The sequence below is a fragment of the Melospiza georgiana genome, chromosome 8, assembly GCF_028018845.1.
Source record: "Melospiza georgiana isolate bMelGeo1 chromosome 8, bMelGeo1.pri, whole genome shotgun sequence".
NCBI classification, from domain to species: domain Eukaryota; kingdom Metazoa; phylum Chordata; class Aves; order Passeriformes; family Passerellidae; genus Melospiza; species Melospiza georgiana.
The window spans coordinates 4,988,772-5,109,355 of NC_080437.1; the positions used below are offsets into that span (position 1 = coordinate 4,988,772).

The 120,584-nt window shown below is 57.1% G+C and overlaps 9 protein-coding genes across 16 annotated transcripts; 5 read left to right on the forward strand and 4 right to left on the reverse strand.

Annotated features, from left to right (window-relative positions):
* Positions 1-9,686: 9,686 nt before the first annotated feature.
* Positions 9,687-19,617, reverse strand: LOC131086476 (protein ecdysoneless homolog). Of its 4 annotated transcripts, XR_009114761.1 has the most exons (14): positions 19,508-19,617; positions 18,600-18,717; positions 18,156-18,243; positions 17,197-17,375; positions 16,319-16,514; positions 15,429-15,557; positions 15,157-15,282; positions 14,334-14,419; positions 13,482-13,588; positions 12,885-13,062; positions 12,372-12,439; positions 12,074-12,294; positions 10,288-10,394; positions 9,687-9,835 (listed from the first exon to the last, which is right to left on the reverse strand). XR_009114761.1 is itself a non-coding variant. In XM_058029511.1 (13 exons), exons 2-13 carry the CDS (start codon positions 18,629-18,631, stop codon positions 10,359-10,361), a joined length of 1,446 nt encoding a protein of 481 aa, XP_057885494.1. In that variant the 5' UTR covers positions 18,632-18,717; positions 19,508-19,617; the 3' UTR covers positions 10,231-10,358. The 4 variants fall into 4 exon arrangements, 3 of the variants coding, with proteins under 3 accessions (XP_057885494.1, XP_057885492.1, XP_057885493.1); XM_058029511.1 differs by lacking the exon at positions 9,687-9,835 and having other exon boundaries at positions 10,231-10,394; XM_058029509.1 differs by lacking the exons at positions 9,687-9,835; positions 10,288-10,394 and adding an exon at positions 10,815-11,541 and having other exon boundaries at positions 19,508-19,616.
* A 2,408-nt stretch (positions 19,618-22,025) lies between these two features.
* On the forward strand, positions 22,026-23,751 carry LOC131086477 (uncharacterized). Its single transcript, XM_058029513.1, has 2 exons — positions 22,026-22,638; positions 23,325-23,751. Exons 1-2 carry the CDS (start codon positions 22,253-22,255, stop codon positions 23,623-23,625), a joined length of 687 nt encoding a protein of 228 aa, XP_057885496.1. The 5' UTR covers positions 22,026-22,252; the 3' UTR covers positions 23,626-23,751.
* Positions 23,752-28,594: 4,843 nt separating this feature from the next.
* LOC131086328 (C-type lectin domain family 2 member L-like) lies at positions 28,595-30,576 on the forward strand. Its single transcript, XM_058029290.1, has 6 exons — positions 28,595-28,609; positions 28,834-29,305; positions 29,685-29,786; positions 29,889-30,070; positions 30,271-30,371; positions 30,462-30,576. Exons 1-6 carry the CDS (start codon positions 28,595-28,597, stop codon positions 30,574-30,576), a joined length of 987 nt encoding a protein of 328 aa, XP_057885273.1.
* Positions 30,577-49,077: 18,501 nt separating this feature from the next.
* On the forward strand, positions 49,078-51,056 carry LOC131086333 (C-type lectin domain family 2 member D11-like). The gene is made up of 4 exons (XM_058029295.1): positions 49,078-49,405; positions 50,369-50,550; positions 50,751-50,851; positions 50,942-51,056. Exons 1-4 carry the CDS (start codon positions 49,078-49,080, stop codon positions 51,054-51,056), a joined length of 726 nt encoding a protein of 241 aa, XP_057885278.1.
* Positions 51,057-54,259: 3,203 nt separating this feature from the next.
* Positions 54,260-56,238, forward strand: LOC131086334 (C-type lectin domain family 2 member D11-like). Its single transcript, XM_058029296.1, has 4 exons — positions 54,260-54,587; positions 55,551-55,732; positions 55,933-56,033; positions 56,124-56,238. Exons 1-4 carry the CDS (start codon positions 54,260-54,262, stop codon positions 56,236-56,238), a joined length of 726 nt encoding a protein of 241 aa, XP_057885279.1.
* A 10,237-nt stretch (positions 56,239-66,475) lies between these two features.
* LOC131086336 (myristoylated alanine-rich C-kinase substrate-like) lies at positions 66,476-68,456 on the reverse strand. Its single transcript, XM_058029299.1, has 3 exons — positions 68,159-68,456; positions 67,580-67,829; positions 66,476-66,878 (listed from the first exon to the last, which is right to left on the reverse strand). Exons 1-3 carry the CDS (start codon positions 68,454-68,456, stop codon positions 66,476-66,478), a joined length of 951 nt encoding a protein of 316 aa, XP_057885282.1.
* An 18,131-nt stretch (positions 68,457-86,587) lies between these two features.
* On the reverse strand, positions 86,588-103,540 carry LOC131086474 (protein ecdysoneless homolog). Of its 5 annotated transcripts, XR_009114758.1 has the most exons (16): positions 103,345-103,540; positions 101,999-102,116; positions 101,553-101,640; positions 100,594-100,772; positions 99,716-99,911; positions 98,825-98,953; positions 98,552-98,677; positions 97,735-97,820; positions 96,872-96,978; positions 96,274-96,451; positions 95,765-95,832; positions 95,467-95,687; positions 94,634-94,935; positions 93,680-93,789; positions 93,128-93,227; positions 89,810-91,903 (listed from the first exon to the last, which is right to left on the reverse strand). XR_009114758.1 is itself a non-coding variant. In XM_058029508.1 (13 exons), the coding sequence occupies exons 1-13, from the start codon at positions 103,538-103,540 to the stop codon at positions 94,723-94,725; spliced, it is 1,905 nt and encodes a 634-aa protein (XP_057885491.1). In that variant the 3' UTR covers positions 94,210-94,722. The 5 variants fall into 5 exon arrangements, 1 of the variants encoding a protein (XP_057885491.1); XR_009114759.1 differs by lacking the exon at positions 89,810-91,903 and adding an exon at positions 86,588-86,671 and having other exon boundaries at positions 93,128-93,789; XR_009114760.1 differs by having other exon boundaries at positions 93,128-93,786.
* A 38-nt stretch (positions 103,541-103,578) lies between these two features.
* FAM149B1 (family with sequence similarity 149 member B1) lies at positions 103,579-115,431 on the forward strand. Its single transcript, XM_058029551.1, has 15 exons — positions 103,579-103,648; positions 104,285-104,389; positions 104,530-104,641; positions 105,557-105,699; positions 106,070-106,189; positions 106,753-106,923; positions 107,836-108,023; positions 108,269-108,399; positions 108,951-109,004; positions 109,424-109,536; positions 110,608-110,787; positions 112,334-112,454; positions 112,784-112,909; positions 113,422-113,503; positions 114,221-115,431. The coding sequence occupies exons 1-15, from the start codon at positions 103,614-103,616 to the stop codon at positions 114,292-114,294; spliced, it is 1,755 nt and encodes a 584-aa protein (XP_057885534.1). The 5' UTR covers positions 103,579-103,613; the 3' UTR covers positions 114,295-115,431.
* A 145-nt stretch (positions 115,432-115,576) lies between these two features.
* Positions 115,577-118,965, reverse strand: DNAJC9 (DnaJ heat shock protein family (Hsp40) member C9). Its single transcript, XM_058029552.1, has 5 exons — positions 118,748-118,965; positions 118,285-118,422; positions 117,921-118,175; positions 117,195-117,278; positions 115,577-116,788 (listed from the first exon to the last, which is right to left on the reverse strand). Exons 1-5 carry the CDS (start codon positions 118,925-118,927, stop codon positions 116,657-116,659), a joined length of 789 nt encoding a protein of 262 aa, XP_057885535.1. The 5' UTR covers positions 118,928-118,965; the 3' UTR covers positions 115,577-116,656.
* Between the last annotated feature and the right edge of the window lie 1,619 nt (positions 118,966-120,584).

Genomic DNA, 120,584 nt, shown 5'->3' on the forward strand with positions numbered 1-120,584 from the left:
CAAAAGCAGCCACAGTCAAGAATTTTACATTACAGAGACAACTTACTCACTACAGCACCAACTCAAAAAGAAATAAACAGATTCAAAACCTCGTCATCACAGACATTCAAAACACTAAATTAATAAGTTCTACATCACAGAAAATAAAAACTTTTACATCAAAAATAGAAGAAATCCCACCTTACAAATATTTAAGATAGAAGCTAACAAAACAATCAAGCCACAGAAAATACAGCTCCCAACCACTGTCAAGACCTTATGAAATTTACAACAACTTCTCCTCCAGTTTTAATTAAAAGTGAGACAAGACAAATTAAAAATCCATTTCACTTAATAACCCAAGACAAGAAATTTACTTCTATTTCCACAAATACTAAACCTGAGTAGATTCCAACAAAAACCATAAAACCATATCACACACCAAACCACACTAACAATTCCACAAACAAAACCATAAGCACACAGATGTAGGGCACACAGGAAAACAGCAGCTCACACCCAGCATCCCCTCCCCAACCTGCACAAACTGCAAACCTCAAATTCATATCAGTGTAAAACTGTAAAGATCCTTAATATCATAGACCTCTTTTAGCAAAAGCAGAGTATCCATCATGTTAAAAAATTCCCTAAATACCTGACTTTAAACAATAAGTATAAAAAACAAATTTATTGCCTTAGAATTAATCAGTCCCTAAATAAATTTGAAAAACTGCAAAAACTAAATACTCCAATAAATTTATTTTGAAATTAAAATACATTAAAAAACATTTTACCAAGAGAAACTAAAAAGAACATAAAATTAAATCAAGAAATATAGTAGTAGTTATTAGGTTTACTTCCTTTTACAACACAAATATATCTATAAATCAACCAAAACCAAATGTTTAGTTACTCTAACCGAGTCAAGAAGTTCAAACACTAAATATTTAACCCATTTCAGCCCAAACAAACCCTTTACAACCTGTTAAACACTACACTGATACCAACCCAAAAATAACCAATACCAAACCCTGACAGCTCTGAGCGTACAGTCACCAACCAAACCAATCCTGTAACCAATTATATCACTGAACCCCCAATCTTCTTAAAACACCCTTTAGACCTCAACAATTAAACACTCTGAATTCTTTAACAATCAGATTTTGCACTAAGTTTCAATATCAAAGGAATCTACAGTTAAATATTACTCCTCATCATCCTATGTAGAAAACCTCAAGTTTTTAGTACAATTTTATAGCACTCTTGTACCCCCTAAAAATACAACTATTAATCTTAACAAATTCCCACAGAAATTACAAAAAAACCCCAAAAACTCATTGATAAAAACAAAACCTAGCAAAACATTCCCTCAAAAATTAAAAACAGCCCACATAACATCAAACAACTCACAATAGTAACACGTAATATTTAAAAAAATTAAAAGCCAACACATTATTATTTTAAAAAACGCAATAACAGTTTTAAACCCTACAAAATGAGTTACATTAAATTTGATTTTAACTCAACTCACCTTAACTATAACAATAAAACAATTAAACCAAAAAGAGTATTAATTAAACAAAAAAAAATCAACTACTTCTTTTGTAACAATATAATAACAAATATTAGTACTATTAAACATACAAACTTACAAAAAATCCACCATCAATTTTCTCTTACTAACACATCAACTTAAGAACAAGAACTTTAAAAATTATATTACATAAACTTATTGAAAATCCATACACAAACGACTTCAAATACAAAAAAATTAACAAACCAAATTAAAACAAACATTAAATCCTAATTTTAAAATTATTAAAAAATAAAACAACACCTTTACACCTTGTCTAAAAAAACTTTACTAATTAAATTTCCATATATTAATTACTATAATAACAGTACTGGCAATAGTAACTTATATACTTCAGTGTACAAAACAAATAATAAATTAGACCTCAAAAAAGTTTCTTGCTGTTTGTTTGTTTTGTTGTACACACTAGAAAAGAACTGTTATTCTATTTCCATATATTTGCCTGAGAGCCCCATAATTTCAGAATTCCGAGGCAAGGGGTTTATCTTTCCCATTGCCAGGGAGGCTCCTGCCTTCCTTAGCACATCCCTGTCTTTCCAACCAAAACACACCCAAAACAGCCGCAAAACATCCCTCTGTGCCGCTGTTTGGGGAAGAGGGAGGAAGAGAACTGGGGATAAATTGAAGCCAGGAAGGAGAGAACAGTATGGGGAAGACGCATTTTTTGGTTTTGGCAGACTACTCATTCCCTTGCCCTGGTTTGTTCGAGAGTAAATGCAATTAATTTCCCCAGTTCTGCTGTACCCATGATGGGTGAGAGATCTCTGGCTGCCTTTCTTGAGAGCCCTGAGCCTTTCCTGCTGTGTTCTGTTGCCTGCCCAGGGGCAGGAGCAGAGGCTCAGAGCGCTTCTGCTGGCCCCGGGCACCTGGCCTGGCCTGGCCCAGCCCAGCACAGCCCAAGAATCCCTGCGGGAATTCACTGCTGAGAGCCCCAGAAGCGGCTTCGCCGGGGCTGCGCTTCTTCCCCAGCTTCTCCTGCGTAGGGACTTTTCCATACCGCGGCGTTTCACGAAGAGGATAAACCGGGAACAGCTCATCTCGCCTTATATCCCTGCTCGCTCCGCCCCTGTCCTCGCTGCGATTGGCTGCTTTGAAAAACGCACCCGTTCAGTCAGCCCGGAAACAGAGCGGCGAATCAGGGCGGCGGGGGCGCGTCATTCAATAGCGGCGGCGGCGCTCGGAGGCGGCTCCAGCCCAGGTGGGACCGCGGTCGGTGCTGCCCCAGCTCGGGGCTCGCTGCGGGCGGAGGGAGCCGCGGTGAGGGCCGGGGGGTTCTGCCGAGTTCCTGGTGCCGGCTTCCCCCGTGTGCCCCCTGCGCTGGGATCGCAGCCGAGGGAGCGGCTGCCCGCGCTCACCTCCTTGCCCGGATGGCCGGCATGGAGCCGGTGCCGCGACAGCGATGGCTCATCGCGGCTGCTCTCGCTAGGACGGAGGCGGCTGCTCCGTGCCCGGCACCGTTCCCGCCCGTGCGGCACCGGGCTCGGGGCCGCTGCTCTGGCGGGAGGTGTCCGTGCCCGGCTCGGGGCTGGCACGGCATGAACTTGAACCCAGTGCCTCAGAGCCCAAAGCGCTGCAGGCGCCGGGTGCGGGCACAAAGCGGCGCATCCTGCCTGCTCCGGGGCGAGGCTTCTCGGCGCTGCGCTCTGTGCCGGGAGCCGCTCCGTGTGCCCGGCAGGGAGCCGCAGCGGCCGTGCCGGCGCTCGTTGTGCCCGGGCTCCGAAGTGCCGGGGCAGGGAATCATGCGGGGCACAACGGTGAGCAGCCCGGGGCTGCTGCTTCTTGCCCCTCGGCAGGCGGACTCCGAGCCGCAGCTGCCCCGGGCCAGCAGCAGCCGGCAGCTCGCAGGCGCTCTCAGCGCCCGGCCCGGCACGGAGCTGGGCTGCAGCGGCTGCAGAGCCACAGGGGCCGCGGCTGCGGCCACCGCAGAGCTCCCGGAGGCTGCGCTTGTCTCCGCACCTGCTGCCGCACCTCTGGGCAGCGGCGACAGCGCAGCCACAGCTGCCACCGCCCTCCTGAGCCCCCGCACGGCCGGCACCAGCAGCGACCTCTCACCGTGTCCCTTTCAGGGTGCCATCAGCGCGGCTGCAAAGCTGTTCCCGAGGCCAAGCTCCCAAAGGATCTGCCAGCAGCACTCCTGATGTCTCCGAAGCAAGGTGCTGTTTGTTCTGAGCAGAGAGATGGCGCCTGTGAGCTGGAGAAGAGCGAATTCTGCTCCATGAGCAGAGTTGCGAATGAGCCCCAGCATCACCAGCAGGGACCAGCAGCCGCAGTTACACACTTGCCTGGGGCCCAAGAAGCCTCTTGGCATCAGCAGGGGGATGCCACTTGTGAGCGTGCCTTGAGTGCAGACGTAGAGAATGGATTCTGCACCAGAGATGGGAGCGTGAGGGAGCCCCTGGCTCCCCAGGGCACAGCAGCAGCAACCGACAATGAACACAAAAGGAACCTCAGAAGATTCCTGGGTGAGTACAGGGCCAACCCTGTGGCCTTTAGGTTGGGGCCCGTGTCCCCTCCCAAGGCCAGGGCTGGCAGGTGTGTGGCTGTTTCCCGATGTCTGGAAGAGGCCTCGTGCTCTGCTGGGCCCCATCCGTGGCTGGAAGCAAGAGCCCCAGCTGCCCCCAAGGCTGTGCAGTTCTCCTGCTGCAGCCTGTGCCCACAGCTGTGTCCCTGCCTGTGCCCACAGCTGTGTCCCTGCCTGTGGCCAGGCTCTTGGCTCTCTGGCTGCCACCTGAGGGAGGCCCACACTGCCTCAGGGCTCCCTGCTCTGCTCCCTGGCCGTGGGCTGAGCAGATTGCAGGGCCGGCTCTGCTTCTGGCAGCCAGCAGCTCTTTCCTGCTCCAGGTGAACGGTTCAGGTGCCATCCCGTGGGCACGGCGGTGCTGATTCTGCTGCTCCTGGTGCTGGTGCTGGCTTTGGTGGTGGCTTTGGCTGTGCTGGCAGGTAAGGGAGGGGCAGCAGCCTGGGCCCAGCCCCTCGGGGCAGAGTGGGCTCCCTGCTCCCTGCACAGGGGAATCCTCAGACCTTCTCCTCTTCCCCCTGCAGCACCACAGGTTCCAGTCACACCTGCCACTCCGCTGTCTCTTCTGGGCTGTCCCCATGGCTGGGTTGGGTACAAGGGGGTCTGCTACTACTTCTCACTGGATTACAGCACGTGGGAGCAGGGTCAGGAACGGTGCTCCGAGCTCAATGCCTCCCTGGCCATTGCCCAGGATGAGGAGGCCATGGTGAGTGAGGGGCTGCGGGCGCTGTGGGGTGGCTGAGGGCAGCCTGGGGGCGCTCCTGGGCCGGGCTCGGTGCTCGCAGGGCCGGGGCTGCAGCCCTGGGCCGGGGCCTTGCAGGGAAGGAGCCCCGGCGTGCGGGGGCAGCCCCGGGCACGTGTCCCCCCGAGGGGCCGGGGCAGCTCCCACTCCTCTCTCCTGGGCAGGATTTGCTCTTCCGCCTCTGTGGGAATTTCGGTTACTGGCTCGGGCTGCGCAGACGGGGCGAGCGCCTGCACTGGGGGGACGGCAGCAGCTACAGCTCCCGGTGAGTGCCGGGGAGCCGGGCAGGGCCTGGGGGCACAGGGGCACAAGGGCTTCCCCTGGCAGCCAGCGCTGCCTCTGCTCCTCCCTGCAGGGTTCCTGTGTTCGGCAATTCCGAGTGTGTGTACCTGGCTGACAGGAGATTCAAGAGTGACAACTGCTCACATGAGCGTCCGTACATCTGCAGCAAGGCCCAAGCTCCCCTGTAACAGGGGCTGCACAAAGGACCTTCTCCACGCTGGGCAGTGCCAGCTTCACCTCTGAGCCCAGCACAGCGCTGTCCTTCCTCAGCTGCGCCCTGTGCCTTGCACTTCCTCTCAGGGTCACCACAGTGCCTCTTCATTCCCAGTGCCAGCACTGGGCTGGGGCTGCAAAGGAAAAGTCTCTGCAATCCATCCTGCCACCGATGCTGCCTGCAGGGAGGGCATTGCCCTCATGACACAATAAGCTCCAATGGGAAATTCAAATCCCCCTGTGGTCTTGGAATTCATCGTAAACTAGTGGCCAGCATGGGACACTTTTGGACTGTCTGTGGAAGAGGAGGAAGAATTGCTGACACGTGCTGAGCAGGAATCCCTCTTTCGGCATCCGGCACCTGACTGTGGGGAATGGTCTGTCTGTCTGTCCAAGTTGACTATATGATGCTTTTAGCCCCAATCATCTTGTTTTGTTTATGCTGAATAATAAGTTTTGCGTGTTTAAGACGTCTTCCAGAGAGTGAAGACGGGAGAGAAGAAGCGCACATTTTGTTTTCAGATACTGCCCTCACTCCTCCACATTCCTGCTCCTGGACTGTGTTTTCTGCAGATGGACAGACAACGGGATCGAGCTCTGCTTGTTTAGCTAGCTGAGGCAAGGAAGTTCCCTGGACTCTGGTTTTTTCCCTTTTTCCCTTTTTTCGGACCTGTTTGAACCTGCTGTGGACTGAACACCCAGAAGAGCAGCAGCAGCTCACACCTGCGGCCTGCCAGGCTGGGCCTGGGGCACAACATTTCCAGCACCAGAGGGACTGATGGGAGACTCAGTGAGCTGAACTGCAGCCTGGAGGAGGACTTTCTCAGTTTGTCATCTCTTTTTTGAGCAGTAAGGGGTTTTATTGTTTAATAAATAGTTTTTTTCCACTTTTCTCCAAGGAGGTATTTTCTCCCAGATTGGTTGCAGGGAGGGGCCAAATAATCTGCTTTCCTAGCGCAGTCCAAATTTGCCCTGAACCAGGACACTGTCACAAAGGATCTGACTGTCCTCCTGTGGGAGGAATCCCAGGCTGGAGCAGTGTAGGAGGATAGAACATAAGAAAATAAAGATGGTGTAGAAAGTAATCTTGCCCCTAAGGAGTTGCAGCTGGGCCAATTAGCAAAGATTAGGAACAGGCCTGATTTTAACAGGCCACAGCTGTAACCAATGAGAAGAAGAGTGCTATAAAAGAGTGGGCTGGCAGGTTGAGAAGGTAACTGGAGTCAGTTGGCTGCTTTGTCAACAATGAAGAGTCAGTGCTCTGAGGAGCTGCCCAGGAGAAAACACCAAGAAAGTGTGAAACATCTGCCATAAGGAGACAACAGTATGGAACCCCTGTCATAAGATGATAACAAAGTATGGCAGATTTGTCTCCCTGAGGGGGAAGCAGTGACATGATGTGTCTGTAGCCCCTGCCCCCCTGTGTCACTGTGTGGGAAGGAGGGAGGGAGGGAATTGTGGATAAAGTGAAGCCCAGGAAGGAGAGAACAGTGTGGAGAAGGTGCATTTTTAGGATTTGGCAGCCTACTCACTCCCTTGCTGGGATTTCTTTCATAATACATTCAATGGAAATTAATGGCCCCACTCCAGGCTTCTTACGCCCATGATGGGTGAGAGATCTCTGGCTGCCTTTCTTGAGAGCCCCGAGCCTTTCCTGCTGTGTTCTGTTGCCTGCCCAGGGGCAGGAGCAGAGGCTCAGAGCTGGCCCCGGGCACCTGGCCTGGCCCAGCCCAGCCCCAGAATCCCTGCCAGCATTCCCTGCACCATTGCCCGGCCCCACGGCGGCTGCGGCTCCGCGGGCAGGCGGCTCCAGGAGTTCAGAGTGGGCAAAATGGGAGCGAGGGACAGGAGGCAGCTGGTGCCAGTGGGGGAAATGGCTTTGCTGGAGCTGGCAGGGACAGGAGGAGGAGGGAGAAAGTGCTGCAAAGTAAAGGGGAGGGAAAGAGAGACAAGGTGGTGGGGATGGCCATGGGGCAGCTGGGCATTTTGCTTTCCAGCTCTATGGGAGGAAACAAAAGAGCTGTCAAATCCATGCAGGAAAAGAAGGGCCAAGTAGCAGGTGGTGGACATCTCTGACAATTGGGATTCATTAGATCTGCCTGAACTGCAAAAGCCAACACTCTCTGAGCACCACCAGCGCTGTGATGTGCCTTGCCCTGCCCCTGCCCTGGCTGCAGCAGCCGCCTGTTGGGACGGGCCCTGTTCTCTAAAGGACCTGCACCCAGGGACCATTGGGGCAGTGCTGGGTAAGAAGTGAGGAATGGGAAAGGGTGGGAAGTGTGAAGGGAATAAAATAGAATGACATAAGAAAAAATGATAACAGAACTGTACCAGGAATGGCCACTGACTGCTGTCACCAAAAGAGCTGCACTGAGGGACGGCCACACGTTTCTGTTCCCACACAGAAATGCTGGGACTTGCCTTCTCCTCAATAACCATCAGTGGCATTTCCAAGGCCAGCACGTACACTCAGAGATGTCCAGAATCATCATTACAGGGGGAAAACTGGGGTTGGCATCAGCTGTGACACACATCAGGAAGAGCACAGCAGCAGAAATAGGGATTTCCCAGCTCCCTCCCAGGGAGAACAGTATCAGCACAGGGACAGAAAATGCAGATAGAACATCCTTTCCCACTGCTCTCTGTGCTCAGCTGGAGGTAGCATCCTTTAGCTTGTGCTCTTCAGTGGGTTTACCCATGGAAATACTGCAGAGGGATGCAGAAGATTTACTAGCATGTTAAAAAGAAGCTGAAACCCAGGAAGGATGACATTTGGGATAGGGACACAAGCAAATTCACACATCATATGACAGATAAATATGGCTGCTGTGAGTATGCAGCATGGAGGACAGCTAGATTAAACTAGAATAGATTCCAAAACTGTTTGGCCTTACAACTGCAGGTAAGGTTAACAACCCTCACCAATTGAAAAAAAAAAGGAAATCTGCTCAGAACTAATTTAGATCACCATCCCTGCAGCCATTGGGTAGCACGACTCCTTTTCCCCACCAAACTACAAAGGTTTTCCTGGAAATCTCTCATTTTCTGCATCCTACCTGTAACAGTGCTCAAGTGACCTGCGTGATCTCTCTGAATGAACTGAGCTTTCCCTCCACAGCAGCTCTGCTCTTCACTTGCCAGCCTCGTGCCCTTGGCAATTTCCATGTGGCAGCGTTGGCCTGCTGAAGGAGAGGCTCTGTTCCAAACATGCCACTTTGCAGCAGTGCCCCACGATGGGATGTTCTCCTGCCTGGACTAATCCCTTTGCTTCTCAGCTCCAGCTGCAGCCCACAAACCTGGCAGTTGTTCAGGAGCCTTTGCCATGGCACGGCCCCACCCAGCTGATTGCCAGCCTGGCAGCACAGTGGGCACACATTCCCAGCCCTGGCCGTTGTTTCCATCCCGCTGCAAGGAGCCCAGTTGTTCCCCAGTGTTCCTGCAGGAATCCAGGCCCAGGGGTCTGTGGGGTTTGCAGGGGCTCTCTTGGGGGTACCTGGGGGTGTCTGTGGCATTGGGGAGGGGGTCTGAGCTCTGGGGGTGTCTCTGGGGCTCCTGCTCTTCTCCCCTCATATTTCCCATCCTTTTTTCTCTCATGTTTCACAGCCTTTTCTCTTCACCTTTCTAGAGCTTTCCTGCTTCTTAAACACCACGTTTTCACAATTAGGATGTCTCCAATTTTGCACTCTTCCCCTCTTTTCCTTCTGCCCATTCCCCCCCCATTTTTGCTGCCTTTTTTCCTGTTTTCTGCATTCCCCCCGTTTTCTGCTGCTTTTTTCCCCAAATTTTGCCCGTTTTTTCCCCCTCCATTTTTTTCTTCTGCCCTTTTTTTGTTACCTGTTTTTGAGACCTTCTTTTCCACGCATTTTCTACCACATTTTTTGCACCTTTTTTTTTTTTTTTTTTTTTGCTGGCCATTTTTGCCTCTTTTTTTCCAGCCTTTTTTTGGTCTCACGTTATAAATGCCTCAAAGGAATCAGTGGGGGTTTCTACCAATTTCAACCCTAAAAAAAAGGCACAACAGAGATTCCTTGTCAATGTAAACTGAAAGATAATGAAAATTGAAGGTTTGCTCTCATTTCAAACCTATAAAATCCCATCACAAAGAGTGTTCCCTGATCTATTTCAGCAAGAAAGTGGAGTTTCCCCATCCATTGATAGCCCTGAAATAATGGCCAAGGCAGGGTTCCTTTCCATTGATCCCCTCAGCATTGCAGGTGAACGGGGATTCCCCCAGTTGAAATACAGACAATAAGGGAAAATTAACCAGTTAAACAACTCCAGAATACACTTGGACAGAAATCCATTGAAAGGGAACCACACACCACTTGTCTGCCCTAATTAATTCCATCGGGCTTCCTTCACTAAAAACACTCTCAGAATTAAAAGTGGAGATGCCTGGTGTGTTACCTCAAAGCAGAGGAAGAGGCAGCATGGAAATGCTTCTTCTGCCATGGCAAACTCTCCTGGGAGCACTCCCAGAGCCTTGCAGGGCTCCCCTGGGAAGCTGCTGAACAAATGGAAAGAGTTGGCATGAGCAGAGCCCCAGAGAAATCCCAGCCCCACTGATGGAAAAGTCAGATTATCCAAGCAGCAACAGCAGCTGGAGTGTTTGCAAAAGAGCAGCTTTGTTCTGAACCCAGCTTAGGAGTTCTCCTCGTGCACTAAGGGAGCCCCTCCATCTATTTGGACCTTTTCTATAGCACAGGCCACACAGCAGCTCAGTGTGATCATGTTCTTCAACTCAATTATGTTTTAAAGTATCTAAACTTGATCTAGCTACTCATCAGTAGAGAATTTTATGTATTTTCAGAGTAAATTACCTTTCCTGGTCAAACACCAACCCTTCCCAAGGTTCAAGTACATCTGCTTTCCACTACCAACTGCTCATTAGCCTTGTCTCAATTAAAAAAGCCTCTGTTAACCCCATTTTTCCACCACAGATTTGTCTGAGTCTCTCACCTCTCAGCAGTCCAAATTCCTTGAAATTTAGCAGAACCTTCTTCACACTTCCCAGCTCTTGCTGTCCATCTCTAATCCCTGTCCAACCTGCCAGTGCTCTCCCTGAACTGCTGACAAAGTGAATTACACAACATCAGTGCAGGACAACTCATTCATTGCTGAATGAAAATGAAATAAAGAGAAATTAGGAAGCTGATTTAGATCCAGCAGGACTGCACTGTTGGTGTCTGTGTATCAAGAATTTCTATCTATTTTATTGCAAATTTAACTTGTTGAAACTAAAGTAGTCATATTTAGAAAAGATTGTTCATTCCACATGAAAGCAACATGCTGCATGCCTTCCAACCACATTTTCACTGAAAAAACCCCAAACTGCTCAGCCTGGGCTCACATCATGCCAGCAGCAGCTGTATATCAACATTCAGCAGTAATGGAATTCGTTCAGAAAATGAACAATTACAAAAATACTTTCACTCCAAGAACTGATACTGCACTGAGGAAGTTATACCTGAAAAAAAATCCAGTAGTCAAGTTGTAATTTTTGTTTTTATTGAAATAAAATTAAAAAATACTTCTGGCCAATATTTGCACAATTGATCCAATTACTCTTCCTGCAATGTGGTATTTCCCCACCTGCCCCTGAAGGCAGCAGCATTTTCAGAACAAGAATTGCTCCCCAGATATTGAACCCACTCAGCAATGGGTAAAAGAACATTTTAGAAATGTGGCAAATTGGATCACTGAATGGAAAAATGGGAGAGAGGTGTTGTAATAAAAGAAAATGGGCACAGATTTCGGTCATTCATTTGACATAATTTTTCAGTTTTCTGAAATTGCGTCAGCACAGGGAAAATCTCATTTCCACCCAAGACAGTGTGCAAACAGAAGCTTTTGCAGGTGAATTCACTCTGCTGAAGTGACACATAATGAACAGGATGCTCCAAATTCAAACCTTTGGCCTCTTCTCCCCCATCCTGCTCGTGTGTCTGTGCTCCATCTCCCCAGCAGCCATGTCTGGTGCCAAGGCTCTCCCTGCCTTGCTCAGCTGCCAGTGAGCTCTGAGCTCTCAGGTAAATTCACCCCCAGGCTCTGTAAAATGCTCGAGGTGGGTCCTGCCAGGCCAGCCTGGGCACTGTAGGACTCGAGCAGGTTTGCCACCAGGTTCATGTCCACATCCAGGGCTGCCAGCTCAGCAGCCTCAGCTCCACAGTCAGGGCCAGCACTCTCACATGGGGCTGCTCCAACAGAACCTGCCTGCAGGGAGTACAAAGAGAAAGCTTTATCAAATTGCAGGAGCAGATTTAAGGGGAAAAAAAGGGTAAACCACAGGAGAAAAGAAACAACAATTGTGCAGCCAAGAAAGTCCAGTACACTCCTGAGTCCTGACAGACAGGAATTCAGACACCAAATGCTCATGGCCAGCTGAAAATCACCACTGTCCATTACCCAGATTAGGTTCCAAGAGAAGGACACAAAGTGTTGCTGAGTCCTGGCTCAGCTTCCTATGGGAGAAAACTACTACAGGAACTCACAAGTGAAGCTGCAGCTGCTTGCCTTACTACTAAAAACAGGGAAAAGATGGGCAAACTAAAACTAAGCCTTGGAAAAGATGGGCAAATTCCAAGCTTAGCTAAGTTTCAGTTTATAAAAAATGTATGATGGTGCAGGTCCAGCACACTTTGCTTGCACGGGGGAAGGTTCCAATCCCATTACTCAGAATGGCCACTTGCAGCACATTTCCTGCTTGGAAATTACTGCTGCAAATCAGAGCCCAAGGCACACTCACCCCTCTCTTGTGGCTGCTGAAACTTTTCCCAACGTTGGTCTGTGCCAGCTCACGGTCCATCTCCTCCATGTACGCCTTGAGACTGCCCACGAGCTCCTCAGGAGACACCTTCTGCTCCTGCCTTCCATTCCCAGCATTCAGCTCTTCATCATCCTCAGCTGAGAAACCAAACTCCTCCTCCTCATCCACATCATCAGAATCCAGCTCCTCCGAGTCTGCCCCTGCACATGATTTGGTGTCAGTACAACAGCAAAGAAATCAGTGCTGGCTTTTGTTTCAAAGAAAGAAGCAATCTCACCTAAAATTCTGTCCAGAGCTTTTGTAAAAGAATCCACATCAAAGGTAACTTGGGATTCATCAGATGACCTGAAATATAAAAATATTTTTAAAGAAATGAAGCTTCTATGCTTGCCTAAGCCTGACACAGGCACAAGCCATAATGATGTCTCTCAAGACAGGATTGAAGTTGGGACATTTGAATTTATAAGTCCTCAGAAGTCTGAAGCCTGTGTGCATTAGACATCAAACAGTGAGTGGAAGAATTCTTGGCATAAAAAGAGAAAAATTGTGAAGACCACAAAATCCACCTGAGGGACAGAGAGCAGCTCAGCTTGCAGCACTTGAACCTGCACCAGTGCCAGAGTGGCACCAAGCTGATTTAAAGCAAGTACAGGGTCACTGCTCTGCCTTTGCTTCAGGCCCTGCTCAGCACAGCACCTTCAAACTCTGATTCTCTGCATCACAGAACCAAGCACAGGGCTGCAGCACAGTGCAACATTCCACACCAGAGCCAAACTCCAGGTGCTACTACCATGGCATTTCTGCTCCTTCGTGCGTGGACACTTTGGACACAAAAGCCTTCATGCTCTCAGCAACTGTTTCCAAGTCATAGTTTTGCTCCTCCTCATTTGGGGAAGGAAGGGACTCATTTCTTGTCTCCTTCAGCATCTGATCCAGAGCACCTGGTGTCATATCCAGCCAGCTGTCATCTGAAAGGACACAGCACAGATCTGTTACTCTGCACAAGCCTGCTGGCCCACAGGCCCAAACCAGCTGACTGACAGGGCTGCAACCATCCTGCAGCTCAGTTCTGCAGTTCAGCTCTTGTGCTGGTCCTGGCTCACACACAGCAAAGGAGAGAGAGGCTGAGAAGAACTGAGTGCAGATTTCTTGTCACTACTTACAAACTCTGCTTTGCAGAGCTCAAACTCAGAGAGACCATTTTAGTCACTGAGAAGCCTTTGGCCACTCAGTGGAGGAAGAAAGGCTCACTCTAAACTGGGAGAGCCAATCCAGTGTTTAGTCTTGAGGAAGGCTGGATTTGCTCTCCCTTCACAGCTGTCAGCATTGCCCCTCTCCCCCCACAAATAACCATCTGTAATAGGAATAATTCCCCCATCCAGCTCACCATCCTCTGCAGGAAGACAAGCTGCTTCTCTCTCCAATTCCTTCAGATCAATGGGGGTTGTCTGTAGTAGTGCCAGGATTTCATCACCTGGGCTCACTTCATCACAGCTGGAAGAAAAACCAAAATCAATTTACTGAAATGGATTCAATGGGATCACATGCTCTGCATTCAGGTTTTCACTCAAATTCTTCCATTTTCCTTCTGTGCAAGCACATCAAAAAGGGAAATGAATCTGGGGGAAGTACCAGAGCACTACCCAGAGCATTGGCCAAAACAGGACACAGGCAGTCCCTGCAATTCCCAGCTGATGGCTCCAAACCCATTGGTCATGGCTCTTTTCCTTTACATTTCATTTGCCTTGGTAAATATTAAGATTCCCTGATCCCAAACACCACAGACTGGAAACTCAAAAAAATAACAGTCAAGATATTATGGGCTGGCAAAGCCTCAGATATTTCTGTAGTGATTTATTTTTTGGATTTGATCTTCCAGAGAAATCCACAGCCAGCTCCTTGAGCAAAGGAGACAGATTACCCTGTATTCATTATTCACTGGGACTGCTTTTCAATGAAACTTTTCTACACTTTCTGCAGTCAACCAAGCAAAAATTGCATCGCAGTCACCACTTGGAAGAGCTCAGCATTTCACAAAACCAAGATAAAAGAGTTACTCAAGCCAGAACTTCTCCCAGTGGAGCATTCCAGAGGAATTAGTACTTGTATGTCCTGGCCACAGCTCCCATGTTCAATGTGCAGTGGAGAAAAGGGTTCAGGTGTTTGTGACAAGGATTTCAAAGGTCACTTACAGGATTTGTAGGGTATATGACACTCATGAATTTCAAGCAGCTCTCACCTTTCTGGCACTGCAACAGATTGCTGGAAGTGATCTTCTGCCATGTGCAACAGCTCCAGGTACTTGGCTGATCCTTCCATTTCTCCCTATTGAATGCAAGTCACAGCCATGAACTCAAACAATTCCAGGCTTCCTAAGGGTGACTGTTGGTCACACAAATGCTGAGAGAACCAGAACAACTAAAACCTCTTGGCCATCTACGCGTGGAACTCAATACAGCAAAGGGGCACTCCTGTATTTGAAGTATATTAAAGGATATTAACCTAAGGATCTCAATAAAGTTGTCCAATATTATAACCTTCAAACAAGTACCCAATTTATGTCCCATTTATTAACATCAAAAAAGTAGTCAAAGGCATCTTTAAAAAAAAAACCCACAGAACATCAGCAAAACTCTCAGAAGTCACAAAAACCACACACACATGAAAATTACACTTGCATGGGCCCAGATGGGTCTATGGTGTTATGTATGGATCTTGAAGAATATTGAATTCTAGAGGGGTGGAAATGAAATGTAAACCAGTGAAATCAGTTACACCTCACACAATCACACATGGGGGTTTTCTTCACTCAAGTGTATTTCTCCCCTTGCTTTAGATGAATGAATCAATCCCCACATCTTGCTTTTTGCCTTTTAATTTCCAAAATAAATTCCTTTCAAAGGGGAACAATCTGCACATGTCCCCTTTAAACACATTACTTCATTTCACACAGAGATAAGGATTCAAGCTCTGGCCCCACTACAATTCCTCACACAAGTTCAAGGGTTAAAATGTATTTTTCCTGCAATGTTTAAAAGCCAGACACTGAAATACTCACAGACCTTGAAATAATCCTTCTCCTTCAAGCTCCTGAGGAATCTCTCCCACAGGGGACCCCTTAACACGTTTCTCTTGGCATCAGGAGCCACTTTACTGCTCTTGGAGCACAAAATTTCAAAGCCATGAGCCTGCAGACAAAAGATGCAACAACAAGAGGTTCTCAAGGTGGGACAGACTTTACTCACATTTTTCTGGACAAGCAGGCAACTTCCAGACAAGGACCCATTCCCTGCACATGCATGAGCCAAGGCCAAAATGCCCCAGGAATCATTACCAGCTTCATGCCCAGCTCGTAGGCTCTGTACTGAGGATGAGCTGGGGCGGGCAGGGTGTATCCACTGCGTCTGTCTGGAACAAACTGCTGCTGCACCAGCTGTGCATACAAACACCGAGTGAAAGTCACCTGCAACAGCCAGAGCAGAAACAAACACTCCCTGCAGCGGGACTGGGCTGGGGACAGCCAGCAAACTCCCTCCAGGTCACCACAGTGCCTTTGAAGGCACCCATATTACAGACAGTGCCTGAGACTGCATTCAAAATATATCTTATAAAGATTTTTCTGATAAATTGCTTTTCAGGCTTTACAAAGTTTGTCCCAAATTGAAATACCCAAGTAAATACGAACTTTTGTCAGTCTAAATACATCAGGAAAAACCCTCAGTATTTTGTATTCGCATTAACAAGGTGTATTTTCAATTAAAATGACATTTGATTAAAAGATTTCAGCAACAGTTTTGAAGTCCAAAATTTGACTCTAAAGCTTCTTTTCAGGAGTCTAGTGGTACAACTCTGTAACAAAATGCATCAGATACAACAGTGCTTGGACAGTGCTCATACAACACTTCATAGAAGCTTTCCCAGAGCTGTGAGAGCACAGCTGAGAAGGTGAAAAGCCTGGCAGCGAGCCACTGGTTAGGAGCAACTGCTCCCGTCGGCTGGCAGGGCTGGCAAACTGCTCTGATCACACAAGGAGATCAATTTACTGAGCAGGCACTTCAGCAGAGGAACTGCTATCACAACCTCTGGATTCAGAAACAATTCTCTCAGGATCAGCCCCTGAAAGTCCAGCCACACCGAACCAGAGCAGCTCTCAATGCAAGGACCTGGAAATTCACGCCTACAGGAGCACACGGCAGGGCCGTCAGCGGCTCTGAGAGCACTTACCAGGGCCATCACTCGCTGCTCGGCAGGGAAGGCTCTGAACGGGCGCCGGCAGGCCCCCAGATCGCCCGGCTCCCGCAGGTAGAAGGCCTGGACGGCCGCGGCCACCAGGGACGGGCGCAGCCTCAGCACGGCCGCGATCCCGGCCGGGAGGAAGCAGCGGGCTCGGTGCAGCGAGGCCTGGATCTTCTCGGGATACCTGAGCGGCAACAGAGCGTGGGTGGGGCACTGCCAGTTAACCACTCCTCCTTCAGCAGGAGGCCCCTTCCCTTTAATATTGACTGGGATCATGGCTCAGATTAGTCTGCAGTTAAAACCTGGCCAATCTAATGCCTAGAATGGCTGTTTCTATCATACATATTTATAGAAGTGTACATGGCTCATAAAATTGAATCCCCCACATGGGTAAGATGAGTCCCTGTGGACTTAACCAACATATCCAGCTCTCCAGTATTCTTTGCCATATTTGCTGTCAAATCCTTGCAAAAAATAAAGCACAGGGTGGAGCACAGCTGTGACAAGCTGAAGCCCTGACAATTCTGCTGGTGCTACATTTTGGATCAAATCCTCTTGTTCCTCAGGCACAGGGCCCCTAAAAGATCATGGAACTTTCAGAGGTTTCAGTCTAAGGAAGATGTGAAGGAAGAGTAACTCTTGTCATTGTCAGGGCTGGAATTACAGCAGTGAACCAGTTTCAGATCCCCACACCACAGCCTACAGGACACTGATCCCCCTCTTTCCAAGAGTGCCACAGAAAAACCTCCAGCTGCTGGTTTCTGAAAAGGAACCAACTTGATCCCATCTGCTGGGGAAACGCTGAAAGCCCAGGGAGCACAGACCCAAACCCCACAGCTGCAGGAGCCAAGTGCAGCCCCACGTACCCATGGAGGCGTTTATTGAGCGCAGCTCTGATGGGCTCTGCAGCCAGGAACTCCTCGGCGCGGGTGGATAACAGAGCCAGCGCCTGCGGCACCGTGGCACGGGGAGCAGAGAGGGCCCAGCCCTGCTCCCAGGGCTCCCCCGGCGCAATGATGTGCAGCTCTCCTTTGTAAAAGAACACCTGGCAGGCAGGAATGCTCCCGTCACACAGGGCAGGAGCACTCACACACAGCCATGGAACAGTTCACTGCACACACAAATGCATCTGCTTGGACACTGACAATAGAAAGGACAAATAGAGAACCAAGGCAGGAAGCAGCACAGCTTTTCTAAAAAGGTTATTTGAGATGCCAGAGACCACGATCCAACCAGGAAAAATCCCTGTTTTAACTACAACAAATTTCATCAAATATATCTTGTTTCCCTAACAAGAATAATTGTTACACATCTCTCTTCAACTGGAGAAGTGCTTCAGGAGAACCAGCACAGCCTAACTGCTTCAGAACATCCCAGGCATTAAAAAGCAGCATTTCAGGTGTCACATGTGACCTCTGCTGGTTCCTGATCCTAAGAAAAGCCCTGAATGCAACGTTCTCAACCCCCTCACTCTGTCTGTTCCCTCAAACAAAGGAAAGTATGAGCCTGACACTCCAGGTACACACTCGCAATCCATTTTGGTGTTGTGTTCCAGCCCTTGTTAGAATCTTGGAGTAGGGGAAAAAGAATGAAACAATTTTTTGCTAATGACCAAATAAACTATTTCCATTTTAATTCATTGCATTAGCAGCCATTCATATTCAGGGGAAGGTGTCTGCTCATTATTTCACCCAGACCAGACAAAGCACTCTGAAATTTCAGAGGCAGTCAGACCACTTGGCTAGAGGTGCAAGAGAAAACTCCAGCTGCTACAGAAAAGGCCACTGACTCCCCCTTGCCAACTGCACACACAAGTTTTACTCACCCTGTTTTCACTGTTGTCAGGATTCAGCCACTTTGGGAGAAAATCAGCTGCTTCTATCAAGAGAAACTCTCCATCGTTGTCATCAATACTGGCCAAGGAGAAATTGGAAATTCAGCAGGAAAAGCCTTGCAGAGCACAACAGCACACTTCTGAATCCATGTCTGCTGGGGTTTTTTTAAATATTCATAAACCCATAGAAAGGCTTAGGTTAGAAGGGACCTTAAAGATCAACACCTGGTTCCAACACCCTTGCCACAGCCAGGCACACCTTCCACTAGCCCAGACTGCTCCAAGCCCCATCCAACCTGCCCTTGGACACTTCCAACGTGTCTGGGATGGGGAAACACCTCCAAGGATGGGCCATGGTAAGACAGGACCTTCAGAGCACAGGCACTGCCCCTTGGCAGCCCTCCCACTAAAGCAGCTCAGCAGCACCCGCCTTACCTGGCTGCCAGCCCCGGGAACTCCCTGCTCATCTCCCGCAGCAGCTACACAATGAACCACTCATCCTCCACGTTATCCCCGAACTCCGCGGTGCCGCCCAAGTGCGCCGGGATCTCGCCTGCACGGGGCACAGAGAGGAGAGGCGCCTCAGCAACGCCGTGCCCAGCAACAGATTGTCCGCACGGGCTGCGGAGTCTCCCTCACTGCGGATATCCCAGACCCTGCTGACAGAATCTTGTGTCCTGTGCTCGGGGACGGCCCGGCTGCAGCAGGGAGGTGGCACCAGATGCCTCACTGGGTTAACCCGTGCTGTGACACCGAGAGTCGGGGAAGCCGCCGGGTCCCCCTCACACACTGCCGGTTCTCGGCCGCCGCACTCTCCTCAAAAGATCCCGGCTCTCGGCCGCCGGGTGCCCCTGACACTCTCTCGGTTCCCACTCACACTCTCCCGGTTCCTGGACGTCGGATCCCTCTCCAACGATCCCCGTTCTCCCTCAGACGCTCCTGGTTTCCGGCCGCCGGATCCCCTCACACCTCCCCGGTTCCCCCTCACACGCCCTCGGTTCCCGGCCACCGGGTCGTCCTCACACGGTCCAGCTCCCCCTCACACACTGCCGGTTCCCGGCCGCCGGATTAACCTCTAAAGATTCCGATTCCCGGCCGCCAGGTGTCCCTAACACTCTCCCGGTTCACCCTCACAAGCTCCCGGTTCCCGGCCGCCGGATCCCCTTCAAACGTTTTCGCCTAGTTCTCCCTCAGAGACTCCTCGAGTCCAGCCGCCTGGTTCCCCCTCAGGAGCCCTCGGTCTTCCCTCACGCTCTCCCGGTTCCCGGCCGCCGGGTCCCCCTCACGGTCCCTCCGCTCCGGGCGCTCCTCCCGCCGCGCCTCCCGGCCCGCTCCCGGCTCACCGCGGCCCGGCACGTAGCGCTGGCGGAACGGCTGCCGCTGCCACACGCAGGCGGCCAGGAGCGGGGCCAAGCGCACCAGGGCCAGCTCAGCGCAGCGCCGCAGCAGCGCCTCGCCGCCCGGGCCCGCCGCCGCCGCCGCGAACAGGCGGGAGCGCACCGCGTCCTCGGGCAGCGCCGGCCGCCGCAGCGCCTCCATCGCGCCGGGGCCCAAAGCGCTCCGCCCCCGGGGAGGAGCGGCGCGATGGCGGCAGCGGGGCGGCGGCGCTGAGGGTGATATCGCGATACGCGCGGAAACCGGTGCAGCCGTGAGTGGCCGCCGCTGCCCCGGTGCCCGGCGCGGCCCCGAGCCCCAGCGCGGTCCCGGTCGCGATCCCCCGGCCCCGCTCCCGGGCCTGCCGCCCGCGCTGCCCCCAGCACCGAGCAGGGCCCCGGGACGGCCCGGTCACCCCTGTCCCCGACGGGAGATGGTTCCTGGCATTCCTGAGCACCGGTCCCGGCCCGACACCGGCGGGACCGAACGCGATTAAATAAGAGCCTGTAACCGGCTCTTATCCCCTGACCCAAGAGTTGGGTCAGTTCTGACGTATTCGGCTCGTTTACTCTTGTTGTATATAATTTAATTCAATGTAATTAATCTACAGGGATAATGGTGTCCTCTCTGCTTTTAGGGAGCTCTACCTCAATTCACAGCATCTTAGGTTTAAGTTTAACTGATTTTGATCCAGCTGTCCTATTGGTATAGGGTCAAGTTGTCAAGTCCAAGAGACTTGAATATAGTTTTGAGGCAGAAAACATCTGGGTTTTGTGAAATACAAAGTTGTGTTTCGTGTCACGTACAAACAGGCAATGTGTGTAGTTGTGAATGCGAAATGTGTGGACCCCGACAATGGGAGAGCTGTGAATTCTAATAATAACTGAGGAGAATAAAGCATGGAAAAAGGTCTTTGAACCTATCTGTTGTTTGCAAATTAACCCTGGTTGATTTAGGAGCATTGGAATTAAAGTGTTAAAGATGTTGCTTTTTGCCTGTATTTAATCCATAAAGAGTTCTGCAATAATAACCTTTTGAAGTATAATTTTAGAATATTACTTGTATCCTTGAAACTATAGCTTTGGAATATATATAAAGGAAATATGCTTATCTCATGCCTTATTGAAGCAGAGAAAAACAGCTTGAGAAAGGAAGATGAACATCACCCCAAGGATTTAGGGTTTCGACCAAAGGGAAGCTGGACATCACTGTTATGGGATTTATGGTCTCTGCAATTAAAAGGTGGACACACATCTGGGGAGCTGGACCCCTCCAGATGGGATTTGTCTTTCTTCTTTCGGAAACTGGACTGTCACCATCTGGGCATACTCCTTTTGAGATACATCCTGAGAAACTGAGATCACAATAGTGTATAGTATTATGATGTAATAATTTCGAATAAAAATTGCTGATGAGTAAAAAAATTGGAAATAGGAACTGCTGAGAAAGCTGATGAGTACCCCTAAAAATACCTGTAACCCTCAATTATTGGTGTGCAGTTGGAGGCAAAACTTCCCCCACTGTACCCAGCGCTGTATTGCTCATACTTTACCATATTAAATAATAAATTGATTGCTGCTTGAATATTGGCCTACTCAAGCTTCTTATTCTTAACAGGGAGAAGGTGCATTTATAGGATTTGATGCATTTCTCATTCCCTTCCTCCAATTTATTTGATAATAAATTCAAGTAAAATTAATGTCCCAATTCCAGGCTTGTTACACTTATAATGGGTGAGAAATCTCTGACTGCCGTTCTTGAGAGCCCCGAGCCTTTCCTGCTGTGTTCTGTTGCCTGCCCAGGGGCAGGAGCAGAGGCTCAGAGCTGGCCCCGGGCACCTGGCCTGGCCCAGCCCCAGAATCCCTGCGAGAATTCACTCTTGAGAGCCCCAGAAGCGGCTTCCCCGAGGCTGCTCTTCTTCCCCAGCTCCATCAGAGTGTGGCCCTTTTTCTTAGCACGCCTTTTTCGGGACAGGACTGTCGGTGTCCCCGCGGCGCGCTACTCGCTTTGCCGCCCCGCTCGCTGCTCCCCTACTGCTCGGCATCGCTGCCGCGCTCTGAGGAGCCAAAACCCTCCCACGGCGAGAGCCCCGAGCTGCGGCGGCACCAGCCCGAGTGCCCGCGAGTGTGAGCGCAGAGCGGCACCAGCCCGAGTGCCCGCGGGGTGTGAGCGCAGAGCGGCACCAGCCCGAGTGCCTGCGAGTGTGAGCGCAGGGCGGCACCAGCCCGAGTGCCTGCGAGTGTGAGTGCAGAGCGGCACCAGCCCGAGTGCGAGCGGAGTCTGGCCGGGATGGGAGGAGCGGCGGGCGGAGCGCCGGTTTCATTCCACAGCGGTGGCGGCACCCGGAGCCCGGCTCGCGGCGGCGGAGCTCGGGGGCGGCTCCAGACCAGGTGGGACCCGCGGTCGGTGCTGTCCCAGCTCGGGGCTCGCGGAGGGGGCGGCCGCGGAGAGGGATGGGGGGGACATGGGGGAAGCCGGCACAAGGAACTCGTGGGAATTGCTGGTACCGGGCACCTGGCCAGGCTCACTCCGAAAATGCCTGCCGTAATTCACTCTTGAGAGCCCCAGAAGGGGCTTCCAAGGGGCTACGGTTCTAGACCAGCCTCAACAGAGTGGGGCCCTCTTCCTTAGCAAGGTTTTTGCACCAGCCCGAGTGCCCGCGGAGTGTGAGCGCACAGCGGCACCAGCCCGAGTGCCCGCGGTGACCGGCCGGGATGGGAAGAGCGGCCGGCGCCGCGTTCGGGTCATTCCACAGCGGTGGCGGCACCCGGAGCCCGGCTCGAGGCTGGCACCGGACACCTGGCCAGGCTCACTCCGAAAATGCCTGCCGTAATTCACTGTTAAGAGTCCCAGAAGGGGCTTCCAAGGAGCTACGGTTCTCGACCAGCTTCAACAGAGTGGGGCCCTTTTCCTTAGCAAGGTTTTTGCACCAGCCCGAGTGCCCGCGGAGTGTGAGCGCACAGCGGCACCAGCCCGAGTGCCCGCGGAGTCCGGCCGGAGTGGGAGCGGCAGCGGAGGAGCGCCGGTTTCATTCCCCAGCGGTGCCGGCACCCGGAGCCCGGCGAGGCGGCGGCGGAGCTCGGAGACGGCTCCAGACCAGGTGGGACCCGCGGTCGGTGCTGTCCCAGCTCGGGGCTCGCGGAGGGGGGGGGCCGCGGAGAGGGGCGGGGGGGACATGGGGGAAGCCGGCACAAGGAACTCGTGGGAATTGCTGGTACCGGGCACCTGGCCAGGCTCACTCCAAAAATCCCTGCCGTAATTCACTCTTGAGAGCCCCAGAAGGGGCTCTGTTCTCGACCGGCTTCAACAGAATGGGGCCCTTTTCCTTAGCAAGGTTTTTGCACCAGCCCGAGTGCCCACGGAGTATGAGCTCACAGCGACACCAGCCCGAGTGCCCGCGGGGTCCGGCCGGGATGGGAAGGGCGGCCGGTCCCGCGTTCGGGTCACTCCACAGCGGTAGCGGCACCCGGAGCCCGGCTCGAGGCTGGCACCGGACACCTGGCTAGGCTCACTGCAAAAATTCCTGCCGTAATTCACTTTTGAGAGCCCCAGAAGCGGATTTCCTGGCGCTCCCGTTCTCGACCAGCGGCAACAGCATGGGGCCCTTTTCCTTAGCAAGGTGTTTGCAGGACAGGAGTGACCTGACTGCTCCCCTCGTGTGGCTCCTGCTTCTGAATATGCCCCTGACTCTGACTCCCAATGTGGCGCCAGGAGTCACTTTGGTGAAAGAAAACAAATCACTACGGTGATTTCCATGAGACACCCTGCTCGGCCCTTCCCCCCCAGCTCGCTGCTCCTCTCCCCCACTCGTCGCTGCCCCTCGCTGCTTTCCTGCACGCACATCGGTCAAAACGGCCAAAAGCTGCTCCCACATCGGCTCTGTGCTGAGGCACCAGCCCGAGTGCCCCCGGCGCCTGATCGCAGAGCGGCACCAGCCGCAGTGCCCGCGGAGTCTCAGGAAATAAAAGAACTGTCGGGTAATTTCAGTGACTCATCCTGCCCGGCCCTGCTCTGCCGTTCTACCCTCTCGCTCCCTGTTCCCGTTCGGGCTGTCGTCACCGTCCCTCGCTCCTTTCCCGCATGCTGATCTGTGAAATCGGCTAAACGGTGTTCAAACACCTCCCTCGGCACCCAGTGGCACCATCTGGAGTGCCCGGGGAGCAGAGGCAGCGGCGGAGCCCGGAGGCGGCTCCAGCCCAGGAAGGACCCGCGGTCGGTGCTGCCCCAGCTCGGGGCTCGCTGCGGGCGGAGGGGGCCGCGGTGAGGGCCGGGGGTTTCTGGTGACTTCCTTGTGCCGGCTTCACCCGTTCACAGGCAGAGACCCAGAGCGGCCGTGCCGGCGCTCGGTGTGCCCGGGCAGGGAATCATGCGGGGCACAACGGTGAGCAGCTCGGGGCTGCTGCTTCTCGCCCCTCGGCAGGCGGACTCCGAGCCGCAGCTGCCCCGGGCCAGCAGCAGCCGGCAGCTCGCAGGCGCTCTCAGCGCCCGGCCCGGCACGGAGCTGGGCTGCAGCGGCTGCAGAGCCACAGGGGCCGCGGCTGCGGCCACCGCAGAGCTCCCGGAGGCTGCGCTTGTCTCCGCACCTGCTGCCGCACCTCTGGGCAGCGGCGACAGCGCAGCCACAGCTGCCACCGCCCTCCTGAGCCCCCGCACGGCTGGCACCAGCAGCGACCTCTCACCGTGTCCCTTTCAGGGTGCCATCAGCGCGGCTGCAAAGCTGTTCCCGAGGCCGAGCTCCCAAACGATCTGCCAGCACTCATGATGAAGCTCCTGCATCCCCAGGAGGGACCAGCAGCTGCGGTTCCACACTTGCCTGGCGCCCAAGAAGCCTATTTCCATAAGCAGGGGGATGCCACTTGTGAGCGTGTAGTGAGTGCAGATGTGGAGAATGGATTCTGCACCAAAAATGGGAGTGTGAGGGAGCCCCTGGCTCCCCAGGGCACAGCAGCAACCAACAATGAATGCAAAAGGAACCTCAGAAGATTCCTGGGTGAGTGCAGGGCCACCCCGGTGCCCTCCAGACAGGGGCCCGTGTCCCCTCCCAAGGCCAGGGCTGGCAGGTGTGTGGCTGTTTCCCGATGTCTGGAAGGGGCCTCGTGCTCTGCTGGGCCCCATCCGTGTCTGCAAGCAAGAACAGCCCAGCTGCCCCCAAGGCTGTGCAGTTCTCCTGCTGCAGCCTGTGCCCACAGCTGTGTCCCTGCCTGTGGCCAGGTTTTTGGCTCTCTGGCTGCCAGCTGAGCGAGGCCCACATTGCCTCAGGGCTCCCTGCTCTGCTCCCTGGCCATGGGCTGAGCAGATTGCAGGGCCGGCTCTGCTTCTGGCAGCCAGCAGCTCTTTCCTGCTCCAGGTGAACGGTTCAGGTGCCATCCCGTGGGCACGGCGGTGCTGATTCTGCTGCTCCTGGTGCTGGTGCTGGCTTTGGGGGCGGCCTTGGCTGTGCTGGCAGGTAAGGGAGGGGCAGCAGCCTGGGCCCAGCCCCTCGGGGCAGAGCGGGCTCCCTGCTCCCTGCACAGGGGAATCCTCAGAGCTTCTCCTCTTCCCCCTGCAGCACCACAGGTTCCAGTCACACCTGCCACTCCGCTGTCTCTTCTGGGCTGTCCCCATGGCTGGGTTGGCTACAAAGGGGTCTGCTACTACTTCTCACGGGATTACAGCACGTGGGAGCAGGGTCAGGAACGGTGCTCCGAGCTCAATGCCTCCCTGGCCGTTGCCCAGGATGAGGAGGCCATGGTGAGTGAGGGGCTGCGGGCGCTGTGGGGTGGCTGAGGGCAGCCTGGGGGCGCTCCTGGGCCGGGCTCGGTGCTCGCAGGGCCGGGGCTGCAGCCCTGGGCCGGGGCCTTGCAGGGAAGGAGCCCCGGCGTGCGGGGGCAGCCCCGGGCACGTGTCCCCCCGAGGGACCGGGGCAGCTCCCACTCCTCTCTCCTGGGCAGGATTTGCTCTCCCGCCTCTGTGGGAATTTCGGTTACTGGCTCGGGCTGCGCAGACGGGGCGAGCGCCTGCACTGGGGGGACGGCAGCAGCTACAGCTCCCGGTGAGTGCCGGGGAGCCGGGCAGGGCCTGGGGGCACAGGGGCACAAGGGCTTCCCCTGGCAGCCAGCGCTGCCTCTGCTCCTCCCTGCAGGGTTCCTGTCCTCGGCAGTTCCCCGTGCGTGTACCTGGCTGACAGGAGATTGCGGAGTGACAACTGCTCCCATGAGCGGCCGTATGTCTGCAGCAAGGCCCAAGCTCCCCTGTAACAGGGGCTGCACAAAGGACCTTCTCCACGCTGGGCAGTGCCAGCTTCACCTCTGAGCCCAGCACAGCGCTGTCCTTCCTCAGCTGCGCCCTGTGCCTTGCACTTGCTCTCAGGGTCACCTCAGTGCCTCTTCATCCCCAGTGCCAGCGCTGGGCTGGGGCTGCAAAGGAAAAGTCTCTGCAATCCATCCTGCCACCGATGCTGCCTGCAGTGAGGGCATTGCCCTCACGATACAACAAGCTCCAGTGGGGAATCCAAATCGGCCTGGGGTCTTGGAAATCATCACCAACTGGCCAGAATGGGACAGTTTTGGACTGTTTTTGGAAGAGGAGGAAGAACTGCTGACACGTGCTAAGCAGGAATCCAACTTTCAGCATCAGGCGCCTGACTGTGGAGAATAGTCTGTTGTCTGTCTGTCTGTCTGCTGGGAAGGATCTGACTGTCCTTCTGTGGGAGGAATCCCAGGGTGGAGCAGGACAAGGATTTGCCTCTCCGAGGGAGAAGCAGTGACATGACGTGACTGTAACCCCCATGCCTCTGTGCCGCTGTGTGGGGAGGAGGGAGGAGGGAGGAGAGGGAATTGGGGATAAAGTGAAGCCTAGGAAGGAGAGAACAGTGTGGGGAAGGTGCATTTTTAAGATTTGTCGTGCTTCTCATTCCCTTGTTCTGATTTGTTTGACAATAAATTCAATTAAAAATAATGGCCCTAGTCCGGGCCTGTTATGCCCATGATGGTTGAGAGATCTCTGGCTGCCTTTATTGAGACACTCGAGCACCGCGGCCACCGGCGCTGCTCGCTCCGCCCACGCTGCTCGCTCCGCCCGCGGTGATCGCTCCGCCCGCGCTGCTCGCTCCGCCCGCGGTGCTCGCTTCCTCGTCGTTGCTCCCCGTCGTCGTCGTTGCTCGCTCCGCCCGCGGTACTCATTTCGCCCGCGGTGATCGCTTCCTCGTCGTTGCTCGCTCCGCCCGCGGTGCTCGCTTCGTCGTCGGTGCTCGCTGCGCCCGGGGTGCTCGCTTCCTCCTCGTTGCTCCCCTTCGCCGTCGTTCCTCGCTCCGCTCGCGGTGCTCGCTCCGTCCGCTCTGCTCGCTTCCTCGTCGGTCCCCGCTCGGGCAGCGGAGCCTGCTGCGCCCGCTGTGCTCACTTCGTCGTCGTTGCTCGCTTCGTCGTCGGTGCTCGCTTCCTCCTCGTTGCTCCCCTTCGTCGTCGTTGCTCGCTCCGCCCGCGGTGCTCGTTTCGCCCGCGGTGATCGCTTCCTCGTCGTTGCTCGCTCCGCCCGCGGTGATTGCTTCGTCGTCGGTGCTCGCTTCGTCGTCTTTGCTCGCTCCGGCAGCAGTGATCACTTCGTCGTCGTTGCTCGCTTAGTCGTCGTTGCTCGCTCCGGCAGCAGTGATCACTTCGTCGTCGTTGCTCGCTTAGTCGTCGTTGCTCGCTCCGGCAGCAGTGATCACTTCGTCGTCGTTGCTCCCCTTCGTCGTCGTTGCTCGCTCCGCCCGCGGTGCTCGCTTCGTCGTAGGTGCTCGCTTCCTCGTCGTTGCGCGCTCCGCCCGCTTTGCTCGCCGCTTCGTCGTCGTTGCTCGCTCCGCCCGCGGTGATCTCTTCGTCGTCGTTGCTCGCTTCCTCCTCGTTGCTCCCCTTCGTCGTCGGAGCTCGCTCCGCCCGCGGTGCTCGCGTCGTCGTCAGTGCTCGCTTCCTCGTCGTTGCGCGCCCCGAACGCGGTGCTCGCTTCGTCGTCCTTGCTCTCTTCGTCGTCAGTGCTCGCTTCCTCGTCGTTCCTCGCTCCGCCCGCGGTGATCTCTTCGCCGTCGGTGCTCGCTGCGCCCGCGGTGCCGGCGGTGCTCGCCCCACCCGCGCGAGCGAGGTCTGCCCAGCGTGAAGAGGAGCAGGACAGAGCGGTTTTGCTGGCCCCGGGCACCTGGCCAGGCCCAGCCCAGCCCAAGAATGCCTGCGAGAATTCACTGTTTAGAGGCCCAGACGCAGCTTCCCCGGCGCTGCGCTTCTTCACCAGCTTCAACGACGCCAGCGCTCAGCACCGGCGTTTCGGCACAGGAGGGACGTGACACCTCCCTGTCTCTGCCCCCGCCCCTGGCTGCACTCCCCAGCCCGGCCCGCGATTCTTTCCCGCACGCTGATTGCTCACAACTGGAAACCCCTCCCTCACGGACACCGGCTTAAAATGCGGCGGCAGCGACCGTGGCCGGTGGGCTGTGTCGGGATCAGTTCGTGTCGGTCCGGAGCGGCGGGCGGCACCCGGAGCTCAGAGGCGGCTGCAGCCCAGGTGGGACCCGCGGTCGGTTCTGCCCCAGCTCGGGGCTCGCTGTGGGCGGAGGGGGCCGCGGTGAGGGCCGGGGGGATTCTGCCGAGTTCCCGGTGCCGGCTTCCCCCGTGTGCCCCCTGCGCTGGGATCGCAGCCGAGGGAGCGGCTGCCCGCGCTCTCCTCCTTGCCCGGATGGCCGGCATGGAGCCGGTGCCGCGGCAGCGATGGCTCATCGCGGCTGCTCTCGCTAGGACGGAGGCGGCTGCTCCGTGCCCGGCACCGTTCCCGCCCGTGCGGCGCCGGGCTCGGGGCCGCTGCTCGGGCGGGAGGTGTCCGTGCCCGGCTCGGGGCTGGCACGGCATGAACTTGAACCCAGTGCCTCAGAGCCCAAAGCGCTGCAGGCGCCGGGTGCGGGCACAAAGCGGCGCATGCAGCCTGCTCCGGGGCCGAGGCTTCTCGGCGCTGCGCTCTGTGCCGGGAGCCGCTCCGTGTGCCCAGGCAGGGAGCCGCAGCGGCCGTCCCGGCGCTCGGTGTGCCCGGGCTCCGAGGCGCCGGGCCAGGGAATCATGCCGGGCACAATGGTGAGCAGCCCGGGGCTGCTGCTTCTCGCCCCTCGGCAGGCGGACTCCGAGCCGCAGCTGCCCCGGGCCAGCAGCAGCCGGCAGCTCGCAGGCGCTCTCAGCGCCCGGCCCGGCACGGAGCTGGGCTGCAGCGGCTGCAGAGCCACAGGGGCCGCGGCTGCGGCCACCGCAGAGCTCCCGGAGGCTGCGCTTGTCTCCGCACCTGCTGCCGCACCTCTGGGCAGCGGCGACAGCGCAGCCACAGCTGCCACCGCCCTCCTGAGCCCCCGCACGGCCGGCACCAGCAGCGACCTCTCACCGTGTCCCTTTCAGGGTGCCATCAGCGCGGCTGCAAAGCTGTTCCCGAGGCCGAGCTCCCAAAAGAACTGTCAGCATTCCTGATGTCTCGAGAGCAAGGTGCTGCTTCTTCCAGCCAGAGAGATGACACCTCTGAGCAGAAGAAGAGAGAGTTCTGCTCCATGAGAGGAGTTGAGAATGAGCATCTCCAGGAGGAACCAGCAGCCGCACTTCCACACTTGCCTGGGGCCCAAGAAGCCTCTTGGCATAAGCAGGGGGATGCCACTTGTGAGCGTGCAGTGAGTGCAGATGTGGAGAATGGATTCTGCACCAGGGACGGGAGTGTGAGGGAGCCCCTGGCTCCCCAGGGCACAGCAGCAATGGGCAATGAACAGAGAGGGAACCTCAGAAGATTCCTGGGTGAGTACAGGGCCACCTCTGTGGCCTCTAGGCAGGGGCTCGTGTCCCCTCCCAAGGCCAGGGCTGGCAGGTGTGTGGCTGTTTCCCGATGTCTGGAAGAGGCCTCGTGCTCTGCTGGGCCCCATCCGTGGCTGGAAGCAAGAGCCCCAGCTGCCCCCAAGGCTGTGCAGTTCTCCTGCTGCAGCCTGTGCCCACAGCTGTGTCCCTGCCTGTGCCCACAGCTGTGTCCCTGCCTGTGGCCAGGCTCTTGGCTCTCTGGCTGCCAGCTGAGGGAGGCCCACACTGCCTCAGGGCTCCCTGCTCTGCTCCCTGGCCGTGGGCTGAGCAGATTGCAGGGCCGGCTCTGCTTCTGGCAGCCAGCAGCTCTTTCCTGCTCCAGGTGAACGGTTCAGGTGCCATCCCGTGGGCACGGCGGTGCTGATTCTGCTGCTCCTGGTGCTCCTGGCGCTGGCTTTGGGGGCGGCCTTGGCTGTGCTGGCAGGTAAGGGAGGGGCAGCAGCCTGGGCCCAGCCCCTCGGGGCGGAGCAGGCTCCCTGCTCCCTGCACAGGGGAATCCTCAGAGCTTCTCCTCTTCCCCCTGCAGCACCACAGGTTCCAGTCACACCTGCGACACCGCAGTTGGTTCTGGGCTGTCCCCGTGGCTGGGTGGGCTACAATGGGGTCTGCTACTACTTCTCACGGGATTACAGCACGTGGGAGCAGGGTCAGGAACGGTGCTCCGAGCTCAATGCCTCCCTGGCCATTGCCCAGGATGAGGAGGCCATGGTGAGTGAGGGGCTGCGGGCGCTGTGGGGCGGCTGAGGGCAGCCTGGGAGCGCTCCTGGGCCGGGCTCGGTGCTCGCAGGGCCGGGGCTGCAGCCCTGGGCTGGGGCCTTGCAGGGAAGGAGCCCCGGCGTGCGGGGGCAGCCCCGGGCACGTGTCCCCCCGAGGGGCCGGGGCAGCTCCCACTCTTCTCTCCCGGGCAGGATTTGCTCTTCCGCCTCCGCGGGAAGGTCGATTTCTGGCTCGGGCTGCGCAGACGGGGCGAGCGCCTGCACTGGGGGGACGGCAGCAGCTACAGCTCCCGGTGAGTGCCGGGGAGCCGGGCGGGGCCTGGGGGCACAGGGGCACAAGGGCTTCCCCTGGCAGCCAGCGCTGCCTCTGCTCCTCCCTGCAGGGTTCCTGTCCTTGGCACTTCCGAGTGTGTGTACCTGGCTGACGATAAATTCAGGAGTGAGTTCTGCTCCAATGAGCGGCCGTATGTCTGCAGCAAGGCCCAAGCTCCCCTGTAACAGGGGCTGTACAAAGGACCTTCTCCACACTGGGCTGTGCCAGCTTCACCTCTGAGCCTAGCACAGCGCTGTCCTTCCTCAGCTGCGCCCTGTGCCTTGCACTTGCTCTCAGGGTCACCTCAGTGCCTCTTCATCCCCGGTGCCAGCGCTGGGCTGGGGCTGCAAAGGAAAAGTCTCTGCAATCCATCCTGCCACCGATGCTGCCTGCAGTGAGGGCATTGCCCTCACGATACAACAAGCTCCAGTGGGGAATCCAAATTGGCCTGGGGTCTTGGAAATCATCACCAACTGGCCAGAATGGGACAGTTTTGGACTGTTTTTGGAAGAGGAGGAAGAACTGCTGACACGTGCTAAGCAGGAATCCAACTTTCAGCATCAGGCGCCTGACTGTGGAGAATAGTCTGTTGTCTGTCTGTCTGTCTGTCTGCTGGGAAGGATCTGACTGTCCTTCTGTGGGAGGAATCCCAGGGTGGAGCAGGACAAGGATTTGCCTCTCCGAGGGAGAAGCAGTGACATGACGTGACTGTAACCCCCATGCCTCTGTGCCGCTGTGTGGGGAGGAGGGAGGAGGGAGGAGAGGGAATTGGGGATAAAGTGAAGCCTAGGAAGGAGAGAACAGTGTGGGGAAGGTGCATTTTTAAGATTTGTCGTGCTTCTCATTCCCTTGTTCTGATTTGTTTGACAATAAATTCAATTAAAAATAATGTCCCTAGTCCGGGCCTGTTATGCCCATGATGGTTGAGAGATCTCTGGCTGCCTTTATTGAGACACTCGAGCACCGCGGCCACCGGCGCTGCTCGCTCCGCCCACGCTGCTCGCTCCGCCCGCGGTGATCGCTCCGCCCGCGCTGCTCGCTCCGCCCGCGGTGCTCGCTTCCTCGTCGTTGCTCGCTTTCTCCTCGTTGCTCCCCGTCGTCGTCGTTCCTCGCTCCGCCCGCGGTACTCATTTCGCCCGCGGTGATCGCTTCCTCGTCGTTGCTCGCTCCACCCGCGGTGCTCGCTTCGTCGTCGGTGCTCGCTTCGTCGTCGGTGCTCGCTGCGCCCGGGGTGCTCGCTTTCTCCTCGTTGTTCCCTTTCGCCGTCGTTCCTCGCTCCGCTCGCGGTGCTCGCTCCGTCCGCTCTGCTCGCTTCCTCGTCGGTCCCCGCTCGGGCAGCGGAGCCTGCTGCGCCCGCTGTGCTCACTTCGGCGTCGTTGCTCGCTTCGTCGTCGGTGCTCGCTTCCTCCTCGTTGCTCCCCTTCGTCGTCGTTGCCCGCTCCGCCCGCGGTGCTCGTTTCGCCCGCGGTGATCGCTTCCTCGTCGTTGCTCGCTCCGCCCGCGGTGATTGCTTCGTCGTCGGTGCTCGCTTCGTCGTCTTTGCTCGCTCCGGCAGCAGTGATCACTTCGTCGTCGTTGCTCGCTTAGTCGTCGTTGCTCGCTTCCTCCTCGTTGCTCCCCTTCGTCGTCGTTGCTCGCTCCGCCCGCGGTGCTCGCTTCGTCGTAGGTGCTCGCTTCCTCGTCGTTGCGCGCTCCGCCCGCTTTGCTCGCCGCTTCGTCGTCGTTGCTCGCTCCGCCCGCGGTGATCTCTTCGTCGTCGTTGCTCGCTTCCTCCTCGTTGCTCCCCTTCGTCGTCGGAGCTCGCTCCGCCCGCGGTGATCTCTTCGTCGTCGTTGCTCGCTTCCTCCTCGTTGCTCCCCTTCGTCGTCGGAGCTCGCTCCGCCCGCGGTGCTCGCGTCGTCGTCAGTGCTCGCTTCCTCGTCGTTGCGCGCCCCGAACGCGGTGCTCGCTTCGTCGTCCTTGCTCTCTTCGTCGTCAGTGCTCGCTTCCTCGTCGTTCCTCGCTCCGCCCGCGGTGATCTCTTCGCCGTCGGTGCCCGCTGCGCCCGCGGTGCCGGCGGTGCTCGCCCCACCCGCGCGAGCGAGGTCTGCCCAGCGTGAAGAGGAGCAGGACAGAGCGGTTTTGCTGGCCCCGGGCACCTGGCCAGGCCCAGCCCAGCCCAAGAATGCCTGCGAGAATTCACTGTTTAGAGGCCCAGACGCAGCTTCCCCGGCGCTGCGCTTCTTCACCAGCTTCAACGACGCCAGCGCTCAGCACCGGCGTTTCGGCACAGGAGGGACGTGACACCTCCCTGTCTCTGCCCCCGCCCCTGGCTGCACTCCCCAGCCCGGCCCGCGATTCTTTCCCGCACGCTGATGGCTCACAACTGGAAACCCCTCCCTCACGGACACCGGCTTAAAATGCGGCGGCAGCGACCGTGGCCGGTGGGCTGTGTCGGGATCAGTTCGTGTCGGTCCGGAGCGGCGGGCGGCACCCGGAGCTCAGAGGCGGCTGCAGCCCAGGTGGGACCCGCGGTCGGTTCTGCCCCAGCTCGGGGCTCGCTGTGGGCGGAGGGGGGCGCGGTGAGGGCCGGGGGGATTCTGCCGAGTTCCCGGTGCCGGCTTCCCCCGTGTGCCCCCTGCGCTGGGATCGCAGCCGAGGGAGCGGCTGCCCGCGCTCTCCTCCTTGCCCGGATGGCCGGCATGGAGCCGGTGCCGCGGCAGCGATGGCTCATCGCGGCTGCTCTCGCTAGGACGGAGGCGGCTGCTCCGTGCCCGGCACCGTTCCCGCCCGTGCGGCGCCGGGCTCGGGGCCGCTGCTCGGGCGGGAGGTGTCCGTGCCCGGCTCGGGGCTGGCACGGCATGAACTTGAACCCAGTGCCTCAGAGCCCAAAGCGCTGCAGGCGCCGGGTGCGGGCACAAAGCGGCGCATGCAGCCTGCTCCGGGGCCGAGGCTTCTCGGCGCTGCGCTCTGTGCCGGGAGCCGCTCCGTGTGCCCAGGCAGGGAGCCGCGGCGGCGGCCGTGCCGGCGCTCGGTGTGCCCGGGCTCCGAGGCGCCGGGCCAGGGAATCATGCGGGGCACAATGGTGAGCAGCCCGGGGCTGCTGCTTCTTGCCCCTCGGCAGGCGGACTCCGAGCCACAGCTGCCCCGGGCCAGCAGCAGCCGGCAGCTCGCAGGCGCTCTCAGCGCCCGGCCCGGCACGGAGCTGGGCTGCAGCGGCTGCAGAGCCACAGGGGCCGCGGCTGCGGCCACCGCAGAGCTCCCGGAGGCTGCGCTTGTCTCCGCACCTGCTGCCGCACCTCTGGGCAGCGGCGACAGCGCAGCCACAGCTGCCACCGCCCTCCTGAGCCCCCGCACGGCCGGCACCAGCAGCGACCTCTCACCGTGTCCCTTTCAGGGTGCCATCAGCGCGGCTGCAAAGCTGTTCCCGAGGCCGAGCTCCCAAAGGATCTGTCAGCATTCCTGATGTCTCGAGAGCAAGGTGCTGCTTCTTCCAGCCAGAGAGATGACACCTCTGAGCAGAAGAAGAGAGAGTTCTGCTCCATGAGAGGAGTTGAGAATGAGCATCTCCAGGAGGAACCAGCAGCCGCACTTCCACACTTGCCTGGGGCCCAAGAAGCCTCTTGGCATAAGCAGGGGGATGCCACTTGTGAGCGTGCAGTGAGTGCAGATGTGGAGAATGGATTCTGCACCAGGGACGGGAGTGTGAGGGAGCCCCTGGCTCCCCAGGGCACAGCAGCAATGGGCAATGAACAGAGAGGGAACCTCAGAAGATTCCTGGGTGAGTACAGGGCCACCTCTGTGGCCTCTAGGCAGGGGCCCGTGTCCCCTCCCAAGGCCAGGGCTGGCAGGTGTGTGGCTGTTTCCCGATGTCTGGAAGAGGCCTCGTGCTCTGCTGGGCCCCATCCGTGGCTGGAAGCAAGAGCCCCAGCTGCCCCCAAGGCTGTGCAGTTCTCCTGCTGCAGCCTGTGCCCACAGCTGTGTCCCTGCCTGTGCCCACAGCTGTGTCCCTGCCTGTGGCCAGGCTCTTGGCTCTCTGGCTGCCAGCTGAGGGAGGCCCACACTGCCTCAGGGCTCCCTGCTCTGCTCCCTGGCCGTGGGCTGAGCAGATTGCAGGGCCGGCTCTGCTTCTGGCAGCCAGCAGCTCTTTCCTGCTCCAGGTGAACGGTTCAGGTGCCATCCCGTGGGCACGGCGGTGCTGATTCTGCTGCTCCTGGTGCTGGTGCTGGCTTTGGGGGCGGCCTTGGCTGTGCTGGCAGGTAAGGGAGGGGCAGCAGCCTGGGCCCAGCCCCTCGGGGCAGAGCGGGCTCCCTGCTCCCTGCACAGGGGAATCCTCAGAGCTTCTCCTCTTCCCCCTGCAGCACCACAGGTTCCAGTCACACCTGCGACACCGCTGTTGGTTCTGGGCTGTCCCCGTGGCTGGGTGGGCTACAATGGGGTCTGCTACTACTTCTCACGGGATTACAGCACGTGGGAGCAGGGTCAGAAACGGTGCTCCGAGCTCAATGCCTCCCTGGCCATTGCCCAGGATGAGGAGGCCATGGTGAGTGAGGGGCTGCGGGCGCTGTGGGGCGGCTGAGGGCAGCCTGGGGACGCTCCTGGGCCGGGCTCGGTGCTCGCAGGGCCGGGGCTGCAGCCCTGGGCCGGGGCCTTGCAGGGAAGGAGCCCCGGCGTGCGGGGGCAGCCCCGGGCACGTGTCCCCCCGAGGGGCCAGGGCAGCTCCCACTCCTCTCTCCCGGGCAGGATTTGCTCTTCCGCCTCCGCGGGAAGGTCGATTTCTGGCTCGGGCTGCGCAGACGGGGCGAGCGCCTGCACTGGGGGGACGGCAGCAGCTACAGCTCCCGGTGAGTGCCGGGGAGCCGGGCAGGGCCTGGGGGCACAGGGGCACAAGGGCTTCCCCTGGCAGCCAGCACTGCCTCTGCTCCTCCCTGCAGGGTTCCTGTCCTTGGCACTTCCGAGTGTGTGTACCTGGCTGACGATAAATTCAGGAGTGAGTTCTGCTCCAATGAGCGGCCGTATGTCTGCAGCAAGGTCCAAGCTCCCCTGTAACAAGGGCTGTACAAAGGACCTTCTCCACACTGGGCTGTGCCAGCTTCACCTCTGAGCCTAGCACAGCGCTGTCCTTCCTCAGCTGCGCCCTGTGCCTTGCACTTGCTCTCAGGGTCACCTCAGTGCCTCTTCATCCCCAGTGCCAGCGCTGGCCTGGGGCTGCAAAGGAAAAGTCTCTGCAATCCATCCTGCCACCGATGCTGCCTGCAGTGAGGGCATTGCCCTCACGATACAACAAGCCCTAGTGGGGAATCCAAATTGGCCTGGGGTCTTGGAAATCATCACCAACTGGCCAGAATGGGACAGTTTTGGACTGTTTTTGGAAGAGGAGGAAGAACTGCTGACACGTGCTAAGCAGGAATCCAACTTTCAGCATCAGGCGCCTGACTGTGGAGAATAGTCTGTTGTCTGTCTGTCTGTCTGCTGGGAAGGATCTGACTGTCCTTCTGTGGGAGGAATCCCAGGGTGGAGCAGGACAAGGATTTGCCTCTCCGAGGGAGAAGCAGTGACATGACGTGACTGTAACCCCCATGCCTCTGTGCCGCTGTGTGGGGAGGAGGGAGGAGGAAGGAGAGGGAATTGGGGATAAAGTGAAGCCTAGGAAGGAGAGAACAGTGTGGGGAAGGTGCATTTTTAAGATTTGTCGTGCTTCTCATTCCCTTGTTCTGATTTGTTTGACAATAAATTCAATTAAAAATAATGTCCCTAGTCCGGGCCTGTTATGCCCATGATGGTTGAGAGATCTCTGGCTGCCTTTATTGAGACACTCGAGCACCGCGGCCACCGGCGCTGCTCGCTCCGCCCACGCTGCTCGCTCCGCCCGCGCTGCTCGCTCCGCCCGCGGTGCTCGCTTCCTCGTCGTTGCTCGCTTTCTCCTCGTTGCTCCCCGTCGTCGTCGTTCCTCGCTCCGCCCGCGGTACTCATTTCGCCCGCGGTGATCGCTTCCTCGTCGTTGCTCGCTCCGCCCGCGGTGCTCGCTTCGTCGTCGGTGCTCGCTTCGTCGTCGGTGCTCGCTGCGCCCGGGGTGCTCGCTTTCTCCTCGTTGCTCCCCTTCGCCGTCGTTCCTCGCTCCGCTCGCGGTGCTCGCTCCGTCCGCTCTGCTCGCTTCCTCGTCGGTCCCCGCTCGGGCAGCGGAGCCTGCTGCGCCCGCTGTGCTCACTTCGGCGTCGTTGCTCGCTTCGTCGTCGGTGCTCGCTTCCTCCTCGTTGCTCCCCTTCGTCGTCGTTGCTCGCTCCGCCCGCGGTGCTCGTTTCGCCCGCGGTGATCGCTTCCTCGTCGTTGCTCGCTCCGCCCGCGGTGATTGCTTCGTCGTCGTTGCTCGCTTCGTCGTCGGTGCTCGCTTCGTCGTCGTTGCTCGCTCCGCCCGCGGTGATTGCTTCGTCGTCGGTGCTCGCTTCGTCGTCTTTGCTCGCTCCGGCAGCAGTGATCACTTCGTCGTCGTTGCTCGCTTCGTCGTCGGTGCTCGCTTCCTCCTCGTTGCTCCCCTTCGTCGTCGTTGCTCGCTCGGCCCGCGGTGCTCGTTTCGCCCGCGGTGATCGCTTCCTCGTCGTTGCTCGCTCCGCCCGCGGTGATTGCTTCGTCGTCGTTGCTCGCTTCGTCGTCGGTGCTCGCTTCCTCCTCGTTGCTCCCCTTCGTCGTCGTTGCTCGCTCCGCCCGCGGTGCTCGCTTCGTCGTCTTTGCTCGCTCCGGCAGCAGTGATCACTTCGTCGTCGTTGCTCGCTTAGTCGTCGTTGCTCCTCTTCGTCGTCGTTGCTCGCTCCGCCCGCGGTGCTCGTTTCGCCCGCGGTGATCGCTTCCTCGTCGTTGCTCGCTCCGCCCGCGGTGATTGCTTCGTCGTCGGTGCTCGCTTCGTCGTCTTTGCTCGCTCCGGCAGCAGTGATCACTTCGTCGTCGTTGCTCGCTTAGTCGTCGTTGCTCGCTTCCTCCTCGTTGCTCCCCTTCGTCGTCGTTGCTCGCTCCGCCCGCGGTGCTCGCTTCGTCGTCGGTGCTCGCTTCCTCGTCGTTGCGCGCTCCGCCCGCTTTGCTCGCCGCTTCGTCGTCGTTGCTCGCTCCGCCCGCGGTGATCTCTTCGTCGTCGTTGCTCGCTTCCTCCTCGTTGCTCCCCTTCGTCGTCGGAGCTCGCTCCGCCCGCGGTGCTCGCGTCGTCGTCAGTGCTCGCTTCCTCGTCGTTGCGCGCCCCGAACGCGGTGCTCGCTTCGTCGTCCTTGCTCTCTTCGTCGTCAGTGCTCGCTTCCTCGTCGTTCCTCGCTCCGCCCGCGGTGATCTCTTCGCCGTCGGTGCCCGCTGCGCCCGCGGTGCCGGCGGTGCTCGCCCCACCCGCGCGAGCGAGGTCTGCCCAGCGTGAAGAGGAGCAGGACAGAGCGGTTTTGCTGGCCCCGGGCACCTGGCCAGGCCCAGCCCAGCCCAAGAATGCCTGCGAGAATTCACTGTTTAGAGGCCCAGACGCAGCTTCCCCGGCGCTGCGCTTCTTCACCAGCTTCAACGACGCCAGCGCTCAGCACCGGCGTTTCGGCACAGGAGGGACGTGACACCTCCCTGTCTCTGCCCCCGCCCCTGGCTGCACTCCCCAGCCCGGCCCGCGATTCTTTCCCGCACGCTGATGGCTCACAACTGGAAACCCCTCCCTCACGGACACCGGCTTAAAATGCGGCGGCAGCGACCGTGGCCGGTGGGCTGTGTCGGGATCAGTTCGTGTCGGTCCGGAGCGGCGGGCGGCACCCGGAGCTCAGAGGCGGCTGCAGCCCAGGTGGGACCCGCGGTCGGTTCTGCCCCAGCTCGGGGCTCGCTGTGGGCGGAGGGGGGCGCGGTGAGGGCCGGGGGGATTCTGCCGAGTTCCCGGTGCCGGCTTCCCCCGTGTGCCCCCTGCGCTGGGATCGCAGCCGAGGGAGCGGCTGCCCGCGCTCTCCTCCTTGCCCGGATGGCCGGCATGGAGCCGGTGCCGCGGCAGCGATGGCTCATCGCGGCTGCTCTCGCTAGGACGGAGGCGGCTGCTCCGTGCCCGGCACCGTTCCCGCCCGTGCGGCGCCGGGCTCGGGGCCGCTGCTCGGGCGGGAGGTGTCCGTGCCCGGCTCGGGGCTGGCACGGCATGAACTTGAACCCAGTGCCTCAGAGCCCAAAGCGCTGCAGGCGCCGGGTGCGGGCACAAAGCGGCGCATGCAGCCTGCTCCGGGGCCGAGGCTTCTCGGCGCTGCGCTCTGTGCCGGGAGCCGCTCCGTGTGCCCAGGCAGGGAGCCGCGGCGGCGGCCGTGCCGGCGCTCGGTGTGCCCGGGCTCCGAGGCGCCGGGCCAGGGAATCATGCGGGGCACAATGGTGAGCAGCCCGGGGCTGCTGCTTCTTGCCCCTCGGCAGGCGGACTCCGAGCCGCAGCTGCCCCGGGCCAGCAGCAGCCGGCAGCTCGCAGGCGCTCTCAGCGCCCGGCCCGGCACGGAGCTGGGCTGCAGCGGCTGCAGAGCCACAGGGGCCGCGGCTGCGGCCACCGCAGAGCTCCCGGAGGCTGCGCTTGTCTCCGCACCTGCTGCCGCACCTCTGGGCAGCGGCGACAGCGCAGCCACAGCTGCCACCGCCCTCCTGAGCCCCCGCACGGCCGGCACCAGCAGCGACCTCTCACCGTGTCCCTTTCAGGGTGCCATCAGCGCGGCTGCAAAGCTGTTCCCGAGGCCGAGCTCCCAAAAGAACTGTCAGCATTCCTGATGTCTCGAGAGCAAGGTGCTGCTTCTTCCAGCCAGAGAGATGACACCTCTGAGCAGAAGAAGAGAGAGTTCTGCTCCATGAGAGGAGTTGAGAATGAGCATCTCCAGGAGGAACCAGCAGCCGCACTTCCACACTTGCCTGGGGCCCAAGAAGCCTCTTGGCATAAGCAGGGGGATGCCACTTGTGAGCGTGCAGTGAGTGCAGATGTGGAGAATGGATTCTGCACCAGGGACGGGAGTGTGAGGGAGCCCCTGGCTCCCCAGGGCACAGCAGCAATGGGCAATGAACAGAGAGGGAACCTCAGAAGATTCCTGGGTGAGTACAGGGCCACCTCTGTGGCCTCTAGGCAGGGGCCCGTGTCCCCTCCCAAGGCCAGGGCTGGCAGGTGTGTGGCTGTTTCCCGATGTCTGGAAGAGGCCTCGTGCTCTGCTGGGCCCCATCCGTGGCTGGAAGCAAGAGCCCCAGCTGCCCCCAAGGCTGTGCAGTTCTCCTGCTGCAGCCTGTGCCCACAGCTGTGTCCCTGCCTGTGCCCACAGCTGTGTCCCTGCCTGTGGCCAGGCTCTTGGCTCTCTGGCTGCCAGCTGAGGGAGGCCCACACTGCCTCAGGGCTCCCTGCTCTGCTCCCTGGCCGTGGGCTGAGCAGATTGCAGGGCCGGCTCTGCTTCTGGCAGCCAGCAGCTCTTTCCTGCTCCAGGTGAACGGTTCAGGTGCCATCCCGTGGGCACGGCGGTGCTGATTCTGCTGCTCCTGGTGCTGGTGCTGGCTTTGGGGGCGGCCTTGGCTGTGCTGGCAGGTAAGGGAGGGGCAGCAGCCTGGGCCCAGCCCCTCGGGGCAGAGCGGGCTCCCTGCTCCCTGCACAGGGGAATCCTCAGAGCTTCTCCTCTTCCCCCTGCAGCACCACAGGTTCCAGTCACACCTGCGACACCGCTGTTGGTTCTGGGCTGTCCCCGTGGCTGGGTGGGCTACAATGGGGTCTGCTACTACTTCTCACGGGATTACAGCACGTGGGAGCAGGGTCAGAAACGGTGCTCCGAGCTCAATGCCTCCCTGGCCATTGCCCAGGATGAGGAGGCCATGGTGAGTGAGGGGCTGCGGGCGCTGTGGGGCGGCTGAGGGCAGCCTGGGGACGCTCCTGGGCCGGGCTCGGTGCTCGCAGGGCCGGGGCTGCAGCCCTGGGCCGGGGCCTTGCAGGGAAGGAGCCCCGGCGTGCGGGGGCAGCCCCGGGCACGTGTCCCCCCGAGGGGCCGGGGCAGCTCCCACTCCTCTCTCCCGGGCAGGATTTGCTCTTCCGCCTCCGCGGGAAGGTCGATTTCTGGCTCGGGCTGCGCAGACGGGGCGAGCGCCTGCACTGGGGGGACGGCAGCAGCTACAGCTCCCGGTGAGTGCCGGGGAGCCGGGCAGGGCCTGGGGGCACAGGGGCACAAGGGCTTCCCCTGGCAGCCAGCACTGCCTCTGCTCCTCCCTGCAGGGTTCCTGTCCTTGGCACTTCCGAGTGTGTGTACCTGGCTGACGATAAATTCAGGAGTGAGTTCTGCTCCAATGAGCGGCCGTATGTCTGCAGCAAGGCCCAAGCTCCCCTGTAACAAGGGCTGTACAAAGGACCTTCTCCACACTGGGCTGTGCCAGCTTCACCTCTGAGCCTAGCACAGCGCTGTCCTTCCTCAGCTGCGCCCTGTGCCTTGCACTTGCTCTCAGGGTCACCTCAGTGCCTCTTCATCCCCAGTGCCAGCGCTGGGCTGGGGCTGCAAAGGAAAAGTCTCTGCAATCCATCCTGCCACCGATGCTGCCTGCAGTGAGGGCATTGCCCTCACGATACAACAAGCCCTAGTGGGGAATCCAAATTGGCCTGGGGTCTTGGAAATCATCACCAACTGGCCAGAATGGGACAGTTTTGGACTGTTTTTGGAAGAGGAGGAAGAACTGCTGACACGTGCTAAGCAGGAATCCAACTTTCAGCATCAGGCGCCTGACTGTGGAGAATAGTCTGTTGTCTGTCTGTCTGTCTGCTGGGAAGGATCTGACTGTCCTTCTGTGGGAGGAATCCCAGGGTGGAGCAGGACAAGGATTTGCCTCTCCGAGGGAGAAGCAGTGACATGACGTGACTGTAACCCCCATGCCTCTGTGCCGCTGTGTGGGGAGGAGGGAGGAGGAAGGAGAGGGAATTGGGGATAAAGTGAAGCCTAGGAAGGAGAGAACAGTGTGGGGAAGGTGCATTTTTAAGATTTGTCGTGCTTCTCATTCCCTTGTTCTGATTTGTTTGACAATAAATTCAATTAAAAATAATGTCCCTAGTCCGGGCCTGTTATGCCCATGATGGTTGAGAGATCTCTGGCTGCCTTTATTGAGACACTCGAGCACCGCGGCCACCGGCGCTGCTCGCTCCGCCCACGCTGCTCGCTCCGCCCGCGCTGCTCGCTCCGCCCGCGGTGCTCGCTTCCTCGTCGTTGCTCGCTTTCTCCTCGTTGCTCCCCGTCGTCGTCGTTCCTCGCTCCGCCCGCGGTACTCATTTCGCCCGCGGTGATCGCTTCCTCGTCGTTGCTCGCTCCGCCCGCGGTGCTCGCTTCGTCGTCGGTGCTCGCTTCGTCGTCGGTGCTCGCTGCGCCCGGGGTGCTCGCTTTCTCCTCGTTGCTCCCCTTCGCCGTCGTTCCTCGCTCCGCTCGCGGTGCTCGCTCCGTCCGCTCTGCTCGCTTCCTCGTCGGTCCCCGCTCGGGCAGCGGAGCCTGCTGCGCCCGCTGTGCTCACTTCGGCGTCGTTGCTCGCTTCGTCGTCGATGCTCGCTTCCTCGTCGTTGCTCGCTCCGCCCGCGGTGATTGCTTCGTCGTCGGTGCTCGCTTCGTCGTCTTTGCTCGCTCCGGCAGCAGTGATCACTTCGTCGTCGTTGCTCGCTTCGTCGTCGGTGCTCGCTTCCTCCTCGTTGCTCCCCTTCGTCGTCGTTGCTCGCTCGGCCCGCGGTGCTCGTTTCGCCCGCGGTGATCGCTTCCTCGTCGTTGCTCGCTCCGCCCGCGGTGATTGCTTCGTCGTCGTTGCTCGCTTCGTCGTCGGTGCTCGCTTCCTCCTCGTTGCTCCCCTTCGTCGTCGTTGCTCGCTCCGCCAGCGGTGCTCGTTTCGCCCGCGGTGATCGCTTCCTCGTCGTTGCTCGCTCCGCCCGCGGTGCTCGCTTCGTCGTCTTTGCTCGCTCCGGCAGCAGTGATCACTTCGTCGTCGTTGCTCGCTTAGTCGTCGTTGCTCCTCTTCGTCGTCGTTGCTCGCTCCGCCCGCGGTGCTCGTTTCGCCCGCGGTGATCGCTTCCTCGTCGTTGCTCGCTCCGCCCGCGGTGATTGCTTCGTCGTCGGTGCTCGCTTCGTCGTCTTTGCTCGCTCCGGCAGCAGTGATCACTTCGTCGTCGTTGCTCGCTTAGTCGTCGTTGCTCGCTTCCTCCTCGTTGCTCCCCTTCGTCGTCGTTGCTCGCTCCGCCCGCGGTGCTCGCTTCGTCGTAGGTGCTCGCTTCCTCGTCGTTGCGCGCTCCGCCCGCTTTGCTCGCCGCTTCGTCGTCGTTGCTCGCTCCGCCCGCGGTGATCTCTTCGTCGTCGTTGCTCGCTTCCTCCTCGTTGCTCCCCTTCGTCGTCGGAGCTCGCTCCGCCCGCGGTGCTCGCGTCGTCGTCAGTGCTCGCTTCCTCGTCGTTGCGCGCCCCGAACGCGGTGCTCGCTTCGTCGTCCTTGCTCTCTTCGTCGTCAGTGCTCGCTTCCTCGTCGTTCCTCGCTCCGCCCGCGGTGATCTCTTCGCCGTCGGTGCCCGCTGCGCCCGCGGTGCCGGCGGTGCTCGCCCCACCCGCGCGAGCGAGGTCTGCCCAGCGTGAAGAGGAGCAGGACAGAGCGGTTTTGCTGGCCCCGGGCACCTGGCCAGGCCCAGCCCAGCCCAAGAATGCCTGCGAGAATTCACTGTTTAGAGGCCCAGACGCAGCTTCCCCGGCGCTGCGCTTCTTCACCAGCTTCAACGACGCCAGCGCTCAGCACCGGCGTTTCGGCACAGGAGGGACGTGACACCTCCCTGTCTCTGCCCCCGCCCCTGGCTGCACTCCCCAGCCCGGCCCGCGATTCTTTCCCGCACGCTGATGGCTCACAACTGGAAACCCCTCCCTCACGGACACCGGCTTAAAATGCGGCGGCAGCGACCGTGGCCGGTGGGCTGTGTCGGGATCAGTTCGTGTCGGTCCGGAGCGGCGGGCGGCACCCGGAGCTCAGAGGCGGCTGCAGCCCAGGTGGGACCCGCGGTCGGTTCTGCCCCAGCTCGGGGCTCGCTGTGGGCGGAGGGGGGCGCGGTGAGGGCCGGGGGGATTCTGCCGAGTTCCCGGTGCCGGCTTCCCCCGTGTGCCCCCTGCGCTGGGATCGCAGCCGAGGGAGCGGCTGCCCGCGCTCTCCTCCTTGCCCGGATGGCCGGCATGGAGCCGGTGCCGCGGCAGCGATGGCTCATCGCGGCTGCTCTCGCTAGGACGGAGGCGGCTGCTCCGTGCCCGGCACCGTTCCCGCCCGTGCGGCGCCGGGCTCGGGGCCGCTGCTCGGGCGGGAGGTGTCCGTGCCCGGCTCGGGGCTGGCACGGCATGAACTTGAACCCAGTGCCTCAGAGCCCAAAGCGCTGCAGGCGCCGGGTGCGGGCACAAAGCGGCGCATGCAGCCTGCTCCGGGGCCGAGGCTTCTCGGCGCTGCGCTCTGTGCCGGGAGCCGCTCCGTGTGCCCAGGCAGGGAGCCGCGGCGGCGGCCGTGCCGGCGCTCGGTGTGCCCGGGCTCCGAGGCGCCGGGCCAGGGAATCATGCGGGGCACAATGGTGAGCAGCCCGGGGCTGCTGCTTCTCGCCCCTCGGCAGGCGGACTCCGAGCCGCAGCTGCCCCGGGCCAGCAGCAGCCGGCAGCTCGCAGGCGCTCTCAGCGCCCGGCCCGGCACGGAGCTGGGCTGCAGCGGCTGCAGAGCCACAGGGGCCGCGGCTGCGGCCACCGCAGAGCTCCCGGAGGCTGCGCTTGTCTCCGCACCTGCTGCCGCACCTCTGGGCAGCGGCGACAGCGCAGCCACAGCTGCCACCGCCCTCCTGAGCCCCCGCACGGCCGGCACCAGCAGCGACCTCTCACCGTGTCCCTTTCAGGGTGCCATCAGCGCGGCTGCAAAGCTGTTCCCGAGGCCGAGCTCCCAAAAGAACTGTCAGCATTCCTGATGTCTCGAGAGCAAGGTGCTGCTTCTTCCAGCCAGAGAGATGACACCTCTGAGCAGAAGAAGAGAGAGTTCTGCTCCATGAGAGGAGTTGAGAATGAGCATCTCCAGGAGGAACCAGCAGCCGCACTTCCACACTTGCCTGGGGCCCAAGAAGCCTCTTGGCATAAGCAGGGGGATGCCACTTGTGAGCGTGCAGTGAGTGCAGATGTGGAGAATGGATTCTGCACCAGGGACGGGAGTGTGAGGGAGCCCCTGGCTCCCCAGGGCACAGCAGCAATGGGCAATGAACAGAGAGGGAACCTCAGAAGATTCCTGGGTGAGTACAGGGCCACCTCTGTGGCCTCTAGGCAGGGGCCCGTGTCCCCTCCCAAGGCCAGGGCTGGCAGGTGTGTGGCTGTTTCCCGATGTCTGGAAGAGGCCTCGTGCTCTGCTGGGCCCCATCCGTGGCTGGAAGCAAGAGCCCCAGCTGCCCCCAAGGCTGTGCAGTTCTCCTGCTGCAGCCTGTGCCCACAGCTGTGTCCCTGCCTGTGCCCACAGCTGTGTCCCTGCCTGTGGCCAGGCTCTTGGCTCTCTGGCTGCCAGCTGAGGGAGGCCCACACTGCCTCAGGGCTCCCTGCTCTGCTCCCTGGCCGTGGGCTGAGCAGATTGCAGGGCCGGCTCTGCTTCTGGCAGCCAGCAGCTCTTTCCTGCTCCAGGTGAACGGTTCAGGTGCCATCCCGTGGGCACGGCGGTGCTGATTCTGCTGCTCCTGGTGCTGGTGCTGGCTTTGGGGGCGGCCTTGGCTGTGCTGGCAGGTAAGGGAGGGGCAGCAGCCTGGGCCCAGCCCCTCGGGGCAGAGCGGGCTCCCTGCTCCCTGCACAGGGGAATCCTCAGAGCTTCTCCTCTTCCCCCTGCAGCACCACAGGTTCCAGTCACACCTGCGACACCGCAGTTGGTTCTGGGCTGTCCCCGTGGCTGGGTGGGCTACAATGGGGTCTGCTACTACTTCTCACGGGATTACAGCACGTGGGAGCAGGGTCAGAAACGGTGCTCCGAGCTCAATGCCTCCCTGGCCATTGCCCAGGATGAGGAGGCCATGGTGAGTGAGGGGCTGCGGGCGCTGTGGGGCGGCTGAGGGCAGCCTGGGGACGCTCCTGGGCCGGGCTCGGTGCTCGCAGGGCCGGGGCTGCAGCCCTGGGCCGGGGCCTTGCAGGGAAGGAGCCCCGGCGTGCGGGGGCAGCCCCGGGCACGTGTCCCCCCGAGGGGCCAGGGCAGCTCCCACTCCTCTCTCCCGGGCAGGATTTGCTCTTCCGCCTCCGCGGGAAGGTCGATTTCTGGCTCGGGCTGCGCAGACGGGGCGAGCGCCTGCACTGGGGGGACGGCAGCAGCTACAGCTCCCGGTGAGTGCCGGGGAGCCGGGCAGGGCCTGGGGGCACAGGGGCACAAGGGCTTCCCCTGGCAGCCAGCACTGCCTCTGCTCCTCCCTGCAGGGTTCCTGTCCTTGGCACTTCCGAGTGTGTGTACCTGGCTGACGATAAATTCAGGAGTGAGTTCTGCTCCAATGAGCGGCCGTATGTCTGCAGCAAGGCCCAAGCTCCCCTGTAACAAGGGCTGTACAAAGGACCTTCTCCACACTGGGCTGTGCCAGCTTCACCTCTGAGCCTAGCACAGCGCTGTCCTTCCTCAGCTGCGCCCTGTGCCTTGCACTTGCTCTCAGGGTCACCTCAGTGCCTCTTCATCCCCAGTGCCAGCGCTGGGCTGGGGCTGCAAAGGAAAAGTCTCTGCAATCCATCCTGCCACCGATGCTGCCTGCAGTGAGGGCATTGCCCTCACGATACAACAAGCCCTAGTGGGGAATCCAAATTGGCCTGGGGTCTTGGAAATCATCACCAACTGGCCAGAATGGGACAGTTTTGGACTGTTTTTGGAAGAGGAGGAAGAACTGCTGACACGTGCTAAGCAGGAATCCAACTTTCAGCATCAGGCGCCTGACTGTGGAGAATAGTCTGTTGTCTGTCTGTCTGTCTGCTGGGAAGGATCTGACTGTCCTTCTGTGGGAGGAATCCCAGGGTGGAGCAGGACAAGGATTTGCCTCTCCGAGGGAGAAGCAGTGACATGACGTGACTGTAACCCCCATGCCTCTGTGCCGCTGTGTGGGGAGGAGGGAGGAGGAAGGAGAGGGAATTGGGGATAAAGTGAAGCCTAGGAAGGAGAGAACAGTGTGGGGAAGGTGCATTTTTAAGATTTGTCGTGCTTCTCATTCCCTTGTTCTGATTTGTTTGACAATAAATTCAATTAAAAATAATGTCCCTAGTCCGGGCCTGTTATGCCCATGATGGTTGAGAGATCTCTGGCTGCCTTTATTGAGACACTCGAGCACCGCGGCCACCGGCGCTGCTCGCTCCGCCCACGCTGCTCGCTCCGCCCGCGCTGCTCGCTCCGCCCGCGGTGCTCGCTTCCTCGTCGTTGCTCGCTTTCTCCTCGTTGCTCCCCGTCGTCGTCGTTCCTCGCTCCGCCCGCGGTACTCATTTCGCCCGCGGTGATCGCTTCCTCGTCGTTGCTCGCTCCGCCCGCGGTGCTCGCTTCGTCGTCGGTGCTCGCTTCGTCGTCGGTGCTCGCTGCGCCCGGGGTGCTCGCTTTCTCCTCGTTGCTCCCCTTCGCCGTCGTTCCTCGCTCCGCTCGCGGTGCTCGCTCCGTCCGCTCTGCTCGCTTCCTCGTCGGTCCCCGCTCGGGCAGCGGAGCCTGCTGCGCCCGCTGTGCTCACTTCGGCGTCGTTGCTCGCTTCGTCGTCGGTGCTCGCTTCCTCGTCGTTGCTCGCTCCGCCCGCGGTGATTGCTTCGTCGTCGGTGCTCGCTTCGTCGTCTTTGCTCGCTCCGGCAGCAGTGATCACTTCGTCGTCGTTGCTCGCTTCGTCGTCGGTGCTCGCTTCCTCCTCGTTGCTCCCCTTCGTCGTCGTTGCTCGCTCGGCCCGCGGTGCTCGTTTCGCCCGCGGTGATCGCTTCCTCGTCGTTGCTCGCTCCGCCCGCGGTGATTGCTTCGTCGTCGTTGCTCGCTTCGTCGTCGGTGCTCGCTTCCTCCTCGTTGCTCCCCTTCGTCGTCGTTGCTCGCTCCGCCAGCGGTGCTCGTTTCGCCCGCGGTGATCGCTTCCTCGTCGTTGCTCGCTCCGCCCGCGGTGCTCGCTTCGTCGTCTTTGCTCGCTCCGGCAGCAGTGATCACTTCGTCGTCGTTGCTCGCTTAGTCGTCGTTGCTCCCCTTCGTCGTCGTTGCCCGCTCCGCCCGCGGTGCTCGTTTCGCCAGCGGTGATCGCTTCCTCGTCGTTGCTCGCTCCGCCCGCGGTGATTGCTTCGTCGTCGGTGCTCGCTTCGTCGTCTTTGCTCGCTCCGGCAGCAGTGATCACTTCGTCGTCGTTGCTCGCTTAGTCGTCGTTGCTCGCTTCCTCCTCGTTGCTCCCCTTCGTCGTCGTTGCTCGCTCCGCCCGCGGTGCTCGCTTCGTCGTAGGTGCTCGCTTCCTCGTCGTTGCGCGCTCCGCCCGCTTTGCTCGCCGCTTCGTCGTCGTTGCTCGCTCCGCCCGCGGTGATCTCTTCGTCGTCGTTGCTCGCTTCCTCCTCGTTGCTCCCCTTCGTCGTCGGAGCTCGCTCCGCCCGCGGTGCTCGCGTCGTCGTCAGTGCTCGCTTCCTCGTCGTTGCGCGCCCCGAACGCGGTGCTCGCTTCGTCGTCCTTGCTCTCTTTGTCGTCAGTGCTCGCTTCCTCGTCGTTCCTCGCTCCGCCCGCGGTGATCTCTTCGCCGTCGGTGCCCGCTGCGCCCGCGGTGCCGGCGGTGCTCGCCCCACCCGCGCGAGCGAGGTCTGCCCAGCGTGAAGAGGAGCAGGACAGAGCGGTTTTGCTGGCCCCGGGCACCTGGCCAGGCCCAGCCCAGCCCAAGAATGCCTGCGAGAATTCACTGTTTAGAGGCCCAGACGCAGCTTCCCCGGCGCTGCGCTTCTTCACCAGCTTCAACGACGCCAGCGCTCAGCACCGGCGTTTCGGCACAGGAGGGACGTGACACCTCCCTGTCTCTGCCCCCGCCCCTGGCTGCACTCCCCAGCCCGGCCCGCGATTCTTTCCCGCACGCTGATGGCTCACAACTGGAAACCCCTCCCTCACGGACACCGGCTTAAAATGCGGCGGCAGCGACCGTGGCCGGTGGGCTGTGTCGGGATCAGTTCGTGTCGGTCCGGAGCGGCGGGCGGCACCCGGAGCTCAGAGGCGGCTGCAGCCCAGGTGGGACCCGCGGTCGGTTCTGCCCCAGCTCGGGGCTCGCTGTGGGCGGAGGGGGGCGCGGTGAGGGCCGGGGGGATTCTGCCGAGTTCCCGGTGCCGGCTTCCCCCGTGTGCCCCCTGCGCTGGGATCGCAGCCGAGGGAGCGGCTGCCCGCGCTCTCCTCCTTGCCCGGATGGCCGGCATGGAGCCGGTGCCGCGGCAGCGATGGCTCATCGCGGCTGCTCTCGCTAGGACGGAGGCGGCTGCTCCGTGCCCGGCACCGTTCCCGCCCGTGCGGCGCCGGGCTCGGGGCCGCTGCTCGGGCGGGAGGTGTCCGTGCCCGGCTCGGGGCTGGCACGGCATGAACTTGAACCCAGTGCCTCAGAGCCCAAAGCGCTGCAGGCGCCGGGTGCGGGCACAAAGCGGCGCATGCAGCCTGCTCCGGGGCCGAGGCTTCTCGGCGCTGCGCTCTGTGCCGGGAGCCGCTCCGTGTGCCCAGGCAGGGAGCCGCGGCGGCGGCCGTGCCGGCGCTCGGTGTGCCCGGGCTCCGAGGCGCCGGGCCAGGGAATCATGCGGGGCACAATGGTGAGCAGCCCGGGGCTGCTGCTTCTCGCCCCTCGGCAGGCGGACTCCGAGCCGCAGCTGCCCCGGGCCAGCAGCAGCCGGCAGCTCGCAGGCGCTCTCAGCACCCGGCCCGGCACGGAGCTGGGCTGCAGCGGCTGCAGAGCCACAGGGGCCGCGGCTGCGGCCACCGCAGAGCTCCCGGAGGCTGCGCTTGTCTCCGCACCTGCTGCCGCACCTCTGGGCAGCGGCGACAGCGCAGCCACAGCTGCCACCGCCCTCCTGAGCCCCCGCACGGCCGGCACCAGCAGCGACCTCTCACCGTGTCCCTTTCAGGGTGCCATCAGCGCGGCTGCAAAGCTGTTCCCGAGGCCGAGCTCCCAAAAGAACTGTCAGCATTCCTGATGTCTCGAGAGCAAGGTGCTGCTTCTTCCAGCCAGAGAGATGACACCTCTGAGCAGAAGAAGAGAGAGTTCTGCTCCATGAGAGGAGTTGAGAATGAGCATCTCCAGGAGGAACCAGCAGCCGCACTTCCACACTTGCCTGGGGCCCAAGAAGCCTCTTGGCATAAGCAGGGGGATGCCACTTGTGAGCGTGCAGTGAGTGCAGATGTGGAGAATGGATTCTGCACCAGGGACGGGAGTGTGAGGGAGCCCCTGGCTCCCCAGGGCACAGCAGCAATGGGCAATGAACAGAGAGGGAACCTCAGAAGATTCCTGGGTGAGTACAGGGCCACCTCTGTGGCCTCTAGGCAGGGGCCCGTGTCCCCTCCCAAGGCCAGGGCTGGCAGGTGTGTGGCTGTTTCCCGATGTCTGGAAGAGGCCTCGTGCTCTGCTGGGCCCCATCCGTGGCTGGAAGCAAGAGCCCCAGCTGCCCCCAAGGCTGTGCAGTTCTCCTGCTGCAGCCTGTGCCCACAGCTGTGTCCCTGCCTGTGCCCACAGCTGTGTCCCTGCCTGTGGCCAGGCTCTTGGCTCTCTGGCTGCCAGCTGAGGGAGGCCCACACTGCCTCAGGGCTCCCTGCTCTGCTCCCTGGCCGTGGGCTGAGCAGATTGCAGGGCCGGCTCTGCTTCTGGCAGCCAGCAGCTCTTTCCTGCTCCAGGTGAACGGTTCAGGTGCCATCCCGTGGGCACGGCGGTGCTGATTCTGCTGCTCCTGGTGCTGGTGCTGGCTTTGGGGGCGGCCTTGGCTGTGCTGGCAGGTAAGGGAGGGGCAGCAGCCTGGGCCCAGCCCCTCGGGGCAGAGCGGGCTCCCTGCTCCCTGCACAGGGGAATCCTCAGAGCTTCTCCTCTTCCCCCTGCAGCACCACAGGTTCCAGTCACACCTGCGACACCGCAGTTGGTTCTGGGCTGTCCCCGTGGCTGGGTGGGCTACAATGGGGTCTGCTACTACTTCTCACGGGATTACAGCACGTGGGAGCAGGGTCAGAAACGGTGCTCCGAGCTCAATGCCTCCCTGGCCATTGCCCAGGATGAGGAGGCCATGGTGAGTGAGGGGCTGCGGGCGCTGTGGGGCGGCTGAGGGCAGCCTGGGGACGCTCCTGGGCCGGGCTCGGTGCTCGCAGGGCCGGGGCTGCAGCCCTGGGCCGGGGCCTTGCAGGGAAGGAGCCCCGGCGTGCGGGGGCAGCCCCGGGCACGTGTCCCCCCGAGGGGCCAGGGCAGCTCCCACTCCTCTCTCCCGGGCAGGATTTGCTCTTCCGCCTCCGCGGGAAGGTCGATTTCTGGCTCGGGCTGCGCAGACGGGGCGAGCGCCTGCACTGGGGGGACGGCAGCAGCTACAGCTCCCGGTGAGTGCCGGGGAGCCGGGCAGGGCCTGGGGGCACAGGGGCACAAGGGCTTCCCCTGGCAGCCAGCACTGCCTCTGCTCCTCCCTGCAGGGTTCCTGTCCTTGGCACTTCCGAGTGTGTGTACCTGGCTGACGATAAATTCAGGAGTGAGTTCTGCTCCAATGAGCGGCCGTATGTCTGCAGCAAGGCCCAAGCTCCCCTGTAACAAGGGCTGTACAAAGGACCTTCTCCACACTGGGCTGTGCCAGCTTCACCTCTGAGCCTAGCACAGCGCTGTCCTTCCTCAGCTGCGCCCTGTGCCTTGCACTTGCTCTCAGGGTCACCTCAGTGCCTCTTCATCCCCAGTGCCAGCGCTGGGCTGGGGCTGCAAAGGAAAAGTCTCTGCAATCCATCCTGCCACCGATGCTGCCTGCAGTGAGGGCATTGCCCTCACGATACAACAAGCCCTAGTGGGGAATCCAAATTGGCCTGGGGTCTTGGAAATCATCACCAACTGGCCAGAATGGGACAGTTTTGGACTGTTTTTGGAAGAGGAGGAAGAACTGCTGACACGTGCTAAGCAGGAATCCAACTTTCAGCATCAGGCGCCTGACTGTGGAGAATAGTCTGTTGTCTGTCTGTCTGTCTGCTGGGAAGGATCTGACTGTCCTTCTGTGGGAGGAATCCCAGGGTGGAGCAGGACAAGGATTTGCCTCTCCGAGGGAGAAGCAGTGACATGACGTGACTGTAACCCCCATGCCTCTGTGCCGCTGTGTGGGGAGGAGGGAGGAGGAAGGAGAGGGAATTGGGGATAAAGTGAAGCCTAGGAAGGAGAGAACAGTGTGGGGAAGGTGCATTTTTAAGATTTGTCGTGCTTCTCATTCCCTTGTTCTGATTTGTTTGACAATAAATTCAATTAAAAATAATGTCCCTAGTCCGGGCCTGTTATGCCCATGATGGTTGAGAGATCTCTGGCTGCCTTTATTGAGACACTCGAGCACCGCGGCCACCGGCGCTGCTCGCTCCGCCCACGCTGCTCGCTCCGCCCGCGCTGCTCGCTCCGCCCGCGGTGCTCGCTTCCTCGTCGTTGCTCGCTTTCTCCTCGTTGCTCCCCGTCGTCGTCGTTCCTCGCTCCGCCCGCGGTACTCATTTCGCCCGCGGTGATCGCTTCCTCGTCGTTGCTCGCTCCGCCCGCGGTGCTCGCTTCGTCGTCGGTGCTCGCTTCGTCGTCGGTGCTCGCTGCGCCCGGGGTGCTCGCTTTCTCCTCGTTGCTCCCCTTCGCCGTCGTTCCTCGCTCCGCTCGCGGTGCTCGCTCCGTCCGCTCTGCTCGCTTCCTCGTCGGTCCCCGCTCGGGCAGCGGAGCCTGCTGCGCCCGCTGTGCTCACTTCGGCGTCGTTGCTCGCTTCGTCGTCGGTGCTCGCTTCCTCGTCGTTGCTCGCTCCGCCCGCGGTGATTGCTTCGTCGTCGGTGCTCGCTTCGTCGTCTTTGCTCGCTCCGGCAGCAGTGATCACTTCGTCGTCGTTGCTCGCTTCGTCGTCGGTGCTCGCTTCCTCCTCGTTGCTCCCCTTCGTCGTCGTTGCTCGCTCGGCCCGCGGTGCTCGTTTCGCCCGCGGTGATCGCTTCCTCGTCGTTGCTCGCTCCGCCCGCGGTGATTGCTTCGTCGTCGTTGCTCGCTTCGTCGTCGGTGCTCGCTTCCTCCTCGTTGCTCCCCTTCGTCGTCGTTGCTCGCTCCGCCAGCGGTGCTCGTTTCGCCCGCGGTGATCGCTTCCTCGTCGTTGCTCGCTCCGCCCGCGGTGCTCGCTTCGTCGTCTTTGCTCGCTCCGGCAGCAGTGATCACTTCGTCGTCGTTGCTCGCTTAGTCGTCGTTGCTCCCCTTCGTCGTCGTTGCCCGCTCCGCCCGCGGTGCTCGTTTCGCCCGCGGTGATCGCTTCCTCGTCGTTGCTCGCTCCGCCCGCGGTGATTGCTTCGTCGTCGGTGCTCGCTTCGTCGTCTTTGCTCGCTCCGGCAGCAGTGATCACTTCGTCGTCGTTGCTCGCTTAGTCGTCGTTGCTCGCTTCCTCCTCGTTGCTCCCCTTCGTCGTCGTTGCTCGCTCCGCCCGCGGTGCTCGCTTCGTCGTAGGTGCTCGCTTCCTCGTCGTTGCGCGCTCCGCCCGCTTTGCTCGCCGCTTCGTCGTCGTTGCTCGCTCCGCCCGCGGTGATCTCTTCGTTGTCGTTGCTCGCTTCCTCCTCGTTGCTCCCCTTCGTCGTCGGAGCTCGCTCCGCCCGCGGTGCTCGCGTCGTCGTCAGTGCTCGCTTCCTCGTCGTTGCGCGCCCCGAACGCGGTGCTCGCTTCGTCGTCCTTGCTCTCTTCGTCGTCAGTGCTCGCTTCCTCGTCGTTCCTCGCTCCGCCCGCGGTGATCTCTTCGCCGTCGGTGCCCGCTGCGCCCGCGGTGCCGGCGGTGCTCGCCCCACCCGCGCGAGCGAGGTCTGCCCAGCGTGAAGAGGAGCAGGACAGAGCGGTTTTGCTGGCCCCGGGCACCTGGCCAGGCCCAGCCCAGCCCAAGAATGCCTGCGAGAATTCACTGTTTAGAGGCCCAGACGCAGCTTCCCCGGCGCTGCGCTTCTTCACCAGCTTCAACGACGCCAGCGCTCAGCACCGGCGTTTCGGCACAGGAGGGACGTGACACCTCCCTGTCTCTGCCCCCGCCCCTGGCTGCACTCCCCAGCCCGGCCCGCGATTCTTTCCCGCACGCTGATGGCTCACAACTGGAAACCCCTCCCTCACGGACACCGGCTTAAAATGCGGCGGCAGCGACCGTGGCCGGTGGGCTGTGTCGGGATCAGTTCGTGTCGGTCCGGAGCGGCGGGCGGCACCCGGAGCTCAGAGGCGGCTGCAGCCCAGGTGGGACCCGCGGTCGGTTCTGCCCCAGCTCGGGGCTCGCTGTGGGCGGAGGGGGGCGCGGTGAGGGCCGGGGGGATTCTGCCGAGTTCCCGGTGCCGGCTTCCCCCGTGTGCCCCCTGCGCTGGGATCGCAGCCGAGGGAGCGGCTGCCCGCGCTCTCCTCCTTGCCCGGATGGCCGGCATGGAGCCGGTGCCGCGGCAGCGATGGCTCATCGCGGCTGCTCTCGCTAGGACGGAGGCGGCTGCTCCGTGCCCGGCACCGTTCCCGCCCGTGCGGCGCCGGGCTCGGGGCCGCTGCTCGGGCGGGAGGTGTCCGTGCCCGGCTCGGGGCTGGCACGGCATGAACTTGAACCCAGTGCCTCAGAGCCCAAAGCGCTGCAGGCGCCGGGTGCGGGCACAAAGCGGCGCATGCAGCCTGCTCCGGGGCCGAGGCTTCTCGGCGCTGCGCTCTGTGCCGGGAGCCGCTCCGTGTGCCCAGGCAGGGAGCCGCGGCGGCGGCCGTGCCGGCGCTCGGTGTGCCCGGGCTCCGAGGCGCCGGGCCAGGGAATCATGCGGGGCACAATGGTGAGCAGCCCGGGGCTGCTGCTTCTCGCCCCTCGGCAGGCGGACTCCGAGCCGCAGCTGCCCCGGGCCAGCAGCAGCCGGCAGCTCGCAGGCGCTCTCAGCACCCGGCCCGGCACGGAGCTGGGCTGCAGCGGCTGCAGAGCCACAGGGGCCGCGGCTGCGGCCACCGCAGAGCTCCCGGAGGCTGCGCTTGTCTCCGCACCTGCTGCCGCACCTCTGGGCAGCGGCGACAGCGCAGCCACAGCTGCCACCGCCCTCCTGAGCCCCCGCACGGCCGGCACCAGCAGCGACCTCTCACCGTGTCCCTTTCAGGGTGCCATCAGCGCGGCTGCAAAGCTGTTCCCGAGGCCGAGCTCCCAAAAGAACTGTCAGCATTCCTGATGTCTCGAGAGCAAGGTGCTGCTTCTTCCAGCCAGAGAGATGACACCTCTGAGCAGAAGAAGAGAGAGTTCTGCTCCATGAGAGGAGTTGAGAATGAGCATCTCCAGGAGGAACCAGCAGCCGCACTTCCACACTTGCCTGGGGCCCAAGAAGCCTCTTGGCATAAGCAGGGGGATGCCACTTGTGAGCGTGCAGTGAGTGCAGATGTGGAGAATGGATTCTGCACCAGGGACGGGAGTGTGAGGGAGCCCCTGGCTCCCCAGGGCACAGCAGCAATGGGCAATGAACAGAGAGGGAACCTCAGAAGATTCCTGGGTGAGTACAGGGCCACCTCTGTGGCCTCTAGGCAGGGGCCCGTGTCCCCTCCCAAGGCCAGGGCTGGCAGGTGTGTGGCTGTTTCCCGATGTCTGGAAGAGGCCTCGTGCTCTGCTGGGCCCCATCCGTGGCTGGAAGCAAGAGCCCCAGCTGCCCCCAAGGCTGTGCAGTTCTCCTGCTGCAGCCTGTGCCCACAGCTGTGTCCCTGCCTGTGCCCACAGCTGTGTCCCTGCCTGTGGCCAGGCTCTTGGCTCTCTGGCTGCCAGCTGAGGGAGGCCCACACTGCCTCAGGGCTCCCTGCTCTGCTCCCTGGCCGTGGGCTGAGCAGATTGCAGGGCCGGCTCTGCTTCTGGCAGCCAGCAGCTCTTTCCTGCTCCAGGTGAACGGTTCAGGTGCCATCCCGTGGGCACGGCGGTGCTGATTCTGCTGCTCCTGGCGCTGGTGCTGGCTTTGGGGGCGGCCTTGGCTGTGCTGGCAGGTAAGGGAGGGGCAGCAGCCTGGGCCCAGCCCCTCGGGGCAGAGCGGGCTCCCTGCTCCCTGCACAGGGGAATCCTCAGAGCTTCTCCTCTTCCCCCTGCAGCACCACAGGTTCCAGTCACACCTGCGACACCGCAGTTGGTTCTGGGCTGTCCCCGTGGCTGGGTGGGCTACAATGGGGTCTGCTACTACTTCTCACGGGATTACAGCACGTGGGAGCAGGGTCAGAAACGGTGCTCCGAGCTCAATGCCTCCCTGGCCATTGCCCAGGATGAGGAGGCCATGGTGAGTGAGGGGCTGCGGGCGCTGTGGGGCGGCTGAGGGCAGCCTGGGGACGCTCCTGGGCCGGGCTCGGTGCTCGCAGGGCCGGGGCTGCAGCCCTGGGCCGGGGCCTTGCAGGGAAGGAGCCCCGGCGTGCGGGGGCAGCCCCGGGCACGTGTCCCCCCGAGGGGCCAGGGCAGCTCCCACTCCTCTCTCCCGGGCAGGATTTGCTCTTCCGCCTCCGCGGGAAGGTCGATTTCTGGCTCGGGCTGCGCAGACGGGGCGAGCGCCTGCACTGGGGGGACGGCAGCAGCTACAGCTCCCGGTGAGTGCCGGGGAGCCGGGCAGGGCCTGGGGGCACAGGGGCACAAGGGCTTCCCCTGGCAGCCAGCACTGCCTCTGCTCCTCCCTGCAGGGTTCCTGTCCTTGGCACTTCCGAGTGTGTGTACCTGGCTGACGATAAATTCAGGAGTGACAACTGCTCCCATGAGCGGCCGTATGTCTGCAGCAAGGCCCAAGCTCCCCTGTAACAAGGGCTGTACAAAGGACCTTCTCCACACTGGGCTGTGCCAGCTTCACCTCTGAGCCTAGCACAGCGCTGTCCTTCCTCAGCTGCGCCCTGTGCCTTGCACTTGCTCTCAGGGTCACCTCAGTGCCTCTTCATCCCCAGTGCCAGCGCTGGCCTGGGGCTGCAAAGGAAAAGTCTCTGCAATCCATCCTGCCACCGATGCTGCCTGCAGTGAGGGCATTGCCCTCACGATACAACAAGCCCTAGTGGGGAATCCAAATTGGCCTGGGGTCTTGGAAATCATCACCAACTGGCCAGAATGGGACAGTTTTGGACTGTTTTTGGAAGAGGAGGAAGAACTGCTGACACGTGCTAAGCAGGAATCCAACTTTCAGCATCAGGCGCCTGACTGTGGAGAATAGTCTGTTGTCTGTCTGTCTGTCTGCTGGGAAGGATCTGACTGTCCTTCTGTGGGAGGAATCCCAGGGTGGAGCAGGACAAGGATTTGCCTCTCCGAGGGAGAAGCAGTGACATGACGTGACTGTAACCCCCATGCCTCTGTGCCGCTGTGTGGGGAGGAGGGAGGAGGGAGGAGAGGGAATTGGGGATAAAGTGAAGCCTAGGAAGGAGAGAACAGTGTGGGGAAGGTGCATTTTTAAGATTTGTCGTGCTTCTCATTCCCTTGTTCTGATTTGTTTGACAATAAATTCAATTAAAAATAATGTCCCTAGTCCGGGCCTGTTATGCCCATGATGGTTGAGAGATCTCTGGCTGCCTTTATTGAGACACTCGAGCACCGCGGCCACCGGCGCTGCTCGCTCCGCCCACGCTGCTCGCTCCGCCCGCGGTGATCGCTCCGCCCACGCTGCTCGCTCCGCCCGCGGTGCTCGCTTCCTCGTCGTTGCTCGCTTTCTCCTCGTTGCTCCCCGTCGTCGTCGTTCCTCGCTCCGCCCGCGGTACTCATTTCGCCCGCGGTGATCGCTTCCTCGTCGTTGCTCGCTCCGCCCGCGGTGCTCGCTTCGTCGTCGGTGCTCGCTTCGTCGTCGGTGCTCGCTGCGCCCGGGGTGCTCGCTTTCTCCTCGTTGCTCCCCTTCGCCGTCGTTCCTCGCTCCGCTCGCGGTGCTCGCTCCGTCCGCTCTGCTCGCTTCCTCGTCGGTCCCCGCTCGGGCAGCGGAGCCTGCTGCGCCCGCTGTGCTCACTTCGGCGTCGTTGCTCGCTTCGTCGTCGGTGCTCGCTTCCTCCTCGTTGCTCCCCTTCGTCGTCGTTGCCCGCTCCGCCCGCGGTGCTCGTTTCGCCAGCGGTGATCGCTTCCTCGTCGTTGCTCGCTCCGCCCGCGGTGATTGCTTCGTCGTCGGTGCTCGCTTCGTCGTCTTTGCTCGCTCCGGCAGCAGTGATCACTTCGTCGTCGTTGCTCGCTTAGTCGTCGTTGCTCGCTTCCTCCTCGTTGCTCCCCTTCGTCGTCGTTGCTCGCTCCGCCCGCGGTGCTCGCTTCGTCGTAGGTGCTCGCTTCCTCGTCGTTGCGCGCTCCGCCCGCTTTGCTCGCCGCTTCGTCGTCGTTGCTCGCTCCGCCCGCGGTGATCTCTTCGTCGTCGTTGCTCGCTTCCTCCTCGTTGCTCCCCTTCGTCGTCGGAGCTCGCTCCGCCCGCGGTGCTCGCGTCGTCGTCAGTGCTCGCTTCCTCGTCGTTGCGCGCCCCGAACGCGGTGCTCGCTTCGTCGTCCTTGCTCTCTTCGTCGTCAGTGCTCGCTTCCTCGTCGTTCCTCGCTCCGCCCGCGGTGATCTCTTCGCCGTCGGTGCTCGCTGCGCCCGCGGTGCCGGCGGTGCTCGCCCCACCCGCGCGAGCGAGGTCTGCCCAGCGTGAAGAGGAGCAGGACAGAGCGGTTTTGCTGGCCCCGGGCACCTGGCCAGGCCCAGCCCAGCCCAAGAATGCCTGCGAGAATTCACTGTTTAGAGGCCCAGACGCAGCTTCCCCGGCGCTGCGCTTCTTCACCAGCTTCAACGACGCCAGCGCTCAGCACCGGCGTTTCGGCACAGGAGGGACGTGACACCTCCCTGTCTCTGCCCCCGCCCCTGGCTGCACTCCCCAGCCCGGCCCGCGATTCTTTCCCGCACGCTGATGGCTCACAACTGGAAACCCCTCCCTCACGGACACCGGCTTAAAATGCGGCGGCAGCGACCGTGGCCGGTGGGCTGTGTCGGGATCAGTTCGTGTCGGTCCGGAGCGGCGGGCGGCACCCGGAGCTCAGAGGCGGCTGCAGCCCAGGTGGGACCCGCGGTCGGTTCTGCCCCAGCTCGGGGCTCGCTGTGGGCGGAGGGGGGCGCGGTGAGGGCCGGGGGGATTCTGCCGAGTTCCCGGTGCCGGCTTCCCCCGTGTGCCCCCTGCGCTGGGATCGCAGCCGAGGGAGCGGCTGCCCGCGCTCTCCTCCTTGCCCGGATGGCCGGCATGGAGCCGGTGCCGCGGCAGCGATGGCTCATCGCGGCTGCTCTCGCTAGGACGGAGGCGGCTGCTCCGTGCCCGGCACCGTTCCCGCCCGTGCGGCGCCGGGCTCGGGGCCGCTGCTCGGGCGGGAGGTGTCCGTGCCCGGCTCGGGGCTGGCACGGCATGAACTTGAACCCAGTGCCTCAGAGTCCAAAGCGCTGCAGGCGCCGGGTGCGGGCACAAAGCGGCGCATGCAGCCTGCTCCGGGGCCGAGGCTTCTCGGCGCTGCGCTCTGTGCCGGGAGCCGCTCCGTGTGCCCAGGCAGGGAGCCGCGGCGGCGGCCGTGCCGGCGCTCGGTGTGCCCGGGCTCCGAGGCGCCGGGCCAGGGAATCATGCGGGGCACAATGGTGAGCAGCCCGGGGCTGCTGCTTCTTGCCCCTCGGCAGGCGGACTCCGAGCCGCAGCTGCCCCGGGCCAGCAGCAGCCGGCAGCTCGCAGGCGCTCTCAGCGCCCGGCCCGGCACGGAGCTGGGCTGCAGCGGCTGCAGAGCCACAGGGGCCGCGGCTGCGGCCACCGCAGAGCTCCCGGAGGCTGTGCTTGTCTCCGCACCTGCTGCCGCACCTCTGGGCAGCGGCGACAGCGCAGCCACAGCTGCCACCGCCCTCCTGAGCCCCCGCACGGCCGGCACCAGCAGCGACCTCTCACCGTGTCCCTTTCAGGGTGCCATCAGCGCGGCTGCAAAGCTGTTCCCGAGGCCGAGCTCCCAAAAGAACTGTCAGCATTCCTGATGTCTCGAGAGCAAGGTGCTGCTTCTTCCAGCCAGAGAGATGACACCTCTGAGCAGAAGAAGAGAGAGTTCTGCTCCATGAGAGGAGTTGAGAATGAGCATCTCCAGGAGGAACCAGCAGCCGCACTTCCACACTTGCCTGGGGCCCAAGAAGCCTCTTGGCATAAGCAGGGGGATGCCACTTGTGAGCGTGCAGTGAGTGCAGATGTGGAGAATGGATTCTGCACCAGGGACGGGAGTGTGAGGGAGCCCCTGGCTCCCCAGGGCACAGCAGCAATGGGCAATGAACAGAGAGGGAACCTCAGAAGATTCCTGGGTGAGTACAGGGCCACCTCTGTGGCCTCTAGGCAGGGGCCCGTGTCCCCTCCCAAGGCCAGGGCTGGCAGGTGTGTGGCTGTTTCCCGATGTCTGGAAGAGGCCTCGTGCTCTGCTGGGCCCCATCCGTGGCTGGAAGCAAGAGCCCCAGCTGCCCCCAAGGCTGTGCAGTTCTCCTGCTGCAGCCTGTGCCCACAGCTGTGTCCCTGCCTGTGCCCACAGCTGTGTCCCTGCCTGTGGCCAGGCTCTTGGCTCTCTGGCTGCCAGCTGAGGGAGGCCCACACTGCCTCAGGGCTCCCTGCTCTGCTCCCTGGCCGTGGGCTGAGCAGATTGCAGGGCCGGCTCTGCTTCTGGCAGCCAGCAGCTCTTTCCTGCTCCAGGTGAACGGTTCAGGTGCCATCCCGTGGGCACGGCGGTGCTGATTCTGCTGCTCCTGGTGCTGGTGCTGGCTTTGGGGGCGGCCTTGGCTGTGCTGGCAGGTAAGGGAGGGGCAGCAGCCTGGGCCCAGCCCCTCGGGGCAGAGCGGGCTCCCTGCTCCCTGCACAGGGGAATCCTCAGAGCTTCTCCTCTTCCCCCTGCAGCACCACAGGTTCCAGTCACACCTGCGACACCGCAGTTGGTTCTGGGCTGTCCCCGTGGCTGGGTGGGCTACAATGGGGTCTGCTACTACTTCTCACGGGATTACAGCACGTGGGAGCAGGGTCAGAAACGGTGCTCCGAGCTCAATGCCTCCCTGGCCATTGCCCAGGATGAGGAGGCCATGGTGAGTGAGGGGCTGCGGGCGCTGTGGGGCGGCTGAGGGCAGCCTGGGGACGCTCCTGGGCCGGGCTCGGTGCTCGCAGGGCCGGGGCTGCAGCCCTGGGCCGGGGCCTTGCAGGGAAGGAGCCCCGGCGTGCGGGGGCAGCCCCGGGCACGTGTCCCCCCGAGGGGCCAGGGCAGCTCCCACTCCTCTCTCCCGGGCAGGATTTGCTCTTCCGCCTCCGCGGGAAGGTCGATTTCTGGCTCGGGCTGCGCAGACGGGGCGAGCGCCTGCACTGGGGGGACGGCAGCAGCTACAGCTCCCGGTGAGTGCCGGGGAGCCGGGCAGGGCCTGGGGGCACAGGGGCACAAGGGCTTCCCCTGGCAGCCAGCGCTGCCTCTGCTCCTCCCTGCAGGGTTCCTGTCCTCGGCAGTTCCCCGTGCGTGTACCTGGCTGACGATAAATTCAGGAGTGACAACTGCTCCCATGAGCGGCCGTATGTCTGCAGCAAGGCCCAAGCTCCCCTGTAACAAGGGCTGTACAAAGGACCTTCTCCACACTGGGCTGTGCCAGCTTCACCTCTGAGCCTAGCACAGCGCTGTCCTTCCTCAGCTGCGCCCTGTGCCTTGCACTTGCTCTCAGGGTCACCTCAGTGCCTCTTCATCCCCAGTGCCAGCGCTGGCCTGGGGCTGCAAAGGAAAAGTCTCTGCAATCCATCCTGCCACCGATGCTGCCTGCAGTGAGGGCATTGCCCTCACGATACAACAAGCCCTAGTGGGGAATCCAAATTGGCCTGGGGTCTTGGAAATCATCACCAACTGGCCAGAATGGGACAGTTTTGGACTGTTTTTGGAAGAGGAGGAAGAACTGCTGACACGTGCTAAGCAGGAATCCAACTTTCAGCATCAGGCGCCTGACTGTGGAGAATAGTCTGTTGTCTGTCTGTCTGTCTGCTGGGAAGGATCTGACTGTCCTTCTGTGGGAGGAATCCCAGGGTGGAGCAGGACAAGGATTTGCCTCTCCGAGGGAGAAGCAGTGACATGACGTGACTGTAACCCCCATGCCTCTGTGCCGCTGTGTGGGGAGGAGGGAGGAGGGAGGAGAGGGAATTGGGGATAAAGTGAAGCCTAGGAAGGAGAGAACAGTGTGGGGAAGGTGCATTTTTAAGATTTGTCGTGCTTCTCATTCCCTTGTTCTGATTTGTTTGACAATAAATTCAATTAAAAATAATGTCCCTAGTCCGGGCCTGTTATGCCCATGATGGTTGAGAGATCTCTGGCTGCCTTTATTGAGACACTCGAGCACCGCGGCCACCGGCGCTGCTCGCTCCGCCCACGCTGCTCGCTCCGCCCGCGGTGATCGCTCCGCCCACGCTGCTCGCTCCGCCCGCGGTGCTCGCTTCCTCGTCGTTGCTCGCTTTCTCCTCGTTGCTCCCCGTCGTCGTCGTTCCTCGCTCCGCCCGCGGTACTCATTTCGCCCGCGGTGATCGCTTCCTCGTCGTTGCTCGCTCCGCCCGCGGTGCTCGCTTCGTCGTCGGTGCTCGCTTCGTCGTCGGTGCTCGCTGCGCCCGGGGTGCTCGCTTTCTCCTCGTTGCTCCCCTTCGCCGTCGTTCCTCGCTCCGCTCGCGGTGCTCGCTCCGTCCGCTCTGCTCGCTTCCTCGTCGGTCCCCGCTCGGGCAGCGGAGCCTGCTGCGCCCGCTGTGCTCACTTCGGCGTCGTTGCTCGCTTCGTCGTCGGTGCTCGCTTCCTCCTCGTTGCTCCCCTTCGTCGTCGTTGCCCGCTCCGCCCGCGGTGCTCGTTTCGCCAGCGGTGATCGCTTCCTCGTCGTTGCTCGCTCCGCCCGCGGTGATTGCTTCGTCGTCGGTGCTCGCTTCGTCGTCTTTGCTCGCTCCGGCAGCAGTGATCACTTCGTCGTCGTTGCTCGCTTAGTCGTCGTTGCTCGCTTCCTCCTCGTTGCTCCCCTTCGTCGTCGTTGCTCGCTCCGCCCGCGGTGCTCGCTTCGTCGTAGGTGCTCGCTTCCTCGTCGTTGCGCGCTCCGCCCGCTTTGCTCGCCGCTTCGTCGTCGTTGCTCGCTCCGCCCGCGGTGATCTCTTCGTCGTCGTTGCTCGCTTCCTCCTCGTTGCTCCCCTTCGTCGTCGGAGCTCGCTCCGCCCGCGGTGCTCGCGTCGTCGTCAGTGCTCGCTTCCTTGTCGTTGCGCGCCCCGAACGCGGTGCTCGCTTCGTCGTCCTTGCTCTCTTCGTCGTCAGTGCTCGCTTCCTCGTCGTTCCTCGCTCCGCCCGCGGTGATCTCTTCGCCGTCGGTGCCCGCTGCGCCCGCGGTGCCGGCGGTGCTCGCCCCACCCGCGCGAGCGAGGTCTGCCCAGCGTGAAGAGGAGCAGGACAGAGCGGTTTTGCTGGCCCCGGGCACCTGGCCAGGCCCAGCCCAGCCCAAGAATGCCTGCGAGAATTCACTGTTTAGAGGCCCAGACGCAGCTTCCCCGGCGCTGCGCTTCTTCACCAGCTTCAACGACGCCAGCGCTCAGCACCGGCGTTTCGGCACAGGAGGGACGTGACACCTCCCTGTCTCTGCCCCCGCCCCTGGCTGCACTCCCCAGCCCGGCCCGCGATTCTTTCCCGCACGCTGATGGCTCACAACTGGAAACCCCTCCCTCACGGACACCGGCTTAAAATGCGGCGGCAGCGACCGTGGCCGGTGGGCTGTGTCGGGATCAGTTCGTGTCGGTCCGGAGCGGCGGGCGGCACCCGGAGCTCAGAGGCGGCTGCAGCCCAGGTGGGACCCGCGGTCGGTTCTGCCCCAGCTCGGGGCTCGCTGTGGGCGGAGGGGGCCGCGGTTAGGGCCGGGGGGATTCTGCCGAGTTCCCGGTGCCGGCTTCCCCCGTGTGCCCCCTGCGCTGGGATCGCAGCCGAGGGAGCGGCTGCCCGCGCTCTCCTCCTTGCCCGGATGGCCGGCATGGAGCCGGTGCCGCGGCAGCGATGGCTCATCGCGGCTGCTCTCGCTAGGACGGAGGCGGCTGCTCCGTGCCCGGCACCGTTCCCGCCCGTGCGGCGCCGGGCTCGGGGCCGCTGCTCGGGCGGGAGGTGTCCGTGCCCGGCTCGGGGCTGGCACGGCATGAACTTGAACCCAGTGCCTCAGAGCCCAAAGCGCTGCAGGCGCCGAGTGCGGGCACAAAGCGGCGCATGCAGCCTGCTCCGGGGCCGAGGCTTCTCGGCGCTGCGCTCTGTGCCGGGAGCCGCTCCGTGTGCCCAGGCAGGGAGCCGCGGCGGCGGCCGTGCCGGCGCTCGGTGTGCCCGGGCTCCGAGGCGCCGGGCCAGGGAATCATGCGGGGCACAATGGTGAGCAGCCCGGGGCTGCTGCTTCTTGCCCCTCGGCAGGCGGACTCCGAGCCGCAGCTGCCCCGGGCCAGCAGCAGCCGGCAGCTCGCAGGCGCTCTCAGCGCCCGGCCCGGCACGGAGCTGGGCTGCAGCGGCTGCAGAGCCACAGGGGCCGCGGCTGCGGCCACCGCAGAGCTCCCGGAGGCTGCGCTTGTCTCCGCACCTGCTGCCGCACCTCTGGGCAGCGGCGACAGCGCAGCCACAGCTGCCACCGCCCTCCTGAGCCCCCGCACGGCCGGCACCAGCAGCGACCTCTCACCGTGTCCCTTTCAGGGTGCCATCAGCGCGGCTGCAAAGCTGTTCCCGAGGCCGAGCTCCCAAAAGAACTGTCAGCATTCCTGATGTCTCGAGAGCAAGGTGCTGCTTCTTCCAGCCAGAGAGATGACACCTCTGAGCAGAAGAAGAGAGAGTTCTGCTCCATGAGAGGAGTTGAGAATGAGCATCTCCAGGAGGAACCAGCAGCCGCACTTCCACACTTGCCTGGGGCCCAAGAAGCCTCTTGGCATAAGCAGGGGGATGCCACTTGTGAGCGTGCAGTGAGTGCAGATGTGGAGAATGGATTCTGCACCAGGGACGGGAGTGTGAGGGAGCCCCTGGCTCCCCAGGGCACAGCAGCAATGGGCAATGAACAGAGAGGGAACCTCAGAAGATTCCTGGGTGAGTACAGGGCCACCTCTGTGGCCTCTAGGCAGGGGCCCGTGTCCCCTCCCAAGGCCAGGGCTGGCAGGTGTGTGGCTGTTTCCCGATGTCTGGAAGAGGCCTCGTGCTCTGCTGGGCCCCATCCGTGGCTGGAAGCAAGAGCCCCAGCTGCCCCCAAGGCTGTGCAGTTCTCCTGCTGCAGCCTGTGCCCACAGCTGTGTCCCTGCCTGTGCCCACAGCTGTGTCCCTGCCTGTGGCCAGGCTCTTGGCTCTCTGGCTGCCAGCTGAGGGAGGCCCACACTGCCTCAGGGCTCCCTGCTCTGCTCCCTGGCCGTGGGCTGAGCAGATTGCAGGGCCGGCTCTGCTTCTGGCAGCCAGCAGCTCTTTCCTGCTCCAGGTGAACGGTTCAGGTGCCATCCCGTGGGCACGGCGGTGCTGATTCTGCTGCTCCTGGTGCTGGTGCTGGCTTTGGGGGCGGCCTTGGCTGTGCTGGCAGGTAAGGGAGGGGCAGCAGCCTGGGCCCAGCCCCTCGGGGCAGAGCGGGCTCCCTGCTCCCTGCACAGGGGAATCCTCAGAGCTTCTCCTCTTCCCCCTGCAGCACCACAGGTTCCAGTCACACCTGCGACACCGCAGTTGGTTCTGGGCTGTCCCCGTGGCTGGGTGGGCTACAATGGGGTCTGCTACTACTTCTCACGGGATTACAGCACGTGGGAGCAGGGTCAGAAACGGTGCTCCGAGCTCAATGCCTCCCTGGCCATTGCCCAGGATGAGGAGGCCATGGTGAGTGAGGGGCTGCGGGCGCTGTGGGGCGGCTGAGGGCAGCCTGGGGACGCTCCTGGGCCGGGCTCGGTGCTCGCAGGGCCGGGGCTGCAGCCCTGGGCCGGGGCCTTGCAGGGAAGGAGCCCCGGCGTGCGGGGGCAGCCCCGGGCACGTGTCCCCCCGAGGGGCCGGGGCAGCTCCCACTCCTCTCTCCCGGGCAGGATTTGCTCTTCCGCCTCCGCGGGAAGGTCGATTTCTGGCTCGGGCTGCGCAGACGGGGCGAGCGCCTGCACTGGGGGGACGGCAGCAGCTACAGCTCCCGGTGAGTGCCGGGGAGCCGGGCAGGGCCTGGGGGCACAGGGGCACAAGGGCTTCCCCTGGCAGCCAGCACTGCCTCTGCTCCTCCCTGCAGGGTTCCTGTCCTTGGCACTTCCGAGTGTGTGTACCTGGCTGACGATAAATTCAGGAGTGAGTTCTGCTCCAATGAGCGGCCGTATGTCTGCAGCAAGGCCCAAGCTCCCCTGTAACAAGGGCTGTACAAAGGACCTTCTCCACACTGGGCTGTGCCAGCTTCACCTCTGAGCCTAGCACAGCGCTGTCCTTCCTCAGCTGCGCCCTGTGCCTTGCACTTGCTCTCAGGGTCACCTCAGTGCCTCTTCATCCCCAGTGCCAGCGCTGGCCTGGGGCTGCAAAGGAAAAGTCTCTGCAATCCATCCTGCCACCGATGCTGCCTGCAGTGAGGGCATTGCCCTCACGATACAACAAGCCCTAGTGGGGAATCCAAATTGGCCTGGGGTCTTGGAAATCATCACCAACTGGCCAGAATGGGACAGTTTTGGACTGTTTTTGGAAGAGGAGGAAGAACTGCTGACACGTGCTAAGCAGGAATCCAACTTTCAGCATCAGGCGCCTGACTGTGGAGAATAGTCTGTTGTCTGTCTGTCTGTCTGCTGGGAAGGATCTGACTGTCCTTCTGTGGGAGGAATCCCAGGGTGGAGCAGGACAAGGATTTGCCTCTCCGAGGGAGAAGCAGTGACATGACGTGACTGTAACCCCCATGCCTCTGTGCCGCTGTGTGGGGAGGAGGGAGGAGGAAGGAGAGGGAATTGGGGATAAAGTGAAGCCTAGGAAGGAGAGAACAGTGTGGGGAAGGTGCATTTTTAAGATTTGTCGTGCTTCTCATTCCCTTGTTCTGATTTGTTTGACAATAAATTCAATTAAAAATAATGTCCCTAGTCCGGGCCTGTTATGCCCATGATGGTTGAGAGATCTCTGGCTGCCTTTATTGAGACACTCGAGCACCGCGGCCACCGGCGCTGCTCGCTCCGCCCACGCTGCTCGCTCCGCCCGCGCTGCTCGCTCCGCCCGCGGTGCTCGCTTCCTCGTCGTTGCTCGCTTTCTCCTCGTTGCTCCCCGTCGTCGTCGTTCCTCGCTCCGCCCGCGGTACTCATTTCGCCCGCGGTGATCGCTTCCTCGTCGTTGCTCGCTCCGCCCGCGGTGCTCGCTTCGTCGTCGGTGCTCGCTTCGTCGTCGGTGCTCGCTGCGCCCGGGGTGCTCGCTTTCTCCTCGTTGCTCCCCTTCGCCGTCGTTCCTCGCTCCGCTCGCGGTGCTCGCTCCGTCCGCTCTGCTCGCTTCCTCGTCGGTCCCCGCTCGGGCAGCGGAGCCTGCTGCGCCCGCTGTGCTCACTTCGGCGTCGTTGCTCGCTTCGTCGTCGGTGCTCGCTTCCTCGTCGTTGCTCGCTCCGCCCGCAGTGATTGCTTCGTCGTCGGTGCTCGCTTCGTCGTCTTTGCTCGCTCCGGCAGCAGTGATCACTTCGTCGTCGTTGCTCGCTTCGTCGTCGGTGCTCGCTTCCTCCTCGTTTCTCCCCTTCGTCGTCGTTGCTCGCTCGGCCCGCGGTGCTCGTTTCGCCCGCGGTGATCGCTTCCTCGTCGTTGCTCGCTCCGCCCGCGGTGATTGCTTCGTCGTCGTTGCTCGCTTCGTCGTCGGTGCTCGCTTCCTCCTCGTTGCTCCCCTTCGTCGTCGTTGCTCGCTCCGCCCGCGGTGCTCGTTTCGCCCGCGGTGATCGCTTCCTCGTCGTTGCTCGCTCCGCCCGCGGTGCTCGCTTCGTCGTCTTTGCTCGCTCCGGCAGCAGTGATCACTTCGTCGTCGTTGCTCGCTTAGTCGTCGTTGCTCGCTTCCTCCTCGTTGCTCCCCTTCGTCGTCGTTGCTCGCTCCGCCCGCGGTGCTCGCTTCGTCGTAGGTGCTCGCTTCCTCGTCGTTGCGCGCTCCGCCCGCTTTGCTCGCCGCTTCGTCGTCGTTGCTCGCTCCGCCCGCGGTGATCTCTTCGTCGTCGTTGCTCGCTTCCTCCTCGTTGCTCCCCTTCGTCGTCGGAGCTCGCTCCGCCCGCGGTGCTCGCGTCGTCGTCAGTGCTCGCTTCCTCGTCGTTGCGCGCCCCGAACGCGGTGCTCGCTTCGTCGTCCTTGCTCTCTTCGTCGTCAGTGCTCGCTTCCTCGTCGTTCCTCGCTCCGCCCGCGGTGATCTCTTCGCCGTCGGTGCCCGCTGCGCCCGCGGTGCCGGCGGTGCTCGCCCCACCCGCGCGAGCGAGGTCTGCCCAGCGTGAAGAGGAGCAGGACAGAGCGGTTTTGCTGGCCCCGGGCACCTGGCCAGGCCCAGCCCAGCCCAAGAATGCCTGCGAGAATTCACTGTTTAGAGGCCCAGACGCAGCTTCCCCGGCGCTGCGCTTCTTCACCAGCTTCAACGACGCCAGCGCTCAGCACCGGCGTTTCGGCACAGGAGGGACGTGACACCTCCCTGTCTCTGCCCCCGCCCCTGGCTGCACTCCCCAGCCCGGCCCGCGATTCTTTCCCGCACGCTGATGGCTCACAACTGGAAACCCCTCCCTCACGGACACCGGCTTAAAATGCGGCGGCAGCGACCGTGGCCGGTGGGCTGTGTCGGGATCAGTTCGTGTCGGTCCGGAGCGGCGGGCGGCACCCGGAGCTCAGAGGCGGCTGCAGCCCAGGTGGGACCCGCGGTCGGTGCTGCCCCAGCTTGGGGCTCGCTGTGGGCGGAGGGGGCCGCGGTGAGGGCCGGGGGGGTTCTGCCGAGTTCCTGGTGCCGGCTTCCCCCGTGTGCCCCCTGCGCTGGGATCGCAGCCGAGGGAGCGGCTGCCCGCGCTCTCCTCCTTGCCCGGATGGCCGGCATGGAGCCGGTGCCGCGGCAGCGATGGCTCATCGCGGCTGCTCTCGCTAGGACGGAGGCGGCTGCTCCGTGCCCGGCACCGTTCCCGCCCGTGCGGCGCCGGGCTCGGGGCCGCTGCTCGGGCGGGAGGTGTCCGTGCCCGGCTCGGGGCTGGCACGGCATGAACTTGAACCCAGTGCCTCAGAGCCCAAAGCGCTGCAGGCGCCGAGTGCGGGCACAAAGCGGCGCATGCAGCCCGCTCCGGGGCCGAGGCTTCTCGGCGCTGCGCTCTGTGCCGGGAGCCGCTCCGTGTGCCCAGGCAGGGAGCCGCGGCGGCGGCCGTGCCGGCGCTCGGTGTGCCCGGGCTCCGAGGCGCCGGGCCAGGGAATCATGCGGGGCACAATGGTGAGCAGCCCGGGGCTGCTGCTTCTTGCCCCTCGGCAGGCGGACTCCGAGCCGCAGCTGCCCCGGGCCAGCAGCAGCCGGCAGCTCGCAGGCGCTCTCAGCGCCCGGCCCGGCACGGAGCTGGGCTGCAGCGGCTGCAGAGCCACAGGGGCCGCGGCTGCGGCCACCGCAGAGCTCCCGGAGGCTGCGCTTGTCTCCGCACCTGCTGCCGCACCTCTGGGCAGCGGCGACAGCGCAGCCACAGCTGCCACCGCCCTCCTGAGCCCCTGCACGGCCGGCACCAGCAGCGACCTCTCTTCGTGTCCCTTTCAGGGTGCCATCAGCGCGGCTGCAAAGCTGTTCCCGAGGCCGAGCTCCCAAAGGATCTGTCAGCATTCCTGATGTCTCGAGAGCAAGGTGCTGCTTCTTCCAGCCAGAGAGATGACACCTCTGAGCAGAAGAAGAGAGAGTTCTGCTCCATGAGAGGAGTTGAGAATGAGCATCTCCAGGAGGAACCAGCAGCCGCACTTCCACACTTGCCTGGGGCCCAAGAAGCCTCTTGGCATAAGCAGGGGGATGCCACTTGTGAGCGTGCAGTGAGTGCAGATGTGGAGAATGGATTCTGCACCAGGGACGGGAGTGTGAGGGAGCCCCTGGCTCCCCAGGGCACAGCAGCAATGGGCAATGAACAGAGAGGGAACCTCAGAAGATTCCTGGGTGAGTACAGGGCCACCTCTGTGGCCTCTAGGCAGGGGCCCGTGTCCCCTCCCAAGGCCAGGGCTGGCAGGTGTGTGGCTGTTTCCCGATGTCTGGAAGAGGCCTCGTGCTCTGCTGGGCCCCATCCGTGGCTGGAAGCAAGAGCCCCAGCTGCCCCCAAGGCTGTGCAGTTCTCCTGCTGCAGCCTGTGCCCACAGCTGTGTCCCTGCCTGTGCCCACAGCTGTGTCCCTGCCTGTGGCCAGGCTCTTGGCTCTCTGGCTGCCAGCTGAGGGAGGCCCACACTGCCTCAGGGCTCCCTGCTCTGCTCCCTGGCCGTGGGCTGAGCAGATTGCAGGGCCGGCTCTGCTTCTGGCAGCCAGCAGCTCTTTCCTGCTCCAGGTGAACGGTTCAGGTGCCATCCCGTGGGCACGGCGGTGCTGATTCTGCTGCTCCTGGTGCTGGTGCTGGCTTTGGGGGCGGCCTTGGCTGTGCTGGCAGGTAAGGGAGGGGCAGCAGCCTGGGCCCAGCCCCTCGGGGCAGAGCGGGCTCCCTGCTCCCTGCACAGGGGAATCCTCAGAGCTTCTCCTCTTCCCCCTGCAGCACCACAGGTTCCAGTCACACCTGCGACACCGCAGTTGGTTCTGGGCTGTCCCCGTGGCTGGGTGGGCTACAATGGGGTCTGCTACTACTTCTCACGGGATTACAGCACGTGGGAGCAGGGTCAGAAACGGTGCTCCGAGCTCAATGCCTCCCTGGCCATTGCCCAGGATGAGGAGGCCATGGTGAGTGAGGGGCTGCGGGCGCTGTGGGGTGGCTGAGGGCAGCCTGGGGACGCTCCTGGGCCGGGCTCGGTGCTCGCAGGGCCGGGGCTGCAGCCCTGGGCCGGGGCCTTGCAGGGAAGGAGCCCCGGCGTGCGGGGGCAGCCCCGGGCACGTGTCCCCCCGAGGGGCCGGGGCAGCTCCCACTCCTCTCTCCCGGGCAGGATTTGCTCTTCCGCCTCCGCGGGAAGGTCGATTTCTGGCTCGGGCTGCGCAGACGGGGCGAGCGCCTGCACTGGGGGGACGGCAGCAGCTACAGCTCCCGGTGAGTGCCGGGGAGCCGGGCAGGGCCTGGGGGCACAGGGGCACAAGGGCTTCCCCTGGCAGCCAGCGCTGCCTCTGCTCCTCCCTGCAGGGTTCCTGTCCTTGGCACTTCCGAGTGTGTGTACCTGGCTGACGATAAATTCAGGAGTGAGTTCTGCTCCAATGAGCGGCCGTATGTCTGCAGCAAGGCCCAAGCTCCCCTGTAACAAGGGCTGTACAAAGGACCTTCTCCACACTGGGCTGTGCCAGCTTCACCTCTGAGCCCAGCACAGCGCTGTCCTTCCTCAGCTGCGCCCTGTGCCTTGCACTTGCTCTCAGGGTCACCTCAGTGCCTCTTCATCCCCAGTGCCAGCGCTGGCCTGGGGCTGCAAAGGAAAAGTCTCTGCAATCCATCCTGCCACCGATGCTGCCTGCAGTGAGGGCATTGCCCTCACGATACAACAAGCCCTAGTGGGGAATCCAAATTGGCCTGGGGTCTTGGAAATCATCACCAACTGGCCAGAATGGGACAGTTTTGGACTGTTTTTGGAAGAGGAGGAAGAACTGCTGACACGTGCTAAGCAGGAATCCAACTTTCAGCATCAGGCGCCTGACTGTGGAGAATAGTCTGTTGTCTGTCTGTCTGTCTGCTGGGAAGGATCTGACTGTCCTTCTGTGGGAGGAATCCCAGGGTGGAGCAGGACAAGGATTTGCCTCTCCGAGGGAGAAGCAGTGACATGACGTGACTGTAACCCCCATGCCTCTGTGCCGCTGTGTGGGGAGGAGGGAGGAGGGAGGAGAGGGAATTGGGGATAAAGTGAAGCCTAGGAAGGAGAGAACAGTGTGGGGAAGGTGCATTTTTAAGATTTGTCGTGCTTCTCATTCCCTTGTTCTGATTTGTTTGACAATAAATTCAATTAAAAATAATGTCCCTAGTCCGGGCCTGTTATGCCCATGATGGTTGAGAGATCTCTGGCTGCCTTTATTGAGACACTCGAGCACCGCGGCCACCGGCGCTGCTCGCTCCGCCCACGCTGCTCGCTCCGCCCGCGGTGATCGCTCCGCCCACGCTGCTCGCTCCGCCCGCGGTGCTCGCTTCCTCGTCGTTGCTCGCTTTCTCCTCGTTGCTCCCCGTCGTCGTCGTTCCTCGCTCCGCCCGCGGTACTCATTTCGCCCGCGGTGATCGCTTCCTCGTCGTTGCTCGCTCCGCCCGCGGTGCTCGCTTCGTCGTCGGTGCTCGCTTCGTCGTCGGTGCTCGCTGCGCCCGGGGTGCTCGCTTTCTCCTCGTTGCTCCCCTTCGCCGTCGTTCCTCGCTCCGCTCGCGGTGCTCGCTCCGTCCGCTCTGCTCGCTTCCTCGTCGGTCCCCGCTCGGGCAGCGGAGCCTGCTGCGCCCGCTGTGCTCACTTCGGCGTCGTTGCTCGCTTCGTCGTCGGTGCTCGCTTCCTCCTCGTTGCTCCCCTTCGTCGTCGTTGCCCGCTCCGCCCGCGGTGCTCGTTTCGCCAGCGGTGATCGCTTCCTCGTCGTTGCTCGCTCCGCCCGCGGTGATTGCTTCGTCGTCGGTGCTCGCTTCGTCGTCTTTGCTCGCTCCGGCAGCAGTGATCACTTCGTCGTCGTTGCTCGCTTAGTCGTCGTTGCTCGCTTCCTCCTCGTTGCTCCCCTTCGTCGTCGTTGCTCGCTCCGCCCGCGGTGCTCGCTTCGTCGTAGGTGCTCGCTTCCTCGTCGTTGCGCGCTCCGCCCGCTTTGCTCGCCGCTTCGTCGTCGTTGCTCGCTCCGCCCGCGGTGATCTCTTCGTCGTCGTTGCTCGCTTCCTCCTCGTTGCTCCCCTTCGTCGTCGGAGCTCGCTCCGCCCGCGGTGCTCGCGTCGTCGTCAGTGCTCGCTTCCTCGTCGTTGCGCGCCCCGAACGCGGTGCTCGCTTCGTCGTCCTTGCTCTCTTCGTCGTCAGTGCTCGCTTCCTCGTCGTTCCTCGCTCCGCCCGCGGTGATCTCTTCGCCGTCGGTGCCCGCTGCGCCCGCGGTGCCGGCGGTGCTCGCCCCACCCGCGCGAGCGAGGTCTGCCCAGCGTGAAGAGGAGCAGGACAGAGCGGTTTTGCTGGCCCCGGGCACCTGGCCAGGCCCAGCCCAGCCCAAGAATGCCTGCGAGAATTCACTGTTTAGAGGCCCAGACGCAGCTTCCCCGGCGCTGCGCTTCTTCACCAGCTTCAACGACGCCAGCGCTCAGCACCGGCGTTTCGGCACAGGAGGGACGTGACACCTCCCTGTCTCTGCCCCCGCCCCTGGCTGCACTCCCCAGCCCGGCCCGCGATTCTTTCCCGCACGCTGATTGCTCACAACTGGAAACCCCTCCCACACGGACACCGGCTTAAAATGCGGCGGCAGCGACCGTGGCCGGTGGGCTGTGTCGGGATCAGTTCGTGTCGGTCCGGAGCGGCGGGCGGCACCCGGAGCTCAGAGGCGGCTGCAGCCCAGGTGGGACCCGCGGTCGGTTCTGCCCCAGCTCGGGGCTCGCTGTGGGCGGAGGGGGCCGCGGTGAGGGCCGGGGGGATTCTGCCGAGTTCCTGGTGCCGGCTTTCCCCGTGTGCCTCCTGCGCTGGGATCGCAGCCGAGGGAGCGGCTGCCCGCGCTCTCCTCCTTGCCCGGATGGCCGGCATGGAGCCGGTGCCGCGGCAGCGATGGCTCATCGCGGCTGCTCTCGCTAGGACGGAGGCGGCTGCTCCGTGCCCGGCACCGTTCCCGCCCGTGCGGCGCCGGGCTCGGGGCCGCCGCTCGGGCGGGAGGTGTCCGTGCCCGGCTCGGGGCTGGCACGGCATGAACTTGAACCCAGTGCCTCAGAGCCCAAAGCGCTGCAGGCGCCGGGTGCGGGCACAAAGCGGCGCATGCAGCCTGCTCCGGGGCCGAGGCTTCTCGGCGCTGCGCTCTGTGCCGGGAGCCGCTCCGTGTGCCCAGGCAGGGAGCCGCGGCGGCGGCCGTGCCGGCGCTCGGTGTGCCCGGGCTCCGAGGCGCCGGGGCAGGGAATCATGCCGGGCACAATGGTGAGCAGCCCGGGGCTGCTGCTTCTTGCCCCTCGGCAGGCGGACTCCGAGCCGCAGCTGCCCCGGGCCAGCAGCAGCCGGCAGCTCGCAGGCGCTCTCAGCGCCCGGCCCGGCACGGAGCTGGGCTGCAGCGGCTGCAGAGCCACAGGGGCCGCGGCTGCGGCCGCCGCAGAGCTCCCGGAGGCTGCGCTTGTCGCCGCACCTCCTGCCGCACCTCTGGGCAGCGGCGACAGCGCAGCCACAGCTGCCACCGCCCTCCTGAGCCCCCGCACGGCCGGCACCAGCAGCGACCTCTCTTCGTGTCCCTTTCAGGGTGCCATCAGCGCGGCTGCAAAGCTGTTCCCGAGGCCGAGCTCCCAAAAGAACTGTCAGCATTCCTGATGTCTCGAGAGCAAGGTGCTGCTTCTTCCAGCCAGAGAGATGACACCTCTGAGCAGAAGAAGAGAGAGTTCTGCTCCATGAGAGGAGTTGAGAATGAACATCTCCAGGAGGAACCAGCAGCCGCACTTCCACACTTGCCTGGGGCCCAAGAAGCCTCTTGGCATAAGCAGGGGGATGCCACTTGTGAGCGTGCAGTGAGTGCAGATGTGGAGAATGGATTCTGCACCAGGGACGGGAGTGTGAGGGAGCCCCTGGCTCCCCAGGGCACAGCAGCAATGGGCAATGAACAGAGAGGGAACCTCAGAAGATTCCTGGGTGAGTACAGGGCCACCTCTGTGGCCTCTAGGCAGGGGCTCGTGTCCCCTCCCAAGGCGAGGGCTGGCAGGTGTGTGGCTGTTTCCCGATGTCTGGAAGAGGCCTCGTGCTCTGCTGGGCCCCATCCGTGGCTGGAAGCAAGAGCCCCAGCTGCCCCCAAGGCTGTGCAGTTCTCCTGCTGCAGCCTGTGCCCACAGCTGTGTCCCTGCCTGTGGCCACAGCTGTGTCCCTGCCTGTGGCCAGGCTCTTGGCTCTCTGGCTGCCAGCTGAGGGAGGCCCACACTGCCTCAGGGCTCCCTGCTCTGCTCCCTGGCCGTGGGCTGAGCAGATTGCAGGGCTGGCTCTGCTTCTGGCAGCCAGCAGCTCTTTCCTGCTCCAGGTGAACGGTTCAGGTGCCATCCCGTGGGCACGGCGGTGCTGATTCTGCTGCTCCTGGTGCTGGTGCTGGCTTTGGGGGCGGCCTTGGCTGTGCTGGCAGGTAAGGGAGGGGCAGCAGCCTGGGCCCAGCCCCTCGGGGCAGAGCGGGCTCCCTGCTCCCTGCACAGGGGAATCCTCAGAGCTTCTCCTCTTCCCCCTGCAGCACCACAGGTTCCAGTCACACCTGCGACACCGCAGTTGGTTCTGGGCTGTCCCCGTGGCTGGGTGGGCTACAATGGGGTCTGCTACTACTTCTCACGGGATTACAGCACGTGGGAGCAGGGTCAGGAACGGTGCTCCGAGCTCAATGCCTCCCTGGCCATTGCCCAGGATGAGGAGGCCATGGTGAGTGAGGGGCTGCGGGCGCTGTGGGGTGGCTGAGGGCAGCCTGGGGACGCTCCTGGGCCGGGCTCGGTGCTCGCAGGGCCGGGGCTGCAGCCCTGGGCCGGGGCCTTGCAGGGAAGGAGCCCCGGCGTGCGGGGGCAGCCCCGGGCACGTGTCCCCCCCGAGGGGCCGGGGCAGCTCCCACTCCTCTCTCCCGGGCAGGATTTGCTCTTCCGCCTCCGCGGGAAGGGCGATTTCTGGCTCGGGCTGCGCAGACGGGGCGAGCGCCTGCGCTGGGGGGACGGCAGCAGCTACAGCTCCCGGTGAGCGCTGGGGAGCCGGGCGGGGCCTGGGGCCACGGGGGCACAAGGGCTTCCCCTGGCAGCCAGCGCTGCCTCTGCTCCTCCCTGCAGGGTTCCTGTCCTTGGCACTTCCGAGTGTGTGTACCTGGCTGACGATAAATTCAGGAGTGAGTTCTGCTCCAATGAGCGGCCGTATGTCTACAGCAAGGCCCAAGCTCCCCTGTAACAGGGGCTGCACAAAGGACCTTCTCCACACTGGGCTGTGCCAGCTTCACCTCTGAGCCTAGCACAGCGCTGTCCTTCCTCAGCTGCGCCCTGTGCCTTGCACTTGCTCTCAGGGTCACCTCAGTGCCTCTTCATCCCCGGTGCCAGCGCTGGGCTGGGGCTGCAAAGGAAAAGTCTCTGCAATCCATCCTGCCACCGATGCTGCCTGCAGTGAGGGCATTGCCCTCACGATACAACAAGCTCCAGTGGGGAATCCAAATTGGCCTGGGGTCTTGGAAATCATCACCAACTGGCCAGAATGGGACAGTTTTGGACTGTTTTTGGAAGAGGAGGAAGAACTGCTGACACGTGCTAAGCAGGAATCCAACTTTCAGCATCAGGCGCCTGACTGTGGAGAATAGTCTGTTGTCTGTCTGTCTGTCTGTCTGCTGGGAAGGATCTGACTGTCCTTCTGTGGGAGGAATCCCAGGGTGGAGCAGGACAAGGATTTGCCTCTCCGAGGGAGAAGCAGTGACATGACGTGACTGTAACCCCCATGCCTCTGTGCCGCTGTGTGGGGAGGAGGGAGGAGGGAGGAGAGGGAATTGGGGATAAAGTGAAGCCTAGGAAGGAGAGAACAGTGTGGGGAAGGTGCATTTTTAAGATTTGTCGTGCTTCTCATTCCCTTGTTCTGATTTGTTTGACAATAAATTCAATTAAAAATAATGGCCCTAGTCCGGGCCTGTTATGCCCATGATGGTTGAGAGATCTCTGGCTGCCTTTATTGAGACGCTCGAGCACCGCGGCCACCGGCGCTGCTCGCTCCGCCCACGCTGCTCGCTCCGCCCGCGGTGATCGCTCCGCCCGCGCTGCTCGCTCCGCCCGCGGTGCTCGCTTCCTCGTCGTTGCTCGCTTCCTCGTCGTTGCTCCCCGTCGTCGTCGTTCCTCGCTCCGCCCGCGGTACTCATTTCGCCCGCGGTGATCGCTTCCTCGTCGTTGCTCGCTCCGCCCGCGGTGCTCGCTTCGTCGTCGGTGCTCGCTGCGCCCGGGGTGCTCGCTTTCTCCTCGTTGCTCCCCTTCGCCGTCGTTCCTCGCTCCGCTCGCGGTGCTCGCTCCGTCCGCTCTGCTCGCTTCCTCGTCGGTCCCCGCTCGGGCAGCGGAGCCTGCTGCGCCCGCTGTGCTCGCTTCGTCGTCGGTGCTCGCTTCCGCGCCGTTGCTCGCTTTCTCCTCGTTGCTCTCCTTCGTCGTCGTTGCTCGCTCCGCCCGCGGTGCTCGTTTCGCCCGCGGTGATCGCTTCCTCGTCGTTGTTCGCTCCGCCCGCGGTGATTGCTTCGTCGTCGGTGCTCGCTTCGTCGTCTTTGCTCGCTCCGGCAGCAGTGATCACTTCGTCGTCGTTGCTCGCTTCGTCGTCGGTGCTCGCTTCCTCCTCGTTGCTCCCCTTCGTCGTCGTTGCTCGCTCCGCCCGCGGTGCTCGTTTCGCCCGCGGTGATCGCTTCCTCGTCGTTGCTCGGTCCGCCCGCGGTGATTGCTTCGTCGTCGGTGCTCGCTTCGTCGTCTTTGCTTGCTCCGCCCGCGGTGCTCGCGTCGTTGTCAGTGCTCGCTTCCTCGTCGTTGCGCGCCCCGAACGCGGTGCTCGCTTCGTCGTCCTTGCTCTCTTCGTCGTCAGTGCTCGCTTCCTCGTCGTTCCTCGCTCCGCCCGCGGTGATCTCTTCGCCGTCGGTGCCCGCTGCGCCCGCGGCGCCGGCGGTGCTCGCCCCACCCGCGCGAGCGAGGTCTGCCCAGCGTGAAGAGGAGCAGGACAGAGCGGTTTTGCTGGCCCCGGGCACCTGGCCAGGCCCAGCCCAGCCCAAGAATGCCTGCGAGAATTCACTGTTTAGAGGCCCAGACGCAGCTTCCCCGGCGCTGCGCTTCTTCACCAGCTTCAACGACGCCAGCGCTCAGCACCGGCGTTTCGGCACAGGAGGGACGTGACACCTCCCTGTCTCTGCCCCCGCCCCTGGCTGCACTCCCCAGCCCGGCCCGCGATTCTTTCCCGCACGCTGATTGCTCACAACTGGAAACCCCTCCCTCACGGACACCGGCTTAAAATGCGGCGGCAGCGACCGTGGCCGGTGGGCTGTGTCGGGATCAGTTCGTGTCGGTCCGGAGCGGCGGGCGGCACCCGGAGCTCAGAGGCGGCTGCAGCCCAGGTGGGACCCGCGGTCGGTTCTGCCCCAGCTCGGGGCTCGCTGTGGGCGGAGGGGGCCGCGGTGAGGGCCGGGGGGATTCTGCCGAGTTCCTGGTGCCGGCTTCCCCCGTGTGCCCCCTGCGCTGGGATCGCAGCCGAGGGAGCGGCTGCCCGCGCTCTCCTCCTTGCCCGGATGGCCGGCATGGAGCCGGTGCCGCGGCAGCGATGGCTCATCGCGGCTGCTCTCGCTAGGACGGAGGCGGCTGCTCCGTGCCCGGCACCGTTCCCGCCCGTGCGGCGCCGGGCTCGGGGCCGCCGCTCGGGCGGGAGGTGTCCGTGCCCGGCTCGGGGCTGGCACGGCATGAACTTGAACCCAGTGCCTCAGAGCCCAAAGCGCTGCAGGCGCCGGGTGCGGGCACAAAGCGGCGCATGCAGCCTGCTCCGGGGCCGAGGCTTCTCGGCGCTGCGCTCTGCGCCGGGAGCCGCTCCGTGTGCCCAGGCAGGAGCCGCAGCGGTCGTGCCGGCGCTCGGTGTGCCCGGGCTCCGAGGCGCCGGGGCAGGGAATCATGCGGGGTACAACGGTGAGCAGCCCGGGGCTGCTGCTTCTCGCCCCTCGGCAGGCGGACTCCGAGCCGCAGCTGCCCCGGGCCAGCAGCAGCCGGCAGCTCGCAGGCGCTCTCAGCGCCCGGCCCGGCACGGAGATGGGCTGCAGCGGCTGCAGAGCCACAGGGGCCGCGGCTGCGGCCACCGCAGAGCTCCCGGAGGCTGCGCTTGTCTCCGCACCTGCTGCCGCACCTCTGGGCAGCGGCGACAGCGCAGCCACAGCTGCCACCGCCCTCCTGAGCCCCCGCACGGCCGGCACCAGCAGCGACCTCTCTTCGTGTCCCTTTCAGGGTGCCATCAGCGCGGCTGCAAAGCTGTTCCCGAGGCCGAGCTCCCAAAAGAACTGTCAGCAGCACTCCTGATGTCACCGCAGCAAGGTGCTTTTTCTTCTGGGCAGAGAGATGGCGCCTGTGAGCCGGAGAAGAGTGAATTCTACTCCATGACTAGAGTTGCGAATGAGCCCTAGCATCCCCAGGAGGGACGAGCAGCCGCGCTTCCACACTTGCCTGGGGCCCAAGAAGCCTCTTGGCATAAGCAGGGGGATGCCACTTGTGAGCGTGCAGCAAGCGCAGATGTGGAGAATGGATTCTGCACCAGGGATGGGAGCGTGAGGGAGCCCCTGGCTCCCCAGGGCACAGTAGCATCAGGCAATGAACGCAAAAGGAACCTCAGAAGACTCCTGGGTGAGTGCAGGGCCACCCCTGTGCCGTCTAGACAGGGGCTCGTGTCCCCTCCCAAGGCCAGGGCTGGCAGGTGTGTGGTTGTTTCCCGATGTCTGGAAGAGGCCTCGTGCTCTGCTGGGCCCCATCAGTGGCTGCAAGCAAGAGCCCCAGCTGCCCCCAAGGCTGTGCAGTTCTCCTGCTGCAGCCTGTGGCCACAGCTGTGTCCCTGCCTGTGCCCACAGCTGTGTCCCTGCCTGTGGCCAGGCTCTTGGCTCTCTGGCTGCCACCTGAGGGAGGCCCACACTGCCTCAGGGCTCCCTGCTCTGCTCCCTGGCCATGGGCTGAGCAGATTGCAGGGCCGGCTCTGCTTCTGGCAGCCAGCAGCTCTTTCCTGCTCCAGGTGAACGGTTCAGGTGCCATCCCGTGGGCACGGCGGTGCTGATTCTGCTGCTCCTGGTGCTGGTGCTGGCTTTGGGGGCGGCCTTGGCTGTGCTGGCAGGTAAGGGAGGGGCAGCAGCCTGGGCCCAGCCCCTCGGGGCAGAGCGCGCTCCCTGCTCCCTGCACAGGGGAATCCTCAGAGCTTCTCCTCTTCCCCCTGCAGCACCACAGTTTCCAGTCACACCTGCGACCCTGCAGTGCTGTCCCCATGACTGGATTGGCTACAATGGGGTCTGCTACTACTTCTCACGGGATTACAGCACGTGGGAGCAGGGTCAGGAATGGTGCTCCGAGCTCAATGCCTCCCTGGCCATGTGGGATCTCAGCGCCTCAGGACTGAGGTGCAGAGTGACTGAGACCACCCTTGGGGGGCTCGGGAGTCCTGGAATGTTGCCAGAAGTGTCTGGTGGCTGGACTTTGATCCTACACAGGAGACGACACCTGTATGAGGATAGGAGGATTTCACTGGGTGAATGGTGAAGGGATAAGTTAATTAGAGTGTAAGACACAGGGTTTAGGATTTCTGTACAGGGGGGTCTAAAGAAGTAAGATGGAGGAATTGGGGCGTGTCCTGTCCTTCTTCTTCTTCTTGGCCTCCATCTTTTGTGGTGATGTTGGCACTTTGGGATTGGTTATTAGTAAAAGTGCACTGGTGAATAAAGGTAAAAGGTATTGCGGAAAAATGATAAATATTGTATACGTAATTTCGAGTATAAGGATAGGTGACCGCCCCGAGGGCTCGCAGTGTGCTCATGGCTGGCTGCTGTGCAGACCTCTGTCGGGCCAAGAGAAAATCTTTTAGATAAACAATTAATAAACACCGAGACCGAGAAAAGATCTGAAGCCTCTTCTCGTCCTTTGAAGCGCAGACTGTCCAAGGCCACCCCGGGCCTTTCCAGATCACCTAAACAGCCGAGAAACCGACAAGTGGCGTTCGCTGCATGGGCTACCCCCCTACCAACCTTTCGCGGGGGGATCAGCCCTGAAGAGCTGAAGAGCCAAGAGGGCAGCTCCGATCTAGGACGAGTTCCCAGGAGAACACTGATAGCTCCTGAGGAGAGAAGCCTGAAGAAAAAAGAAAAAAAAAAAAAACAAACGACCAGGAGAGTCTGCAAAAAACAGCAGTCACTGAGAATTACATCTCTGAGCTTCTGCTGAAGAAAGTTCGTAGCAGAGCAGTCCGGACCGGAACCAGAAAGACGCCTCTGGATCCATCTCTCATGACCTGCTGGACGGAGACCGGGAGCCTTCGGACAGCTCTGACGACAGATTCGGTGAGAAGGTCAAAAATAAGAACATGGGGGGCACACTCTCCCAGGAACAATGGTAAATTTTGTCCGCCTTACAAGGCGTGGCTCAATTATACACGGAAGGGATCCCAAAGAAAGAATTAAAACAGTTATTGTTGTGGGCAAGGCTCAATTATCCACCTACAGAAACATGCCTGCTATTCAAAGTGGGGTTTTGGCAAGAAATTAATAGACATTTATATCTCTTAGAAACGAAAAAAGATGAGACAGTGTTTAAGCTGCTCTCGCCGGCAAGAACCATGCTAGAAGGCATTTCGGTGCAGTCGAAAAGACTGGAAAAGCAACGAAAAGTTGCGGCACCCTCAGAAGGAGGGGGGGAGCAAAGCTCCGGGAAAAAATTAGTTCTGGCCTCAAGAAGCCAAGGGGAAAGGGCTCTCGAGAAAAGAGAGCAGGAAATAATATTAAAGCCCGTGGTCCCAAAACCCAGAAACCCCAGGAAGCTCCTAAAGCGTCCTGAAACCCCGGAGAGTACAGGGGAGTCAGGATCGGAAGGGGGGATGCGGGGGGGAGAGAAGGGATCAGGGGGGTCGCTTACTCGCGGCGGCAGAGCAGGGCGGCCAGGCTGTGGCGGTGCAGGCGGGGGACGCGAGTAAAGAGATAACGGGAGACACGAGCTCCGGTGCGGCTTTTGTCAGCGCAGCGCCGGGGGTGGCGGCCGCCCCGGCCGGCAGGGTAGCAGAGACCCGCGTGGCGGGCAAAACTCACAAAAACCCAGGGGGGGAGTCACAAACCAGCGCAGGAGCATTAAACACGGGCGGTGAATTGGGGGAACTGCGCAGCCCCAAAGGGCCACCGTAGAGAGACGCAGGAGGCGCGCGGTGGTGACGTCAGACCCGGTGCGGAGGTCGGCCCGAATCGCGGAGCGGACCCGGGGGCCAGCGGGAGGCGGGCTGTACACACCGGTGGGAGGAATGGACACAGCGTCAGAGGAGGAGGAGACAGAGTCAGGGACAGACCGAGGGGAGGAGACTTCGGAGGTGGAACAAGGGGGAGAGAGTGACGTCAGCTCGGGAGAGACAGGGAGCGGCTCGGAGAGCACGCATGCGCAGAGAGCAGAGCGCGGGCGGGGGCGGGCCAGGTCCCCTGTGACATCTCGGGCCAGGAGGGGCCGTGTTCGGGATTCTAAGTCCCGGGGCTCCACACCTTCTTCAGACTTGGTGCCTTTAGTTGAAACCCTCAGGGTCCAAGGCTCATCCCTTCAAGGGAGACATTCTGGTGCTCAAGCTCCATTTTCAGCTGAATTAAAAGCCAGTCAGAAGACACGGCAGTCGACCGGAAAAGGGGCAGTCGAGCTCATTCGGTCCTCCGAGCTGGGGAGGCCGGTGACAGCGCCACCTAGTGGGAGGAGGACAGAAGTGCAGGACATGCCGGATCGGTTCTGTGGAGCCACAGTGCCATCTCGTGGCGAGACTGCAACAATGCAGCAATTTTTTCCAACAATATTCAAAAAGTAAAGCACTTTAAAGAAGACAATATTAACACAACAAAGGGATTATCCATCGACTTCGGGATTTCATGAAGATGATGAAAGCTCAGATGAAGAACAGCTACAAGGAGAAGATGTCATAAGGATCACAGCATCGGAAGGTGTTCCGACATGGATGCTGTCAGCAGCAGAAGCAGCAAAAAGCTTCTTGCATTCAGTTGATACAGCAAAAAAGAAATATCAACAGGATCCTCGAGTTTCCTTTTCGGATTTAGGAGCGAGGCCAAAAACCTCAAGGCGAGAAATGAGGCACGATGAATCACCGATGACATCCACAACACCATTATTCATGCAAATCCCAATGGAGCCTCAAGAAGAGGAATTTCAAGAGCCAGTGAAGACGATGGATTGGAAGCAAATCAGAAAGGCATTGGCAAAGGAAAAGCATTTATTTCCGGGATCAGGAGATCTGACAATGCCAGTGACATATGATGCCCAGGGACAGAATCCAAGGTGGGAAAGGATGGGTCATGAGACACTCAAAGACTTAGGGAAGGTGGCTCAAACTTTTGGGCTGAATTCACAATACTTCAAACAGCTACTAAGAGGGACATTCACCACATAGGACCTCACGCCATATGATATTCGAAGTATTGTGGCAATGATTCTCACTGACACACAGAGTCTCGTCTGGGAAAAAAGGTGGAGAAAATATCTTTCTGAACTGCGGAATAGATATCAAGGTGGGCCAAACGCGAACCTCACAGAAGGGCAGTTAGCAGGAGATCCTCCAGACGACAACCCAGGGGAACAAGCAGCACGGCTTCCACGAAGAGTGTTAAGCGACATCAAAGAAGCAGCGCGATTGGCAATCATGCAAATTACACCAACAGGAGCTCCAGATGTTCTGTTCTCTTGTATCAGGCAAGGTCCCACAGAGCCATTCATGTCGTTCATCGATCGACTCACGCAAGCCGTGGATCGACAGGTGACGATAGAGGAAGCGAAGAGGCCTCTCTTGGAGAACTTAGCTTTCGGCAATGCCAACCCGGATTGTCAACGGGTGATTAGCGCCATGCCAGGACGGCCATCCTTGGCAGAGATGGTGGAGGCATGCAGCAAGGTGGGGACACCTCAGCATGTCGCAGCGATTGTGAAGAATTAAGAGAGGAATGGGAAGAACAGTTAAAGGGACATTCAGAAAGGCAAACAGAGGACAAGACATTGGAGAAGATGCTCAAAAAGATACTCCATCAGGAGGACGAGAACATCAACAAAGTTCTTGCGACGATGCAGAAAAAGAACAATCCCCCAGGAAGACAGTGCTACAAATGTGGGGAGTTTGGGCACATGAAAATGAATTGTCCACGAACACATACGCCAGTGCCAGCACAGAAGGCAGAAAGGCCAATTTGTGCACGGTGCGGGAAAGGAAGACACTCTGTGAAAGAATGTTATTCCCAGACAGATGTGGACAGAAAGCCGTTACTGCATCCAGGAAACGAGAAGCGCAGCGCGGCTGTAACTCGCCAGCGCGCTCAGACACAAGTACTGGCGGTGTCACAAGAGCAGACAGGGCAATCATCAGTGAGCGACAAGCAGATGCCCTCAGCAAAACCCTCAGTCGATTCCACAGTGACCCAGACCTCCTCCCACCAGGGGCACAGTGTGCATTGGCAGCTTCAAAACTAGTATGCTTTCTAGATGAAAGTCATGCGGAGATACCAACAGGTATCCGCGGGGACTCATACAAGAAACAAGATTTCTTGATAGTTGGACAAGATAAGTGCAGTATTCTTGGACTCATTGTTTATCCAACAGTTGTCTCAGCGGACAAAAACACAGAATTAACAGTTTTGGCAAGAGCGCTTCGTCCACCATTGACTATACCGGAAAATACTGTGGTTGCGAGAGCTTTCGCATTGCCGCCACACGCAGTTGGAGAGGTCATGTCAATCTTCGACGAAGAAGGTTTCCCTGTGAAGGAACATGTTGAAGTACATACAACATGGGTGAAGCACATAGGTCGAGACCGACCCACGCTCACATGCCAATTGACATGTGGGGACAGGACAATAGCGATCAGAGGTATGCTTGACACAGGGGCGGATGTAACGGTAATATCATACATCTTTTGGCCACGCAGTTGGAGCTTGGTCGCGCCATTGGGTTCTCTCTCAGGCATAGGGGGAGCATCTCTGTGTCTGCAAAGTGAGAATTCTGTCGTTGTCACGGGACCAGGAGACAAGACGGCGATCATTCGTCCTTTTGTCGTCCAAAAGCCGATCACAGTCTGGGGTCGGGACCTTTTGGCACAATGGGGCGCGAAGATCGAAGTGGATTTTTAATAGGGGTCACTGCGGCACTCGCCACATTGAAGTTGACATGGAAAACAGATGATCCAGTTTGGGTGGATCAGTGGCCCCTTAAGCGGAGAAAATTGAGTGCTTTGAAAGACCTGGTCCAAGAACAATTGCAGAAAGGACACATCAAGCCAACAGACAGCCCTTGGAATTCTCCAGTGTTTGTCATCAAGAAAAAGCTATCGGGCAAATGGAGGTTGTTACATGATCTCAGGAAGATCAACGAAGTCATAGAAGACATGGGACCACTTCAGTTGGGACTTCCATCTGTCTCAATGATTCCCAGAGATTGGCAGCTTGTGGTCATTGACCTCAAGGATTGTTTTTTCAGTATTCCACTCCATCCAGATGATACTCCGAGATTTGCCTTTTCAGTTCCGAGTATCAACAAGGAAACACCTCTGCAGTGGTACCATTGGGTCGTTCTTCCACAAGGCCTCAAAAATTCTCCGACGATCTGTCAATGGTACGTGGCACGAGCTTTGGTACCAGCGTGGAAGAAATTTCCAAAGGTGGGGATCATTCATTACATGGATGATTTGCTCATTGCAGCATCAACACGACAGGAGCTGCAAGAAGCTCGTGACTGTGTGATTGCAGAGGTGCAAAAGGCAGGTCTGGAAATCAGCATTTCGAAGATTCAAGAGGTTGCACCTTGGAAATATCTAGGGTGGAAAATTTCAGAGAGAACAATAAAACCTCAGAAAATGGAGATCAGCACTAAGATCAGCAATTTGCATGATTTGCAACAGCTTTTGGGAGAAATCAACTGGATGAGGCCAGTTTTGGGAATCACAAACAGCGACATCCCAGCGTTGCTCGATCTTTTGAGAGGAGACACAGACATTCGGTCCCCCAGGACGCTCACACCAGAAGTGAAAAAGGAGTTGGAGAAAGTCACGGATGCGATACAGAAAAGGCAGGCACATCGATTTGTTCCAACGTTGCCTTTTCAGTTGGCAGTGCTGGGGAAGAAAACACAGTTCCATGGTTTGATCTTCCAATGGGATGAATCACAAAAGGACTCTTTGATAATCATAGAGTGGATTTTCCTACCACACAGGCCCGCAAAAACAGTTCTCACAGATTTAGAGATGGCAGCACAAATCATCACAAAGGCGAGAACAAGGCTGCTGACAATGGCAGGAAGAGAATTCTCAGTCATCAGATTACCTCTGAAGCGAGACTATTTCGATTGGGCAATGCAACAATCGAAAGACCTGTTAATCGCGTTTTAGCATTCCCAGGAACTTGCACAGTCCACTTTCCACAGCATAGAATACTGCAATCGCAAATATGCCACAGAGCAAAACCAAGAATTAGTGAAGAACCTTTGGACGGGATCACAGTGTTCACGGATGGCTCAGGGAAGACACACAAGTCAGTGATCACGTGGAGAGACTCAACGACAGGGGATTGCGAATCAGACGTAAGGATGGTTCAGGACTCTCCACAAATTGTGGAGTTGGCAGCCGTTGTCCGAGCATTTCAGTTGTTCGAACAACCTCTCAATCTGGTGACAGATTCCGCATATGTTGCGGGTGTGGTCAAGAGATTGGAGGGTTCGCTCTTGAAGGAAGTCAGTAATGAGGTTTTATACTCATATGTGACGAGCTTGAAAACACTGCTAGAGAGCAGGGAATACAGGGAGTATTTTATCACACATATTAGAGCGCACACGACACTTCCGGGGTTTTTAGCGGAAGGGAATGCTCGGGCGGAGAGGTTGACAATGCCCATTTTGCAAACACTGCCGGACATTTTTGAGCAGGCAAGATTAAGTCATGCGTTCTTTCATCAGAATGCGCAAAGCGCTGATGGAGTCCTTTCGTCTCACAAAGAGTCAGGCGAGGGAGATCATTAGTGCTTGTCCAGACTGTCAGCTTGTGCAGCCACCTTCTTCTACCGGAGCCATCAGTCCGCAGGGGCTGCAAAGTCTTCAGTTGTGGCAGGCTGATGTCACGAATTATCCATCTTTTGGGAGGCTCAAAAATGTTCATGTTTCTGTAGATACATTCTCAGGTGCAGTCTTTGCTTCAGCACATGCAGGGGAAACAGCAGACCATGCTTGCCGACATTTTCTGCAAGCATTTGCAGCATTCTGCAAGCATTCACAGCATTTATCGCCTCAGGAGATAAAACCAGATAATGGTCCAACGTATACAGGCAGGGTGCTTGACAGATTCCTGAAAAGGTGGGGTGTCAGACACACGTTTGGTATTCCACATTCGCCCACAGGTCAGGCGATCATTGAAAGAACACATCACACCCTGAAATCCCTTCTGGACAGACAGAGAAGGGGTGAACCAGAGGCAACACCTCACATGAAATTAAATAAGGCACTGTATGTGTTGAATTTTCTAAATAGCTCATCCTCAGAACCTAATCCACCAATCGTGAGACATTTTCTAAACAGCACACAGGCAAAGCTAAGGGAAAATCCTTTAGTTTTGATCAGAAACCCAGAGACAGGACAAATAGAGGATCCTTTCAAACTAATCACTTGGGGCAAGGGTTTCGCTTGTATCTCCACAGATCGAGGCCTGAAGTGGGTGTCGGCGTGGCACATGAAGCCATTCCGAATGCGAGAACACGAGAACGCTGATCCGAGAAACAAAGAGACGAGTACTCAGACAGAGGTCGAGACTCAGACTGGAAAGAGCGATTCAGCAGAGAAATAAAAGAAGCTAAGGACTTTGGGGAATTTTCTTTAGAGTCTTGAATGAAAAGCAAAACAATGATTTCACATGAAAGCGAAGTAATGAGTTTCATGATGCTTATGTGCATCATTCTTTCATTCATTGCAGTAAGCAATGGAGGAAATTTACCTGTTAGTCAACCAAAGCAAAATGTATGGGAGACTTTAGCTCAGGCAGCAAACTTAGATAGTATTTGCCTGACACATTCGAGGCCAGGAAAACCATTTTCAGTATGCATGGTTGGATTGCCAGTGGACGAATGGCCAGTTCCAGGGCACTCCGCAGTTAACATTTCGCAGGTCATTAAAGATCCTGTGAAAGAGTGGTGTGCTTGGACACATCTACTTCCTGTGGCTTCTACAGAACCTCAGGAATTGGAGATTTTTGGGTCCATGACAATGGAACTCTGCATGCAGTTTAAAACTCCGAAGGTCACAAAGGCAAAAACTATCGACTTGACTCCCATTCATGAATTCTATAAGAATGCATCAGCATGGTGTAAATATACAGAGAAAACTGCCAGGGGATCGATCCAAGTCCCAGTGCAATTGCCACGGGGTTTGTTCTTAATTTGCGGGGACAGAATTTGGCACGGCATTCCTGCTAATGCCACCGGAGGTCCATGCAGCATTGGGGAAATTTCAATGTTACCGCCTGATTTGAACATGTTAAGGGAGAGAAAACGCAAAGGAAAAAGATCAATACAACATTATGCAACAGATTGCAATGACGAAATATTTTCTTGGGACAAGACAGCAAGAATTGCTACAGCAATCTTCTCACCTCAAACAGCATCAGGGGTAGCCTTGACTCAAGTCAACCGCATGGGTTGTTGGTTGAGCAAACATGCGCGGTCTGTGTCTGTCACGTTGGATGACATGTTAAAAGACATCAGTGGCGTAAGACAGGTGACTCTTCAAAACAGAGCGGCGATCGATTATCTATTGCTCGCTCATGGACATGGGTATGAAGAGTTTGAAGGGATGTGCTGCATGAATCTCTCAGATCATTCAAGGTCAATTCATGAAAGTATTAAAAAATATAAAGGACAGCATAAATAAGCTTGGCGAGATCACAGGATCATGGATCGATCAGCTGGTAGAATTCTTTGACATCTCTCCCATTTGGAGAGGAATTTTAAGGGTAGGGTTCTATGTTTTAATAGTTCTCCTAGTCCTCATACTTGTCGTCCCATGCATCTTTGCATGTTTAAAACGTGCCATGAATCAGATAGCAAAAGAGGTCTTCTTGGTGCAAACAGAAGTGGGAGATGTGGGATCTCAGCACCTCAGGACTGAGGTGCAGAGTGACCGAGAGCACCCTTGGGGGGCTCGGGAGTCCTGGAATGTTGCCAGAAGTGTCTGGTGGCTGGACTTTGATCCTACACGGGAGACGACACCTGTATGAGGATAGGAGGATTTCACTGGGTGAATGGTGAAGGGATAAGTTAATTAGAGTATAAGACACAGGGTTTAGGATTTCTGTACAGGGGGGTCTAAAGAAGTAAGATGGAGGAATTAGGGCGTGTCCTGTCCTTCTTCTTCTTCTTCTTCTTGGCCTCCATCTTTTGTGGTGATGTTGGCACTTTGGGATTGGTTATTACTAAAAGTGCACTGGTTAATAAGGGTAAAAGGTATTGGGGGGAAAACTGATAAATATAGTATACATAATTTCGAGTATAAAGATAGGTGACCGCCCCGGGGGCTCGCAGCGTGCTCATGGCTGGCTGCTGTGCAGACCTCTGTCGGACCAAGAGAAAATCTTTTAGATAAACAATTAATAAACACCGAGACCGAGAAAAGATCTGAAGCCTCTTCTCGTCCTTTGAAGCGCGGGCTGTCCAAGGCCACCCCGGGCCTTTCCAGGTCACCTAAACAGCCGAGAAATCGACATGGCCATTGCCAAGGATGAGGAGGCCATGGTGAGTGAGGGGCTGCGGGCGCTGTGGGGTGGCTGTGGGTAGCCTGGGAGCGCTCCTGGGCCGGGCTCGGTGCTCGTAGGGCCGGGGCTGCAGCCCTGGGCCGGGGCCTTGCAGGGAAGGAGCCCCGGCGTGCGGGGGCAGCCCCGGGCACGTGTCCCCCCGAGGGGCCGGGGCAGCTCCCACTCCTCTCTCCTGGGCAGGATTTGCTCTTCCGCCTCCGCGGGAATGGCGATTTCTGGCTCGGGCTGCGCAGATGGGGCGAGCGCCTGCACTGGGGGGACGGCAGCAGCTACAGCTCCCGGTGAGTGCCGGGGAGCCGGGCAGGGCCTGGGGGCACAGGGGCACAAGGGCTTCCCCTGGCAGCCAGCGCTGCCTCTGCTCCTTCCTGCAGGGTTCCTGTCCTCGGCGATTCCGAGTGCGTGTACCTGGCTGACGATAAATTCAGGAGTGGGAACTGCTCCCATGAGCGGCCGTATGTCTGCAGCAAGGCCCAAGCTCCCCTGTAACAGGGGCTGCACAAAGGACCTTCTCCACGCTGGGCAGTGCCAGCTTCACCTCTGAGCCCAGCACAGCGCTGTCCTTCCTCAGCTGCGCCCTGTGCCTTGCACTTCCTCTCAGGGTCACCTCAGTGCCTCTTCATCCCCAGTGCCAGCACTGGGCTGGGGCTGCAAAGGAAAAGTCTCTGCAATCCATCCTGCCACCGATGCTGCCTGCAGTGACTGCATTGCCCTCACGACACAACGAGCTCCAGTGGGAAATCCAATTGTGCCTAGGCTCCTGGAGATCATCACCAAGTGGCCAGAATGTGGCACTTTTGGACTGTTTTTGGAAGAGGAGGAAGAACCGCTGACATGTGCTAAGCAGGAATCCCACTTTTGGCATCAGGCACCTGACTGTGGAGAATAGCCTGTTGTCTGTCTGTCTGTTTGTCTGCTGTGAAGGATCTGACTGTCCTTCTGTGGGAGGAATCCCAGGCTGGAGCAGGACAAGGATTTGTCTCTCGGAGGGAGAAGCAGTGACATGACGTGACTGTAACCTCCATCCTTCTGTGCCACTGTGTGGGGAGGAGGGAGTAGTGAACTGGGGACAAAGTGAAGCCCAGGAAGGAGAGAACAGTGTGAAGAAGGTGCATTTTTAGGATTTGGGGAACATCTCATTCCCTTGTTCTGATTTGTTTGATAATAAATTCGTTGAAATTTAATTTCCCCACTCCGGGCCTCTTCTGCCCATGATGGTTGAGAGATCTCTGGCTGCCTTTCTTGAGAGCCCCGAGCCTTTCCTGCTGTGTTCTGTTGCCTGCCCAGGGGCAGGAGCAGAGGCTCAGAGCTGGCCCCAGGCACCTGGCCTGGCCCAGCCCAGCCCAAGAATCCCTGCCAGCATTCCCTGCACCATTGCCTGGCCCCACGGCGGCTGCGGCTCCGCGGGCAGGCGGCTCCAGGAGTTCAGAGTGGGCAAAATGGGAGCGAGGGACAGGAGGCAGCTGGTGCCAGTGGGGGAAATGGCTTTGCTGGAGCTGGCAGGGACAGGAGGAGGAGGGAGGAAGTGCTGCAAAGTAAAGGGCAGAGAAAGAGAGACAAGGTGGTGGGGATGGCCATGGGGCAGGTGGGCATTTTGCTTTGCAGCTCTGTGGGAGGAAAGGAAGAACTGTCAAATCCATGCAGGAAAAAAGGGGCCAAGTAGCAGATGCTGGAAATCTCTGACAATTGGGATTCATTTGATCTGCCTGAACTGCACAAACCAACACTCTCTGAGCACCACCAGTGTTGTGATGTGCCTTGCCCTGCCCCTGCCCTGGCTGCAGCAGCCGCCTGTTGGGACGGGCCCTGTTCTCTAAAGGAGCTGCACCCAGGGACCATTGGGGCAGTGCTGGGTAAGAAGTGAGGAATTGGAAAGGGTGGGAAGTGTGAAGGGAATAAAATAGAATGCTATAAGGAAAAATGATAACAGAACAGCACCAGGAATGGCCACCGACCGCTGTCACCAAAAGAGCTGCACTGAGGGACAGCCACACGTTTCCGTTCCCACACAGAAATGGTGGGACTTGCCTTCTCCTCAATAACCATCAGTGGCATTTCCAAGGCCAGCAGGTACACTCAGAGATGTCCAGAATCATCATTACAGGGGGAAAACTGGGGTTGGCATCAGCTGTGACAAACACCAGGAAGAGCACAGCAGCAGAAATAGGGATTTCCCAGCTCCCTCCCAGGGAGAACAGTATCAGCACAGGGACAGAAAATGCTGATATAACATCCTTTCCCACTGCTCCCTGTACTCAGCTGGAGGTAGCATCCTTTAGCTTGTGCTCTTCAGTGGGTTTCCCCATGGAAATACTGCAGAGGGTCACAGAAGATTTACTAGCATGTTAAAAAGAAGCTGAAAACCCAGAAAGGATGACATTTGGGATAGGGACACAAGCAAATTCACACATCATATGATAGTTAAATATGGCTGCTGTGAGTATGCACCATGGAGGACAGCTAGATTAAACTAGAATAGATTCCAAAACTGTTTGGCCTTACAACTGCAGGTAAGGTTAATAACCCTCACCAATTAAAAAAAAAAGGGAAATCTGCTCAGAACTAATTTAGATCACCATCCCTGCAGCCACTGGGTATCACGACTCCTTTCCCCCACCAAACTACAAAAGTTTTACTGGAAATCTCTCATTTTCTGCTTCCTACCTGCACTCAAGTGACCTGTGTGATCTCTCTGAATGAACTGAGCTCTCCCTTCACAGCAGCTCTGCTCTTCACTTGCCAGCCTCGTGCCCTTGGCAATTTCCATCTGGCAGCGTTGGCCTGCTGAAGGAGAGGCTCTGTTCCAAACATGCCCACTTTGCAGCAGTGCCCCACGATGGGATGTTCTCCTGCCTGGACTAATCCCTTTGCTTCTCAGCTCCAGCTGCAGCCCACAAACCTGGCAGTTGTTCAGGAGCCTTTGCCATGGCACGGCCCCACCCAGCTGATTGCCAGCCTGGCAGCACAGTGGGCACACATTCCCAGCCCTGGCCGTTGTTTCCATCCCGCTGCAAGGAGCCCAGTTGTTCCCCAGTGTTCCTGCAGGAATCCAGGCCCAGGGGTCTGTGGGGTTTGCAGGGGCTCTCTTGGGGGTACCTGGGGGTGTCTGTGGCATTGGGGAGGGGGGCCTGAGCTCTGGGGCTGTCTCTGGGGTCCTGCTCTTTTCCCCTCATATTTCCCATCCTTTTTCCTCTCATGTTTCGCACCCTTTTCTCTTCACCTTTCTAGAGCTTTCCTGCTTCTTAAATACCACGTTTTCACCACTATGCCATCTCCATTTTTTAACCCTTCTTCCCTTTTTCTGCTGCCCTTTTTTCCTCCCATTTTTCCTGCCCTTTTGCCTGCTTTTTTCTGCCCTTCCTTGCCTCTTTTTTTGCTGCCTTTTCCCCCAGTTTTTGCCCCTTTTTTCCCCTCCATTTTTTTCTTCTGCCCTTTTTTTGCCAACTGTTTTTGAGACTTTCTCTTCCACCCCTTTTCTACCAACTTTTTTTCCACCTTTTTTTTTTGCTGCCCTTTTTTGTCTCTTTTTTTCCAGCCTTTTTTGGCCCCTCGATATAAATCCCTCAATGGAATCAGTGGGGGTTTCTACCAATTTCAAACCTAAAAATAAGGCACATAGAGATTCCTTGTCAATGTAAACTGAAAGATGATGAAAATTGAAGGTTTGCTCTCATTTCAAACCCATAAAATCCCATCACAAAGAGTGTTCCCTGATCTATTTCAGCAAGAAAATGGGGATTCCCCATCCATTGATAGCCCTGCAATAATGGCCAAGGCAGGGTTTCTTTCCATTGATCCCCTCAATATTGCAGGTGAATGGGGATTCCCCCAGGTGAAACACAGACTATAAGGGAAAATTAACCAGTTAAACAACTCCAGAATACACTTGGACAGAAATCCATTGAAAGGGAGCCACACACCACTTGTCTGCCCTAAATAATTCCATCGGGCTTCCTTCACTAAAAACACTCTCAGAATTAAAAGTGGAGATGCCTGGTGTGTTACCTCAAAGCAGTGGAAGAGGCAGCATGGAAATGCTTCTTCTGCCATGGCAAACTCTCCTGGGAGCACTCCCAGAGCCTTGCAGGGCTCCCCTGGGAAGCTGCTGAACAAATGGAAAGAGTTGGGATGAGCAGAGCCCCAGAGAAATCCCAGCCCCACTGATGGAAAAGTCAGATTATCCAAGCAGCAACAGCAGCTGGAGTGTTTGCAAAAGAGCAGCTTTGTTCTGAACCCAGCTTAGGAGTTCTCCTCATGCACTAAGGGAGCCCTTCCATCTATTTGGACCTTTTCTATAGCACAGGCCACACAGCAGTTCAATGTGATCATGTTCTTCAACTCAATTATGTTTTAAAGTATCTAAACTTGATCTACCTACTCATCAGTAGAGAATTTTATGTATTTTCAGAGTAAATTACCTTCCCTGGTCAAACACCAACCCTTCCCAAGGTTCAAGTACCTCTGCTTTCCACTACCAACTGCTCATTAGCCTTGTCTCAATTAAAAAAGCCTCTGTTAACCCCATTTTTCCACCACAGATTTGTCTGAGTCTCTCACCTCTCAGCAGTCCAAATTCCTTGAAATTTAGCAGAACCTTCTTCACACTTCCCAGCTCTTGCTGTCCATCTCTAATCCCTGTCCAACCTGCCAGTGCTCTCCCTGAACTGCTGACAAAGTGAATTACACAACATCAGTGCAGGAGAACTCATTAATTGCTGAATGAAAATGAAATAAAGAGAAATTAAGAAGCTGATTTGGACCCAGCAGGACTGCACTGTTGGTGTTTGTGTATCAAGAATTTCTATCTATTTTATTGCAAATTTAACTTGTTGAAACTAAAGTAGTCATATTTAAAATAGATTTTTCATTCCAGATGCAAGCAACGTGCTGCATGCCTTCCAGCCACATTTGCACTGAAAAAACCCCAAACTGCTCAGCCTGGGCTCACATCATGCCAGCAGTAGCTGTATATCAACATTCAGCAGTAATGGAATTCGTTCAGAAAATGAACAATTACAAAAATACTTTCATTCCAAGAACTGATACTGCACTGAGGAAGTTATACCTGAAAAAAAAAAATCCAGTAGTCAAGTTGTAATTTTTGTTTTTATTGAAATAAAATTAAAAAATACTTCTGGCCAATATTTGCACAATTGATCCAATTACTCTTCCTGCAATGTGGTATTTCCCCACCTGCCCCTGAAGGCAGCAGCATTTTCAGAACAAGAATTGCTCCCCAGATATTGAACCCACTCAGCAATGGGTAAAAGGACATTTTAGAAATGTGGCAAATTGGATCACTGAAAGGAAAAATGGGAGAGAGGTGTTGTAATAAAAGAAAATGGGCAGAGATTTCGGTCATTCATTTGACATAATTTTTCAGTTTTCTGAAATTGTGTCAGCACAGGGAAAATCTCATTTCCACCCAAGACAGTGTGCAAACAGAAGCTTTTGAGGTGAATTCACTCTGCTGAAGTGACACATAATGAACAGAATGCTCCAAACTCAAACCTTTGGCCTCTTCTCCCCCATCCTGCTCGTGTGTCTGTGCTCCATCTCCCCAGCAGCCATGTCTGGTGCCAAGGCTCTCCCTGCCTTGCTCAGCTGCCAGTGAGCTCTGAGCTCTCAGGTAAATTCACCCCCAGGCTCTGTAAAATGCTCGAGGTGGGCCCTGCCAGGCCAGCCTGGGCACTGTAGGACTCGAGCAGGTTTGCCACCAGGTTCGTGTCCACATCCAGGGCTGCCAGCTCAGCAGCCTCAGCTCCACAGTCAGGGCCAGCACTCTCACATGGGGCTGCTCCAACAGAACTTGCCTGCAGGGAGTACAAAGAGAAAGCTTTATCAAATTGCAGGAGCAGATTTAAGGGGAAAAAAAGGGTAAACCACAGGAGAAAAGAAACAGCAATTGTGCAGCCAACAAAGTCCAGTACACTCCTGAGTCCTGACAGACAGGAATTCAGACACCAAATGCTCATGCCAGCTGAAAATCACCACTGTCCATTACCCAGATTAGGTTCCAAGAGAAGGACACAAAGTGTTGCTGAGTCCTGGCTCAGCTTCCTATGGGAGAAAACTACTACAGGAACTCACAAGTGAAGCTGCAGCTGCTTGCCTTACTACTAAAAACAGGGAAAAGATGAACAAACTAAAACTAAGCCTTGGAAAAGATGGGCAAATTCCAAGCTTAGGTAAGTTTCAGTTTATAAAAAATGCATGATGGTGCAGGTCCAGCACACTTTGCTTTCAGGTGGGAAGGTTCCAATCCCATTACTCAGAATGGCCACTTGCAGCACATTTCCTGCTTGGAAATTACTGCTGCAAATCAGAGCTCAAGGCACACTCACCCCTCTCTTGTGGCTGCTGAAACTTTTCCCAACGTTGCTCTGTGCCAGCTCACGGTCCATCTCCTCCATGTACGCCTTGAGACTGCCCACGAGCTCCTCAGGAGACACCTTCTGCTCCTGCCTTCCATTCCCAGCATCCAGCTCTTCATCATCCTCAGCTGAGAAACCAAACTCCTCCTCCTCATCCACATCATCAGAATCCAGCTCCTCTGAGTCTGCCCCTGCACATGATTTGGTGTCAGTACAACAGCAAAGAAATCAGTGCTGGCATTTGTTTCAAAGAAAGAAGCAATCTCACCTAAAATTCTGTCCAGAGCTTTTGTAAAAGAATCCACATCAAAGGTAACTTGGGATTCATCAGATGACCTGAAATATAAAAATATTTTTAAAGAAATGAAGCTTCTATGCTTGCCTAAGCCTGACACAGGCACAAGCCATAATGATGTCTCTCAAGACAGGATTGAAGTTGGGACATTTGAATTTAAAAGTCCTCAGAAGTCTGAAGCCTGTATGGATGAGACAAACACTGAGTGGAAGAATTCTTGGCATAAAAGAGCAAAAATTTGAAGACCACAAAATCCACCTGAGGGACAGAGAGCAGCTCAGCTTGCAGCACTTGAACCTGCACCAGTGCCAGAGTGGCACCAAGCTGATTTAAAGCAAGTACAGGGTCACTGCTCTGCCTTTGCTTCAGGCCCTGCTCAGCACAGCACCTTCAAACTCTGATTCTCTGCATCACAGAACCAAGCACAGGGCTGCAGCACAGTGCAACATTCCACACCAGAGCCAAACTCCAGGTGCTACTACCATGGCATTTCTGCTCCTTCGTGCGTGGACACTTTGGACACAAAAGCCTTCATGCTCTCAGCAACTGTTTCCAAGTCATAGTTTTGCTCCTCCTCATTTGGGGAAGGAAGGGACTCATTTCTTGTCTCCTTCAGCATCTGATCCAGAGCACCTGGTGTAATATCCAGCCAGCTGTCATCTGAAAGGACACAGCACAGATCTGTTACTCTGCACAAGCCTGCTGGCCCACAGGCCCAAACCAGCTGACTGACAAGGCTGCAACCATCCTGCAGCTCAGTTCTGCAGTTCAGCTCTTGTGCTGGTCCTGGCTCACACACAGCAAAGGAGAGAGAGGCTGAGAAGAACTGAGTGCAGATTTCTTGTCACTACTTGAGACAAACTCTGCTTTGCAGAGCTCAAACTCAGAGAGACCATTCTAGTCACTGGGAAGCCTTTGGCCACTCAGTGCAGGAAGAAAGGCTTACTCTAAACTGGGAGAGCCAATCCAGTGTTTAGTCTTGAGGAAGGCTGGATTTGCTCTCCCTTCACAGCTGTCAGCATTGCCCCCTCCCCCCACAAATAACCATCTGTAATAGGAATAATTCCCCATCCAGCTCACCATCCTCTGCAGGAAGACAAGCTGCTTCTCTCTCCAATTCCTTCAGATCAATGGGGGTTGTCTGTAGTAGTGCCAGGATTTCATCACCTGGGCTCACTTCATCACAGCTGGAAGAAAAACCAAAATCAATTTACTGAAATGGATTCAATGGGATCACATGCTCTGCATTCAGGTTTTCACTTGAATTCTTCATTTTTCCTTCTGTGCAAACACATCAAAAAGGGAAATGAATCTGGGGGAAGTACCAGAGCACTACCCAGAGCATTGGCCAAAACAGGACACAGTCAGTCCCTGCAATTCCCAGGTGATGGCTCCAAACCCATTGGCCAAGGCTCTTTTCCCTCACATTTAATTTGCCTTGGTAAATATTAAGATTCCCTGATCCCAAACACCACAGACTGGAAACTCAAAAAAATAACAGTCAAGATATTATGGGATGCCAAAGCCTCAGATATTTGTTTAGTGATTTAGTTTTTGGATTTTATCTTCCAGAGAAATCCACAGCCAGCCCCTTGAGCAAAGGAGACAGATTACCCTGTATTCATTATTCACTGGCACTGCTTTTCAATGAAACTTTTCTACACTTTCTACAGTCAACCAAGCAAAAATTGCTTTGCAGTCACCACTTGGAATCCACTTGGAAGAGCTCAGCATTTCACAAAACCAAGATAAAAGAGTTACTCAAGCCAGAACTTCTCCCAGTGGAGCATTCCAGAGGAATTAGTACTTGTATGTCCTGGCCACAGCTCCCATGTTCAATGTGCAGTGGAGAAAAGGGTTCAGGTGTTTGTGACAAGGATTTCAAAGGTCACTTACAGGATTTGTAGGGTATATGACACTCATGAATTTCAAGCAGCTCTCACCTTTCTGGCACTGCAACAGATTGCTGGAAGTGATCTTCTGCCATGTGCAACAGCTCCAGGTACTTGGCTGATCCTTCCATTTCTCCCTATTGAATGCAAGTCACAGCCATGAACCCAAACAATTCCAGGCTTCCTAAGGGTGACTGTTGGTCACACAGAAATGCTGAGAGAACCAGAACAACTAAAACCTCTTGGCCATCTACACTTGGAACTCAATACAGCAAAGGGGCTCTCCTGTATTTGAAGCATATTAAAGGATATTAACCTAAGAATCTCAATAAAGTTGTCCAATATTATAACCTTCAAGTAGGTAGTCAATTTATGTCCCATTTATTAACTTCAAAGAAGTAGTCAAAGGCATCTTTTAAAATAAAAACCCACAGAACCTCACCAGAACCCCTAGAACCCACAAAAATCACACACATGAAAATTACACTTGCATGGGCCCAGATGGGTCTATGGTGTTATGTATGGATCTTGAAGAATATTGAATTCTAGAGGGGTGGAAATGAAATGTAAACCAGTGAAATCAGTCACACCTCACACAATCACACATGGGGATTTTCTTCACTCAAGTGTATTTCTCCCCTTGCTTTAGATGAATGAATCAATCCCCACATCTTGCTTTTTCCTTTTAAATTTCCAAAATAAATTCCTTTCAAAGGGGAACAAACTGCACATTTAAACACATTAATTCATTTCACACAGAGATAAGGATTCAAGCTCTGGCCCCACTACAATTCCTCACACAAGTTCAAGGGTTAAAATGTATTTTTCCTGCAATGTTTAAAAGCCAGACACTGAAATAATCACAGACCTTGAAATAATCCTTCTCCTTCAAGCTCCTGAGGAATCTCTCCCACAGAGGACCCCTTAACACGTTTCTCTTGGCATCAGGAGCCACTTTGCTGCTCTTGGAGCACAAAATTTCAAAGCCATGAGCCTGCAGACAAAAGATGCAACAACAAGAGGTTCTCAAGGTGGGATAGACTTTGCTCACATTTCTCTGGACAAGCAGGCAACCTCCAGACAAGGACCCATTCCCTGGCACATGCATGAGCCAAGGCCAAAATGCCCCAGGAATCATTACCAGCTTCATGCCCAGCTCGTAGGCTCTGTACTGAGGATGAGCTGGGGCGGGCAGGGTGTATCCACTGCGTCTGTCTGGAACAAACTGCTGCTGCACCAGCTGTGCATACAAACACCGAGTGAAAGTCACCTGCAACAGCCAGAGCAGAAACAAACACTCCCTGCAGCGGGACTGGGCTGGGGACAGCCAGCAAACTCCCTCCAGGTCACCAGAGTGCCTTTGAAGGCACCCATATTACAGGCACTGCCTGAAACTGCATTCAAAATATATCTTATAAAGATTTTTCTGATAAATTGCTTTTCAGGCTTTACAAAGTTTGTCCCAAATTGAAATACCCAAGTAAATACGAACTTTTGTCAGTCTAAATACATCAGGAAAAACCCTCAGTATTTTGTATTCGCATTAACAAGGTGTATTTTCAATTAAAATGACATTCAATTAAAAGATTTCAGCAACAGTTTTGAAGTCCAAAATTTGACTCTAAAGCTTCTTTTCAGGAGTCTAGTGGTACAACTCTGTAACAAAATGCATCAGATACAACAGTGCTTGGACAGTGCTCATACAACACTTCATAGAAGCTTTCCCAGAGCTGTGAGAGCACAGCTGAGAAGGTGAAAAGCCTGGCAGCGAGCCACTGGTTAGGAGCAACTGCTCCCGTTGGCTGGCAGGGCTGGCAAACTGCTCTGATCACACAAGGAGATCAATTTACTGAGCAGGCACTTCAGCAGAGGAACTGCTATCACAACCTCTGGATTCAGAAACAATTCTCTCAGGATCAGCCCCCTGAAAGTCCAGCCACACCGATCCAGAGCAGCTCTCAATGCAAGGACCTGGAAATTCACGCCTACAGGAGCACACGGCAGGGCCGTCAGCGGCTCTGAGAGCACTTACCAGGGCCATCACTCGCTGCTCGGCAGGGAAGGCTCTGAACGGGCGCCGGCAGGCCCCCAGATCGCCCGGCTCCCGCAGGTAGAAGGCCTGGACGGCCGCAGCCACCAGGGACGGGCGCAGCCTCAGCACGGCCGCGATCCCGGCCGGGAGGAAGCAGCGGGCTCGGTGCAGCGAGGCCTGGATCTTCTCGGGATACCTGAGCGGCAACAGAGCGTGGGGAGGGCACTGCCAGTTAACCACTCCTCCTTCAGCAGGAGGCCCCTTCCCTTTAATGTTTACTGGGATCATGGCTCAGATTAGTCTGCAGTTAAAACCTGGCCAATCTAATGCCTAGAATGGCTGTTTCTATCATACATATTTATAGAAGTGTACATGGCTCATAAAATTGAATCCCCCACATGGGTAAGATGAGTTCCCGTGGACTTAACCAACATACCCAGCTATCCAGTATTCTTTGCCATATTTGCTGTCAAATCCTTGCAAAAAATAAAGCACAGGGTGGAGCACAGCTGTGACAAGCTGAAGCCCTGACAATTCTGCTGGTGCTACATTTTGGATCAAATCCTCTTGTTCCTCATGCACAGGGCCCCTAAAAGATCATGGAACTTTCAGAGGTTTCAGTCTAAGGAAGATGTGAAGGAAGAGTAACTCTTGTCATTGTCAGGGCTGGAATTACAGCAGTGAACCAGTTGCAGATCCCCACACCACAGACTACAGGACACTGATTCCCCTCTTTCCAAGAGTGCCACAGAAAAACCTCCAGCTGCTGGTTTCTGAAAAGGAACCAACTTGATCCCATCTACTGAGGAAACGCTGAAAGCCCAGGGAGCACAGACCCAAACCCCACAGCTGCAGGAGCCAAGTGCAGCCCCACGTACCCATGGAGGCGTTTATTGAGCGCAGCTCTGATGGGCTCTGCAGCCAGGAACTCCTCGGCGCGGGTGGATAACAGAGCCAGCGCCTGCGGCACCGTGGCACGGGGAGCAGAGAGGGCCCAGCCCTGCTCCCAGGGCTCCCCCGGCGCAATGATGTGCAGCTCTCCTTTGTAAAAGAACACCTGGCAGGCAGGAATGCTCCCGTCACACAGGGCAGGAGCACTCACACACAGCCATGGAACAGTTCACTGCACACACAAATGCATCTGCTTGGACACTGACAATAGAAAGGACAAATAGAGAACCAGTGCAGGAAGCAGCAGAGCTTTTCTAAAAAGGTTATTTGAGATGCCAGAGACCACGATCCAACCAGGAAAAATCCCTATTTGAACTGAAAGAAATTTCATCAAATATATCTTGTTTCCCTAACAAGAATAATTGTTACACGTCTCTCTTCAACTGGAGAAGTGCTTCAGGAGAACCAGCACAGCCTAACTGCTTCAGAACATCCCAGGCATTAAAAAGCAGCATTTCAGGTGTCACATGCGACCTCTGCTGGTCTCTGATCCTAAGAAAAGCCCTGAATGCAACGCTCTCAACTCCCTCACTCTGTCTGTTCCCTCAAACAAAGGAAAGTATGAGCCTGACACTCCAGGTACACACTTGCAATTCACTTTTTGTGTTGTGTTCCAGCCCTTGTTAGAATCTTGGAGTAGGGGAAAAAGAATTAAACAATTTTTTGCTAATGACCAAATTAATGACCTCCATTCTAATCCATTGCCATTAGCAGCCATCTATATCCAGGGGAAGGTGTCTGCTCATTATTTCACCTGGACCAGACAAAGCACTCTGAAATTTCAGAGGCAGTCAGACCACTTGGCTAGAGGTGCAAGAGAAAACTCCAGCTGCTACAGAAAAGGCCACTGGCTCCCCCTTGCCAACTGCACACAAGTTTTACTCACCCTGTTTTCACTGTTGTCAGGATTCAGCCACTTTGGGAGAAAATCAGCTGCTTCTATCAAGAGAAACTCTCCATCGTTGTCATCAATACTGCCCAAGGAGAAATTAGAAATTCAGCAGGAAAAGCCATGCAGAGCACAACAACACACTTCTGAATCCACGTCTGCTGGGTTTTTTTTTTTAATATTCATAAATCCATAGAAAGGCTTAGGTTAGAAGGCAACTTAAGGATCAACGCCTGGTTCCAACACCCTTGCCACAGCCAGGCACACCTTCCACTAGCCCAGGCTGCTCCAAGCCCCATCCAACCTGCCCTTGGACACTTCCAACGTGTCTGGGATAGGGAAACACCTCCAAGGATGGGCAATGCTAAGACAGGACCTTCAGAGCACAGGCACTGCCCCTTGGCAGCCCTCCCACTAAAGCAGCTCAGCAGCACCCGCCTTACCTGGCTGCCAGCCCCGGGAACTCTCTGGTGATCTCCCGCAGCAGGTACACAATGAACCACTCATCCTCCACGTTATCCCCGAACTCCGTGGTGCCGCCCAAGTGTGCCGGGATCTCGCCTGCACGGGGCACAGAGAGGAGAGGCGGCTCAGCAACGCCGTGCCCAGCAACAGATTGTCCACACGGGCTGCGGAGTCTCCCTCACTGCGGATATCCCAGACCCTGCTGACAGAATCTTGTGTCCTGTGCTCGGGGATGGCCCCGCTGCAGCAGGGAGGCGGCACCAGATGCCTCACTGGGTTAACCCGTGCTGTGACACCGAGAGTCGGGGAAGCCGCCGGGTCCCCCTCACACGCTCCCGGTTCCAGCCCGCCGGGTCCCCTCACAGGCCCCAGTTCCCCCTCACACGCCCTCGGTTCCCGGCCGCCGGATCTCCCTCACACGCCACAGCTCTCCCTCAGACGCTCCTGGTTTCAGGCCGCCGGGTTCTCCTCACATCCCAGTTCCCCATCACACACTGCCGGTTCCCGGCCGCCGGATACCCCTCAAACGAACCCGGTTCCCCCTCACACACTCCTGGTTTCTGGCCGCCGGGTTCCCCTCACACTCCCGCCCCCGGGTACCCCTCACACGCCCTCGGTTCCCGGCCGCCGGACTCTCCTCAAAAGATCCCGGTTCTCGGCCGCCGTGTGCCCCTCACATGGCCTCGGTTCTCCCTCACTCGTTCCCGGTTTGAACCGGCCGGGTCCCCCTCTCAGGCTCCCGGTTCCCGGCCGCCAGGTCCCCCTCAAACGATCCCCGTTCCTCCTCACAAGCCCTTGATTCCCGGCCACCGGGTCCTCCTCACACGGCCCAGACCCCCCTCACACGCTTCTGGTTCCCGGCCGTCGGATTACCCACAAAAGATCCCGGTCTCCGGCCGCCAGCTGTCCTTCACACTCTCCCGGTTTCCCCTCACAAGCTCCGGGTTCCCGGCCGCCGGATCCCCTTCAAACGATCCCAACCCCCCACCCCCGGTTCCCTGTCAGACGCTCCTCGAGTCCGGCCGCCGGGTCCCCCTCACACACCGCCGGTTTCCGGCCCCCGGGTCCCCCTCACACGCTCCTGGGTTCCCTCTCACACGCTCCTTGAATCCGGCCGCCGGGTTCTCCTCACGCCACCCCCCCCCCCCCGCTTTCCCCTCACACGCCGTCGGTTCCCGGCCGCCGGGTCCCCTCACAGGCTCCCGGGTTCCCCGCCACCGGATCCCCCTCACGCTCTCCCGGTCCCCGGCTGCCGGGTCCCCCTCACAGTCCCAGCGCTCCGGGCGCTCCTCCCGCCGCGCCTCCCGGCCCGCTCCCGGCTCACCGCGGCCCGGCACGTAGCGCAGGCGGAACGGCTGCCGCTGCCACACGTAGGCGGCCAGGAGCGGGGCGAAGCGCACCAGGGCCAGCTCAGCGCAGCGCCGCAGCAGCGCCTCGCCGCCCGGGCCCGCCGCCGCCGCCGCGAACAGGCGGTAGCGCACCGCGTCCTCGGGCAGCGCCGGCCGCCGCAGCGCCTCCATCGCGCCGGGCCCAAAGCGCTCCGCCCCCGGGGAGGAGCGGCGCGATGGCGGCGGCGGGGCGGCGGCGCTGAGGATGATATCGCGATACGCGCGGAAACCGGTGCAGCCGTGAGTGGCCGCCGCTGCCCCGGTGCCCGGCGCGGCCCCGAGCCCCAGCGCGGTCCCGGTCGCGATCCCCCTGCCCCGCTCCCGGGCCTGCCGCCCGCGCTGCCCCCAGCACCGAGCAGGGCCCCGGGACGGCCCGGTCACCCCCTATCCCCGACGGGAGATGGTTCCCGGCATTCCCGGGATATCCCGGATTCCTGAGCACCGGTCCCGGCCGGATACCGGTGGGACCGAACGGGATTAAATCCCTGTAACCGGCTCTTATCCCCTGACCCAAGAGTTGGGTCAGTTCTGACTTACTCGGCTCGTTTACTCTTGCTCTATTTAATTTCATTCAATGTAATTAATCTACAGGGTAATGGCGTCATCTCTGCTTTTAGGGAGCTGTACCTCAATTCACAGCATTTTAAGGTTAAGTTTAGCTGATTTTGAAGCCAAGACCTTAAAGTCCATATTTATCCTGGAGTTAATTTTGACACCTGAAACCCAGAGTTTTGGGGACAAGAATTAGCTTGGTAATAGTAATAGATATCTGCACAGTCCTTGTGAAGCAGGAAAGAAAAGCCTATAAATCTTGTCGAGAACGCCATAAATGTTTATTCTTGTAAGGTTTGCCAAGTTCCATTTCTGTTTTTACAGACGAGGACTCCCCAAACATGCCCTGAGGCATCACCCACCGCCAGAGCCGCGGGCTCAGGTGTGCTCAGCCACACCCGCGGCTGAAAACCGAGCCCAGACCTCCAGGTACTTGTGGTGACACATCTGATCCAGCTGTTCTGGCACAGCCAGGCTGTGTTTACTGACACACTCGCTCTGTCATTGTTTATTGTGCGCTGATTTGCTTTCTCTTTGTTTTTGTTTTTGGCTCGATGTGCGTGTTTCAGGGAGTCGGGAATCCGTAAGGGATCCGATGATCATGGGGATGCACGGACTGCGAGTCAGGGTTGTGCTGACACCTCCACAGAAGACAGCTCAGTCTTCTCCTGGGGCTATGACGTGAGTACAACATAATCATCCAAGCCAAATGGAGCACAGAAAGACACTTAAATACCGCTGCAAAGACATCTCAGAACAAAAATGATTCAATCTGTCAAAAAATCATGGTGCTGATTAAAGAAAGAACATCTTTTTTACTGCTTTCCATCTTTCTATTCAAAACACACAAGGCTCATACTATTCTGTTGGTATTCTTCATTTCCACTAAAAATTTTGGAAATGCAAGTCATTTAGTGCCCGAGTGTATCTATAAATGCTGTTATTGTGGAACCCCAGGCATGGCTGGGTAACTTTCAGGTACTTGGTGTGAGTTTATCAAACTTCTGAATCCTTGCATGTTTCTCAAAATATGGGAAGTTCCTAAAACATTCTTTTCATTTTGAAATGTTTGATTTATTCTCCTTCCACCAAGGTGTGCTGTTGCCTTCTGGGAGGTGAGATGGAGCTGTTTAGGTTTAAATTACCGCAGAACTGACCCCATTTTCTGTCTGCATGTAACAAAGGGCCTGACCACCCCTCACATTCAGTGCTTCCCACCAGCCTGCACTGCTTTTTGTGTTGCTGCTGTTTGTGGACACTGGAAGCAACAAATCCTCCATTGCATTAAAATATCACTGAATTTTATCCTTCCTGTTTCTATTCCTTTAAGTCTTGTAGCTTAATATAATAATATGGATATTTCTAAATGTTTTAATATTTTTTTCTGCTGTGTCAAAGTTAGCGTTTTATGTGGCTGCCATCCATCTTTAGAGCAGGCTGCATCATCTCTGGGAGAAAATAATTTAAAGTTAAAATCTTTTTCTGCATTCTTGCTAAGGTCTAAACAAATAGTCGTGTGTTCCAATTATATTTTAAAAGATCAATTAAAGAAACCCGTGCAAATGCTATTCACGAGGTATTTTCTTTCCTCTCCAGGAATTTGACAAAGCTGCCACACAGCAAGTTCAGCAGATGTTCAGACAAATTGATGAGCTTCTGTATGAGCAGAAAGAGACAGTTCATGTTGAGGGGCTGCGGGAAGAATGCCACCAGTGGTCCTCCAGCTTTCCTCACCTCAGGTATTTTATTCAAGGGTTGGTGCTGCTGCCTTCCCTACAAGGCACACAGTTGCTTTTAAAACAGAAGACAGGGTGGGTTTGTGCAGCTATGCAGTAGCTAGAGATAAAAAGATCACTCTGGAGATGTGCCTGCCTGTCATTAATAAACATCCTCTTACCTCACACGTGGTTCCTTGACAGAGATTTGTTGCCATCTGTGGCTGACTTGGCCTTAACAGAGCAGAATTCTCTTAGAAAACTGAAAGTGTCACCAGGAAAACTGCACAGCTTCCCAGGAGAACTTTTAGGGCTTGCTGCTGTTCTTACACCCTTCAATAACTGCACTGCCAAGGTTTTCTGCTGTGTTTCTCCTTTGCTTTTGCCGTGGCAGGGTGGTGGGGAAGCAGGTGGTGCCCCCCACAGATGAAGGCTATGGATGGTACTCGAGCTCCCCCTCGGGCAGTTCGGCTCCGTCGGATGTAAGCTCACCGCAGGAAAAGGATTCTGATGAGTAAGTACCAGCACTGAGCCTGGGTCATGCCAGGGTGGGAAGGAAGGTTTGTTCTCTGCTTCTTAGAGTGTGCAGCCTTCCTGTTAGGCTGAGTTTTGAACACAGCACACTCTCTTTTTCCCCTTTTTAACTCAATCTAATACACTTAGAATAGCAAGAACACATAGTTGTGCTTTTGCTGACTACAGTGAAGTGGCCAGTTAATAGAAATATCTTTGCTGCTGCTGAGTTCTTAAGAATATGTATGTACTGTAGCTGATTTTGTTATTAATCATCTGTTGAATTTGCCTAGACTTGAAAAAATACAAAGTACTGTTAGTGCTGCTTTTATTATTTCATGTTTCAAAATGTTTTCTAATCAGCTTTGGATATTTTGTCCCTGAAGTTTCAGGTTCCTTAGCAAGAATTAAAAGGTATCCAAACCAAACGTTATTGCTTTAATGAATGGTTTTTTTTGGCCTCACTACTGCTTGCCCTTAACAACCATGCTTGTCTCTTAGGTATTTGAGGTGGAATAACAACTCATTTTTATTTCTGCTTTCTGAAAACTGTCACCTGTCCAGGTTGAGTGTTGTGGGCAAGAAGGTGCCTCTTTTTGTTGCTCCTGCTCACAAAAAGGCCAACCCTTCCAAGCCTCCCACCTTGTGCTCCTCAGAGAGGGGTGAAGGGGAAGAGGAGGTCATTCTCTCCGAAGGCATAGTGGAGGAATACTTGGCATTTGACCACAGAGATGTGTAGGTATTGAAGATTAAAATACTGTCCTGGGGTTCCTGCAGTTAAGATACACATACTTGATTAATTGATTTATCTTTTCTCTACAGAGCTCTCAAAGGCCTGAGGTTGCCTGGGCACTGGGGATTTTCCCAACCTATTTCCTAGGGCAATTTCTTTCACTAAATTATGTTTAGGAATTTTTTTTGATAGCTTGTCACACTGTCCATTTTTGTGCTTGGTTTGAATAATTCATTCCATCCTAAGAGCTTGAGTATTTAATAATATGTGTTTAAACACCATTTATTTTTTTACACTGTGTCAAATTCACTGCTGTTAGTTATGCAACAGCAGTGTGCTGCTTCTGTTTTGGGTGGAATTGTACCTTTCTGTATTTTTTTTCAGTGGTATTTTTAAGAACTAGAGTGGATTTTATGCTTGTCAAGAAACAATTACAACCTATATTTATCTTTCTACCCCTTTACATTATTCAGCCCTACAGTATGAACATATGACCTGGGTAAGGACTCTGGAGGGTGCTGTCAGTTCCTAACTATTTAATTTGTTTTAATAATTAAAGGCACTTATCTGCATAGACCATTAAATTAAAATGGTTATGTTTATTGGTTTTACCAGACTAGAGAGACATTGCTGCAGCAAAAAATATCACTCTCTTATCTTCAGGATTCTGTCCTGTCATTAGATATGGAGCCTAACAAAGTGATGAAGAAACATCACTGTAACAAATAATTCTGATTTTTTAATGTGAATTTGATCTCAAGGGTTAATTATTGTTCATGGAGTATGATTTATAATCATTCTGTATAGGGAGACCAGGGTAGGTCAGTCATTTCTCACTGAGGTCAGTGGGAAAACTGAAAATAAATGTAGGGCACAATGTATTTCTGGTGCAGGTAATGCTTACATTTTTACAGGGAGGAGGATTTGCACGAGAGGAAAATGGGGCTGTCCTCTGGCAGACGGAAATTGGGGTTTCCTCCTGTCTCTCCCTATTCCTGCATGAAGGATTCCGTGCTCACCTTTGTGTTTGATGATGTGTGGAGTGAAGTGCTGGTCTGCATGGAAGAATTGATCTGCAGGCACTGGGAAGGGTCAGCCTCAGGTAAGGATTCACAGTTAAGGTGAGGGGCTCAAAAGGGGATTTCAGCTAATTTTGCAAAGTCATATTTGGGAAGGATCTCTTCAGTGGCAATAAAAAGGTTATTTTGGTAACATTGTGAAACAAATCTTCAAATAACTTAGCAGAGCTTCTCATCCAAGGGGACTCTCTCTAAAAAAAAATTATTCATAGCACTGGCAATGACTAGCAATGCAAAATATTGACAGGAATTCTGTTGCTTTGCACAGATGATGAGAAAAATATCATAGCAGTGGAAACGCTCCGAGCAGATGCCAGAAGCCCTTTGCAGCTGGATCCTCTGCCAGCACTGTTACCTCGGGTGCCACACACTAAGATGCCCTCAGTGGCATCAAATCTGGTAAGGATTTTTAACCAGCTGTTGTGTTTTGTGTGGGGATGAATCACAGTGTTACCTCAGCAGACAGAGTGGTTCTGTTTAGCTAAATAACTGATTTGTACTTTGTGTGAGTGCTGGCTGTCCTTTCTGACACTTTAGTCATGTTGTTACTCAGTTGGATGTTTTAATTCCTGCTTTCCTCCTTGAAACAGTATTTTATGTCTGTGTATGACAACTGTGTGGTGGCTGTTGATTCAGGATGTAGTTCTTTCCACAGTTTAATGGTGAGACTGAGGAGTGTGTGTGTGGCATACCATTCTCACAATAATAATTAATTCATCTAGCAAGAAGGGAGAAATTTCTGCAGTTCTAAACCAGTTTTTTTTTCCCTCAGTCACTGAATTTAACTGTATAATCTACTTTAGATGATTTGCATCTAGAGTGGTGAGCACCAAAGTGTTACCTGTTTATTCCATTTTAATTCAGCTATTTCCTTCTTATTTCTTTTTTATTTCTTTATCCTTTATTTCTTCCCCCTGCCTATCCCTTGTGTCCCCTTGTTGTGTGTGTAGTGCCCAAAACCCAGAGGTGGCCGCAAAAGCAAAAAGAGGAGAAAAGCACCTCAAGTATGTATGGGATTCAAGCTCTGCTATTTTCTACTTGCTCTTCTTATGGTGGGTGGAATATGATGGCTTTTTTCACATCAGTCTGTATCTCAGAAGAGGGACTTTGCAGATCTGTTCTTGACATAAAATGTCAATATACACTACAAATTATTTTTGTATTTTCGTAAAGCTTCTGATTATAGTCGTTGTTGGAAGATCAGTAAATGAGCTACTCAGTTGGAAAACTTTCTAAGCACTATCATTCAAAAAATTAAATGCTAAGATCCCCTAGTTGGGGAAATAATATAACTGAGTATATATCTGGATGTCATGGAAGAAATTAATGACTTTTCTCCAAAGAGATATACAAAGTCTGTAAATATTTGTGTGTGTGTCTCTGCCAAACAGTAATTTATTTACTTATTTTGTTTTAATTTCAGGTAAGTCTCTCTCAAGGCTCAAGTAGTAGTTCTCAGCGTAACCTGAATGGCTTGATGGTGATCCATGGGATCCAGTTACACCAAAGGAACCTGCCTGTAGTGGAGAAAACACTGTAAGAGCTATGGATCACCTGTAGTAAATAAAGTAGAGCACTCTCACAGTGAGAGGGATTTGACCCAAAACCTTGTAAGATAAATTCCTCTGTCAGAATTAGTTATTAGTTATTTTCCTACTTGGTTGTTTGTTTATTTGTCCTCTGTGAAAATTGATGTAGTTACTGTCATATTCCCTGATTGGGGAATAATGAGCATTGACTCCATGATTGTAGAGGCTGATTAATTGTTTTATTATGGTATATTATACCATATTACACTATATTACTAAGAAACTGATGAGACAGTCAAATACAGACAGATCTAATTGGTCAGTGAATCCAAACACCATCACTAGTATTCAGTTAAGAAAGCACCCTTTGGTAAACAAACTCCATAACACATTCCACATCTGCACAACAACAGGTGCAGCAAGTGCAGATAAGAATTGTTTCTCATTCTTTTCTCTGAGCTTTCTCACAGCTTCTCAGGAAAATCCTGTGAGAGCTGTGTCTCTGTCTGTTCAGAGGATATGTTATTACCATAAGTTACATTAAAAATCAAAACACATAATTTCTGCCCTCATATTTTATGATTAAAGTCACCTGTAGGTGAGCACTTTGCTAACAGCTGTTGTCATGCTGATTTTGAAAGTTTGCAGGCAATCCTGACATGGGAAGAGACGAGAATCTTGGCTCCATGTTTCAGAAGGCTGATTTATTATTTTATTATATATATTATATTAAAAGTAAAAGATATATTAAAACTATAGTAAAATAATAGAAGAAAGGATTTCATCAGAAGGCTTGAAAGAAGTGGAATGATAACAAAATGTTGTGACTGACCAGTGAGTCTGAGACAGCTGGACTGTGATTGGCCATTAATTAAAAACAACCACATGAGACCAATCACGGATCCACCTGTTGCATTCCACAGCAGCAGATAATCATTGTTTACATTTTGTTTCTGAGGCCTCTCAGCTTCTCAGGAGAAAAAATCCTGGCAATGGGATTTTTCAGAATATATCATGGCTACAGCTGACCATCTCTCTTTTGGTCTTGTAATTTTGTTGTTGTTGCTGTTGTTGTTAGGGACCTGGATGACAAGCGGCCAGGTTCGAGCTCCCTCCTCTCCACCCGGGCGTGGCCAAACCGTCCCCTGGAGCTCAGCACCTCGTCCCTGTCCCGCTGCACCAGGAGGAGGAACCCTCCCCCACGGACCCTGCATCCCATCGGGACCCCGCGCTCCGGGGACGACGTCTGCAGGCGCCTGTAGGTCCCCAAAACAGCACCAGGGTCAGAGAGCAGCCCTGGGCAGGGAGAGGAGGTGCCCCAAAAGCACAGCTCTCCTGAGAGGGCTGAGTTCTTAAAGCTGATGTTCAGTGTGCTGCCAGCTGTGATTCAGTGAATCACACACATTCCCATGTTCAGGTAGTTTTGCATGTGAGCAATAGAGCCCAGTCTGTCCTCTGCAAGCAAAATGAATGCCACCATCTCCTCCTTGACATGGCTGTCTCTTTCTGCAGCCTATTTTCAATATAAATTTAAAATTCTGCATATTTTGGAGGTCATACTGCATGTTGTTATCCTAGCCCAGACTGGACTATAAAGATGTTTAAACGGGTGATCTGACTGACCAAAGGGCTCCTAGTGAGCCCTCAACCACATCTAGAATATCTTTCTTTTATTTTGCATAATGACCTGACTGAATGGAGTCATTTACAGGGACCACAGGGTATCAGGAAACAAGGCAGGATTTGATAGATCTGTCCATTTCACATGTTCTAAATTGATGTAGTTTACTTCTAGTTTTGTTGTTCATCTATAAATTCATCCAGTCTGTTGCCTTCTTGTCACATATTGAGACTTATTCCTTGTCCCTTCATAACTGGTGTTTTTCCTTCCAGTATTTTGTGTTTCTGTTCCCTTTCCTCAGGCTTCAGTCAATAAGAAATTCTGACATCTCTGCTTTATTAAAATGTGTTTAGGTTTCAAAAGATAGGTGTCTAAATGAGGCAGGAGCCTCCCCTGAAATGGAAAATGTAAACCCCTCTTCTCTGAATTGCTATAAATTTTAAATTAAGGGGCTCTCAGATAAAAAATAAGGGAGCAGGAAATAACAGTTTTTTAATGGGGAAGAAAATAAAAGGATAAAATAAACAATGCAGTAAACCAAAACAACACTGACAGAGTCAGAACCCAACCTGACACCCTCTTGGTCAGGGTGTTGGCAGCAGTCCAATTGGAAATGTGGCTGCAGCCCTCCTGCAGTGTCAGGGGTGGTTCTGTTGGAGCAGTGATCCTGTAGAAGGATGTATTATTCCTCTGAAGATCCAGTGGGAGAGGCAGCTGCTGTTCCTCTGGGGAATCCTGTGGAGAAGCTGTGCTGGTGTTCCAGAATCTCCAGATTATATCTAGGCAGGAATGCTTGGCTCCTCCCTCTGGGCTCACATCTCCCAATGGGATGCTGTAGCTCTTATCAGCCATGCAGTGACATTCAATAGCCTGTTATCAGCAGATGTCTCTCTGGAAGGAGGAGTGATTGTGAAAGAGATAAGGAAAACTGCCCACTGAACAGAAGACAACTGCCATCCAGATGGCAAATAGAATACAATTTGCTTGACAATCCAGGACAAAATGTATTGTAAAATGTAAGTAGGGAGCACTAGGAAAGTCTTTTATAGATGGTTTGGAGCTTTTCCAAGGTATTGTTACAGAACAGTCAACTCCAGAAGGCCAAAGAAAAGGACAACATCACACCATTCCACCTGCCAAACACATTAACTGTGTGTTTTTCTGTTCTTACTGTGCATTCCAGCCTGACTACACAGGAGCAGCTGACCTCACCCTCCCCGCTGCTGCTGAACAGAAATCACCCCCTGCCACCCATTGCTACCACCACAGAGCATGGGAGCACCACAGGATCTCACAGGCAAACGGTAACAGGCACAGGAATCTCATTTTACTACTGGGTAATCTAAAGTTGTTATCACTGCTGGTCAAATTACCCAGCCCAGGAGTTCCAGTTTATTTCTTGTTTTGTGACAGAAGGTCAAATAGATGATCAAATAGAAAAATGTTATATCAGTTTTGAGCAACAGCATCACCCACACTTACCTGCTTAGTTCTAATGCAAATTCAATGTTTCCCTCCTCAAAACTAGGTATAAAGTAATTCAATTTGAAAATTAGCTTTAATTCCTGGGTTAATTATTTTAATGAACTGCTGCACTAAGAAAAAGCCATAACTCTGCTATTTCTCCTTGCAGAAACCTCGAGGGAACTCGAGCCGTGCTCAGAGTGTCACGGCACAAGAGGACACTCACCAGCAGCTCCAGGAGCAGCTGTTCTTACCTGATCCCTTCTCCAGGCCTAGCACAACCAGCACATCCTCGGTAAAGCATGGCTAATTACACCACATCATCCTTAATTACTGAAAAGGGTGCTTTGAGAATTAACATCAATCCATGTCCAGTCTGTTTCAGTATCCAATACTCTCAGTTTAATGACTCCTACTCTACTGGTGCCTTCTTGTATCTTAACAAAGTGTTTTGATCTAAGCTTTGGCAGCTGTAATTTCAGCACAGCTTTTAAATAGCTGCTTGATTGGTTTGTGTGCATAATTTCAACATCCTGGACTCAGCAGTTATGAAATCTGCTTTGGAACAGTGCAATATCCTGAAACGGAAAGACTGCCTCTAACTGGCCCAGTGATCATTCTAAATAAGTGTTAGAAAAGTGTATTTTCTACTTCTAAAGTTGATTTGACCTTTCTTTAAAACTTTTCTTAGACCTTCACAACATCTAACTCATTACCAAATACATGTGTTTAAGTAGTTTTTAGTTGTATTATAATCTTGCTGATTTTTTTTCATGCAAACAGAACTAACTTGAGCTGTTTTTCCAGCCCCATTCCCAGCGCCGCCGTTCTTGCACTGTTATTGATTACACTAATCAATCCTGGACAAGGAGAGCATCCACAAGTTCAGGTATGCCCAGCAGTCACAGGGTTTAGTAAGACCAAACAAAGGAGGCTTTTGGGACAGAGATGCATTTCCTACAGGGGTACATTCCTACAGGTAATTTACACTTTTTCAGAGTTCCATCCATGTCTTTAATTTGCCATTATACAGATGTTATACTTGCTATGTTCTACTGTACTCCAGAGTATAGTTGGATGCATTTTGTTGGGTTTTGTTTTTATTGCCACCAACTATTTAAATCAAGTAAGAAAGCTTAATGTCATCAGCCCCAGCACTTCTCATTGTCCAAGTTTTCAAAGCAGTTGTCAGCTTAAACAGAAATAGTAACTTGAGGTTAACAAAGGCACTAAAACTGAAGTTACTTGTTTGTAAACAAGCAAGGAGTGGTTCCTACTGAAATTAAATATCTGCCCTCCTCCCCCACCCAAAAGAAAAATGCAAGATGAGTTTTATGACTGCTGTATTGACAAAACCAAATTAAATTAGCAAAGCTTTGTAGACACAAATACTCAGTGAAATATCAAGGAATGCAGTCGCTCCCTGCAACGCAGCAATTCTGCAAGCACAAGCTTTGCCCTTTTTGAAAGCTATAAATAATGCAGTTGCTAGCCATGTGTTAGACTAAAAAGAGATTTTAGTTTTAGGCTAGTGTAGATGCATTTGATACTTAGCTGTAATTCCTTCCCAAAGTCTTGAGGCTGTGCACGATCTCTTGTTTGCCAGGTCTTCCATCCCGTGGCTCTGTGAAAGCCCACGGCCGAAGTGGATCAGGCACAAAGAGCAAACAGAGGCACTGATGTTGGCCATGGAGGAGCATCCACCCATCCATCCCTCTCCAGAGAGTCATGAACCACCTCTCTTTCCCAGCAAGGTCAACGTTGTTTACACAGAGTTTTCAAACACCCTTCCTTCCAGATAGTTATTTTTATATAAATCTAAGCAGCAGCTGCCAAAGATTAGAAGGGGTGCACTCAAACATTCCACTTCCTACCAGTAGAGAAAGTGATGCTCCAGTGGAAGGGTGAATACATTCCAGTGAAGCCCAACTCCTGGGAAACCCAGCAAACACTCTCAGGCTGTGCTTGTGCTGTTTTCCATGAGGCTGGTGACAGGTTCATGTCCTTACAGGCACTGCAGGACCTGCTCATTTTTCCCTTAGGAAGGTTAATCCTTCTACAGACATAGTGATTTACATATTTTTAAAAAATGTATTTATATGATTCAGTATGTTTAAAGCAATATTGTACTAGCAAAAGCAAGCACTCAGCTTTGGCAGGTGATGAATGCTGTGGCAGCTGCAGCAGGTATGAACACAGGTGTGCAGAACCAAGGCAGCAGAGCAGGTGGCCTGGCAGCTCCAAGGGCAGCACACCACTGCCTCTTGCTGAGTTACAAAAATTCCTTTTACCTGTTCCTCAGTGAACAGGCAAAAAGAAACTTCCTACTACAAGTAGTTTCAGACAGTACTCAAAATAAAATCTTCCTGGTGAGACATTTTATGGTAATTTCACAGAATAGCTCAGTGTCCCTTTGTAAAAATACCTGTAATTACACAAGATTTCTTCACTCCAAGGTAGAGCTCCAGAAGCCACTGATGCAATGGAGCTTTTAGGAGCTGTGTCTGCCCTGTGTGACAGACCTAGCAGAGGCATTTGGAGTTGGCCTTGTGGCTCCAGATAAGACAAATGAAACCATGAAGTACAGGCTTCTCAAAAGAAGTGATTAATTGAAGGTCTTACTCCCAAGCAGTAAGTGCCAGACTGAAATGTAAAAACAAACTGGCTGTATTTAAACAAAGTTATTAGGACTCTCCACAAAAACTTGTTCCTTTCTAGTCCAATTAAAGAGCACTGTTTTCCTGTATTTTCTTATTATTCTTCAAATTACAGTTCAAAATAGAAAAAAAACCTTGTTGTTATTCTTTATGACGTGGCTCCCCTATTTCCCCAATCCAGACCAGCTAATAATTTTTCATCCATACTGAAGCTCACAAGTGCAGTTGATCCAAACATGCTTTAATCAAAAACAGAGAAATGTGCAAATATAACTGGGTTAACCTGCCTTTGCATTTCCAGAAGTTAAAAAAAAAAAAAAGCAGCTCTGAGCTCACTTTTAAGTTATCAGAGAGAGAAGCTGATGATCATCAGAGACCTCTACTCACTAAAGCACTTCAAAATATTCAAAATCCAATTTCTCTTCTGGAACGCTGTGCAGTGTGTCAGTTATGTCAGGCAAAGTGCAGATAACATCCCATTGGTATCTGTGCCATTCCTCAGGGACTGAGGGAGTTTTCTGTAGCACAAGAGTTACAAAAGCAGACAAATAAACTTGAATAGACTTCTGTAAACATGATGTAGTGTTTCACAGCCTAGAGGAGTCAGTGGGTTTAAAAAATGCAGTCGCCTCCTAAGGCCATTTTTGTTTTTTGTACAGATGGCTGACACTAGGGACTGCTCCTGGACTGTTATTTATTTATTTTGTGTAATAAAAGTAACCTTCAAGCCCTGTGTTATAAACCACAATGATATGCTCTACTTTCTCAGAATCAGGGTTATTTTTCAGAGCAGACAAGTAAAAGGGAACAGAGAGACCATCTTCCTCTGGCTTCCCCCAGGAGCTGCTGTTGAACTGTGAGAGTCTTCAGCTCTCAAAATGTTCACCTTGAGACTCCTACACCTTTGAAAAATGATCCTCCCTGGAAGTGTGCAGGATTTGACTGAAATCAGAAGAATCAACACAATTGGCTTGTTTTAAGTAACTTATTTAGAAAACATACAGAGAACTGAGAAAGCAAAACTCTGAAAAAAACCCCCATCTTCTAGTTTATTAAATCAGCAATTTTCCAAACTATCTTTATAAAAACTACTGGAATATGTGAAAAAGATCTGTTGAGCTGATGTGCAAAGACCTTTAAAAATAGCAGGAGGTTTGTTACAGAGGAAATGTGTGAACAGCACACATGGATCTCAACTGTAGAGCACCCAAAGGGTTGGGGACAGTAGCACAGGAATGCCTTGTCTTCCTTCTTCAGCATGGATTCCATGTCATGCCTCCCACTTAGAGCCAGTCAATGCACTCAGTCTGAAACAGAGCCCTGGAAAACATCCAAAATTCTCCCAAATCCACTTTTCCACACAAAGGGAAACCTGGTATTTCAGTCTATGCTGTTCCTTCTGCCTTTCTTTTCTTGCCTGAGGTCTTCTTTTCTCCCTTCTTAGCAGTGTTGCCATACTTAGCTTCCAGATGGGAGAAGAAGTTATCCATTTCCTTTTCTCGTTCTTTGCTTCGGCGCTGGGGAGGGGAAAAGAAAACCAACCAAACTCAAAACCTTTTGAAACTTCCCAAACTGCTTATCCCATTGAAATTTGATAGCTACACAAAATCTTGGACTGCATCAAACACATTAAAGACAAGCTACAGGAAGTTTAGTATCATCATTACAACTCCCTGTGAAACAACCTAAAACTGGAAGTTACTCCATAAGTACCCCAAATATTTAACTCTTGGAAATTGTAGGTAAAAAAATGCATACTGTACTCTGATTCTAATTTAATTAAAGCACATAGTTAACATTAAGGCCAGGTTTTAACCTCAGGAAATCAGAAGATATGCAAGGATCCAAAATCAAAGACGCTCAGGGAAAACACAATTATAAGCCAGTTACAAAATTACGTGCAAGAAACAGAAGAAGCCTTACTTTAATCAGTGCTTGCAAGTCATTTTCTCCACCAAGGCCCAGCTCATCTATAGTCTTTTTTGCCTCTTTAGCTTCTTTTTCTGCCTAAAAGAGCAAATAAGGTTTTTTAAGGAAGTGTTTTGCATGTTATCTGACCATGTCTTACAGGACTTACTAAATGCTTTTTGGGCATCTGTGTACAAATAGCTGCAGGGAGGTGCAAAGGGTTTCCCAGTTTGGGAAGGGAAGCCCATTCTGGTTCCATCATTTAGCAGAGCAGAAAGTTTTTCTGCTCCTTCACAGTGTTGCATGTGATGTTTGTCCCCACCACTGTTCCCACACCCTTTTTTTTATTTTATTTTGGAAGATACTACAATAACTTAAAGATTGCTGTGATTTGCAAATAACATGCTACAAAGTGTCCAGAAGCATACAGGAGTCCATTTAGGCCAGAGCCAACCCAAATGTGTTTTCGTCACTTGCTTGTTTTTGTTAACTCCAGCAACTCCCAGCTTTGTAGATAAATGCAGGGACATGCTAAACTGTAACAAGACATTGTGTATAAAAAGAAAATAAAGAAGTAGAAAAGCCTTTCACAATGATTTGGGTTGGGGGGTGATGACCATGGGTGACCATAAGTTAACACTAAGGTGTGTAACCCAGCAATCCTGTGACAAACATCTTGGGAACAGAGTTACTTATTTCTGCCAAAGGAAAAAGTTCTGCTAAGTAATTGCTGCAACCTACCCGCTTTCTTCTGGACATCATCTTCTGCTTTGACTCCTTTACAAAAGCCTTGTAGGATGGCACCTCCCCGGAGTCGATGGCTCGCTCGATCATCTCCCGTATCCTGGGCTCATCCGTGTAGTCCACGCACAGCACAGACTCCATGATCCGATCCATGTCGCCCTTGAAGTTCATGTACGCTGCCTTCACATCAGCCAGCTCCTCCTCCGAGTTCTTGTAGGTACTCTTGAACTCTTCGATGTCTTTCACGGTGACCTGGAGCAAAGAGGCGATGCTTTGTGACTTACAGGACTTACTCACCAGGAGGATTTAAGAGAAAACACATAAAAAGGGGAGGTGTCTCCCAGCGCCGTCCCGCTCTCACCTTGAACAGCAGCTGCCAGTACTCCAGCCAGTCCCGCCCGTCCTGCAGCGCCTCGGCGTCCTCATCCACCATGCCCGTCTCATCGTACACTGCGCGCTGCTTCTCATCGCTCAGCACGGCGTACACCTTGCCCAGGACCTGCGGGACACGGGAGCGGCCGGGAGGTCACTCGGGGAGCGGTCACTCGGGGGTCAGGCACGCAGGGAGCGAGCACTGGGGTGGGCACTCGGGGTCGGGGCTGGTCAGTGGAGTTGACATTCAGGGTCGGAGTTGGTCACTCAGGGTCGGGGCTGGGCAGCGGGGTTGGCACTCAGGGTCGCTTGCCCGGGGTTCAGTCACTTGGGGGACAGCGGATCAGGGAACGGGTCCCTTCTGGAGTGGAGGGTCGGTCTCACCCGTGGCCGCCACCGTTCCTCTCCCTCCCTCTGTCTCTCCTTCCCTTTCTCCCCCGGTCTCTCCTCACCTGGAAGCGGCGTGTGGCCTCCTCCTTCTGCTCGGCCGGGACGCGGTCGGGGTGCAGGCGCAGCGAGGCTCGGTGGTAGCCGCGGCGGATGTCCTGCTCGGACGCGCCGCGCCGCACGCCCAGCACACCGTACAGGTCCGCCGTACCGAACGCGGCCTCGCACTGCTGCGACAGCGCCATCCCGCCCCGCCAGCACCGCGACCAACGCCCCACCGTCCTTCCCGCCCGCCCCGCGCCCGGGCTGCTGATCCGCGGCTGCGCCGGGCGGGAAGAGCCGGCGGGCGAAGCTGAGGGGCGGTGCCGGTGCTGAGGGAAGGCGGGGGGGCGGGCATGATGAGGGCAGGCTGAGGGGAGGCGCCGCTGAGGGAAGGCGGGGGGCTGGCCATGTTATGGGGAGGCGCTGCTGAGGGGGAGCGGTGACGGTGCGGCGGCGCCGTTGAGGGGAAGCGGCGGCAATACGGCGGTGGCGCCGCTGAGGGGACGCGGGAGGCCGGCCATGTTGAGGGGAGGATGAGGGGTGGCACTGCTGAGGGGAGGCGGTGTCGGTGCGGCGGCGGCCCCGCTGACGGGAAGCGGTGGTGATGCGATGGCGGCGCCGCTGAGGGGAGGCGGGGAGCCGGCCATGTTGAGGGGAGGATGAGGGGAGGCACAGCTGAAGGGAGGCGGGGGGCTGGCCATGTTGAGGGCAGGCAGAGGGGGGGCACCGCTGAGGGGAGGCGCGGGGCTGGCCATGTTGAGGGCAGGCTGAGGGGAGGCACCGCTGAGGGAAGGCGGGGGGCTGGCCATGTTGAGGAGGGGCTGAGGGGAGGCACCACTCAGGGGAGGCAGGGGGCTGGCCATGTTGGAGGCAGCCAGAGCGGCGGCCCCGCTGAGGGGCGGTGGTGGCTGAGCGGCGGCCCCGCTGAGCCGGGCGGCCGCGGCCTCTGCGCCCTTTAGAGAGCTTGAGATGGCGGAGAGCTCTTTGTTGTGTAGCCTCCATGGCCTGCTGGGGTCGGTGGGATCGGGGCAGGAGCGGGGCGCACCCCGGCCCCTCAGGGCGCCTTGGGCGGGCCTCGCTGCCTCCGTGACGCGCTGGAGCCACCGCCGAGCGCGGCCTCCTGCCCGCGACCGCCGCGAGCGCTTTGGCCCAGTTAGCGCCGGGAAAATCAATTTTATGATTTTATCCTCCTCGGGTTCCCACATCCTGCCGGTAAACAATCGGCTCTGCTGGCTTTTGGGAGTGGGCAGGCCCTGGCACGGGGTGCCCAGGGCAGCTGTGGCTGCCCCTGGTTCCCTGAAGTGTCCGAGGCCAGGCTGGACTTTGGGGCTTGGAGCGGCCTGGGACAGTGGAAGGGGGTGGAACTGGGTGGGCTTTAAGGTCCTTTCCCACCCAAACCATTCCATGAATCTTTTGTGGTTCTTTCAGGCCAGGTGAGATGCAGAAAATAAAAAGTTATTACTTTACATTTCTCGTGCTTGTTGTTTGAAATGTGGAACGGTTCGGTCACAATACCACAGAAGGAACAAACCCCAACAGCAGCGACTTAGATTTACAGAATTCAAATGGTAACATTGTAAAACCTCAGTAAAAGTATATAAACATTTAATTTAGAAATCTCCTATAAAAGCTATTAATAAGGTGTCTTTTATTTATAAAGCATTATTATAATAAAGAATTATAAAAGGTGTCAAAACCAGGAGGGTTTGGCTGGTGTTTACAGACTGATGAAGTGCTTGTTTTGGAACAGCTCAGCGCAACAATTACAAATACATATTGAAATATAGTATTTTATGGAAATATATTTATTATAAATACATATCGAAATATAGTATTTACACATATAATGAACAGTATAAT

Bases quoted from the DNA above. Each gene is read 5' to 3' on its own strand.
- LOC131086476 (XM_058029509.1), bottom strand. From the start codon at position 18,631: ATGAGCAGGGAGTTCCCGGGGCTGGCAGCCAG. The intron at 15,283-15,428 runs GTAATGATTCCT...TTTTGTCTGCAG, and splicing joins ACGAGCTGGGCATGAAGCTG to GCTCATGGCTTTGAAATTTT. The intron at 11,542-12,073 runs GTGAGTGTGCCT...TACTCCCTGCAG, and splicing joins TCAGCAGCCACAAGAGAGGG to GCAGGTTCTGTTGGAGCAGC.
- LOC131086477 (XM_058029513.1), top strand. From the start codon at position 22,253: ATGGGAAGAGCGGCCGGCGCCGCGTTCGGGTCATTCCACAGCGGTGGC. The intron at 22,639-23,324 runs GTGGGACCCGCG...CTTCCCCCCCAG, and splicing joins CGGAGACGGCTCCAGACCAG to CTCGCTGCTCCTCTCCCCCA.
- LOC131086328 (XM_058029290.1), top strand. The intron at 29,306-29,684 runs GTGAGTACAGGG...TTCCTGCTCCAG, and splicing joins GAACCTCAGAAGATTCCTGG to GTGAACGGTTCAGGTGCCAT. The intron at 30,071-30,270 runs GTGAGTGAGGGG...TCTCCCGGGCAG, and splicing joins CCCAGGATGAGGAGGCCATG to GATTTGCTCTTCCGCCTCCG.
- LOC131086333 (XM_058029295.1), top strand. From the start codon at position 49,078: ATGCGGGGCACAATGGTGAGCAGCCCGGGGCTGCTGCTTCTCGCCCCT. The intron at 49,406-50,368 runs GTGCCATCAGCG...TTCCCCCTGCAG, and splicing joins CTCACCGTGTCCCTTTCAGG to CACCACAGGTTCCAGTCACA. The intron at 50,852-50,941 runs GTGAGTGCCGGG...TCCTCCCTGCAG, and splicing joins GGCAGCAGCTACAGCTCCCG to GGTTCCTGTCCTTGGCACTT.
- LOC131086334 (XM_058029296.1), top strand. From the start codon at position 54,260: ATGCGGGGCACAATGGTGAGCAGCCCGGGGCTGCTGCTTCTCGCCCCT. The intron at 54,588-55,550 runs GTGCCATCAGCG...TTCCCCCTGCAG, and splicing joins CTCACCGTGTCCCTTTCAGG to CACCACAGGTTCCAGTCACA. The intron at 56,034-56,123 runs GTGAGTGCCGGG...TCCTCCCTGCAG, and splicing joins GGCAGCAGCTACAGCTCCCG to GGTTCCTGTCCTTGGCACTT.
- LOC131086336 (XM_058029299.1), bottom strand. From the start codon at position 68,456: ATGAGCCATCGCTGCCGCGGCACCGGCTCCATGCCGGCCATCCGGGCA. The intron at 67,830-68,158 runs GTCGCTGCCGCC...CACGCTGGGCAG, and splicing joins GACACAGCCCACCGGCCACG to ACCTCGCTCGCGCGGGTGGG. The intron at 66,879-67,579 runs GCAACGACGACG...GGGACCGACGAG, and splicing joins GAGCAACGAGGAGGAAGCGA to GAAGCGAGCAGAGCGGACGG.
- LOC131086474 (XM_058029508.1), bottom strand. From the start codon at position 103,540: ATGGAGGCGCTGCGGCGGCCGGCGCTGCCCGAGGACGCGGTGCGCTAC. The intron at 100,773-101,552 runs GTGAGTAAAACT...CCTGCCTGCCAG, and splicing joins CTGACAACAGTGAAAACAGG to GTGTTCTTTTACAAAGGAGA. The intron at 94,936-95,466 runs GTGAGTGTGCCT...TACTCCCTGCAG, and splicing joins TCAGCAGCCACAAGAGAGGG to GCAAGTTCTGTTGGAGCAGC.
- FAM149B1 (XM_058029551.1), top strand. From the start codon at position 103,614: ATGATATCGCGATACGCGCGGAAACCGGTGCAGCC. The intron at 106,190-106,752 runs GTAAGTACCAGC...TCACCTGTCCAG, and splicing joins CAGGAAAAGGATTCTGATGA to GTTGAGTGTTGTGGGCAAGA. The intron at 106,924-107,835 runs GTAGGTATTGAA...ACATTTTTACAG, and splicing joins GCATTTGACCACAGAGATGT to GGAGGAGGATTTGCACGAGA.
- DNAJC9 (XM_058029552.1), bottom strand. From the start codon at position 118,927: ATGGCGCTGTCGCAGCAGTGCGAGGCCGCGTTCGGTACGGCGGACCTG. The intron at 118,423-118,747 runs GTGAGGAGAGAC...CGTGTCCCGCAG, and splicing joins AGGCCACACGCCGCTTCCAG to GTCCTGGGCAAGGTGTACGC. The intron at 117,279-117,920 runs GTAGGTTGCAGC...TTGCTCTTTTAG, and splicing joins TGATGTCCAGAAGAAAGCGG to GCAGAAAAAGAAGCTAAAGA.